General features: G+C 44.7%; 2 protein-coding genes across 5 annotated transcripts; both read right to left on the bottom strand.

The window, feature by feature from the left end:
• Nucleotides 1–21,642: 21,642 nt before the first annotated feature.
• ACTR3B (actin related protein 3B) lies at nucleotides 21,643–83,640 on the bottom strand. 4 transcript variants are annotated; one of them, XM_072964106.1, is made up of 12 exons: nucleotides 83,460–83,640; nucleotides 65,811–65,866; nucleotides 53,370–53,494; nucleotides 52,552–52,662; nucleotides 43,245–43,340; nucleotides 41,623–41,730; nucleotides 38,415–38,558; nucleotides 35,338–35,511; nucleotides 33,817–33,909; nucleotides 24,104–24,229; nucleotides 23,034–23,117; nucleotides 21,643–22,536 (listed from the first exon to the last, which is right to left on the bottom strand). In XM_072964106.1, exons 1-12 carry the CDS (start codon nucleotides 83,501–83,503, stop codon nucleotides 22,441–22,443), a joined length of 1,257 nt encoding a protein of 418 aa, XP_072820207.1. In that variant the 5' UTR covers nucleotides 83,504–83,640; the 3' UTR covers nucleotides 21,643–22,440. The 4 variants fall into 4 exon arrangements, with proteins under 4 accessions (XP_072820207.1, XP_072820210.1, XP_072820209.1 ...); XM_072964109.1 differs by lacking the exon at nucleotides 65,811–65,866; XM_072964108.1 differs by lacking the exons at nucleotides 41,623–41,730; nucleotides 43,245–43,340 and having other exon boundaries at nucleotides 83,460–83,632.
• A 32,449-nt stretch (nucleotides 83,641–116,089) lies between these two features.
• LOC107034267 (large ribosomal subunit protein eL32-like) lies at nucleotides 116,090–116,515 on the bottom strand. Its single transcript, XM_072965355.1, has one exon. It carries the CDS (start codon nucleotides 116,513–116,515, stop codon nucleotides 116,090–116,092), a length of 426 nt encoding a protein of 141 aa, XP_072821456.1.
• Between the last annotated feature and the right edge of the window lie 5,824 nt (nucleotides 116,516–122,339).

The following is a 122,339-nucleotide window of genomic DNA, read 5'->3' on the forward strand; positions in this document are numbered from 1 at the left end:
GGATTTTACAAAGCAGAGCACGAGACGGTGCTGATCAACAAGGCATTTATCGCAACACGGGAGGCGCGCAGTAAACCCACGGGAAGGAGGGTCAGGCAGAGGCAGCGCGTGGAGAGGGGTCAGCGTCGGCACCAGGGGTCCAGCAGCTGGAGCAGGATCTGTGCTGAGGAGGAAGCGATCGGAGGGCGTCAAAGCAAGAGGCCATGGTCTATGTTTACACATTTTCAATGGCTGCTGGATCACATTGAGATTAAGGGGGAAGGGGGAGGGTAGAGCTCAGTGGTAGAGCGCATGCCCAGCATTCATGAGGTCCTGGGTTCCATCCCCAGCACCTCCATTAAAGATAAATAAATAAATAAACCAAATTACCTACCTCCCCCAAAAACTGATAAAAATTTAATTTTTTTTTAAAAAGATTAAAAGGGAATGTTCATGAGTATGTGCTTTAGATCTAAAAAAACCAACAGGAGCTAACAGCCCACAGCCCAAAACGTTCCTGATTTGTGAGGTGCGATGCATCCAAGACCCACTGCTCACCTCCTCCAGCCTCAGGAGCCCGTCTGTGTGTCCAGGGTCCTGGGTCCTTTTGCCAACGGTCACGTTTGCCAACAGTCACCAGCCACCAGCCACCAGCCACGAGGTTGCGCATCCCAGAGCATCAGCTCAGTGCAGACCCAGCTCGTTACCACGCGCCCCTTGACGCCCCCATCAGAGCCACTGGGGATTTTACAAAGCAGAGCATTTATATAATATATAAGTCCTCAGATCCACTGAGGGCCTAGAGTTCTTCCTCCCCACGACTGGCTTTCTCTGCACGTTCCCTGAGCGATTTCAAAGGTGACTACTTGGGTTCACAAAGCGAGCAAGCCAGTTCCCTTGATGCCCGACGTTGCTCGAATCTGAGCCTGCGATCTGCATTTGCTTCAGACCCACCGTGAATTCCCGTCTCTGCCTTTGGCAATAAGCTCTCCGTGCAAGGTCTTCATTACTTCCTAATTGTCGGAATTTATTTGCTTCATTTTTCTTCTCAGAAAACATTTAAAAAATTAATCTCCAATCTTGGGCTGCTGTTAATTTAAAAGCTCCTCATTTATTTATGGCATCATTTGTTATTTCAATCACACCTCACGACCAGCAGAGCACCACACACGCCAGAGCACAGCACAATCACTGCTTTCTACGCCTGCGTTTGCTGGCCCTCCTTCCCGCTTAAAAACATCACCCAGTGACCGCCATCACATAATAGCTAGTTGACTTGAAGAGGACATTTGATGAACATTGGTGCAGTGGGGTGCACGTATCTTTTCAAATTATATGCACCCCAGTGTTCACAGAGGGACTATTTACAATAGCCAAGACATGGAAGCAACCTAAATGTCCCTCAACAGATGACTGGATAAAGAAGATGTAGTATATTTATACAATGGAATACTACTTAGCCATAAAAAAGAATGAAATAATGCCATTTGCAGCAACATGGACTGAACTGGAGATGGTCATTCTAAGTGAAATAAGCCAGAAAGAGAAAGAAAAATACCATATGATGTCACTCATATGTGGAATTAAAAAAAATGAGACAAATGGACTTATTTACAAAATAGAAACAGACTCTCAGACAAAGAAAACAAACTACAGTTACCAAAGGGGAAAGAGTGGGGAGGGATAAATGAAGAGTTTAGGATTAACAGATACACGCTAGTATATATAAAATAGATAAACTACAAGGACCTACTGTACAGCACAGGGAACTGTACTCAATAGCTTTTGTAATAACCTAGAATGGGAAAGAATCTGAAAAAGAATATATATATGTATATGTAAAGCTGAATCACTTTGCTGTACACTTGAAACCAGCACATCAAAAATCAACCATAAATATATAATATATAAATCAACTACCTCAATTAAAGTTTTTTAAAATAAAGCCCCCCCAAAGGAAAACAGTGGAGTGGGGTAGGATGGGGTAGGCATGTCCTCTTAAACCTTGAACCCACGCAGGCAGCCCTGGCTTCAAGATGGCAGGTGCCTGCGTGGTCCACTCCCACTGTGGCGTCAGCCCGGGCTGCCCTGCCTCCCTCCGGTCTCCGCATTTTATCAGGTGCAGTGGATGGTGGGGGTCATGGGAACTAGTGATGCTCTTTCTGCCTCGGCCACTTCCTCACTGAAGACACGCTCAGCCCAGATCTTTCCCAGCCTTGTCCATCTTTTATCCCCTTAATGTTAAACACAGTACTTTGGAATCAGAAGCCCACAAATATTTAGTTGAAAAATTAATTAGATGGGACTTAATCTGAGAACAAGTACTTGTTTTACTAGCTCACATCCACAAAGTTCCCCTAGAATTAGAACAGTGAACAGCTTCTCCCTCTAGTGCCGACGCAGAACGACAACAGTCGCAGCCTCCTCCAGGCGATTCTGCGGCCGCTCCCGGCCTCCGGAGGAGAGAGCATCGCCAGCAATTACCCAGAATGCCCTGAGCCTGGGAGAGCAGGCTGCTGGTCCAGGTGTGTCGGTCAGGGACCCCAGAGAAGCAGATCCAATCAGAGATGTGTATGTATGTGACGGATTTGTTTTAAGGAACTGGCTCACGTGATTGCAGGGACTTGGCACATCTGAAACTTGTCAGGTCAGCTGACCACCTAGAAGGTCAGGTAAGAGTTGGTGTTGCAGTCTTTTTCTTTTGGATTTTTTTTAATGATATGCCCACTTCATTTTCTTTTTTTTTTTATTTTATTTGGGGGTGGGCAATTAGGTTTGTTTGTTTGTTTGTTTGTTTAATGGAGGCACTGGGGATTGAACCCAGGACCTTGTGCATGCTAAGCAAACACTCTACCACTGAGCTATGTCCCGCCCCCCACACCCCAGTGTTGCAGTCTTGAGTCTGAAATCTGCAGAGCAGCCTGGCAAGCTGGAAACCCAGGTGGGCCTTCTGTGCTCCAGGGTTGAGGCAGAATTCCTTCTTCCCTAGAAACCCTGCTTTGGCTCTTAAAGCCTTCGACTGATTGGGTGAGGCCCACCCACATTATGGAAGGTGATCCCCTTTACTTAATGCCAGCTGACTGAAGATGTTAATCACATCTACCAAATACTGTCATGGTCACATCTAGACTAGTGTTCAACCAAACAACAGGGTACCATAGCCTAGTCAGATGGACACATAAAATTAGCCTTCACAGGTACTATGACTCTTCCTCTCCTGTTCCAGAAAACACTGCCTTATAATCTGCCAAAGCCTTCATGTACCCTCAGACAAGGCTTATGCCACTCAGTTCTCAATGGTACCACTTCTTAACAGGTCATGGAATTAATGAAGTTGATGCTTGAGCAGGGAATTTAGAAGACTTAGGGAATTTAATAATTCAACCAGAAAGGTCTCTGAAACACCTAGTGAGCATCTGGTTCACTCCTCTGCTTCCCAGCGGTCTCGAGTGCACCATTTTTAAAGTCAGGAAAGACTCTTCCCCAGTGTCTGAGAAAGGGCACGCAGGACAGGGATTAAAAAAAAAACGGAAGTCAACATCCAATAGGCACTAATAGCTTAGTAAGCTGAAATAAATCGATTTTTCACTAAAAGCCAAAAGGCAACAAACTAAACAGGCCTTCTCCTGCTTATGGCCAGGACGCATGGTAATGTATAGATGCAGTAAGATTGAATTGGTTTTGTGGAGATGGAACAAAAGAAAAAATTACAGAACCCAGTTGCTACCCCTAATTAGAATTTCAGAGAAACAGATTACCCGCTCCCTGCTCCATCGTGTTCTGATCCTCTTGATCAAATTGTGCACACAGCCTTCCTGGTTAGTCCTCTGATGCCCCTCCCATCACGTCTGTGTGATCAGGTCACCCTTCAAGACAGCCACAGGTGGCTGGCCGGCGGTTAAGGGCAGTTGGGGGCCTGTGACGTCTCGTTTGCTTAGCTTTGTCTCTCCAACTCACAGAAGTTGCCTTGGGCCTCATTTATAAAGGCTTCCCGAACCACTGGAGCCCCCGTGACCTCATGTTGTGTGCCCCTTGTGTGACCCCATGTTGGAGCCCCCACCCCACAGCATCCTCCAGCCCTCACACCTGGCGTCCCCGTTTGACCCCATGTTGGAGGCCCTGCCCCACGGCTCCTCCAGCCCTCACACCTGGCGTCCCCGTTTGACCCCATGTTGGAGGCCCCGCCCCACAGCATCCTCCAGCCCTTACACCTGGCATCCTCATTAGGATGTCAGGTGGATGTCCCGTCTCTGCATCAGAATCACAGAGGTTAAGAACAGCAACCGCATCTTAGAGCCCATTATTTTGTTCAACAAATGCTCCAAGAATGATGCTCTCTTACCCAGACATCTCCCAAATTTTAAACGCCACCACGCCAACGGTGATTGTGCAGACAGCCAACAGAGCAGCTCTGCGTATTGCCTTACTTGATTCTCCCCCCATCCCCGTAACAGGTGGCTTGAGTTCTCATGTTGTTAATGGCAAACTGAGTCTCATGCCTTCAGATACACAAAATGTGAATGTCCACAGGGTTCATATATTGGCTCAAACTCTCAGAATCCGAACTCTGTTCTTTCCCACAGAAGAGGAAAGAGGGAGGACTCGATTCTCCTGGAGCTCTGAGTGGGTGGGTGGGGAGGGGTCAGCATAAAAACCCCCATGTAGCAGCTTCTATTAGATTTCATAGAATTGGACGTAACCACATGTTGGCCAAGATGTGCCCTCCAGCCCTGCTCTCCTTATCCTTCTGGGAAAGGACATTTGTCATTGGTCACTTCAGTCCACTATTTCAAGATGCTAATGGCCTCAATGAGACATTGGCATTTTGTGAGTTATTTCTAGTTGTAAAATTTAGAACTTTGATCAATCAAATGTTTATCCAAAAGTAAGTAGTGTTGGTTGGTGGGAATGTAATTTGCTGCAGCCACTATGGAAAACAGTGTGGAGATTTCTTTAAAAATTTAAAATACAACTACCATATGACGCAGCAATTCCACTCCTGGGTATATATCTGAAAAGATGAAAACACTACTTTGAAAAGATACATGCACACCAATGTTCACAGCAGCACTATTTACAATAGCCAAGACATGGAGGCAACCTAAATGCCCATCAACAGATGACTGGATAAAGAAGATGTGGTATATATATATATATATATATATATATATATATATATAATGGAATACTACTCAGCCATAAAAAAGAATGAAATAATGCCATTTGCAGAAAGATAGATGGACCTGGAGATGGTCATTCTAAGTGAAGTAAATCAGACAGAGAAAGACAAATGTCATAAAATCATTTATATGTGGAACCTAAAAAAATGACACAAATGAACTTATTTACAAAAAAGAAACAGACTCATAGACACAGAGAACAAACTTCTGGCTGCAGAAGGGGAAAGAAGGGGAAAGGGATAAATTAGGAGTTTGGGATTTGCAGATACTGACTACAATATACAAAGTAGATAAACACCAGGGTCCTACTATAGCACAGGGAACTATATTCAATATCTTAAAATGACCTACAATGAAAAAGAACATATGCATATATATATATATATATATGTACAACTGAATCACTATGTTGTACCCTGGAAACTAACATGATATTGTAAATCAACCATACTTCAATTTTTTTTAATTAAGTAGTGTTTTATACCTCAAGCTTACACAATGTTGTGTGTCAATTATATCTCAATAAAGCTGGGGGGAAAAAAACAAAAATGCAACAGGTAGTAACTGTGGGGAGTGAGTGTGAGATGGGGGCAGAGGCAGCCCTCTTCTCCCTGACTCGCTGGCCCTCTCCTGGTGCACCCCATCCCACACACTCCTCATGCTGGGATGCAAGGTGCCACCCACGACCAGGACCTGTTTCTGCACCTCTCGGCACGACCACCCCAGGTCAGGCCAATGGAAGCAACTGCTCTGTCGCCAAAGCCTGTGAAAATGTGGGGTCCAATTTTGTAGGTCTGGGCTGGGCCTGAGCCTCAAGCATGGACTTGGGCTGTCCTGAGATGAACTGTGTCCCCAGAAAGATACGTTACAGTCCTAACCCCCAGTACCTGAGAATGTGCCCTTATTTGGAAATAGGGTCTTTGCAGATGAAATTAAGATATAAATTAAGATGAGGTCATCCCAGAGTAGGGTGGCCCTTAATCCAATGTAGTGGATGTTCTTGTAAGAAGAGAAGAGACACCGGTGGGGGAAGGTCACATGAAGACAGACAGACAGCAGAGGGCAGGCGGCCACGGGACGCTGAGGTGGAGGCGGGAGCGGCACAGCGGCAGCCCCAGGAAGGCCCAGGACGGACGGCCACCCCCAGGAGCCGGGAGAGGGGGCCAGGCCAGCCGACACTCGGACCTCAGACGGCCAGCATCCTGACCCGGGGGAGAGTAAATTTCTGGATTTTGTCATCCAGTTTGTGGCAGCTCGTGACGATGGCCCTGGGAGACTCGTGCAGGTGCTTTCTTTTCATTTAATTTGTTTGTTTGTTTTAAATAGTAAGCAGAGGGAAGGGGGATACGAAAGGAGACTGATACTGTAAGATTACAGTGAAGGATTCTTCCAGTTACTTCCACCGCCTCACTTCTGCTCTCCGCGGGCCAAGGCAGATGGAATCAGCCGTGTCCGTGGGGAATTAAAAGCCAACACTGACCATCATTCAGCAATGAGTCCTATTCCCTGGGGTTAAGGTCAGAGAAAAGAGGTGTGGAAACCCAACGGTGCACCTTGAAGCTTCAAGACTGACTTAGGAAACAGAGTTTAAAGCCAGCGCCTGTGAAACTGCACGGCCAGGGCAGCTCTGAAGAGCTCGGCCAGGAAAGGAGGCCCTACTGTCCTCGAAGTTATCAGCACCACCCGCCTTTTTAAAAAGAAATCTATAAAAATGGCTCCTTCAACTCAGCTGCGCCAGAGACTGCTCATCACTGCCCAGCACCCAGCACTGCTCTTGCTCTTTAATAATGAAAACTGGTTCTTAGCCAAGCCTCTGCCCCTCAGCCAAATGATATCAGTTGGTTGTTGCCAGGTGACCAAGTTCTAGAAAGTGTTGGATGGTGCTTCCATGAAGTATCCTGAAAAGAGGGGAGGCGCTCTCTCTCTTTTTTTTTTTAGTCACTTTCTTCATCCGGCTGGCTGGAAAGTAGATGTGTCAGCTGGAGCTCCAGCCACTACTTTGGGGTGTGAGGACAAGGGCCAGGATCTAGGGCCTGCAGGCCAGAATACTGGAAGGAGCATGTATGTCCCCGAGGCCTTCATGGAAACTGAGATGCCAGGCCTGGGCAGCCCGCCTACTGGGAAAAATAAAACCTTATGCACTGAAACTACTGTTGATAGGGGTTTTTGTCACAAGCAGTCAAAATAAATGGAGGCTTTTATTTACAAATAAAAACTCCACTCACCCAATAAACATACGGAGGGGGAAAGAAAGGCCTCTATATTAAGTATTTTTAACCAACCTCGTCTACCCCAACAGCTTGTTTGTAGATAATTAGATTCATGAAATGGGAGTATTTCCTAACTTGCCTGACAGGAACCATTACTCCTGCTGAAGGAGAGGTCACAGAGCTACCACAAGAGCACTCTGAAGTCCTTGCCTCTGTCTTCTCACCATTCCAGTCCTTGGATGCGTCTTACATTTTTAATCTAATGGGAAAACTGAGCCTCTGTCTTCCGCGGACCAGGGGGGTTTCTGCTCCCGGCTCTTTGTCACTGGATAGTATTTTTATTCCCAAAAAGCTTTTTAAAATTTGATCCCATTAAAAATACAACTTAACCACACTTGAAACCAGCGTTTCTTTCTCCACATGTCCTCTGACAAAGGGGGCGCTGGGTCCAGCGATTCCTTCCCGCACAATCATTTCTCCTGTTTCATCGGTCCCTTCAGTAAAGATTCCCACTGTCCCTGAGCTCAGCCTCTGCTCCCGGGAGGAGCTCAGTTTGCTTTTGTTTTAACTGCTTCAGAGACAGAGTTCACATGCACCAACAAAGGAAATAAATCAGCATAGTTAGAATCAGAGTGGTGACAAGTGAAGGCAAAGAAAGAGCTCGGGTCTGAGGAAGCCTGACATGAACTGGGCATTTCAGTTGCCCTCTCCAAGAAGCAGCAGCACAAGGCACCTACCTGGGGGAACCCGTCTACCCGGGGGGACCCGTCTACGCAGGGGGTACCCGTCTACGCAGGGGGACACGTCTACCAGGGGGGACCAGTCTACCCAGGGGGAGACCCGTCTACCCGGGGGGACATAGATGGCCTTTCCCAGAAGGCCTTGCAGCTGTCATGCCACGTGGACCAGGGTCTGCCCGGGCAGAAGTCAGCAGTGGGAAGGGGCAGCCCCACACCGGGAAGTCATCGCAGGCAGCACAGGGGTGCAGCCTTGTGTTTTTTCCAGCTGTAGAAGCAAGGGTGGGAGCTGCTTGGTGGGCGTGGGCCAGTGGTTCTGCATTTCTGCTTGGATTCCAGGCATTTCTCCCTGCAACTGTGCTCTGGCCCTCTGGGGGATTCTCAAACCACCAGCACTCTTGTTTCTTTCAAATCCACGTTGGTACAGCCATTATTCTACAGTAACTTTGTATGTGGTATAATCTATGAAAATATTGAATCCCTCTGTTGTACACCTGAAACTAATGTTGTAAATCATACTTTGATTTTAAAAATTAATTAAAATAATAAAATAAATAAAAAGCTAATAAAACCCTGATTCACGGGAAACTGGAGCACGAGACCGCTGTATTTGGTATGCAAACGCCTGCCCCATTCCTTCGGGAATTCAGTACTAAACCTATATATTATTCTTCGAGCTTTCTGCAGCTGGACCTTATTTACATTTGAAAGCCTCAAGAGCAGAAGCAAGCCGCGACACAGGTATTTCTTAAAAATCCCCTTCCAACCTAACTCTGCTGAAATAACTTACCGTGTTTTCAGTGTATCCCACCTGCAGCCAACCAACAAGCTTTGCAAGTGGAATGCGAGAGCAATCAGTTCTAAAGGAAGTCTCAATTCGGCCAAACTCATAACATTTATCAATAGAAGCCTCTTTGGGGGACGGGGCGGGGGGGGTACAATCTTGTGAAACTAAAAAGGTAGATAAATGTTGTTTGAATTGATCAATAGTCTATAAAAGCTCTTGCCTGAACCCTGGACACAGCTGTTCCTGAAACCCTGCCCTTGCTCCACTCCTTGGAGAGTCTCCCGCTGTAAACGACGCCCACGGTCTGTGACCACAGCCAAGTGTGCTGAGCATATACTCGTGACACATTCTCACAGAGTTTTTAATTCTTCACTTTCTTGTTTGACACAAACACAAGTTTAAGCTGGATAACGGGTTTGTACTTGACTAGAAGGAAGGTGAAATTAGGTGGAGAAGCCAAGTGCGCCCGTCCGTCCTCGCTCCTGATGCAGGATCTGACCCACGGCCACACGGTCTATGCACCACCCTGGTCTCCACCCCGGGTTAGAATTACCAGGCTAGAGGACACATTGTACATCTCTCCAGGGTCCAGAGTAATTTGGACATCGTGAACAAACACTGAATATTTTTTAATAAACAAATGAAAAAGAAAGAAGGGCCCTGCAAGTAATTATAATTTTCATTTGACCAAAAAGGGAGCCGGGACATGGACCTGCCTCACAGCCACTCACGATAAAAGGAGATGCGCTGCTTCGGGCCAACGTTCAGCCAAGGTGGACACACCAGGGGTTAAGCCCCACTGGGAGACGGAACGAAGCCCAGGTGTGCACTGAGCGCCCCAAGGCAACTTGTCACCCATTATACTTACACGTGGTGGCCGCTCATACAGCAGCTTTATTTATTTAAAAATCAAACTAAACTCCCTGTTTCCAGTCTGAGCACGACCGCTTCCTTTCACTTACCGGGGGGATGCTCCGTCCCAACCAGACCTTTGGAGAACAGAGGCTCCATCTTTCCAAGAGCCCGTGCCAACCAGTTACTGCACAGAGAATCCCAGCAGCCACACCTCTTACGCACCACAGCTGACCTGACGTCTTCCCCGGTGCTCGCCCAGTGCTTCCAGCAGGTGCTCCACACCCAGTGCCCTCCCACCTCAATCCCCCGCCTCCCGCAGCACCCACACTTCCCGCAGGGGCAGCCTGGCGGGAGTAAGCCCAGCCACGCCGCGCCCCTCACTGCCCACCCCGCGCTCTGCTGCTCACGCTCATCGGGAAAGGGCATTAGAGGAATTGCCCACGTTCCTGGAAACGTGCAGAATTAAACCCGCGGGGGCATCTCTGACCAGGGGGGCAGGAGCCACAGATTAACGCCTGGTCCTTTCCCTCCCAGGGGTGATTCTGAGATGTGACCACACAGCTCCCAGGTGGTCCTGCAGGATACAGTAACCGCTGACCCTGTGACGGCCACCTGATGACCCCTCCTAGTACTGCTCCTCGGCTCCTCCTGCCGTGCCCCTGTCCCCGTGGCCATATCCACAATCAAGTACTGCACTTACACCTTTGCCTCAGGCTCTGCTTTCTGTGGGTCCCAGGCTGCCCCACACGCAGCCACTGCGGCACGGACACTGGGTACCACGGCTGACGTAAGGGAAACAGGGGCCTGTGACTTGTGGGGCCCAGCTCCAGAAGGATCATGTGCGCCAAGCAGATTCCTGAGAACTTTTGGAACTTTGAGCTAACAGTTTAGTCAACAGTAAGTGCGTGCAATAACGTTTTAGATGACCCAGCATCTGGGCCCCTCCTCCGGATCGTACTCTGGTTTTCAGATACCCAACCCTCCCTCAACCAGCTCAGGAGTCTTGGAGGAAGCAGATCAACTCCCTCAGCTACGAAGGTGGGCCCGCTAGGGTTAGTGCCTGGCCATGGCAGTCAACTTGGAGGTGGGCCATAGGAGAGTGATTTCTGGGACTTCTGGGTGATGGAACTTGAGCTGGCTGCACTTGAACACTAAAGGAGAGATGCCCTCTCTTCCTGATGGCGTGGAGTGTGGATATGACACCCGGAGCTGCAGTAGCCATTTTGTGGCTGAGTCCAGCCTGAGGATGAGTCAATGATGGAAAAAGCAGAGCCCTGAGACCCTCAGTCAGCTGAGGTTTCGAGGCTGCTGGTCACTATTCCCCTCTGCCACCCATGGGTCAGAAGACACTCTGGAGCTGGCTCTCCTCCCAGCTGCTCATGGACAGGCCTGAACTCCCAGGGCTCACAGTCCTCCCACATGGTATGCAACCATGGGACCTTTGTGAGCCCCTGGGGTGCAGCAGTGCCAAGTCACCCCCAGGGCAGGGGACTCAGCCAAAGGGTGAGGGCATCGCCAAGTTCCCAACACAGAAGCCAACCCCCTGTCCTGTGCCATCTGAGGGGACTGACGCTTAGAAGACGGACAGCTGCTTTCCTCACACACGCCCGTCCCTGCTCAAGAGAAATCAGGGTGAGGCCAGGAAGGCGGGGCTGGGACGGTGGGTGTCCCCAGACCTCGGGTGAGATGTGCTGCTGTGAGTCACAGAGGGTGACAGCCTGGCCTTCCTGGAACCAGGCAGGGTGAGCTTTCCTTCTTCCTGTGGCAAAGACATCCGGATTCACTCACTCTTTTCGCAGACTTTTGCTTCCAAAGAGCTTCTCAGTCGGCCCTTTCTCCGAGGCTCATGTGGTTGGTACTGACAACAGGTGTTCAGGGGTCTCACTATGGGTTGAATTGCCTGCCCCCCAAAACCCACGTGTTGAAGTCGTCCCCTGCCGGTGCCTCAGGACACGACCTTCTTTGGAAACGGGGCCACTGCAGATGAAGTCAGCTGAGACGAGGCCACAGCAGAGGGGGGCAGGTCCCTGGTTGGATATGCCTGGTGTCCTTATAAAGAGGGGAGCGCTGGGCACAGACAGGCCAGAGGGAGAAGGCCCTGACCCCGGGCTCCTGGCCCCCAGACTGTGAGACAACGAATGTCGGCTGCTTTAAGCCGCACTCATTGTGGAAGCTGGTCTTGGCAGCCCCAGGAGCTGGCACAGGTCACCTCAGCTGTTTTCAAGGGTTCACTGCGTCGTCACAACCCTCCAGAGAGAGCGGAGGAGCCTCACCACGTCCATTCCCAGGCCGCCTGAGGCCCAGGGACGTGAAGCGACTCCCAGGGACCCCGGAGCACCCAGGAGCAGGGCAGGGGTCAGAGGGCGGGGGTCAGAGGGTGGGGGTCAGAGCTCAGGCACTACGTCTGAAGTCTGATGTTCTTTTCACACCCCATGAGGCTGTAACTGAGGACCCACCGTCTTCTAAGGAAAAATATGGTAGAAACAGTGCACAGGTTTTATGGACATAAAGTCGCAGCAGCACGGACTCAGGACTGGGGCAGCCAACGTTTGTGTTCGGGGAATGCAAAAATGCAGACCGGCCCATCCACACATTATTCAAATTTTCATTTTTCCAACTGAGAGGTTAAATACATGAATAGACAACAGCCAGACCTCAGGCGACCGCCCGCCTCACTGGCAGCTTGCAGCACCAGCCTGGAAGCCAAACCCACAGGGACAACTGGCCCCAAAGAGCCAGGACCTGGTCAGTAACAGGCAGCCCCCCTCATTTCTGCCCCCACTGCCAGCCTAGGACAGGTCCCCTAAGCAGCCGGCCCGCCCTTCAGTGCCCGCAGCTCCACCAGGGCACCCCGGCCCCCTTCCCTGCAACGGGGCCACCCTGGCCGCCTGCCCGCCTCCGCGTACCCCCGCGCACCAGCGATGCTCAGGGGCCGTGGCCTCGGCCTGCTCTCACCTGCTCCTTCACTTCTTTCCACACAACGAAGCTGTACCTTCTTCACTACAAATTAGTTTCCCCAAAACCAAAAGGAAAGCAGTTTTCATTTTCAATTAGCCTCTGCCTCCTCCAGGAGAGATGCTGCCATGAAGCCAAATGGGGAGGGCAGGCAGGGGAACAGTCGAGTCTGCCCTGGGGACTTGAGTCCCGAATCGAGATGACGTCCGGAAGGAAATGACCTCTAGAAACCCTCTGCCCTAAACAAAAATGCAAGGCCCACTAACACTACTAAAATGAACAAATATTATTTTCCTCTTTAAGAATGTGCACCACCCCCCACCCCAAAAGAAAAGAATGTTCCCAAAAGCACAGCTCAGGCCGGAGGTGAAGATGAAGGGAAAGCCGGGGCTCTGACTGGGAGTCCGCACGGCACCACGTCGTTACGTTCACCACACTCACGAACGGCATCTGTTTCCCCTGAAAACGGAAGCCGATGTCCCGGCGACCACCGCACTACCAGCCCCCACCCAGTCAGCGCTGGCATCTCTCAGTCCGTACCCGTCAGGCTTTTTGTTCATAACTGAAATCAAATTCCAACAGACAGAAATTATGTCCTTGCGGAAAACCTGCAGAAATGCAGCCTAAAGAGGGTGACGGACTGAATGTGCGCCTATCTTTGATGGCAAGGAAACGCGTAAGAAAGGGAGCGTTTCCGGAAAAGGCGCCGAACGGCCAGTTTTGTTCATTAAAATCTTTTCTGCAAAGTCTCAACATACTCTCAACATACTGGAATTTAAATTTTCCTTGGTTTTTTTATCACCAATGACCATCAGAAGCACAATGATCATTTCTCTTCAGTTCATAGTAAAATAAAAGTAATTACTTCAAAGTAAAAAAAAAAAAAATCCTTTTTAGAGACCTCAGCTTCTGTCACTTAAGCCAGTCTACCAAGAGCAAGACGAGGGACGGCCTCCATCAACAACCTCCGGCGAAGGCGGCCCTCCCAGGGGTCCCAGGAGGCCGGGTGCCCAGACTCGGTCCTCCGGACCACTGGAGCCGAGAGGTGCTACCGTTTCAGGCGCTGCGGGGTAGACACGAATCTGCTTTTCACTTCTCTGCTGTAACAGACACACTCAGAAGCTGCTGTTTGCATTAAGCCACTTACGAGCTTAATGCATTAAACTCACTTACGAGCAGGACTGAGCAGTTTCTGTTGGTCTCCAGGGGGTCACTGGTTCGAGTCCTGTGTAATCCAGCAAGCTTGACACTGTGTGGTGGACACAGAATGGACCTGAGGTCACCATCGGTCACTTCTCACCACGTGTCACCAAGAGGATCTGGGCATGGCAGGGCGGGGGGGTAGGAGAGGTGAAGTGGTTGGCCTAAAGGTCTGTAGCTTTGTCCGCCCCACAAATCCATCTCTAATATTGGGGAGAGAACACCACGTCCATTTCCTGTTCTGGTCAAACTGGCAACAGGCATCTCCTCTGGCTAAGGACTGAATGGGTATAATTCCAGTATTGACAGCCGAGGGCTTTCTAGAGTAGCCCACTGGAACGGTAGAGTCTAAGATTTAAGAAAAAATATATATGCTTAAAAGTGTATATACCTCTGTATGAACGTATCAGTGATTCTTCTAAGGAAAAAAACAAAAGCCCTGAAAGCCTAACCAGAGTGTGGTTATTAAGCCCTACTGACATCATGATTGCATCTCCAAGCAGCTACTGCCCTAATGTCTCATTGTGAAATCAGGCACCTCCTTTACTGCGCCACGAATCTAACAACTTCTCAGGGGGCTGGCAACAACAAACCTAGTACCCGTACTACGATGAGTGGTTTAGTGATTACCACTAAATTACAGAGGACGCTCCCTCCTGGAAACGACGCTGTCCACAGGCTCAGCACGAGTGCTGTCTGTCAGCTCTTCTAAAGTTACTCAACTGTAACTCAACCCGGATGTGAACGGCGTATCTCCCGAAAGTTGATGGTGCTATTAATCTTTGCCATTAGGGGACGTTTAAGTTACACACACTGTTGTAATAACATTCCCAAACTCTAATTCAGAGCACTGTAATTGTATCACACAATGATGTTTTGATTACCTATAAAGTTTAATTTATCACAGATACAAGAGCTAATGAATAAATGGTAAAACATGTTAATTCAGCTCAAGAAAATGACTGCATAATCAGAAATGCAGGTTCAGTTTACTCTCCTAATTAAGATGAGACGTGCCAGTGGAAAATATCGATTAGTCATTTGCACCTTTATAGCTCACAAGCCCCCTTCTCCTGGCAGCTTATTTCTAATTACTATTCAGAGCCCTTTCTCTACACTGTGTTGTATCCTAAGTTCTTCTTTAGTGAACACCACTGATTATGGACACCTTTCAGGAGCTCTTTCCCACAAAAGAACTAAAGCACAGTGCTAAGAAGAAAGAAGAACACTTACTACTTCTAAATTCAGCTGGGGAAACTGTCTTTCGGTTTTAAAACTGAAAACTAACTGCACTCACTGGCCATATATTCTACTATACTAACCCCCCAAAGCCCACTCCCCACCTGCACCTGAAGGCCGCAGTACCTGGCTGCTCTGATTTCTGGGGCCCTCCTCACACTGCTTGCGAGCCTTGCCCGCTGTTTTGCAGGATAAGGCACAACCTTTCTCCAGCTCTTCCCCGGGGGTCTGTGTGGTGGACCGTGTCCCCAAGACAAAGCTCCGGAGCAGCCCTCACGTCCCGCCGACTTCCCCCCTCCTCCCCACGTCTGCTCAGGCTCTAAAGAAAAGGTGCAGCTCTTGGCTGAAACTTCCAGGCACGGCTGCGCGAACTGATCAACCCAGTCCTCTGTGTAGGACCTCTTTCCGTGCCTGAGGACTTCGTGCCCCAGAGAAAGAGCACAATTCTGCACCCAGCCCCACCTTGGAGGCCCTTACCACACGCTCCCTTCCACTCCAGGCACGCGGGGCGTTTAACTGCCATTTCAACCCCCTTCTGGAAGGCCTCACCCTCCACCTGGCGGGGGTCCATGCACTCTTGTGGTCTCAGCTGATCGTCACCTGCTGGAGAAGCCACAACACCACCCCCCTGCTCACCCACAGCCTCACCAGGGCCCCACCGTATGTCTCAGTGCACCCCACGTCTCTACCACCTGCTAACATCCAGCTCTCCCCCTAGAAAGGAAACCCCCCGGACTGTCAGACCAGGGCTCACAGGAGCTTAGCAAATGTGTGTTTGTAGAATGGGGACTTCACACGGTACCCAGAACCCAGCAAGCATTCAACAAATGATGGCTTTTACTAGTTTAAAAAAAACAAAAACCTGAGGCAATCACACAAACCCAGAGGGTGTGGGTCTACAGACTCGTCTGGGAGGTGCCGCGAGAGCCGGACCACAGCCTGGTACCCGGAGTCCTTCACATCACAATGTCCCCATCACCTCCGATCTCATCTTCCAGACACTCATCTTCTGAGTCACCCAGTAACACAGGATCCTACTGGCGCGTATCCCCACCGCCTCAGTAGGTGAAGGGAAGGACATGGGAAGTGACTGACACTAACAAGGACCAGTAACAAGCCCACGCCGGACGCCGGAGTCCGAAGGCAGGACTTCAGGCGCCAGTTCTCTGCTCATCCCCGAGCTCAGCCACGCTGTCGTGAACAAGGGACACAGAGTGCACCCGTCAGAACCCCTTCCTATCTGGTCACCACAGTCAAATAAACTAGAAGCACGAGGAACATTACTCAAGGCCAAAGTATGTCTGATGGAAAACTATTAATAATTTACCTGCAGTAAGTGTTAGGATAGCCAGGAGTGAATTAAATGGAGGTCTGATCAATTTTACTGCCAATCTGACCGTTTCATATTGAAAACAGAGCCAATCCTGTATCATTTAAATTTCATTTGACATCATAAACTCTTAGGTTTGTAATTATTAATTTTTAATAATTTATAGCTATACTCCTTTCATTAATTAAAAATTTCTGAAAGTCTCGGTAGCAGATACTATTAGCTTACATATTTATATATATAATTGTACATACACACGTACGACCAAAAATGAAGCCACATTCCAAGTGAAACACAAAAGGGTAAAACCTAAGAAGTCAGCCTGCAGAGAACAAACAGCTGCTTAATCCTGAGACATAACACAGGGCAGAAAGAACAGATATTTTAACATTAGAAAAGTCCTTTGTGAGGGTGTAGCTCCGGTGGCAGAGTGCATGCTCAGCACGCAGAAGGTCCTGGGTTCAATCCCCAGTGCCTCCACTAAAAATAAATTACCTCCCCACCAAACCAAAGAAGAAGAAAGAATCCTCCCATGATACCGTCAAACTGTAGTTTTTTCTCCTTTTGAACAACATTTCTTTCCACCTGACCAAGTGAAACTGATGTAATCGCCAATTCGAACCCCACACAATTATTCTGCCAATCAATCCATATTTCTATTTAATAAGCCTGATAGTTACTTTTAAAAGAAACATTGTGGAATATTCTTCAATTAAGTAAAGAATTGTTTAATAGATAAATATTCTTAATGGGGCTCCCTCGTGGTTTTAAATAAGCTGTGCACTTAATTAACCTTGCAAACTTGCTTGGCACAATCATACTTTTTACGAATGAGATAGAATAAAAACGGAATTAACCACAAAATTACCAGTACGTCAGTCACACCAGAGCTCATCATTCATGTTAGTTAAGTTGGAGGATGAACTGCCGATACTACCATAAAATACACTTAGGTCTTCGAGATTTCTACAGCGTCATTTCCACCACTGGGCCCTCTTGTCAGCTGCACTGCTGACAGTAACACGGTGGGGGGGGGGGCTGGATGTGCTGCAGCACTGCCCACCCACCTTCCAGGTACACAGAACACCTACTAGGGCCACAACCTAAGAGCTAGATTTCTTTTTTTTTTTTTTCAGAAACCTACTGAGTTTTTAATAGCTTTATTGAGATGTAACTCACACACCATAAAATTCACCCATTTAGTGGATATAATTCAATGGCTTTTAGTGTGTTCAGAGTTGTGCAACCCTCACTACAATCAATTTCGGACACTTTACTCACCCCACAAAGAAACCCCATACCTACTGGTAGTTACTCCTTTCCTCCCAACCTTCCCCCACCTCCAGCCCTCCCCCAGGCCATCACTGATCTATTTGATATTGTTGCCGCAAAACCGGCCTCTGCACCCCAAAAGCCAGATTGAGACTCGGAGGCAGAGTTTCGGGAGAAAAAGAACAGCTTTGTTGCTTTGCCAGGCAGAGGGGGGGGCACCGCAGGCTAATGCCTCAGAGACTGTGAATCCATCTCGGGCTTGCAGTCTTGAGGTTTTATAGAAAAACTGGAAAAACTAGAACAGAAAAGGTGATTAACAATCAGGGTGCTGCCACCTTCCTCTCAACCTCAGTGAATCTTTCTGACGTCAGGCGGGAAGTCCAGAGGGTCTGTCCCTTCCTCTGAGATTACCGGCCCATCACCTCCTTCCTGGAGCACAGCATCCGGGCTAAAACTACTGAATGTCAGGAGGAAGTCTGGGGGCGTTTAGAGCAAAAGCAGTAAGGGAGAGGGAGCAAATCACAGGACTTCTTAGTCAGAGCAATCAGCAAGCTGGGTTAGCATCGGGGGCTGGTCTGCTTCCTGCTCCTTCACTGTAGGAGCTAGATTCTACATCACTAAAAATCTTAAGGTAATGATACTCACCATCTCAGACACCCCAAACCCAGCTGTCATCTAGGGTTACCCAGACACACAACGCTGCTCACACAGCCTGGAAAAAACCAGGGATGCAGTCCTCGTGTGAGCAGAAGTCTAGCTCAGTATTCAGCGGGCACCCATCACATGCCAGGCGTTGCGAAGGTCCTAGAGGCTCAGCAGTCATTCTCCTGTTTGCAAGAGCCTCAGTCCGGTGAGGGGTTGCTGTTGTCTCTCTATGTCCACAGGAGTGACTGCAAGTGCTCACTTCAGATCAAATGATGACTTCTCTGCCTCCTAGCTGTGTGATCTTGAGCATGTTATTAAGTCTCTTAGAGCCACAGGTTCCTATCTGGAAAATGGGGGGATGACAGTAATGCCAACTTCATAGGCTGTTGGGATTAAACAAGGTCACGCGCAGTCAGCACTCGGCAAAGGTTCCCACACGCTCCGCCAGCAGCCACTCCCCACACGGACACAGCAGTCTGGCAACTAGATCACAGTCACACACTCATCTCCAAGGCCCCATCCACACCCAGAAGCTGCCAGCACCACCAACCGAGCCAACACTCTCATCTCAAAATTCCCTAAATTCTTCGATTTCCAATGAATTCGACCGGTACACAACGTCCACTTCAGTGATCCTGTTGACTGAGAAGGGCGCCCCCTCTGAGCTCTTTCCTATGACCCCACCTCCCAACCTCCAGTCCTCCCTTCCCTTGACTCCCACCCTACCAGGACTTCTCAGACACTTCAAGGACAGAGAAGCCCAGGACACCTGCCCTGTCACCACACTTGCCTGGCAAAACCCCAACCCGAGGAGGTCAACTCACGGCTTCCTTCGCTCGTCCCCCGGGCTGCATGGATGCTCCAAGGGAGGGGGTCCCCCAGCCACGTGGATCTGTCCCGCTGCAGCTCCTGGTGCTGCCCGGGCTTCTCCTCCCTCCGCTCGCCTCTGGGCCACATCACGTCCCGCCTCCGCCAGGACCTCGACCTTCAGCCTCCCTCACGGGTGTTTCTTCCCGTACCCTTCACACGTGTGGGAAGAAACCCGAAGCCTCCGGGCTTTAACCCACCCGAGGCTCGAAGACCAGTGAACGCAGAGCGGAAGCCCGGAGGAGCAGTGGCAGAGCTCCCGGGGGAAACCCTGAGGGGTCCCCACAGGTGGACAGCAGCCCTGCACCAGCTCCACATCTCGTGAGAAGTCACCAGGTGCCCTCCCAGCAGAGCTTCCCTGCGCACTCTTGTCATCACAGAGCTGAGCTGGTGTCTCTGGCTGTCAAACAGCATGAAGCAACTCATACTACTTAAAAGTTCACCAGTCCTAAAGCTATTGACTTAGTATTTTAGAATGTGTTTTGTGAAGAGTGTACCTTTGCTGAAATGTTTTTTGTAGAAAACTGTTCCCTGAGAGTTGTGAGCGTTTTCATCACGGAGGGTCTGACCCACCAGTTCGGGCAGCACTTGAGGCATCGCTGCAGCGTGAGCCGCTGCTCAGTCACTCTGAAGGAAGTGTGCGTGTGGGTTTCCTTACAGTCACTCACATGTAAGCGCTTCTCCTCTTTACAGAATGACTAACGCACACTGCAGAATCACGTCTCATTTCTACACATAGTCTCTGGCAGGTTTGTTGAAAAAACAAAAAAAATATGACTCCCTTCTACTAACAGCACTAAAGCCATAGCAATTCTCGGGCAGATAAGGAAACAGAGAAAAAGAAATCGTTCGCTTAAGGAACAGTTAGAATTCAGAGACAGATCTTTCAGATTCAAAAGCCCTTCCTTCCACTCCCCGGGGATTCCAGGCCCAGCTGCAGACTGGCATCACCTACGGGGTGAGAAACAGACAGTGAAACACAAAGGCCGTCTCTAGTCCCGCCCACTCCCCTGCTTCTGACGCACTGATGGGGACGGGTCTCGGCTCACACCAGCCACGTTCCCTTGTGTCACTCTGTCCCATCAATTCTGTGTTAAAACAAGACCCTCGGATGAAGATCCTGCAAGATGAGAGGCAAAAATACAGTCTCGAACATAATCTCATCCAGACAAGGACCACGGAAGTTTTAGAAGTTCTGTGGTTGAAGAACGGGTTACATTAGTTGCAGTTTAGCAAATGCTGGGAACACTGGACCCCTGACACGGGGTCACTGGAGGAGCTGCCGCAAACAGCAGGTGAGCATGCTGCTCGGAAGCCCAGGGCTGGTACCGGCACACAGGAGCGCGTCATGGGCATATGCGGGAAATGCACCCGCTGACCGAGTCCCCCACAGTGTAGAAACAAGGCGTGAGCACAGAGCACAGTGAGGCTGGGGAGGCCCAGGGCCCCGTGGGGAGCCTGGGAGGAACCCCCACAGGTCCTGGGGTCCCTGAGCAGAAGAGGAAGACGGCGAGCGCGGTGCGGAGGGAACTACTCTTGCTAACGCGTGGAGGACAAACTGATGGCCCGAGCGTGTGTGACACCGCGGCTGGAAGGCCAGGAGGAAGCAGAACAGTCCCGGGACCCTGAGCAGTGCAAACCCCAGAGGGGAAGCAGAGACAAGTCTGCTTGGACAAAAGAAAAACCACGGGGTCTGAGACTCTCCACCGAGGTGCTAGTGGGTCTGGGGACACTGACCATCAGGAAAAGGTGACCCCAGGCACAGGAAACTCAGGTTTTACCACACTGAGAGGAGGGTTCACTTTTCCCAAACTTCTTCCTAACCTTAAATATGACCAAATGTTTCTTTACAAAGGCAAATTTTCAGGGGGATAGGGGTAAACTTCAGGGGTAGACCATGTGCTCAGCATGCACCAGGTCCTGGGTTCAACCTCCAGTACCTCCATCAAAAATAATTAGAAGAAAAAAAAACTAAAAACAAAGGCAGATTTTCAGAGAGTAAAATATACTTTATATCTTAGAAGAAATACCATAATAACAGTTTAAAAAGTATTACAAGAAGAATGGGATAAAACTGAATCTCGTAATTTAGCAAATGACCTTTAGACCCAGCAGTCTACTCAGTCAGAGTAGTTACTGGAAGCTTAAAGTCATGAATTCTGAATCCCTAGGGAGGGAGGCTGGACACCACTAGGCTCCCCCAGCCCCCCCAGCTCCCCCACAGCACCTCCAGCTCAGGCGGGCACTCCTCGCCACTCCAGGAGACTTCCTCTGACAGACCTGGTGTCAGCCATCAAGTCCACACCGATGTGAAACAAACGCCACTATTCTTTCATCGTTTGGGCGTGAAGGGGGAAACCAAAGACCACCACAGCACAACAGGAAATCTTCATAAAGAGTCTAACTGCTTTTATTACAACGGTGCAAGGTAGTAGTTCATCCAACTCACCAACGGCAAACCGGCAAACTGGCATCTTCCATAAAACAGTTTCAGAAAGTTCGAACAAGAAAAGGAAGAGACACATCGCCTGTAATAATTCTCATACAATGCTGCTTAGTGTTTAAACTTCGGATCACGCTGGTAAGTGTGATCACTTCCCAGCAAACATGTGGCAAAGGCATTTGCTCTGTTTTGTCTGCCTGCAAGCATCAGGACATGCCTCACAATTAGTAACGGTTTGTTACAACTTCCAGGACACCGAGATCTACTCGTGCTCAGATCGGCCAGTTGTACCAAACACCATAAATACAAAATGACTGGAAATATAAACATCAATTTGTATTTCAAGTTTGTAACATTTTATTTACAAAAATAGTCTGGGAGGAAAAGGGTTCGCAGCCCCATACTCTGCCCTGGGGGAGGGGGAGGGTACTATTTTGCGCCACATTCTAGGTTTTTTCCTAACAATTTTGAGAGTCGCGGTTGAATTCTTTCTGAATTGTGAATTGTATTTGTGAACTAGAAGCTCCAGGGGAGGGGGCCGCGGGGGGCGGGCGGGCGTGGAACAGGGCACGGAGATGGCTTTTACTGAACGGACCCCGGGCGCCTCATGCACTGGGCGGCGACACAAGCACGCTCTGACACCAACACCACACGCACTATGTACAGGACCGCGGCGTCTCCGGTCGGGAAGGACACTTGGCGCCGATGCGACACTCCCAGACGGTGGTGTCCACGCCGACGCTAGGACATGACCCCGAAGACGGGGCTGTGGCGGCAGACGCTGGGGCCATGCTCCTCGTAGTCCTTCTTGGTGTGGCACACCTGGAAGAACTCGGGCTGCGGGGGCGACAAGCAGAGGGAGAGTGACCGCGCCGGGAGTGGACGAGACTAAACCCCGAGTGAGCAAATGGCTCTCCTGACCCAAACCCCCTCTCCGCCCGGCCTGCCACAAACTCCGACCTCTCCAAGGGCCTCAACTACTTAACAGGAGTTGACTTCATTTTTTAAAAATCTACAGTTTCTCGTGCTTGCCCAAAATTAGCGGTTCGTTAGCTAGTCACAAATTGGAGGAGAAAAATTTCTAATTACTTGGAAAAAGCACTGGAGTTAACAACTAATGCAAGACGTTTGGGTTATTTCCGGTTCCCTCATCCGTATTACCTGTAACCCCTAACTGGCAGGGGGTGCAATGTAAAGGATGACTGAAGTATCTTTCCTATCTGGCAGAATTAAGTGTGCGGCTGTTTAGAGCCACACCCGGTCGGCACACACACAGCCTAACCTGCGTGCAGGGGCACACACATGACAACAGGGCAGCCGGGACAAGCACTCACGGTCGAGGCGAGCATGGAGCCCCCGAACCACACGGCGTAGCGCTGCATGTGGTGCGTTACCACCTGGACCTCCACGGGCTTTGGCTGGAAGGGGAAGCGGTGCGGGTTTACTCACCAGCGCGGACGGATGGACGGACAGACGTGTCCGACACCTTTCTGCGGACAGGAGGCGCCCCTCCCACCCTGAGGTCCAAGCATCCCTGCTCTGTGGCGGCATCAGCCCTGCTCTGCCTCCAGAGGAAGCTTCTCAGCTGATCCTGCTGCTGAACCCCCCTGCCCCGGGCCCAGCCACATACAGAACAAAGTACAGAAGTCAAGGGTTACCAGGGGGTGGGTGTAGCTCACGTGGTACCCAGCATACCTCCACCAGTACCTCCACCAAAAGAAATAAACAGATATACCTAATTATCTACCCCCTAAAAAAAAAAATTAAAACGACAGAAGTCAAGGGTTACCTTTACCTAAAGGCATTTTAAAAAGTAAAACATCCAAGTAACTAATCCAACTGATTATTTTTTCACTAAACAAATGAGATGTCTTAGCATTTAGAGATAATTCAAAAAAAAAAAAAACTAGATGTCCTTAAAATATTGTAAGAAATTACATTTTGCCAACAGTGTGATTCCACCAGGTGAGGACGTGCAGGTTTGCTGCCACTCACCTCTCACGAGGCCCAGCCTCACTTAGAGCTTGAGGAGAGTCAGCAGCTAGTTAAGAATGGTCATCTTGGAGGAACACGTACAGCTCTGCTGACATGAGCTATTTTAGTTTAATAAGGATGCTTCCAAAGGACAGTCACGATCCTCAGGGTAAACTGACTCTCTCTCCTGGGACACTGGTCATTACCCACAAGCTGACCTCCCAAAGGGCAGAGAGCCTGCCGGCACATCAGCCCTAACCGCACACCGGGGACGAGTGCAGGCAGCGAGCGCCTGGACGTAGCTTCACAGGCCCCTCGTGCTCTGTGCCACCCAGCCGAGCGAGGCCCCCGCAGCTCTGGGCCAGGAGGAAGCGGGGCAGCTGGGCGCAGGGGCCCACCTGAGAGCCTGCCCCCACCCCCGGGCCCCAACCTTTATTCTGCCGCCACTGAGCTCCTCGCTGAGTTTCAGTCTGGCGTCCACCACCCTCTTTAGATCTCTCTGCAGTCGGCGTCCGAAATCCCTGAACATTGTTGAGCCTCCAGAAAGAACGACGTTCTAAAAGACACAAGGCAGAGTTTCCTGTTCCGGGGTCCCACCCAAAACAAAAACCCCACACGCCCAACCACTGGGTCTGAACAGCACACTTCAACCTACATGGAGAGATAATAACCGAAGCAAGGTTAATGCTATCAAAGTATAAACTGTGTTTTTCCCCTTGAGTCACAAATTCTTTGTCTCAGTGCTTTTCCTCAACTGTAACCAAGTGAAAGCATAGAGCAAGTCTGCTCCCACGTGCTCCCTCTGGACAGTGCGAAGCTCTGCAAGGTCCAGGGGGTCAAAACAAACTGTAAATCGACAAATGAGTTGTTACAATAAAAATCTAAGGCCAAACTAACACTTGACCTTTACCTGTTTTGCCTTAGTGATCACCGGGGAGGAGCCTTCCAACCCACCCCCAGGCCTTACCAGCAGGGCTTGCTGGGGGCTGGGGGAGGGGGCACATCCGAGTGAGCGGGGACACCCCTGCCGCCCGCCCCTCCACCCCGCTGAGACGCGAGACGGGCCAAGCGGCCACGCAGGAGCCAGTGTGTGGACGGGGGGGGGGGGTGCTGCATAACCCTCTTACCAGCCTCTGGTGAGAGGTAAAGCCACATCTTCCAGGCTGCAGGATATTACTTAGGACGATGAAAGTGAAGTTAAGTGTATTCTGACTTCACCTTCTTACAGAAAATATGACTTGAGAAAACCAGAGAAGAAAATCAAGCAACTCTTCACAGAGCCAAGAAAGCTCCCCTTCGAGCCCCCCAGCAGCCCAGAGCCCCCTGACTGCCCGGGTCAGGACTCCTCCAGGAAGCTGTGTCTGTGTCTGAACGGTAAATCCCTCACCAAGACTGCGGGTCTGGGGAAACGCGCCTCCTGGCCCCGGTGACCGGGTGACAGGTGAGTAGACGAGAAGGGTCCTCCCCGGCCTCCTACTGCCCCTCCCAGCCAGCGCTGAGCAGGAAGGGACCGTCCTCCTTCCTTGTGAACCCCCCACTCAGACTCGGGATTAGCAGGTGACATCGGGGGAGCAGGAAGGGAGCAGGACCATGAGGACCCAGTGATGCTGTGTCCACTGGGGACCTACGCCCCACCCCCCAGTGTCTGCAGGGAGCAGTTTCACCTCCATGACCTGCTGACTGTGGGTCAAGTGGAACAAGCTCTCCAGCTGCGGAGCTGGAGACACGTGTCAGCGCCAGAGCCTCCACAAGGCCTTCAGCAGGACAAACGTGTCCCACCACCCCGGAGAGCCTCAAGTGCAGCCTGTTTTAAGGGAGGCTCTGGGCTTGGTCTTTGGGGCCGGGAATGAGGGGCGGGTCTGAGCTAAACCTTTCCTGGCTCTTCCCAGTGGGGGAGACTCCGCGGGTGCTCAGAGCCCCGACCGACAGCTTGCGGCTGCCCCCACCCAGGAAAGCAGTGCTACACACAAGAGCCCCCAGAACATCTAATGGCAGAAAAGCACCCAGGGAAGGCCGCCTGCCGCCAGGACCAGGCGCGCACCCGCGTGCCCGTTCCCTGTGTACCCACCTGTCTGCCGCCGCCCGTCCCGGCTCTCCAGGGAGGGTCTCCCACCAACACCCCTCCCCACGCTGACCACCGGACGTCTATCACTTCTTAACTGCAAACCTAGATCTTTCAGGTAGCATCCTGCCCCAGGACCAACGCCACAGATAATCACCGCCACACTGCCGCCGGCGGAGAAACATCTCAGACACAACAGGCGAGGGTTCGGTGCCTGTCAGAGTCCAGGGGCCGCGCACGGCTGCTGCAGTTACAAAAGCACCGCCCTCAGGGCACCCCCGCTCACTGACTGCATCCTCGCATCCTGACAGGGCCGGTGGGAAGGTGGGCAGCACCAAGCCCCTGGCAGGTCAGACAGCCACCTTAAATAAGGTTAAACAAGGCGCTCCCATCCCTGTCTTCTTGAAGACAGGTCTCTTCACCTGGTAACACTTGCACATAAACTGCATACCTGTTTGCTCCTAAAAATCACAATTTAAATGCATCCTCGTCATCGTACCTTAAAAGAAGCCTCAGAAAACAAGTCTCAACTTCATAAACTTGTATTAATACAAAACCTTTCTCTAATCCTTTACTGCCATTCCAATTCTGTCACCTGCTCTAGGAACACTCTTTACAGCATCTTTCTCTCCGGCCCAGGATACAGTCTTGGGTCAGTTATTGCAATTACTTGTCATATCTCTGTAATGGGTTTTTCAATTAGAAATTAATTCACCAGAGTATGAAAATGAATGTTCATCATGATACTTCAGAAGCACTGCAAGATCTTGAGTTGCCTTCAAATACATTACATATAAGGTTCACTTTTTTCATTCATTCACACAATAAAAACAGTGCTGTGTACATGGTAAAACAATTACAGACAAAACTGCCAAGGTACTTCAGCAGGGAAAGATGCTGAACAATTAGCATCCGTGGCGGGAGGAACATTTACTTACTGCCTTACTTCACACACACAACTTAACTCAATATGGATCGTAAGTTTAAACGTACAGGCTAAAACTTACAGAACTTCCAGAAGAAAATATTTTCTTAAAATCTTCATGACTCTGACATAGGCAAAGGTGTCTCTGATAGGATACAAAAAGTATGAACCATAAAAATAAAAATGGATACACTGGACTTCATAAAATGAAAACTGTTCTTCAAAAGATATCACTAAGAAAATGAAAAGATGAGCCACAGACTAGGAAAAAGCACTTACACATCTAACGAAGGACTTGTGTCCAGAATATAAAAAGAACCCTTACAACTCAATAAGATAAACAAGCCAACAAAATATGGGCGAAAGATTCAGAGAGACATGTCACAAAAGAAGACACAAAGTGACCACTACGTGCCTGACAAGACAGTCAACAGCATTTGCAATCAGGACCATACAAATTACAGCCATTACACACCAACTTCAGGTTAAAATATGAACAAATGAAATTCCTGTACATCGTTGGTGGGGGTGAAAATGGTATGACCACTGTGGGAAAAGTTCAGGAGTTTTTATTAAGTCAGACACACACTTGCCATAGGACAAAGCAACTGCGTGCCTAAGTACCCACCCAAGGGAATAAAACATACCCACACAGACTGTACCCAAATGTTCACAGCAGGTTTTCTGAAGCAGCCAAAAACTGGAAACAACCCAAATTCCCAACAGTGGGCACACTGGCAACTCCACACAGCAGACGCCTCTCGGCACTAGAGAGGAATGAACTACGTCACCGGCAACACGAAAACATGAACTAAGGAAAAGGAGTCAGAAACAGAGAACTCACCGCACGAGCCCACGTCTGCGAGACTCCGGGGGTTCGTGTCTCACCTGTGCTCCCGGGAGGCAGACCAGCTCCCCGGGGCTGGGGCTGAGGGCAGGGGGCCTCTCGCAGGTGACGGTTCTGTCCTGTGTCTGAGCTGTGGTGGTGGCTACATGGCTTTGTAAACGTGTCAAAACTCTTCAAACTGTACACTTAAAGCAGATGCGGCTTATTGTATGTAATTATATCTCAAAGCTGCATTTTTAAGACAGGGCGATATAACAGAAAGTGGTGGAGGGAGGGCTACTTTGAGTTGAGGCCTCACTGAAGAGGCTGCAGGAGCTGAGACTTGGCAGGAAGGAAGCTGGACGAGGGGCCTCCTGCACACTCACTTCCAGGCAACAGCGTGGAGTCCCCAAGGCTCTCCCGCCTGACGTGTGCCACCTGCAGGCAGAAGTGAGCTCAGAGCAAGACCATCCAAATTCATCCTCACATTTCACACATTAACTCCTACCAGCTGCTACAGACAAGGAAGCCGCAGCCAGTGTGGGTGCACCCAGCGGGCACCGTCCACGCGGACAAGGCAGTCAGCGGCCCGCGGCCGGCAGCACACACGGACATAACATCTCCTGCCCGGCCCTAACCAGGCGGGCTGCCGGCCAGGACGAGCCCCTGTACTCTGCTTGGCTGCTGCTTCCAAGCGAGAGCACCCAGACTGTTCTCATCCCCGAATCCCTGACTCAGCCTAGAATCCCAGCCCCCCCCGGATGCGGGCTCTGTTTGCAGAACTGCAGCCTCCAGGGCAGAAAGTGCGGACGGGGGTGGGCACAGCCTAAGGTGACCAGCCCTGGGGGAAGGCTGGTCAGAGCAGAGGGCCGCCCGGCTGGAACGTGATACATTTATCTTCCTATTTATATTTTAAAAAAACAAAGGAGAAAGATAGTCAAAGTAATAAGAGGTGACTGCTATTCTTCTTATTAAAGATTTTAGTACTTCTCAAATTTTCTAAATGCATTTTAAGCTGGAAATAATAATCTCTGCTCATCTGTAGAGTCTCAATTTTCTACCCTAACGCTGTTTTTTAGGTTGCAGTGGCCACGGACCCTTATTTGCACAGCACCCTTCCACTCAGCGCGGTGGTCCGCTGTGTTAACTGGATCTGTTGACAGACCTCAGCAGTTACGGCAGGACCTTACTCTGCCGCCTAAAGGTTTATTCCACGATGCCAAATAAAAGCCTCAACTGTACATTCTCTCTCCAAACGGAAAGGCCCTGTCCTTACACTAGTAAAAGGAGATCCTAGCACCTAGATCATCATAAACCTACACGCACCTGTTAGTCACCTGGCACTTAGGTTAGAAAGATCAAGTCTATATTAATAGTACGTTCATTTAATTAACACCTTAGATGGTACCAAAAATAACAAAAATCCCCGATCCTGTAATGCTAAGTAGAGTTTGTGCCAGAGGCTCTATTCTTACTCTCAACCCAGTTTGGCAGACACACAGCGCCCCCTGGCCGCCGCCCTGCGTACTTCCCCACTTCCCCAGTCAACTGGTGGCGAGTAAAATGCACACAGCGAGGCCTCCACCCCAACCACTCGCTGCAGGTTAAAATGGCAGCTCGGTCAGAAGCTCCGGGCAACCGCCCCTCAACTGCGTTCCTGAAAGGCTATCTCTCCTTAGGGACAAGAGTTCTTTTGACCCTCAAACTGAACTCAAAGACTGCAATCCCACCAAAGCCTGAACAAACCTGTTTCTAAACCTTGGACAGTGCAGCACCCACACTGTCCTAGCAGACACCCACGCGACGCTCGTGGCCTCGGGGCTGCGGGGCCTCATCTCAGCGTCACCTGACGCGGCTGATGGCAGCTGTCTTCCCTTGACTCCGGAGCGTTACTTCTCTTCTTTCTTCAGCCCTTCCCTCCTGCTCCCACGGTGGTCAATCTTCTGTGTCAGCTTGGCCTGGCCGGGGCACCCAGCGATCTGAGGTGCTGCGGGGAAGGCACTCTGCAGATGTGGTTAACATCAAGGAAAGAGGACCCTCCGTAACATGATGGAGCCTCACCCGAGGAGCGCAAGGCCTTAGGAGCAAAACTCAAGTGTTCCCAGAGCAGAGGAGTCGCCTCAAGCCTGCCGCGGCAGCTCCTGCCTGGGCCTGCTGCCTGCTGGCCGCCCTGTGAACCTGGGACTTGCCAGACAGACCACCTCCTTAAAACGAGTCTGAGACAGAGAGCAAGTAACAGCGACCGGCTGCTCCCTGGAGAACGCTGACACGGTCTCTCTGGTCTCCCCCCTGCCATCCCCTGAAATCCGGCTTCCTTGGTTCTGCCCACGGTCCTCCCGTCTTCTCAGCGGCACGTGCTCCTGCGGACCTTTCACTTCCTCCAGAACACTGACGGTCCCCAAAAGTCTGGCCCAATCTTCTCCAAGCCTCCAGAAGCCAGACCTCATCCTTGACGCCTCCTCGAAGGCCCTCCTTTCTCCCGCGCTTCCTTTCTCAGCAAACGACACCCCCTCCTCCTAGACATGCAGAGACCTGAGCCTCTTGAGCTCATCAAGGGTCTGCGAACCCCTCAGGGCCTCTCTCTCCATCCACACCACACTCCGTATCACTGCCACCTCCCAACACGGGCACTGTACGGCCTCGCCCACAGGACCCAGCGGCCTTCACCCGATCTCCCTGGCTCCAACCCACTCCCTCTGGTGCAGCTCAAGCACTGTCCTAAAACCTAGGTCAGATTACACAGCCTCCTGCATAAAACCCTCAACACACTTAGGATAAAGTCCAACTCCAAGCGAGGCCCCTCCAGAACGTGCCACTTCTCCCCAGAGCCCTTTTAAACCACAGCTCTCATCGCCCCCTCCCTATGGGCCCTGCAGAATCTGGCCCCTGCGCACAGCCAGGCTCATTTTCAAACGTTAGGTGCAAGGATGCTGGGGTCCTTCCAGATTCGCAGATGCTCTGGTCTCCTCCACCTGGTCCTGCAAGCAGTCCCTCCTCTGACCAGACCGCCCTCCCCGCTCCCATGCGCACTCCCGGCTCTGACCAGGAAGTCACGGCAGCCTCGGGGCTGGGAGGGGCCGGAGCCGTCCCACTGGCACATACACAGCCAGGGAAGTTCGCATCCCATGAAGGAACTCTCAGTGTGGCTCTTCAGTCACACAGTCATGCTGCAGGGCCTCTACAGCCACACATGTCCAGGGGCGACTGTGCTAAGTGACAACAGGCTTCGGAAAGCCCCCCAGCCTGGCGAGCCAGCGTTCAGGGTCCACATCACCCTGAACCCCACCCTCACCCCCAGTAACACAAAGACCCCTGTCTCCCCGCTCAAGACACGACGGTTCCCGGGAACCTCGGCAGGTAGCATCAAATAAGAGCTATGGGGTATGAACCGGAGTCAGGGCTGAACGGGCAGAGTTCTTAACCCTCTCTGTCCACCACCCTGCCCCGAACTACCTTCTGCTCCATTCACTTGTTAGACTTCACTCAGGATTTCACCTGAATAAAGGGCCTATTTTGAAAAGGTCTGAAAAAAACAATGACATCTTAAAATATATATTTTTCTCTCTCAAGTACTAAGGATATTTTAACTTATTCAATATTGAAAATAAAAATTTTATATATATATCTCATTTACTCTGCAACACGCTTCTCTGATTTTAAAGGTATTAACGTAATTATAACGTATCTACCCAATTCAAGCAATCTGTTACAGAAAAGTCATTCCTTGAACTATACCAAGATGTATTCACATCTGCTTTACAAACACAATGAATAAAAATGTTTTACCAACCTCCCAACCCACTGCTAGAGCAGGTTTAAACATTTATTGCCAGCCCCACCCTCCGGCCTGGATTTGTTTCCCACCACGTCCAGTGCCATGGGGCTCCATCCACAGCAGGTTTCTCAACGCCTGACCGCCCCCACCCCATCTACACAATGCTCATGCACTTGCCCCGCCTCCCCCCTTTTCTCTGCAGGCCAAGCCCCAGACTCAGCCCAATGCCACCCTCCTCAGGCTCTTCCTCATTCCCTCTCATTAGATGCCATGTGCCCCTTCTTTCAATCACCGTCACTTGCATAACTCACTTAAATGACATTTTGCTTGTGGTGGTTCCCCTCAGAATTATTTCGGTATTATTTTTAGCTTCTTAGTAAGACAAGAATCATCTCTCACACATACTTAAATCCTCTAATTGAACAACAATAGTGTCTTGTATTTAGTAGACACCCGGATATCTGATAAACAGAATTCAGGAACAGAAGACACCAGTCGCATTACAAAGCACCCAAAATTGGCTCTGCTCTCAAGGAAAGCATGAAAGTTACTCAACGCTGACTACCCCCAGAGTGAGCTAGTTGCTCACAGTGGTTTTCAACGTGGCTGCACACTGCATCAAGAGGGGAGCTTTTCAAATCCAGATGCCCGGCCCAATTATATCAGAATCTCTGGGAGGGTGCAATGCGGGGGGGGACTCAGCTCCTGGGGTGATGCCCACAGCCAGCCAGGGCTGAAAGCTGGTTTCAAGCAGCACCTGCTGCCTGCAAAGACTTGGCCTCCTGGGTAAATCACAGGCCTCCAGAACTCGGCTCTCACACACTAGCCTCCGCCAGACCCAACCTCCATCACACTTGGAAACTGAACAGAAAAAAGCAGCACATGAACACCCTTATCTACAGATCAGACTCAAATAAAAATTAGATTATGACAAAAAAACAATTTTTGTCTAAAAATTTGTTTTGCTTTTTTAAAAAGTCTGAATTTTCAAAGTCACGTTTTATTCTCCACCACCGTTTTCTCGTCAATGAGCCAGAGTAAAGTGTTCACTCAATGACCAGGAACATCTCAGGTGTTGTCAGTAGGACCTAAAGCAGGCCTCCTCCTACTCGCTCATCAAAAGAAAACCGACCTATGGTTCCCGCCACTGAGCCTGGAAAGCAAGCTGTTACCTGGCAAGTGAACTCGCAGAAAGGGGTGTTTTTAGGCCTCAATATTAAATTCATTCACTCACCAAGCCCCTGTTTTGGAAACAAGACTAAACAGTGCACATTTGTTCCTTGCTTTCACAGACAAGAAGACACAGCTAATGTTAAGTGAGATTTAAGAAGCAGGGACAGGACACGTGCAGCACTTAATTCTAATACTCCAGTCTGCCTTTGGTTTCCCTTCCTTGCACATTTTATTGGAGGAGAGAGATGTTGAATTAAGGTTATGTACCAAGAAAAACAGAATTATAATTTGTTTTCATTGATCAAAGTTGTCTATATAGGAAAATGTTTTCCAATAATTAAAATAACATTTGTTAACTATAAAATTTCAAATAATTTTAAAACACAGAAAGTAGAAAGTAAGAGTTATCCATCTCATGCCCAGAGATATTTTATTTTAAGGAGTTTATCACGTATCATTTAAACCTTTTTCTTATATACATATATATATATACACACATACATATATACAAACTATATTTTTAAGTAAGATGAAATAATACTACATGTAAATTTTACAACTTGCTTTTTCATTTAACAATATATACTGTAGACATCTTTTCATTTGAACGTACACTGATTTACCTCATTCTTTTTAAGGGCTGCATAGTATTCTACCGCCCAGATGAAACAAGCTGTATCAAGCCCTCTCTACTGAGCCCGGGCCTCTACTCCCTAAGGTTCGGGTCCCTGCGTCTGAGAAGGGGAGACGCGGTCCGGGGGGAAGAGCAGGACGCGCAGGCAGAGGTGAGCTGCCGGAGAAGCAGGGTCAGCTGACTGCCACTTTCTGCCCCAACCCCCAACTCCGGCTGTCAGCAACAGGTCCTTCATCCTACAATTCAATGAACTGGCTTCTTCTCCTTTCAAGTTTCAAAATTCTCTATGCTCAAAGAATTTTGGAAAAATATTACATGAGCATTTTCTGATAGTTCATTTCAGGCTCCGCCTTCTCTCTGGCAACAACACATGCAGCATGAATCTAAATACGCACGAAGCAAGGCCAGTGAATTCACGGAAAGCAGGAGGGGAAGGAGCCCCTTGACCTTTCAGTCAATATGGAGGGTTAAAATTGCCCAACTTAAAATACAGCTGGGCAAATAAGAATAAGAGATACCAGAATTTTTAAATTAAATACTTCTGGTTAACTGAGTCATATTGCCAAACATATAAGTCATACCCATTGCAAGAAAAATACTTCACCAGGACGCCGGCCTTTAACAAATACTGTAAGACAGAAGTCAAACAGGACTGCCTGCAGATTGATGTTAAGAATCTATTATTCTCAGAATGCTGGGCCTTTAATTCCAGAATGAAACCCAGGCACCTTACCCAAGCAGCTTATACCTTATACAGCGGACGACGGACATCGATGGGACAGTTCTGTATTACTTCGTCAACAACATCTGAGATGGACTCCATAAAATCCGGGTTGGCAAACTGAATTTTATACAAACATAAAAGAAACATTACACATTCCTCTCAACAACATTTTTAAAAAGTAACTTTAACAAATACAGAATTTACTATGCCTTTAAAACTGTCACATTGGAAAGAATATGTCATATGAATCCAAGTGATTCTGTGCAAGTAGTGATGGTGACATGTCCCCTCAAGAGATATGTGTGGATTTAGTGAGGGAAAAACACCAAACAGTAACAAAGACAGACCAGCCCTGCATCAGAATACGCAGTGACTCACATGATGTATGCGACGGGCAGTGAAAAATACTGAGTAGGTAATGAGCGCATCAAGTATAGACACCAATGTCATGAAAAAGTTAGCCAGGATGTAAGAAAAAACCTAGGCAGCGACTCACACTGTGAAATCTGAGCTAGAAGACTGGGAAGCGGGAAGGGGGTGGCTTCCAAGGTGAAACAATCAATATGGTAACAATCGTGTTATTGAGTAAAAAGTCTTAAATCCAATTCCAAAGTCTTAAATCCAATTCCATAAGTGAAATAAGCTACAGTATAAATAACTCGATTACAAAATTCTGAAATACACTTTAAAAATCACGGAAAGGGCTAATGTGCTCGAGGGAAGAAGGCACCACGCAGCTGTTCGCTGGACCGGGTTGGTTCGCGTCCAGCTGGACTCTCACAGGCACAGGGAATGGGCGCTGTGCTAGCAGACAGTCAGGCATATGCTGTGTGCCATTTGCCTGAACAAACGGTCATTCGCATCGAAGAACAGGCAGCGGTTTGTACTTACCTATTAAATGTAAACTGAATGAGGCAGAAAAATATACCAAAATATAAATAAAATCCATTTTATTTAAACCTTAAAATGTTGCCTCTTAACTACTGCTTTTGCAAAAGCAGTAATAATTCTTTGTGACCACTCGTTAAACCGATGATACCTGTAATTCCTCTTTCCGAGGCTGCCCTCGGACAGAAGCTTTAACTAACTTGCAGCAGGGAGCACAGCAGGACCTGCTGGCCTGGGTTACAGCTGGAATGGGGACAGGCTGTCGGAAGGTTACACGCTATCCACTCTTACCCAGAGGCAAGTTCCATTCGGTCGTGAGATTAACTAGTTCTCATGCTAGTGTAAGATGAATTTCAACTCCATTATCTTCTATTGCTCTTAAAGCTTCTTCCTAACCACTCTCGATTTAACCAACCATTAACTGTTTAACAGATAACCAGACCCAAAGAGGGGCACGCTGAAAACACCCAGTCAAGCAGGTGGACCACACAGGGGCCAGAACAGCCACAGAGGCTGCAGCCTGCATCCCGGGAGATCCTCCCTGAAAGGCGGCCACCCCACTCAGGAGTCCCACAGAGAACCGCTCTTGCACACACAAGGTGGCAGCATCGCTCCACACACGTCATTCTTTGCATACTCAGAAAGCAAACATCTTACCTCTGGGTGAAAGAAAATTTCAGGGCCCAGGAACCTTTCGTAGCCAACATCTATAACGAACTTCTTCTGGTTGATGGCATTGATCCCTGTGTACTGTTTGATCCACTTCCGCGGATCTATGTCATACTTGGCAAACTCCTTGACTATATCAGGGCAAATGTAACAGTACTTCTCCTGCAGACACACACACAGAGATGTCACCAGGCATTAGCCACCACCCAGTCTGCCCTCCGGCAAACACCCAGTAACTCCAGCACCACACACCCCCGACATCAGTCCTGCCCACGGCCACAACTTCAGAGGACACGCACCGAGCTCAGAGACATCTCACGACTACACTCTGGCTGCGTAAATCTGCTTTCTTTCCAGCTCTGCAGTTAGTCCCAGCCTCACTCTGTCACATGTTGCTGCTACTATCTGAGATGATGTTTAACGGTGTCTACTAAGTCCCTCATCTCCATCTCCTCTCTCCTTACTCCTCGTAGGCCCCCACGTGGCGCCTGCCCAGGCACTCGCTGCCATCCACCGGGACCCGCAGACCCGCGCCACAGCCCAAGCCGCTGAAGGCGGCAGATCTGGCCCTGTGCTCACCACGGCCGATCGGCAGGTGGTTAGCCTGCTGTGCGGTCTGACACAGTGTGCTCAGCAGCTCCACAACAGATAGCTACCGAGTACCTAGGCACGCGGGACGCACAAGTGAACAAAACACACACAGAGCCCTGACCAGCAGCCCTCACACTGGCTGAGTCAGAGTAAGCAACGACTGTGATGAATAAGTAAATGACACTGCACTCTGTAAGGTGCCAGGTACCATGGACCAAAGAAAAGGCCGACTTTGGCAGGATGAAGCTGCCACACGTCAGGGCACAAGAACCTGCTCGGCGCCAGCCCCAGCCTGAGCTATGCAAACCGTTTCCTCAGCTGGTGATGATTGACAGAGGGTCTTTGGGTCAATCATCTGTGCTTAGAGCTAACCTCCCAAGAGCAGCAGGTGGCCCCTGGGTACCGATTCTGAAAGTCAGCTTCCTGTGGGCCAGGTGGGCTTTGTTCATTGCCTGCACTGTGTCAGGCCCACGGCTGGAGTTCAGGAGGACCTCTGAAGGCATCTTCATGATACTAAGTTTAAAGTTTCTTAGAATCCCTGATATAGACCCTAACAACACCCATGGCACACTCTGCAGAACTGCAAGACTGACGAGCCAGACTTGCTGCACACCCGAGCTCACTGACGACTGAGTGAGGGAGTCAGTCCATACAGCTTCAAATCTACCAGGCTGGGGGCAGAAACAGTAAGTTGTCCCGAGAGGCCAGCTCAATGTCTCACGGCATCTCAAGGGCTTAACTAAAGGCAGGCAGTGCCTCCACAGAGTTGACAGCGTGCAGCAGGTCAGCTCCAAGTCATGGAACACCGCTGTCCCTGCTGCCAGGGCCCACGCAGCCGCAGGCCCGCTCCTGCCCACGGGCGTAACGAGACACAGGGGTAACTCTGACCCACTCCCAGGATCTCTTCTGCTACAGAGAGAAGTGGGGCGAGAACTAACCGACAGCAGGGTCGGGGCAGCTGGCCTGCGGGGACCACGATGAGTCCTTTCACTCCCGACCTTCGAGGCTGAGCGATAAACCATCACGGCCCGAACGGGCCAGCCCCAGCTCAAGGTCAGAGACGGACCCCAGGGAGCCAATGAGGAAGGCAAAGGCCACCGCAAGGACCAGGAGAGCAGCCTCCCTAACGGTCAGCACACTCAGGGCCCCACTTGCCCGCACACCCCCAACGGTTGGGAGCTAGAGACTCCAAGGCACACTGGTGACAGGGGTGGGGTGGCGAGGGAACTTGGGTCAAATATCCAAATTTGTTTCCTTGAAGAAAGGCAAGGAAAGGAAGAGGGGAAGTTCTGGAAAATATTTTAATCTAAAAAGAAAGTCTTACACTTCTGTAAACCTTCCCCCAGAGGGAAAGGACTGACTCCCATGGGCCGTCCAGGATCGCACACCAAGCTCTGAGGTGCCCCAGCCCTGGAAACTCTAGTCCTGGGAGCACCCGGGCAGCCGGCCACCCTACTCGCAGGAGCCCTGACCCACACCAGTGCACCTGTCCTAAAAACACCTCTGTGTCCACCAGGAGAGTCGTGCAAAACCCTGGATGCTATCTTTCCTTCAACCAGCCCGTTACTGGGTGCACAGGTGGAAGGAAAGGGGGAAGGCTAACCTCCCTTAAACTCCCCTGCAGCTCAGAAACTGTGTGTTCAAGGCCACACGTCACCTCTCATGTTTAAATTCTCCAAAAACAAAATCTTTGCTCTTCATCTGTATAATAATTATCCTTGTGTTACTAAGAATCTCTTGTATTTTGATTAAAAACAAAAACAAAACAGTAATTTCTCCTGATTCTGCAACCTGAAAAGAAAGTTCCTCTAAAAAGGGTCTGTCAACTGCCACCTACAGAGCAATACAAAGACCAAACTGATGGGTCAGGTCAAGTGGGCATTTTAAATAAGGACCAATGAGCCATTTTCCTCCTGATCTTACTGATTTAATTCTGGAGCTTCCTGTAACTTCTCCAGCATGGTAATGAGAGTCTAGAAAACACATGTGGACTCTGTTTAATGATTCACCCGAGAACAGCGTCACTCTGAGCAGTAACCCTCAGGGTACAGGGCCACACACTGCAGGTGATGGGAATGAGTCTGAATTCTGGCTGGCTGCACAGGGCTCCTCACAGCCACTGCTGCTGTCTGTTCCTGACAGAGAAATGAAGCCTGGAGGGAGAGGTGGAAGACACATCGGCTAATTGGAGGTTCTGTCTAATCAGGCTCCAATTAAATGACACTGTACTACGTACGATGCTCAACAGCGGGTATCAAGCTGCTCTCACTTACAGGCAGAACCTCCACAAGCATCCGTGTTCAGAGAAGAGGCTACGCTTTCAGCCCCTAGTTCAAGTGGTAAACAGACGAAGACCCACATTCTTGGCGGGGTGGGGCAGGGGCGGGGGAGCAGGGGTGGCAGCCGCGAGGGGAAGTGTGCAAACACCGTTTCTCTCTCACCCCCAAACCGGCCCGTTTCCCGTCTGTTTTTACCTTAATGGCCTTTGCGGTCTCCAGTGATTGCTCAGGAGGGATTCCCACCTCCCTCTCCCTTAGCAGCTGTTGAATGAAATACGTAATATCTCTACCTGCAATCGGGATGTGTTTGATGCAGCTTCCAATTACATAACCTTCCGCCTGGGGGGAGAGAGAGGCAGAAGCGTGTGAGTACCTCCGGGAGGGAAGCGCTCCCTGGACTCTGAGCCAGTCTCCTGCCCCCACCCGCCCCCGCAGTACCAGCGGCACTCAATCCCCACTCTGCGCAAAGCTCGGGACTGGGGGGCCTTTAAAGTGACCGCACGTGCAATTCCATTAGGAGAACCTGAGACGCTCTGTAAGCAACCAAAGTGACCTTCCCAGCAGGAATGTGAAGAGAAAACCACAGAAGGTAGTTAATGTCCAAAATGCTGCTGCCCGTCAGAACAATGGGTCATTTTTTGTTCCTCTAACAAAAAGGAAAAAGTTTTAACTATTAATGTTTAAACCAACTACAAATCAGCTTGCATTTAAAAGTCAGCATTCTGGTTAGCATGTGGGACTCAGAGTCTAACAACCTGGACTCAAATTCTGGTCCCCCATCCGTGGGCGGAGTGACCACGGCCACGCCCGGTAACATGAGCGTTTCGGCCTCGGCATCTTCACCCATCACGCGGGGCGAGCGGCTGCACAGAACAGACCCAGCGACAGGCAGCGGGTCAAGCACACGGCACAGTTCGGGCACGCAGTAAGGACTCGACAACCGTCCGCTCACTCTGCCAAGAGCCGCACTTGGGCGGAACCGTCCTGGCGAGCTCCCCTCAACCCTCTGCCACGTGAGACCCGTGCTGGCGGGAGTTCAGGTCAGCTCACCCGGCTGGCGGGTGACCATGCCGCCAGCCAGCGCCAGCGGGGCGGGGCCGGAGCTCACATGCGGCCCGGGGGGCGCACTCAGCACGCAGGCCACAGGCTGGGAAGGTCCGGCTCGCACTCGCGGAAGCGGACGGCCCGAGCGGACAGCGCCTGCAGCTGCACCGGGTGGAGGAGGCGCTCCGAGCTCCCTGACGGCACCGGCTGCTTGCCACAAGCTCCCGGAGACAGACGGCTGGAGCAAAGCCCCATCCGTCTGCCGGACGTGTCAGCTCCACCGAGTACGAGCACAGACACAGGCACCAGTGAGGCTGCAAGAACAAGTGACTGAACTCCTCTTACTCCTCCCGAGGCGCCCAACTTCTAGAAGTGAGAGAGCATGTGGCCTTTCTGAGGAGCCCGAGCCAATTGTAAAATACTTCAGATCGAGATAAAAGATATGCACACATTATTAAAATCAAAAACTTAAACTCATAAGAACAGCAGCTCTCTCAAACAAAAACTACTCGTAATTTCCATACAGTATACATTACATATAACATTTTCTAAAATTAATTCAACCCGTGTTAAGTATCAGCTTCATCACAGATTAAATGTATTGAACAACCCACACAGCCAACAACAGGAGAACAAGAAAGTGAAGTGTGCTGTCCCCACATGATGGGCTGTTAGGTAGCTACTAAATATTTTTTCACAGAGCATTTAACAACAAAAAACACATCAGGGATAAATCAATACGCAAAATGCAACTTCAGGGGCACACTGTACAATCAGAACACGAAATCAGATGGAGGGTATCCCAGCTGTGCTTAAAACGTGTATCGTGTGTCTAAGAAAAAGAGCTCAGAAGGCTGTGCCACCAAAAAGTGTGACATGGTCCTCTGGGGGGATTGTGGGTCACTTTATTTTCTTCTTTACATTTCTCTATCTAAATTTTGTACAATAAATGTACTTTTTATAATTAGGGGAAAAACTGCACTAAGAAACAGGTAAAAATTTGAACAATGTTCTCTATGGGCCTGCACGCAGCGTGAAACTTGTCTCAGACGCACGAGGGAGGCAGGGAAGCAGGCCCATGGGCGCCGGCCCTGACCTCGGCCTGCACTGACCTCCAAGGGTGTCCTCAGAGAGGAGCCAGGCCGGACCACACAGCAGGTGGCACCAACATGCTGCACACTCACGAGGGGGAAGTGCTCCGAGACTGGCTGAAGGGGCCCCTAGCACAGAGCACGCTCTGTAGGCCTTCTGCCCCTCCTCACCACAGGGTGAAGGGCACGCTGGCTGGGGCGCCAGGACAGAGGGGAAGGATTTGGCTTTTTCCCTCCTGTCTGTAGACACATCAGCCTCCCCCTGCAGTGATTTCTGACCTTGGAGGAATTAAAGCACCAGCGAATTAGCACATCACCCCTGCAACGTCCTGAAATAAAATGGTGACTGTTTTTTCAATTGAAGTAAATGAATTGTTTTTAAAAACCTTAGTTTGCATTTTTTTATTGAAGTCTTAGTTGATTTACAAAATTGTGTTAGTTTCCAGTGTATAGCACAGTGATTCAGTTATTGCATTTTTAAAAGGAGCTTAACACACACACACAAACCTGTATTTGCACAAAAGATACTTGTAACACATAAAACAACAAATGTCAGTATCAGGGCTTGCCTCTGGGAAGGCACCTGGAGGAGGAAGAGCAGGAGGACGGGCAGGTCGGACTTCCCACTGCAACCCCCCTTCAGACAGCTTCAATTAATTTTCAAAAAAAATAAACTTTAAATAGTTCATGTAACTACTCCATTAGACCAAAAGAAAAATACAGTGTCTCTTGAAGCCTGAATTAGGAAATCACTTCTGTAATATTTTGAAAATTAAAAAACAAAAAGTGATGTCACAGAGCATCCTGCAAGTCAAGATGAACAATCTCTCCTTCTTGGCTCTTAAATTTAAAAAAACAAGAAGCAACTCCTCTCCAGCCCGATCTTGTCACAAAACACAGAATCACCCCCTAAGTGGTCGTGCACCACACCCATTGATATCCAGGTAACAGTTCAGAATGGAGCCAGGAAGACCCTCCTAGCGAAGCAACACCGGGGCCCAGCAGAGCCCGGAGACATCAGACAAATGCCGACCCCCGAATGCACAAATCTGCTACTGTGAATTTCCAACTGCCAGCACCGCAGACACTGGACATCTTCCACTTTCTCACCTACCTGGGTTTAAACACTCTTGTTACCTTTGCTAAGTACGAGTATGTCTTCAAAAGTGGTGCTTTAATTAACAGAAGGGTTTTTTTCCTTTCATCGCTTCCTTCACCTCAGATTAGGTTAGGCCCACAGAGAGAGCAGCACTGGGTGCCCCGCTTACCACCGGGATAGCGTGGGTGACCCCATCGCCGCTGTCAATGACGATTCCTGTTAACGTGCGTTCGCCAACTTGTCGCGATGTCCAGGACGCAGCTAAGGCCAGCACTGCCTGCACAAAAGCCACGGAGACCGTCAGCACAGGAAAGGCTCTCAAGTGTTCCGCCTGCTTGTCCTCAGGTTCGAGCAATAAGCCCTTTCTTTCTGAGTCTGAGTGACCCTTTCCTACCCTCCATCTTCCCCCCAAATTCAAATTCCAAAATGGACAACATGCAAATTTGGTGCACTTAATCTGGAGGAGTCAACTTCTCAGTAAGACAAATCAAAGCTTTGCAAAGAAAACCCAGTGAGGAAGGAATTTTATTGTGGAATCAGGTGGTTTTAATTCCTAACCCACTGGTTCCCGGTGTGGGTCCACAGACGGGTTGCAATAAGACTACTTGTGGAGAGTTTAAAAAGACAGAATACTGGGCCTGACACCCAGAAATTCTCATCTGGAAGGACCAGGACAGTGGTTCTCAACCAGGGGCAATTTTGCCCCCAAGGAGCATCTGGCAACATCTGGTGCCATTTCTGGCCATCACACTTGGGGGAGGGGAGACTGGTGGTGGTGCTTCCCCTGGCAGGTCAAGACCAGAGATGCCACTAGACATCCCACAACATACAGCTCAGTACCTGCCCCTCCCCCAAGGGACTGCCCGATCCAAAGTGCTGAGGCTGGAAACCCATGATCTGAGATGAAGTCTGAGAATGTGTACTTTGAAAACACACTTTCAAGGAGACCTTGCTGCACAGACCACTTTGAGAACCACTGGGCCAGCATTTCCTAAAGTGTCTCCTAGTCCATGGAACAGAAACAGCCTAGGGGAGGGCAAAGATTTCTGGTTAAATTTGGAAGTGGTGGAATAAACAGAGTTCTAATGCAGGCATTCTCAGAGCCTTTAAGATACTGCTATGTACCATGAATCACCACACAGAGGCCACAGCATGTAGTATCTTCCAAGTTAATTGTCTATGCAACTCTTCCTTCTCTTTTTTCTTACAAGGAAGGGGAACAGCATATAAAGAAAACATTTTGGGAAACAATTTTTTCATTTATTCCCCCAAATTTCAGTCAATTCCCTTATGCAGAGTGGCAGATACATTACATCTAAAACCAACAAAAACCCCCACAAAGAACAGGCAGCTTCAGAGGAAGTTCTGAGAGCTCACAGAACCACAGGGGCCCAGATCTGTGAGGGGCAGCCCCCAGAAGACATTTGTTTTGTTTTTTAACAGATTCTATAGTATCTTTTCTTCTTTATGATCAGAAGTAAAAGCAGCCAAAGAACCACACCCACGTCTCAATCTCGTCTCCCCGAGGACACCTGAGATTTTAACGCATGTAAACAGACAGAAGCTGGACAAACTACACCAGCAGCAGAAACATAAATCACAGACCTTGCTCTGTACACTGTTTGAGCTCAGACCTGAATGGGACGTGTTCGGGTGCACTTGAGCCCTTGAGGGCGTGGGGAAGGAAAACCACACCACACGGTCTTGTAACAGAGGCCTCTAGAAGCACCATTTCTTCCACATTCGACAACTGAGGTCACTTGAGAATCATAAAAATCACTTTGTCCTTACCTGAACTGCAATGTAGAGTCCTGGTACATTAAATGATTCAAACATAATTTCTGCAAGATATTCTCTATTTTCTGGTGTATTCAGGGGAGGTTCTGTCTGTAAGAAAACATTCACTACATTCAGTGTTCACCCAAATTTCATGTAATTACACCAGAACCACAAAAAAAGTTAATCTAAAAGCATGTTCATTAAGATGCTGTACAACTCCCTAATAAGACAGAGCACACCCAGAGTGACTGATTAAAGGACATTTTGGCTGTGGGGTTTAAAAGCTTTGAGAGAGCAAAGCCTCTCTAAACACTTCTGCTCCTACTAATCCCCTCAAAGCAAGAACAAGTTACAGAGAAGGAGGCTCCACCTCGGCTAACAGGACACCCGACACCCTGGAACTGAGGAGACCTGCCGCGAGCTGCGCCCACCGAGACCAGATGACTGAGGACACGGAAAGGGAACACCAGTGGCTTCAGATCCCAGGCGATGCCCAGTTCTCCAAAGAAGAGCAAAAGCAGGGAGCCCTTGCTTGGCACCAGAGCAGCCTGAGCAGCGCAGCCGCGGGAGCCTCGCCCCCAGGCGGCAAGGGGAGCCGGCACGCCCCCGCCGTGAGCCACGCCGGCGGCCTGCACTCGCGCCCGCGGCCAGTCCAGGCGCAGCGCCCCTCACACAGAGACGAGGAAGGAACACAGAGACCAGCCAAACACCACATAAAAACACTCAAAGAAACAGAGAGGGGAGAGGGAAACCAGGAAGAACAAATGGCGGATAAAAAACACGCACCCAGAAGAATATGTAAATAAAGCAGATGAAAATCATGACATAGATATTTGAGTTTTTTGAAATATCTATTGAAAATAGTAACTATTATCAAATGGAAGGAAATTAACAGGATTACAGAAAGATAGAAATAAATAACCTGCTTTTTGTCATTCAGCAGTATGTTGTGAACGTTTTTCCATGTCAATAAATATGGATTTACATCACATATTTAAGCTGTAAAAAAAAAAAGAAGAGAAAAAAACAAAGAAAGAAAAAAGAATAAATAAAAATTCTCTGGGCCTTTTTACAAAAAAATTCCACATTACCCTTTGTTATATACTGAGTTGTGTCTCCCAAAATTCTTATGCTGAAGCCCCAACTCCCAGGTGACTGCGTTTGTAGACAAAGACCCTAGGAGGGTAATCCAGGTTCAGTGAGGTCACAGGACAGCACTAACATCTCTGCAGGAAAAGGCAGAGGCACCAGGGAGCTCCCTCACTCACATACAGAGCAAGGGCCACACGAGGACCCGGTGAGAAGGAGGCCGTCTGTCCGCAAGCCAGGAAGAGCAGTCTCACCAGAAGCCGACCCTGGCAGCACCTGGATCTCGGACCTAAAGCCCCCAGAACCATGAGAAAACAAATGTCTGTGTTGAAGCCACTCAGCCTTGGTGTTTCGTTATGCTCAGGGAGCAGGGTAACATACCCTTAAAGCAGGAAAAAGACAGCGTGTCTCGGCCATCAGCACAGCTACACGCAGAACACTGGGACAACGGGGCCACACGTAGAGTCTTCTGGCAGGAAAATACGACCCAAGAATTCTACATCTGGCCACACTGCCAATCAAGTGTGTTGCAAAACAAAGTATCTTTAAATATACAACAACTTGAGAGAATTTGTTCCTATGGACCCTTCATGAATTAACCATCAGACAATAAGCTTTAGCCAAACAATAAGAATGCACAAAGTACAGCCAAAGACTTACAGTGAGCAATTAGTCCATTTAAGACGTAGGAATAAAGATTTTTCATTTCTGGGAAAATCTATAGCTATAGAACAGAATGCAAACATTATAAATTAAAACAGAAGAAACAGTATCAAGTTGAGAGGCACAGAGGGAAAGCAGGAAAATATAAAGACACTGATACCCTTGTGTCATGGAATCAAAAGATACTGTTTCATTGGTAGAGCAGCAGAGACATTAGTACTATTAGATATTTAAGTTATAAACGTAAATATCAGAGTAAGTTCACTAACATAAACAATCCAAAGCAGGTGACAGAAGGAGGGAGGAGGAGGTAAGAAACATGGAAATGTACCACCTTGGTCACTAAGCACACTAGGAAGTAATCATCCCTAAACAAATACAGGCAAATATCTTATACAAAAGTATATTTACGTTAAAACATGTTTTTAAAAATACCAAGTATCAGAAAGAATATGCACTCAATAAAAACCAAAGAAAACTAAGCCTGAGTTTTAAAATATTCATACGTAAATAAATCACACTAAAACCAGAAAGCACAGCGCCCAGTAAAGCAGCTGGGGCCACACACACCCACCACACAGCCCAGGCCACGCTGGTACGGGCAACAGGAGAGCTCCAAGTCCGCTCTGCCCAGCCACACCCCGCCTTCGATTTTACCAAGTTGGAAAGTGATTTCCTCTCTCTGTGCGTAATTAGCACTGACCTCATAAGAGTCTAAACAAAGTGCTCAGGGCAGCACCCAGCACGGGGAACATACTCAGCGACAGCGCGCTGTCATTACTAAAATCACCAGAGCAAACCAGTGAGCAAACTCACCTACTGAAGAGAAAGCCTCTGAGCTAAGACCATGAGACAAATCACATCCCGTTGTCCAGGCAAGGGACATCTAAAACGGTGCCTCGGAGAGGCGTGCAGTCAGCACAGCTTCCAAGACCAGAAACAACACAACTGCCCATCACCAGGAACTGATGACACAGATTAGGCCACATCCACAAAATGCAACACTCTGCAGCAATTAAAAAGGATGGCAGTGTGTCTGCAGGCATGAAACAATCTCTGCCACAAACTTGTTACATGAAAAGAGGCCTTTCCACACCTACACATTCTTCAATATTCTTCTGTATCATTTTCTTAAAAAAAAAAAAAAAACAAGGTGTATGGGGGAGAGAAATGAAGAGCTGTTTATAGGCACAAAGTTTCAATTTTGCAAGATGGAAAAGTTCTAGAGGTCTGTTACACCACAACAAGAATGTAGGTAACATTACTGAATGATACATTTAAAAATGTGTTAAGAGGGTAAATTTCATACATTTTAAATTACAATTTCTAAAAATTTTAAAGTAAAAAACCAAAGTGCACAACAGTATGTCTATTTTGTTACCATTTTATGAAACAAGTTTATGTATAATCCATGTGCCTGCTCACAACTGTTGCTGGTTAAGTACCAGTAAAGGCGGTCTCCTCTGGGAAGGGGATCTGGAAGGCAACACAGAGGTGGGAAGGAGACACTCTTGCACTGGAAATCCTTCTGCACCTTTTGAATTCTGTGCTGTGTGTATGTTATCTCTTCAAGCAAATAATCAAATCTGGCTACTGACTAGCTGGGGGCTTTAGTTTATATTCCTGTCTAATGCAAAGCTCAAACGTAGTGCCCCAAGTAAGTTTTAATTACTGTAATTAGAATCAATACATTGCCTGAATGGGAGAGAGAAAGCAATCTTAAGACACAGGCAAGAAATAATAAAGTCATCAAAAGCACACTGTAAATAAGGGATCTAAAGGCCACTTAACAACACATTACCTATCTTAATGTGCCCACCTCAAGGGGCTGAAATCCAATTAGTTAATACCTGAAAGTGCCCAGTAGATGGCAAGCACTGTGTTAGCGATTACCATTTCAGCTTTTTTTAGATTCCTTTCATTTAAAGCACATGAAGAGTAGCTGCAGATTCCAAGAGTTAGGTGACAATGTATCTCCTTAACCTACCTCCCATCAATCTGCAAAATGGGCCTAATAACTACCTACCTCACGGCTGTCTGTGGGGTTAAATAGTGAGCGAATTCATGCAAATACTTGGCGGGGAGAGGGTTGGGCACATAGCAAGTGCTGATGTATCAACAATCAACTATGATACCAACAACGTATCTCAGACCAGAAGAAATTACATGTGTTAACTCCAGAGACCTACAGTCTTTTCTTACCTTGAAGAGGAATCCAAGCACCTTAATAAGTTAATTTTATAAACATAACATTTAAACTGATTAGAGGAGGGGGAAAGGATGAAGAGAGGAAGGCTAGAAAGGTATGCAAAGTGGCAGCATAGCCAGGGAATGTTTCCTGCCTGCCTGGTTTGAAGCAAAAAGTGAGCCCACAGAAGACATTCCCAACAAGAAGTGGATGAGCCCTGGCTCTGGACTCTTCCTGGGCTTAATTTCAGTGTCAAGTGATGCTCCAAATAAATCCCAGATGGGTGAAAACTATATATGAACATCAAAGAAAAACAGGTTTACTTACATAAAAATTTACAATTACAGATGTTCAAAAACATAACCTACCAAAAAATCAAGTAAGAAAAAAGTATCTGCTTCTGACAAAAACTTCTTCTCTGTTACATGAAAGAGTTCACACTATGAACAGATTGTAGTCATGCATACAACAGAATATTATTCAGCCCTTAAAAAGGAAGGAAATTCTGACACATGCTACAATGTGGCTGAACCTTGAAGACATTATACCAAGTGAAATAAGCCAGTCACAAAAGGACTAATACTGGATGATTCCACTTACATGAGGACCCAGGATAGTTACAGTCACAGAGACAGAGGGGGGATGGTGGGGGGGCTGGGGCTGGACGAGAGGGAAAGGGAGTTATTCTTTAGTGGGGACAGAGTTTCAGTTTGGAAGATGAAGAAGTTCCTGAGATGGATGGTGGTGATGGCTGCACAACAATGCCAATGTACACAACTCACCAAACTGTACATTCAGAAATGGTTAAAATGATAAATTTTGTAATATGTACATTTTATCACAAAAGAAAAATTAAAGTAAAAAAAGTTCAAAGAAATCATAGCAATAATAAAAGTAATAAAACACTGATATGTACAAAACCCAGGACATGAATAGGCAATTCACAAAAGAGGAAATACAACTAATAAATACATGAAAAAATGTTCAAGGTCAAAGTTATTAAAAATGCAAATTAAAAAATCAAATAATCAAAAATGATGTTAATCAATGCTGACAAGACTTCAAATAATGTATCCTCGTATACATTGAAGATTTTGGTGTGAAATGGTATGCCAGAGATTCAAAATTATTAATATACCTGGACCCCCAAATGATAAATATAATTATTATATTTTTAATATAAAATGCTCTAAATATAGAAAAAACTGCAAAGATTACTTTATGATATTTCTTACAAAATCAAGGAATTAGAAACAAAAGTAAATATCTAAAAATAGTGGGACTGCAAAACAGAGAGTAAACAGCCACTGGATACATGATTGTATGGCCATTAAAATGGGGATTATGAAAACCGTGCAAGAAAGTGAGGGGAGGGGCTGGAGGACACGATATTGGATGCAAAATCATGTAACAGCATGAGTGAAAAGGTTAAATGTTGCTATACTTAATGTTAATATTTACGTTAGTGGGATAGGAGTGTGGATAGGCCCACAGACATCTTCCAAATTTTCTAAATCACACTTAGAGTCCTTTAATAAGAAAAAGAGCTGTAGAACCCCTCGTTACAGCCTGTGTGCGAGGACCACAGAAACTCCCAGCACAACTTCCTGGTTTATTTCTCCACAGGCAGAGAAGCTAACAAGCAAGGTGGCAGCCTAGGGCAGGAACCGCGGCACATCCTGGTGTGGCTTTTCCCGGGCCTGTTGGCTCCATGACATGGACGACACTTTCCATATCCAACCACAGTTGTGAAGACAGCTGAATTCTTGTTCTGCCACTGGCTTCATACCGGTAGTCACATCATTATGGCAGGCACTGCAAGTTCCCTACCCAGTATCTATTCTGCCTTAATGACAGACCACTGATCAATCACAGGCCCAGAAAACAGCATTTCCCAGACTTCCTGATGGACAGGGATGGTTAAGTAAGTTCTGGCCCATAAGAAGCAAAAGTTGATGGATGTGTCTTTCCTAGAAAGGTTGAAGGTAGACTCATGTAGTAGACCTCCTTCTGCTCTTAACCCCTTCTTTCCTGGAATACAGAGGTGATGACTGGAGCTGCAGCAGCTAACCTGTGATCTAAGGCAATCTTAGAATGGAAGCCATATGCTAAAGATACCAGAGCATAGAGATCCCTAATGGCACCAGGAAGCTGACATACCAGCACTGCCCTCCCTACTACAAATGTCTTTAAGAAAAATAAAACCCTTAACTTGCTTAAACCACTGATTTTTACATTTTAGTACTTGCTGCCAAACAATTCACCATCTGTGAAAAATTTACATTAAAATCTATACACTTCCATTTAAGAGAATGTTTACAATAAAATTAGGTTCTCATGGTTCCTGAATCAAATTCAGCATTATTAATGGCATATTCTTACGGGTTCTCAGAACGATAATCATAAATCTATGTTTTCCTCAACCCTCCATTTCTTCTATGTTTACCACCAGTAATTGTTCCTTTAGAGGACTAATTTAAATAAAATCTTCCCAAACCATTATTTATATCTAACAAGCTCTAAATTGGAAATATCAAGTTTTTCTTATTTTTTTAAATATTGAAGCATACGATTAAAACTTTACATGAATGCAAGTTACATAAGCATTTTTATTCATAACAATTGTAAAACACCATCTAGTATTAATTCAAAAATGAATAAATTAATCAACACCATAAAGACCAATCCATATTTTTAGATAAAGACAGCAAACTGAACACACGCACTCAATACTGCTCCAGTCCCAAACCTCTCCATAACTGCAGTAAAGAAACATTTTAAAACATAAACCCTCGAGGAAGGGCCAGTAGGAGCGGAGTGACTATGCTGAAAACGGGAAGCACACGGGCCAGCAGTAACAGACCCAGCAGCGCCAAGGAAGCCCAGCTCCGCGCCCGCCAGCGCTAGCGCGCCGGGCGGAGCCGGTCTGAGCCGCCCACGCGAGCCAGGGAGTTGCTGCGGTAAGCCAGGACAGGCCACACGTCACGGCGAATTTGATGTGTCGGCTTGACGGGGCTAAGGGATGCCCAGCGAGCTGGTAACCCACTCTTCCTGGGGTGTCTGAGAGGGCGTCTCTGGAAGAGCTTAGCATGCAGTAGACCGAGTAAAGAGACCCGCCCGCACCAACGTGGGTGGGCAGCACGCAGGCCGCTGAGGGCCCGAATGCAACAGAGGACGCAGGAAAGGGGCTCCTCCGTCCCCGAGCTGGGATGTCCACCTCTCCTGCTCTGGGCGGACGGCGGAGCTCCTGGTCCCCGGCATCCTTGGGCAGCACTGCTGCTTGCTCTTCCTCCCCGGACTCACAGTCAGAAAGCTTGCAAGCCTCCTCTGCAGCCACAATTCAGCTTCCCCTCCGGAGCACTGCAGTTCTTCAAAACACGTGACTTTGCTCTGAACTCCGGGCAACTCGGTCTTAGAGAGAAGAGTGTGGTTCCCGTTTGCCATCTGCTCAGTCCACGTGGCCAACATGAGCTGAGTCTCTGAAACTCCTTGAAAACATGAGCCATTCTGAGCTCATCCCCACCAGGGATGTGCAGACGGGTCATGCCGTCAGACGGGACAATTTCATGGGCTACGGAGGGAACTTTAACTTAAAACTTTTAGACTGTTTTACACCAAGAAGCCATCAGCTGATGCAGTGGTTCAGTAGATGTCTGCAGTGAACTTCAGTGAACTTCTGGACGTGGCCGTAAATCCCTGTATCTGCTTCACTCCCCTTTAACTACCCCATTAACTGATGACTAAGGGCAAAGGCCTGAGAGGAACCCACCCGTCTCATAACTTCCTCTGTCACCTCACGCAGCAGACCCACCTGCTAACTTCAAAGCACAATCCGTGTAACACAATATTTTCTTACGTTTAATGAAATAAACTTGATTATTTTTGAACATTCATTCCACATACTCATTTTTGGCACAGGACTTGAACTTTCCCATGCTCACACCAAACACCTCCCAATCCCTCCCAGCAATTGGTTTCATCATACTGGGCTGCATATGTCAGCTAGAGCAGAAAACATTGCTGGCAGGAAAAACTTCCTGCGGGCTGTGTCCTGGTGGTTGCATTTGCCCCACAGGCCTACGACTCGGCGTCCCTCTGAGCGAAGTGGGCTGGGGCGGCAAAGGGAGGCAGCTGGGCCCCGCGCCCATGCCTGGAGTCCTACCCACAGGTAGTTACGTGAAGTGCGAGAGAAGGAAAACGCCAAGTGTGGCAGGCGGGAGCCTGTGACTTCTTTTGGCCATAAAGACAAAGCCACTCAGACACACTGTTCACTTCCTGGCTCCGTGTATTTTACATAAACCACTGTAGATACACAGGAGAAAAAACACACAGTGGCCCGTAAAACACAGTACTAGGACATGGCAATTCCGAGTTGTGAAGACACAGCCAGAAAAAAAGATCAGAGCACTTTCAAGGACTTGATTTAACAGACACTAAATATATAGATTCCACTAACTACCGTAACAGTCTTGTAGTTAACATATTTTAAGCCAGATAATTCTAAAGAACACTCCATATTTAACATTAGAAAGAATTATATAATTGGATCAGAGACCATTTGACAATGCACTAGCATGGAAAAAATCCAGAGCTCAATTATGTAGCTTTTAACGTGCAGCTGATGTTACATGCAATTGCTCTCCGTAAAGCAAGTGTTTTGCGCATGCAATTAATTTTAACTTAACTTAAAAAGAACATTTCGTGGGAGGACACGTGATGTTGGGCAGAACAATGAGAACAGACGCCACAACCAAGAGACACTTTTCATTTCTCTGTCATATTTTACTTCATCTGAACAAGATCCATCTAGTCCACAATATCAGGGCCCATAACTCAGCTCACTTACCCTCCTGGGGCCAGGTGATGAGACGCGGGCCCCTCACCAGCTCCCGGAGAGAATCCTGACCCATCTAAACGTACTGAGGTAATTCCGTTCCCCTGGCTAGGGCCCACGCTGGGCGCGGGCGGACAGGGCCAATCTGTCTGGAAGTTTCTGAGGAAGGGAGTCTTAATTTAAACTCCAAACACAAATACACCAAGAGGCGGTACCGGAACTTGGGCGGCCACCCTGGGGCCTAAGGGGAACCAGCACCAGAGCCCAAACGCGTGCATTAGGCTGGGTTCTCGCCGCCGTCTCCAAGATGCTGAAATAACCAGCCCTGAGCGGCCCAACGCTGGCATGCCTGTTTCGTGAGATAATAAGCCCTTTATGGTTTTGGACATTTTGGTTGAGCCTTCTGTTATTTGCCCGAAAAGCACTCCAACTCATACAAAGAGCTTTGGCGGGAATTAAAGACTCCCCAGGGAAGAGTATCTTGGGTTTAAAATTTAAGCAGCCTGGAATTTGCAGGGCTGTTCCCTCTCATCCCAGTTACTCACCATCAAAAAGTGGTGGTCCTCAGGTTCAGCTCGGAGATATTTAAAAATCACTTGTTCCATGAACCTCTCCATTAGATCCCAGTCTTCAATTATTCCATGTCTTATCGGCCACTAAAGCAAGAGAAACCAAGCTATGTCAAGCTTCAGTTCACATCAGTAAGAGCAGCAGTTCAAAAGCACTGGCCAGGAAGAGACCGAGTTATCAGAGAAAACAGGTCCTTTGCATGGAGTGAATGTTAATTTATTAAAGAAACAACAGGCACTTCACCAGAAAGATTAAGTTATATTATTGTTTATATTCTATTCCACGTCTCTAAGTACAAAGTGTCATCTTAACAATGGTAACAGGTGGAAAGCACAGCTAATCCACGGTACCATTCCATCTGGAGTTTGGGGGTTTTCAGAACAAACGTCTAGTGAAGTAACTTCAGTGCTCCTTTTTAATTAATCACTCTGCAGCTCTTCTACATCTGACAGGTTAGTGAGTCAGCCTGCAGTCTTCCACAGGAGCCGGTCTTGCTCTTGCTCGAAGCCCAGCGTTCCCGGAGTCAATCCTGCATTCCGGGGCTTTGTAAATTCACTTGATTTCCCACATAGAAAATACCTTGTTCAACTAACACAACACTGTAAACCAACTATATTTCAATTTTGAAAAATACCCCATTCAAAAACAACAACAAATCCTCTTTTCCAACATAAGAATAAAATACACAGCTCACAAGTGCAATTGCTACGAAATCTACCATTTTGCATTATTCATCCTACTGCTCTGTCCTTGGTGATACACTTACAGAAGCAAATCCCGGTGGGGAGCTTACCTTCGTGGCGTACGTGGGTTTATCTATGGCTTCATCCCCAATGAAAAAGTCCAGGTCGTCAACTCCCCTCAGCACCCTCCTTTGGGCTTGGTCGACCACCTTTGCCGACTCTCTGATGGCAATACCTTAGGGAGAACAGCACAAAGACTTCTGTCACAATCCACACTCATTTCAAGGATCAAGGAAGGATAATATAGCCCCTGTGTATGTACAAGTACATCTTCAGTATCAGGGTCTTATTTGGAGTTGAGTGTGTTCACAGAAAAGACACTATCATAGAGCACATAAAGTAATACAGAAACATTTCTTATGTTCCGGTATTATTTTCAGCATGGCACAAAGGGACTTAGCTGGTTCTGCTTTTAATACTGACAAAAGCTGCATTACTAAATTTCTCAGTTTCATTTGAAAAAAATCCCTCAGGATAGCGAAGTGAAGTGCCCGTGGAGCACATATCAATCAGTTCCAAATTTTAAAACACAATGTAGAAGGAGACAAAATTAAAAATATAACACAAAAGAAGAAAGTAAACTGAAAAATGCTCAGACCCTCTCAAGTCACTTTAATAAAACTCTGTGTCACATAGATTTAAAGTATATTTTTAGTCTTTTTACAAAACCCACTAAAAGAAAAAACTAAGAGGTTGCTGACTAATATCTGACAAAAAGAAAAATTCAATAACCAAACTGTACTATGTAAAAATATTAATGGCTTTATGATACATTACTTTACTAAGAGCTTAACTGTGATATTTAGGAATACACTTACAGTAAATAATCATATGAAACTTCACTCTAGAATTTAACATCTAATGAAATGTGGAAAGCTTTGCGAAGATTCGATTTTCCATTTAAATTCCTAACCCCTGGTCATACTCTGAGTTCCCATAAATTCATCTTCATCAAATTTATTCCAAAACAAATCAGTAAACACATACAATTATTTTTAAAAATAGATTATTTGTAGTCCCCAATTTATTAGAAATGAAGAATAGCAACAAAGCTATGGGAGCAAATTTTAATCCTTTTTCTCAGAAAGGTATCTTGAAGTAACAGCCTGAAAAGGTGGGAAAAAAAAAAAAGAGGTACAGGACAGAAATCACTTTGCTCACCTCCTTTTCTGACTCCAACTCAGCCACATTTAGCCCAGAAGCTTTCAACTTACAGAAGGTGGCACAAATCTAAAGGACAGAATTTCTGCAGAACTAACGCAGCAAGCGTGAAGCGGAAATGCTGGGGGCGGGGCCCAGAGAAAGCATCCGGGTCAGAAGCAGTGGGCATGTCAGGACCACGAGGCTGAGAGTGGGGCTGGGAAGGTCAGGAGGGCCAAAACATACTAAGGCAATCTGTAGAACACACACACCCATCTCTGAACACAGTCCACGCCACGGAGTGGCATGCCGACAGGCACTGCGCAGGATCATCTGATGCACAGTTAGCTCTTTAGAGGGCCCCTGGCGAGATGGCCTGCGGCAGACCTCAAAAATCCTCACACAGCCTATCAGTGCAAGTGCCAACTCCACCCTCTGCGCAAGATCAAACTTAATTATGCGTGAATTTAGAATTAAACTGCCAAGTCAACATGAAAGACTGCAAAGAGGCAAAGGCAAAATGGTTCTTTAATTCATGACATTACTCAAGTTTACCAAGAATTTGAGGGCAATATATCTACTCAAAAGAAAAATCACCATCTTAAAGAAAAAAGTGCTAACTTAGTGAGAATGAAACTAGCTCACTCAAAAATCTCAATGACAACAAAGTAAACCTTATCTTTCCTAAAAGGTAGATCCAAGTACTCTGACCCCAAATCATAGCAGACCTGTGTTTCAGTGGCCCTCAGAAATAACAACAACAAAGCATACAAAGAACGCTTCTGTTAACTGTTACGTGGAAGCAACTAAACCCATGAAAGAGAATAAAGGTATAGAGAGCTTATACTCAAAATCTTTTGTCGACACCTGGGAAAAGCAAGCTGTGGACCAAAGAGCCCTTGTGAACATGATGGAGAACCGAGTCTAGGAGAGCAGCTGTGACAAGTATCTCTGAATATTTATGGAGTATACATATGACTCATTATAGAATGAAGACTTAAGTCACCAGCAGCTGTTTCCAACACACCTCAGCTTACACAGGACCCTGACTCAGGTGTACACAGAGAACACAAGAAATGTGCAGAAGACACTAAGATGGAAGGGACAATAAATATACCAGGTAACAGGACCAACACCTAAACAGTGCAAATGGTCACACACGCGCGGCCTCTCCAGGCACTGGAACAGCATGAGGCCACGAAAAATGATGAAGTAGTTCTTCACGTATGAATCCAGAAGGTTCACTAAAATGGAGTGTTACGAGAAAAAAAGCAGGATGCGACACAGCGCATGCAGTACGCCACCACGGTAAAAACATGTCTGTGTGTGTCTGCTGGTGTACGCAGCGCTACCTCAGAAAGGAGCACGAGAAATCAGGAACGCTGTCGCCACCTAAGGGGGAAGCGGGTGGAGGAAAGCTAATTCTCACTGAAACTTCCTTCTATACCATTCAGTTTGCCTGTCACATGAATGGATCAACTATTCAAAATTTATTAAATCTGGACTTCTGCTTCTGGAAAGACGGATAAACAGACTCTCCCCTGCTCCTCCCGCTAAGCACAGCTAGAACCCCTAGACTTTATATTTGAAAGAAACATGAAAAACGCTGAGAGGGGAAGAGAAGGCAGCAGACTGGCCAGCGACCAGGACCCGAGGAACTACACGGTGGTGATTTCTCGAGTTTTCTTTCTGTCTCGTGTATCCCACACTAGGTGCCAGGGAAGCCATCAACCCAGAAACACCAATGGAAACAAACAAAAAAAGTCCCCAGAAAGCCTGCTGTCTACAGCCATAGGAGATGAGGGGACAGTGAAAGCACAGAAAACTTAAACAGTAACTGCCAGACTCCAGCCAAACATTACAGAAAAACAAGTCTCCACCTGCAGTGTAGACACCACATGGGGAGCCAGGACTTCCATCCCCCCCAACTGCCTCCACGTCGGGGCTCTGACAGGAGGCCCAGGTGGGAAGTCAGGGCTTCCACCACTGACAGCAGGGCCTGTCAGTGCCCTCCCAGCTGGATGGCACCTGCAGAGGCCGTGGGGGGAGGCCTGAACTCCGGACCACAATCAGCAGTAACGTGGAGCCCCTCCCAAGTAAGGTCAACAAGGCCCAAAGTAAAATCTGAGCTTCAGCTCCTAACGGGCATTATTACCCTCTCCCTGCTGGAGCAATCACAGAAATGACTTGGTAAAACATAAGACATAAATAAGACCTGGAATCTCGTAATATAATACCCAAAATGTCCAGCATTCAGTAACAAAAAATCTCTCACCATAGCAAGAACCAGGAACACCTCAACAGAAACGAGAAAAGGTGACTGACAGATACGAGCGCTGGCACGACAGAGGGCGCAGAACTGCCAAACGAGACTCACGAAGCCATCACAGAACGCTTCCGTGAGCAACCACAAACACACCTGAAACAACGGAAAAACGGAAGACGGTCAGCAAAGAAACACAAAGTCACAGCAAAGGTAAGAGACCACACGGGAGTTCCAGACCCAAAAAGCATAATTCCTGAAATAAAAACCTCAGTACATGGGCTCAATAGCAGAAAGGACAGAGGAATCACTGAACTTGAAGACAGAACAACCGAAATCACCCAAACTGAACAACACAGAGAAAACAGACTGAAACCAAATGAACAGGGCCTCAGGGACATATGGGCTGGATATTAACAGGTCTAACATTCATGCATTCTCAGTCCCAGAGAGGAGACAGAGGTAGGGCTGGGAAAGTATTCAAAGAAATAATGGCTAAAATTTTGCCAAATTTGGCACAAAAAAAAAAAAAAAGAAGGAAAGAAACCTATAGATTCAAGACTGAGCAAACTCCAAACAGGATCTTAACTCAAATCCACACTGACATATTATAGTCAAAACTAAAACTAAAAACTAAAAACCAAAGAAAAAATTCTGAATGCCTCCAGCAAATTTCTCACCAGAAATCAGGGAGCCCAGGAGGAAGCTGTGTATTTTTCAAGTGTGGAGAGAACTGCCCACTCGGAAGTCTGTATTTGGCAAAAATATCCTTCAAAAATGAAGAGCAAACCAACTAACTGTTATACATACAACAGATAAACAACAAGGTCCTCCTGTACAGCACAGGGAGTTCACTATCTTGCAATGGCCTATATATTTAAAGCTGAGTCACTCTGCAGTACACCAGAAACTAACCCAACATCATAGACGGGCTACACCTCAATAAAAGAAATTTTTTTTACCGTAAGGATATATTTTTACTGAAGGTATAGTCAGTGTATAATGTTGTCAATAAAAAATGTTTGGAAAGAGCAAATCGAGACATTCTCAGATGAACAAAAACCAACAGAATTTGTCAACCAACTATCTACTCTAAAAGAATGGATGAAACAGAGAGGAAATGATAAAAGAAGGAATCCTGGAACATCAGGAAGGAAGAACAAGAAAGAGCACAAACATGGACAATTACATTTCCTTCTCCTCCTGTGTTTGCTAAACTTTGGTAGTTGAAGCAAAAATTATGATGCTGATGTGCTTCTCAGTGTGTGCAGAGGAAATATCTGTATGACTATTACAGCAAACTGGTAAGTGTTGACACCAGCACACTAAGAAAAGTTACGTATATGTAATGTAATAGAGCAATCACTTAGAAAGATACACAACGAGGTATAGCACAGGGAACTATACTCAATGTCTTGTAGTAACCTATAATGAAAAAGAATACGAAGATGAATATACCTGTATGACTGAACTATTATGCTGTACACCAGAAATTGACACATTGTAAACTGACTCAACTTCAATTTAAAAAAAAAAAGATACACAAAGAGAAGCACTCAAAAACACCACAGATAAGTCAAAATGAAGTTCTAAAACATGCTCAAGTAATCCACAGGAAGTTAGGTAAAACAAAGAGCTGAAAAACAGAACAAACAGAAAAAGCACTAACCGATAATCACAATAAATCTAAGTGGTCTAAACACACCAGTTAAAAGACAGATGCTGGCAGAGTGAATTTAAAAACATGACCGAACTCTGTGTTGTCTGTAAGAAACTCTCTTCAAATTTAACAATATCTACACTACACTTCATTTCACTGACTTTTATTTTACAGATTGAAGGTTTGTGGCAACCCGGGATCAAGCAAATCTATCAGCGCCACTTTTCCAATAGCATTTGCTCACTTTGTGTCTCTGTGTCACATTCCGATCATTTTCACAGTATTTCAAACTTCTTCATTATTATTATATTTGTTATGGAGATCTGTGATCAGAGATTTTTGATGTTACTCCCATGACTCGCTGAAGGCTCAGGTGATAGCATTTTTTAGCAATAAAATATTTTTAAATTAAGGTACATACATTGTTTTTTTAGACATAACACTATTGCACACTTAACAGACAACAGCACAGTATAAACATAACTTTTAAATGGACTGGGAAACCAAAATTTCATGTGACTGGCTTTCTTGTGATACTTGCTTTATTGCAGTGGTCTGGAACCAAACCCACAACATCTCCAAGGTATGCCTGTATGTAGGTTAAAACTACAAAGATGGAAAAAGATATTCCACATAAACATTAATCAAAGAAAGTATGAGTGGCCACATTGCTATCAGAAAAAGCAAACTTTATAGCAAAGAAAGTTACCACTAACAGAGAAGGACATCAAATAATGATCAAGGGTCAATCCACCAAGAAGACATAGCAATTCTGAATGTGTACGTACCGAAGAAGAGTGCTGAAAAATACATGAAGCAAGAACTGAAAGGAGAAACAGACAAGGCCACAGTTACAGCTGCAGACTTCAACACCTTCTCTCAACAACTGATGGCACAAGCAGAAAGAAACTCAGCAAGAATACAGAATTCAACAACACTGTCAACCTGCAGGATCCAACCAACACGAAGAGAGCTCTCCACCCAACAAGCAGAACACACACTGCGTTCAAGTGCACATGGGACCAAAATAACCCTAACACTAGACCGTAATACAAGGCTCAACAAGCTTAGAGAACTGAAACCATACAGACTATGCTTTCGGACTACAATGGAATTAACCCAGAAATCAACAGATGGGTAACGAGAAGACTCCCCCGAACACTTGGAAACTAAACAACACAGTTCTGAATAATCTGTGGATCAAAGAGAAAGGCTCAGGGCAACTAAAACTACATGAACAGGATGAAATGAAAATACAAAATATTAAAATGTGTGGAACGTAACTAAAGCAGTGCAAGAGGAAAAAATTTAGAAAAGAGAAGTCTCAAATCAACAATCTAAGTTCCCACCTTAAGAACCAGAAAAAGAGAAAAATAAACCCAAAGCAAGCAAATCAAAGGAAATAAAGAGTAGAAACTAATGAAATGTAAAACAAAAAATAGAGAAAAATCAACAAATCAAGAAGCCAATTCATCAAAAGTTAAAACTTCTGCTCAGCAAACGACCCTGTGAAGAAGATGAAAAGACAAACTACGTGATGGGAGAAATTACCTGCAAACCACACATCTGACAAAGGACTCATATCTAATACACACCAAGAACTCTCAAAATAACAGAATTACAGAGATGGAAACAGGTGAGTGGGTGTCAGAGGTCAGGATCGGTGGAGGAGAGGCGGGTGTGTGTAATTATAAAGAAATAACACGGGAAGATCTTGGTGGCGATGAGATAGCTCTGTATCTTGACTGCAGTGGTGGTTACAGGAGTCCACACAGGAGGAAATGATGGAGAACTGCACTTACATTGTACTGATGTCAAACTCCTGGTTATGATGTTGTACTATAATTGTGTAAGATGTAACTTTTGGAGGAAACAGGAAGAAGGGCACATAGAACTCTCTTAACTCTCTGTACAACTTCCTGTGACTCGATAATTATTTCAAAATAAAATATTTTAAAGACAAAATAGTTTGTAAATGATTTAAACAAATTAAAAAATAAAACACCCCAGTTAGCTGTAATGATGAATCAAAACTAACGAGAGTAAACTCAATAAAGAACATTGTACAAGTTCTGAAGATATTTTAAAACAGAATGTGTGTAACCAGAAGAGAGAGGATATTCTGCAAGTGCTAAAAAGTCATCTGAGGGCAATCTAAGGAAGATTATCAGGGACTGTATATCTAAGAAAGATTATATCTAAAGATTTAGATATAAATTCTGGATCTTAAGAACACCTGTTACAGCAGTTGACAATAATAATTTTTAAAATAAATATATCCAGTATATTTCCCAAAAAAAGTCATATGTTTTACTAAACCATCACAGAATAAATAATTCCTAACTTACATAAACTGTTTCAAAGAACAGAAAAAGAAAGCTAACAAACTCATTTTACAAAGCCAGTAAAATTCTGATACACAAACTAGACAAAACTAGTACAAGAAAGGAAAATTATCTCACTTTTGAACATTGATACAAAAATCTCAAATAAATATTTGCAAATATAATTTAGCACGTACTTAATATTTCATAACCAAGTAGGGTTTACCTCAAGAATGAAATAAAAGACTGTTCAATATCTGAAAACATATCAATGTATGATATGAGCTTAATTATCAAAACCAGCTAATCATCTCAGCAGATATACAAAAAGCCTTAAATGTCAACATATATTCATAATAAAAAATTTTTTAAAAACCTTTTAGTAAACTAGGAATACAAGGGCACAGTATTAACCTGAAAAAGCATTTCCACAAAAACCTACAGTAATCACTAGTGAAACAGTAAAACCATTCTTTTTAAAGTCAGAAAGACAAAAGCACCTGCTACCCCCAAGTTCTAGCCAGTGCAGCCAGGCCAAAAAAAAAAAAAAGTACTGGCATGAAAAGAGACGAAATAACCATTATCTGCAGTTAACACAATAGTACAATAGTTTGCATAGAAAACCCTAAAAGAATCTGCAAGCTATTAAAACAAGTAAGACAGGGCACAAGACGTAGATTCAAAAACAACTTTAAAAATTCAGTAGCATTCCTACTAAGCTGGCAATAACTAATTAGAAAATTAAATTTAAAAAAAAAATTCACAACAGCAACAAAAACATAAAGGTACCTAAAAATAAATGTACCAAAATGTACGTATGAACTTTTTGAAGAATATTGCAAAATATTAACAAAGAACATAAGAAACATGAATAAATAATAAAACATATATACCATATTCATGGATTGGAAAATTCAATTCATGAAGATACCAAGCTTTTCCCCAATTAATCTACAAATTTAATGTGTCTCTAGCCTAAATCTTATTATAATTTTTCATGGACCTTAAACTGATTCTAAAATTTATAATAAAGATTAAGGGCCTAAGAATAGCCAAGGCTATTCTGAGAAATAAAAAGCAGGAGGAACCAGATCAACCAGATATAAAGACATACGCTAAAGTAACAGTATTTAAGATAGTGTAAATTTGGAATAGAGTTGTTTTTTTAATACATGAATGAAACAAAATAAAAACACCAGAAATATTCCCAACCATATACAGTAACTCAGTATGACTGCTGAGGCACTCTTCAATAAATGGTGCTGGGGCAACTCGCCTTCCATTTGGAAAACAAGTAAAATTATCTCTCTCACACCGTATTTAAAAAAATAAACTTAAACTTTTCTTAGAAGAAAATACAGAAAGTCTTTATGACTTTGGAATATAACCGCGTTGTTTAAACAGAAACAAAGTATAAAAAGGTAAGACTATAAAACTAGACTGCATGAAATTTTTTAACTTCTGGATTTAAAAAATCATTTTAAAAAGATGTCACAGAATAGAAGATATTTACAAGAAATGAGTATTCAGAGTATGCAAAGAGTTCCTGTAACTCCACAAAAAAGACAAAAAATGCAATAGAAAAATGGGCAAAGATATGAACACACAATGAAAGGTGCTCAACCCTCCTAGTAATCAGAGGAATGCAAACTTATAAAATGAGACATCGTTTTACACTTACTAGACTGGTGAAAATCTAAGTCAAACAAAATCAGTCATTGTCAATGATGTGCAGAACCAGAGACTCATCCACAGATGATGGGTGTTAAGTCCCTACAAGCACTGGGAAGGGCAACCTGGTAACAGCTGATAAGGCTCACAAGGTGCACCCTGAACGATGAAAACAATCGCATTTCTCACTGTTCTCTTGGGAAACGAGCACATGTGGATAAGATACTTACGGCACCATTTCGTATAGCAGAGAAAACCGGAAAATGCCCAAATATTATAGATTCACATATTATAATTCTGATCTGGAGCTGTATATATCAATACTGATGCATCTTAAAAACAGAATACTGAGGGTTTTAAAACACATGCAGAAAGTTACATACAGTATGATATCGTTCTGAAAATGTTTAAATTCACAAAACAGCACTACATATTGTCACTTGTATCTTGTATCTGTAATGAAAGGATGAGGGGTGGACTATACAGGAAACATCCAGCAGAGAAGGGAACACTGGGGAAGCAGGAAAGGCCTGGAGAAGAAAAGAGAGGGCTGGCACTCAGTCTGATGTGTGCTTGTATTCACATATTTACCAGAAGCAATGATGTTAACATGTGTTTATTCTGGGTGGTGGGTACATGGGTCTTTGTTATATTATATTTTTCTTTTTCTCTTTTGGCCAAAATAAAGATTTTAAATACGTCTATTTAATTAAAAAGCAGAAACATCTCTGGGCTCAATCTCTGTCTCCAGCCTATCCCTTTCCCCGGAGCAGCAAACCTTCTACCCAGTTGCCTGCTTCACCCCTGAAGTCTTTAAACATGGAACGTCTAAAATGTACTTACTTTCTCCTGACCCCTCCTGCCCCTCCCACACCCTTCTTCTGTGGATGTGATCACCACATATATGCACTCCTCTGCCTGAAACTCCTCAGTGACTTTCAATACACTCCAATAACTTAAAGGAAAAAAAAGGAGGGGGCAGGTAGAGAAAACCTTTCTTCAAATAATTAAGCAAATTGTGCACAGAAGCCCCAATAAATTAGACACAAGCAGGGCTGCCCTGGAATAGGAGGACAGGGCTCAGAGCTTCTCTAGTCTGGGACAAGGCCCCCGAGGGAGCCTCAGAAATAATCTGAAAACTTCTGGTATGCAAAATACAGTGAAAATTCTTCAAGATGACAGTTTAAAGTCCCTCAGCACCTGGCCCTTCCCCCCATTCCCAACCAGACCTCCTGCCACCCTCTGCTGGGAGGTGTGACTTCGGTCTGTGCACTCCGGGTGTTCCTCCCCTCCGCACCCACCAGAATCAGAAAGCCTTGTTCCAGACTCACCACACATCCACACACATACACAAAAGCTCCACCTTTTCTCTTTGGAAGCCACTTGGCATCTTGAACTTCACCTTGTGAACGAAGGCTCTGTAACCAGAAAAACGGTTCAGCTCCCAGGACTAAAACAAGCAGCAGGCCACCTGCCCAAGGGAACCAGGGCCGTCCACCTGTCCCAACACACCCACTTCTGCCCAAACACCTCACGCTCCCTCCTGGGGCTTCTCCAGCTCTTGAAACACATTCAGCCAACAATAGAGCTCTTCTTGCACTCCCACCTCCTTGACATTTTCCTTTCTAGCTTCTGCCACCGCTAAGGTTCTGACAGCACCCATCTGAGAGCTGCAGTGCCTCTGACAGTGAGTGAGATCCTGCTAATAACGGGCTTCAATCCCCATCTCTACTAAGGCTGACAGGTTAACGGGGGCAGCCACGTGAACGCTGCTGGCAGGTTTATTAAAGCAAAAGGGGCAAGGTCAGCCTTTCAGAGCTGCTACACTGAAAACAGGGTTAAATCTAATCCACTTTGAAAATCATAAAGTCCAATTTATCAATTCAGCACAGAACGATCAAGTTCTGTGGCATTCACAATAAATAATAAAATTCACGAAAGACTGATCTATCCTACAGAATGCCAATTGTTTTGGACTGAACTGTGTCCCCTCAAAATTCGTATGTTGAAGTCCTAACCCCCATGTGACTATATCTGGAGATGGGGCCTCTAAGGAAGTAATACAGGTTAAATGAGGTGATAAAGATGGGGCCTTAATTCGTGGGACTGGTGTCCTTCTAAGACGAGGGAGAGACACCAGAGGTCTCTCGCTCCCAGCCACGCACAGGAAGAAAGGCCACGTGAGGACACAGCAAGAAGGCACCATCTGTGAGCCCAGGAGAGAGGCCTCGCCAGAAACCAGTCCCGATGCCACTTTGATCTTGTGCTGAAGTTAACTTCCGTGTTGACGATGTCCAGTCTACCGTGCTTCGTCATGGCAGCCCTAGCGAACTGACACGCCAAATCATGGACTCAAAATGAGGAAGCAGAAGACCAGCCACGCCTACTAGCAAGGGCTCTGCATCACGGTAACAAAACAGTTAGATCTAGGAAAGCAAATCCACGACCAGCTATCCAGCAAGCAAGGCACTGGAACGAGGCCAATCAGATGTCCTCAAGGAAGCTGGAGTACAGCTTCCGGTGATCCAAATGCCCACACCCACCTTTGGTCTCCCCCTCGAATAAATACTAACTAATAGCTAAGCTCCCCCCACCCACCCCCAGCGCACACATTCCACACTGGTCACGAGAGCCTGTTATCCAACCGCCCCGACCCCGAGACAGCTTACAGTTTCTAAGCACAACTAATCTTACAAGTGCTACATTTTAGGAGGCAGAATTTCACTTCACTCTTGACTGATAGACCTTACTCTCTGGTAAACTGTCTCCAAATAATAACCCAGAATTTAAATAGTTTCAGAGAAGAATTCTACGCTGTGGACAACCGACCTGACCTTGGGGTCTCCTGTGAATAAAGAGTGGGCAGGACGCACTCTTCCCAAAATGTCAGGACATTTCTTCCTTTATCATGCTCTACTGACTAAAATTTAAACAAAAACAGAACATTTTTGAAGGCAATAAAACAGTCATCAGGTCTCTCATTTCAAAAAAAAAAAGTCTTTTGATAGAATGAATACAATACAATGAGTACAACAGACATTCAGTCCACCAAGGTGCTAAGCTAATAAAACTGTGCTCGCTTAAAATTACAAATTAACCTTCAGGAACCAGATTTACATCTTCCAAGCAGCTCAGACATTTACGACTGCATGAATGCCCCTGCCAACCACCCAAGCTGAAACTCCAGTGACTGTGACAAAGGACTGTATCAGAAGAGAACCAAAGGACTAGAAAGTGGGGGTTTTTCTGGGTGACAGCCACAGCCGACAGAAATACTCGGGGACCAGATGTCAAATAACTCCCCAGTAACCAGAACAATCCTCTAAAAGAAGATGGCAAGTAAATTAACATGCCTTGAAAAACAAAATTAGAATGCTTATAACAATTTTGAGAAACACAACCCTTTATAAAGCGAGGGTGGAGCTTTACTTACATGAAGGAATAATGAACTGTGGCTCAGTGTTGCCTGCGTAGCCAAGCTTGGTATACCTAAAAGCACAAAGTCATCAACACATGTTTAGACAATAATATTCTCCTCTATATTCCATTAATGTCTTTTATTATAAGCTCTCCAAGTCCTAAAATATCAAGTCTCAAAATATTCCCTTGAAATTAAAAAAAAAACAAGACCTTGTGATGACTGAGAATCAAACACTAGTTTCAGGTAAGCAAGCAGTTACAGAAACGTAAAATATTACGCTTGTTTCTACTGGAAAAGTTCTTGCACATATATTAACACATGAATTGCATTTGTGTATCCCTAATCATTTTAAGTGTTTTTATACTCTCAATTTTTACAGAAACCCTGTAAAGAAAGTAAGTATTATCTATGTTTTGCAAATGAGAAAACTGAGGCACTGAGAAGTTAACTAAGCTGCCCAAAGCCAAACAGCTAACGAACAGAGAAAGAACCAAAATCTAAATATGCAGGCTCTGATTTCAGAGCTGGCTCTCAGAGAAGTGTACTTACTTCCCAAACTTCATGAACTTTTTAGGGGGGTTAGGAAATTATTATATAATTTTCTTAAAATGTCATAGCATATGTCTAGAAAAGCTACTGCCACTCCCGAGAATATCTGACAGAAGCATCTCTTAACATCTCATTTCAAAACGAGCCCATTTTCTGTCAAGATACTCTGCACGATGGATTCCAAAAGTCTTAGCTAAAATGAATGCCAAAATACTACTATCTGTTCCAAAAGCATTTGCTAATCTCCTAAATGAAAAAAAAAAAAATGGGGGCGGGGGAGGGGGGGACCACCACTCAACCATCTGCCGGAAACGCAAATCTGGAAGGACTCTGAGCCCCGCTCCCCCTGCAGGCCCACTGGGGCGAGCCGCCGGGCTGGACGAACAGCCAGCATTCTGCACTGCTGCTCACAAGGAACAGCACAGCCTGGCAGTGCTAAGAGGGACGTTATTAATTCATTCCATTTTACACGTAATTTCAAGATGCTTGATACTAAATTTTTTCAATGTGATTAATATATTCCAAATTCTAATAAATTAACGTTATGATTTTTAAATGTATTTTACCATATGCTGATTTTACTATTTTTGAACACATAGTAAATAAGTAAGGTTTAGGGAGGCAAAAAAAAAGAAAAGCAAGTCAGCTCCACTTACATCGTGCATTACTGCTCAGTCTCCAAGGATTTAAGGACTCGGCGTCGCAAGAGCTCGGGCAAGGCCGGGCCCCGAGACCCTTCAGGCCCTACAAGGAGTTTCTGAAAGGCAAGACCCATCCGAGGGCCCTCCCAAGTTCTACCAGAGCACACAAACCAAGTGAATCCAAGTCCCCCACTCCAGAGCTTGGCAGACCCACAGGGAGGGCCCAAACCCAGAGCCCAGGGGTTTTCCAGAAGGAAGGCAACATACGCCAAACTTTAAAACTTACAGATCATCCCAACTGAACCATTTTTCTGGAAGTATATTCCAAACAACAAACATAAACTGAACTGCTGACCCAAGGCTAGAGAAGCCCAGAGAAGCCAACAAGTAGGCCAGAAGTCACTAAAAGCATCACACCCAAGTCCATGTTCTTAACAGGCCACGTCACCATGGGGCGCGATGATGGGGCCCTTCCACATACCCCCAAGATTATGCTCCTTGTACTTAAGTAAATCCACCTTCCCCCATGGTTAGGTTATGAGTTGCAGGATGATCTGAACTGGGTGCTTTTTCTTGACTGTGTCTCCAACCCCGGCATGGTCTGGCCTGGGGCAGACACCCCATGAACACCTGCTGAGTAAGTTCCTCCCCGTGTAGAAAAGGCAATCGCTGCCGAGCTGCTGGGGGAGGAGCCAGTGCTGGAAACGGGGATGCCGACAGTCAGAAAAACAACTTGACGGGACCAGAAAAGGCCAAAGACATAGTCTAATGCTATCTCTCATTTACATTTGTTTTTGTGTAACAGGATTACTCTAAAAAAAAGAAACAAAGAAACCCACAGTTGACCCCCTCAAACAACACAGGTTTGAACTGTGCTGGTCCACTTACGTGCAGATTTTTTTCAATAAACAGACAAATAGGTGTGTAGCAGATCGTGTGCAAGGCTTGTATTGAAATGGATAACCTATCCTCACACAAGCATAAGGTGAGTGATTTTTTAATATAAAATTAAGTCTCTTGGTCTTCTTATTGTTTTATAATTTGCCTTTCGAAGAGTTACATAACTGCACAGTGTGCCCCCCTCCTCCAGTAACTGGAGGAAGGGCAGATCAGTCTACCATCACAGGTGAGCGGCGGTGTTTAAAACATAGTAACGTCTCCAATACTGTTCTGTGAACATGACTGGACTACTATATGCCAATGAAACTGTATAATGATTCACTCATTAGTGTGCGGGCGAGACTACCAAGAAGCCATCGTACCGATCACACCAGACTTCCGTCATATCTCTGCTTCCTCATTATCAATGCACGAATTGGGCTGTGAATAAGCAGGAATTTCTTTCTCACGTAATCTTTTCACTTTTGATGTCTACTGTCAGTAATACATGTAACAGCTACCGTGTTTTGCATAAGAGAATATTGATGAGGTACTGACAGGTGGGTCATCCTGTAAACAGGTGATGTAAACCTACGGCATCCAGAAACAAACGACAGGACTGCGCAAGTGTGTTTTCTCTTCCTTGTCATGTTCTTAACAACATTTTCCTTTCTGAGCTTACTTTAAGAGTAGAGGACATAAAACACACACAAAGTATGCGTTAATCAACCGTTTATGTTACCAGTAAGGCTTCTAGTCAACAGTAGGCTATCAGTAGTTTAGTTCAGGGGGGAATCAAAAGTTATATGTGAATTTTTGACCGTGGGGAGGGGGTTGGTGTCCCTAACCCCAGTGTTGTCAAAGGGTCAACTGTCAAATAAAATGTTAACATTTATTAAAATCAGGTGCTAAGTACCCCTCATGTCTATCATATTACTTCCTGTATTTCTGGAAGGCCATAGTGTATTGTACTGGTTGAGACCATGCACTCTAGCTCCAGACTGCCTGAGTTCAAATCTAAGCTCTGTTATTTGCCAAATGTGTAACTCTGGGCAGGTGACATTACCTCGCTGTATCTGTTTGTCTGTAAAAAGATGGTCATAATACAACTTACTTTCTAGGCTGGGTGAGTTAATACAGTAAATACACGAACAGACAGAATGAGCACTACAATAGTGCTGTCTGTATGTTTTAGCGTTTTTTACTATTATTTTTCTGTATGTTTGAAATATTTCCTAATTTAAATTTTGGGGGGAAAAACAGTATGTTCTGTGCCCCCAGTCATACTGTTCAGTCTGCTGTGCCCACTCACACAGACACACTGATCTGTGAAGTGGTGGAGACAAAGTGTACCAGTGGTGAAACTAAAGACACCGGATGCCCTTCAACAGCTATCTCATCTTCAGCCCCAAGTTCTACGCCCTGAAGCCACAAACAATGGCCCACAGCAGCCAGAGACGGGAGCACTTTTTGGCCCAAAGCTCTAAAATTCAACTATATACTGACGGTGCCACCACCACATGCCACTCAGCAACGGCTGCGAGAGCGTTGTTCAGATGCTGAAGTCACCGCGTTCTCCCGAACCCGCAGGAGGCCTTCTGTCACAGAGCCACATGGGCACCCCCTGCAGCAATTCCATTAAGTAAACAATGGTTTTCACGACTGAGGCAAACTAACACTAAGATATATTGGTATTTGTATCTATTAACCACTTACTATGAGAACTTCACTCCCATTCTAGCAAAACCGAAACCATTAAAAACACTGGCAAGAGCACAAACTCCTCAGATCATGTTAGGGTAATTTAACGTCTTTAAGTTTTCCTGCACTATTTTTTACAAAACATCAAATACACTTGCAGTTTTTGTACTTTGAATGATCACAAGGTAATGAATATCTAACAAGACTTTTTCCAAGAGACATTCACATTTAAAATTTTAACAGAACCTTCATTAATACAGGCTCAAGTGGAACCTCAATGAGAACCTACTAAATAGGACACCGTGAATCTAACTGGCAGTGCTCCTCCTGAAAGTCTCTCCTAGGAGGTCCCCCCCAATGCTGGATTGGCCTTCCCCCAAGAGACGATCTTATAATAGCTCAGCTACACCAAGAACAGAACCCCAAAAATCAAGAAAACACAACTCTTAAAAATGAAAAGTGTCCAGAACACCATTTATGCAAACAAAAAACATTTCCAGCCAGTTCACTAGCTAGAAACTACGTAGCAGGCATGTACGAGGATGCTGAGAGGGAGAGGAGGGGAAACCACCCTGGTCCTCAAAATGTTCCTCAAAATGTCCACCTGTTAGAAACGTGACTTCAGATCGAGTTTCTCATAGTGGCACGGCCTGTGCTACCTGGCAGGCAAGTTTAAGATCATCTGGGTAGGCATCTAGGAAGAATGTACCAAGCTTGGCTGATCAGATCACCTGGGAAACTTCTAAAAATACAGCTTCCCAGGGCCTGCCCCAGAATCACAGAGTAGGAGCCTGAGCATCTGCATTTTAAACATCCCCTGTCCCCCCCCCCAGGGTTCTGATGACCAGCCAGCCTGGGATCACTGACTAAACTATGCTACATGCACATTACATTTTTACATAACGCAAGCTCCCCATTCTCAGGCCTACGTTCCAGCGAACCGTCTCCCACCCACCACATCATCAAACAAAACACACTCATGGTGCTGAAGCATCACAGCGGTCACAGGCCCAGGAGAAAGGACTCAAACCGACCTACTCTGTCTTACTATTCAGAGCACTGCGTGTTTAGGTATTCAATGAAAAGACTGTGGGAAATGCTTTTCAATTCAAACTGTTTATGTAATTAAGATGTGGTGAAAAAAAAATCTAGTAGCAGGGAAAAAACAGGCTCAAAACAGAAACATTTAATCCTTAGGAAGAGATAATAAGGGGAAAAAATCTCTCAAATCAAGACATAATGAAAAACTAGCAGCAGTCCTTCTGAAGTCAGAATTAAGCCAAGGACACCCGCCACCGTCATTCTCACTTAACATTGTTTTGGAAGAACCAGGTAATACAAACCACAAAGAACTAAATAAAAGGAACAGTACTGGGAAGGAGGAGACAAAATTCACTTGTAAATTTTAATTATAAACCTGGGATACCTAAGGACATTAAGTGAAAAACTAAAAGCAACAGGGTGTTCAGTAAGATGGCCAGTTACTCAACGAAGAGACAAAAAAATCAGCAACCTTCCCACCAAACAGTAACAAGGGAGAACACACCCTGGGTGAGAAGATCCCACTCACACGGGCAGCCACCGGGAACAACATCGCCCACGGGACACATCGGGAAGAGAGGGACTCTCGGTTTACAGGGAGACACACCTTGCTCACACAGGAAGGAGAGTCGATAGCTTTAAAAGGAACATCATGTATCACCAAATTCACCTATAAATGGAACGGAAAGCCATTCAAAACCTGGCCCAACACTGAGGAAGGTGGTAGTAAATTACACCCAGGTATTAGTAAAAGGCTGAAGCCTCATTACAAAAGGAGGTTTCATTATCTATTAACACCGTGAATGCAAACATCCCATTATCCTTTAAATGCATACACCCTACTGTCCAAATAGTGCATTTCTAGGAATTCATGCCACATAAGCCCTGTTAAATGTATAAACAGGTATGCACAAAAAAATGTTCTCTACAACATTACAACAGCAATACAACAAAAAAACTGGAAACACTGATGCCATCCACAGAAGATAGACTGAGTAAGTTATACTGCGATCGTTAAATAAAATGTTATACAACCATCCAAAATGGAGCAGACTCATGTTACTGGCCACACACAGATAAACAACGTGACTTGAAAACAGTTGCAAAACAGTATCTACTTATAATGTCAGGGAGCTAACGGGGCCAACGATGCTGGGTTCAAAACGCAGCACTAGCTACGCAACTTCCAGCAAGTAGATGAACCCTCCCTGCTTCAGTCTCATCACTGGTACAAGCTCAACAACAAGCATTCCCGCCTCAGCACTAAATATTACCTTTGCTGGACAGTATCTCCTAATTCAAAAAAGTAAAAGGATTTCGTTTGTCAGTAATTTTATTTTATGACTGAATGTTATTTGATATGTAATGGTGACATGCGTTTCTCCCAAGAACTGTCCTTAGGTAATTTTTCTTCTAGAGTTTTAGTATCTTATCAATTTGTATAAACTCTCACATACCAAGGATATTAATGCTTGCCCATCTATATTACTAGTTTTTCCCAGTTTGTCTACCTTCAGTTATACATTTCCTTAAATATAATTGTTTAAACAACTTAGGTGACCAAATCTACCAATTATTTTCCTGAACAATTTCCTACTCTGAAAGTCCCTCCCCTATACTAAAATTTCATGTTGTTTCTCTTCCAATTCTGTGTATATCTGATTTATCTGGTACATGGAGAGATACATCAATCAGATTTTCCCAAACCCATGTACATAAAGAATCAAAATCAATGAGTTTCACATTAAAAGGCTTTGGTTTCTTGCTTGTTTATTTGAACACTACCTTCCCAAAGGACAGCCAGCATGGTGGAGACAAGCATCATTCTCAAAAATACATACAAACTTTGCTTACAGATTGCCAGCCACGTTCTCAAACTCAGCGCCACCTTCCATGCATCCCACCCTGAGAACTTTCCTCATGGAAATCAGGACAGACAGAAATATGGAAACAGAATCAACAGCTGCATAAAGCAACACCAAGAGTTACAACTCTGCCTTTAGCCAAATGTGTTCTTACATTCAAACTGCACAGCACCATAAAAAGGTGTCTATGAGAAGTCTCAATCCCACTCCCACACCCATCTACCCCACTTCTGCCTTCCACCCATCTATTCTGTGCATCCCTTTAATGTCTCTTTTTTTAAGTACAATATATCCTTGTTTGCCTCATTTTAAAAGGTCCTTCTTTTCGCCTCTTGTTAAAGGCCACTCTCTCTCCACAGCAGTAACTGTCGGCGGGGAGGAGGATTAACCTGACTGTCAACGCCACATACTTATGCAGAGCTGAAATTCCTCCTACAGCCATGTGTCTAGAGCAGAAGGTGACAATAGAAGCTCAATTAATTTATATTCGAACGTGGAAATGTCACATCTTGAACAGTGTTTTTCAGACTATATCCTGCAGGGAAGTTCTTTTGCTTGAGACCCCTTATGAGGTCCAGTCTCAAACTGCAAATTTCAACCAGAATAATTATACTCCCCTCTAAGATTTTCCCAGTTAAAAAAAAAAAAAGTGACTACACTGTCCTAGAAAGCAATTTGGTAAAACTAATGATAGAGTTCTAAACAACACACACTCCCCACACCGTACACTGTAAATTACTATATGATCAAGTTCTTCAAACACTCCCTCGGGTGTCGTACAGAAAAGGGTAGTCTCTGTTTACAGGACACAGAGTTAAATATGTAAGTTCAAATTTATTCATTATTTTATCTAAATCTAATCCTTTTTTTCTTTTTGTCTATTTGTTCTGTAAATTTTACATGGCCCAATACACTTGTCCATTTCTTCTTCTACAGGCAGCATTTTTTGCTCTGTGTCTGGTACATACAGGATCATAGGTGTGGCCTCTGACTTCCAAGGCGAAATGGTGTACTAAACATATGATCTAATTTCACTCTGTCCCGAAGCCCCACTAAAACCAAAGCAAAATGATTTTAAGATGTATAAACTACAACAATAGGGAGAAAAAAAGAGGAGGCAACAGCAAATTTTTGGCCCTGAATAACAAAGAGTCAGTGGGAAGTGGCTGCAGAGATGTAAGGAAACCAGCAGGGGAAGCTGAGAACCAGCCCAGCACAGACCCCAGGTCCCAAAGGCCGCACAGGCCCCTGTGGACAGACGGGACTGAAAGGGCCTGGGTGAGACCGCCCACTCCTGCCCCACATGGCCAGGCAGCCGCTCTTCCCTGACCCCAGCGCTCTCCGCACACACGGACTCTGGAGAGTGTAACACAAAGGGTCTTTGGACTCTAAGTCCCCCGGCACGGGTGAGCCCTGGAACTGTTCTGAAAATAAAGGGGTTACTTGACTGAGTAAAGAGCTGATGGCAGAGACACACCCTCCCACAGCTTCTCTGCCCACCACTTGGCTCTCAGACACTAGCACCCAGACCCCAACCTCCAAGCAGAGGAGGAAACTGGGGAAACTGAGCAGCTCAAGAGGGAAGAAGATCTGAAGATCATTAGACCAAGAGATTTCCCAACAACTTGCCCACATCAACCCTGGTGAAGTTTAAAATCAATCAGCCAAATCTACACATGCACAGTCCAATATGCTTTTTAATTCTCTGAATTTTAATCATGCACAGACAGCCAGAAGTGACCATCATCAGAGGAAAGCCTCTACCATGAAACACAGGGATGAAAACAGGCAAATCAAAATGTCAACTTGGAGGAAACAAACACTGTAGGGAGAAACTCCACCAACACCACCTCCAAAAAGCAAACAAAAAATACCCACTATAATCAATATCCTATAAGAAGATATTACATCCAAGAAACAAAAACAAGATGCTATGAAAGAAAAAAGAAAAAAAAACACTTAGAAAACAAAAAAGAGCTCTTGGAAATTAAAAATCCAAAGAAAAAAAATTTTTAAAAACTAAAGAGAAGGATGAGAAATATCTTATAAGTTAAAAAAAAAAAAGATAAAATGATGTAAAATAAAAGGTTTAAAAAAATCAGAGAAACAGCCCAAGAACTCAGCTCATGAATAACAGGAGTTCCAGAAAAAGAAAACACAAACACACCAACACAAACAAAATAATTCAAAAGTATTATCCAAAATTCAAAGAATCCAGTTTTCAGACTGAAGGAGCTCACCAAATACCCAGTACAACGGAGGAAAACAGACCCAGTTCAAGGTACACTTTTGTAAAATTGCAGAAACCAGTGACAGAGGGAAAATTCTACAAGCTTCCAGAACATGGGGAGGAAGGGGAGTCAAAGTCATTTATAAAGACTTCAGATTTCTCAACAGCGAAACCAGGAGCAAGAAAACAAAGGATCAGTGTCTCCAAAACTCTGAAAGAAAATTACTTACAACTCCAAATATTATATCCAATGATCAACCAAGTGAGGGATTAAAGAAAAAATACTTTCCAACAAGCAAGGAATACAAAGAAATTTACCTCCCACACATCCCTTCTCAGAGAGCAACTGGAGGATGCTCTCTACCAAAACAAAGGAGAAAACCAAAAAAAAGAAGAGGGGCTATTAAAAAAAAAAATACAAGAGAGGCTAGTGAAGCCCCACAGTGACGATGGAAGGAGACCCCACCATGACAGACATGCACCAGTCAGAAAGGATGTGAGATTCAGGATTCAGGCATGTCAAAGGCACTCACCAAGACATCTTGTACCACTGAGTCACCCTTTCAACCTAATAAAGTTACGTTCTGAAGGACCACCAGCACAGGGAGTAAAGCAGGCAACAGGAAGAAATGTGATTCGGGAAACAAAGGCTCAATCCAAGAGAAAAGCAAAGGAAACACCCAGAAGACTGCAATGGGAGCCCCAGGTTGCACGGCAGACCTTTCTGGAAAGCAACAAGCCCAAATAGAACACAGGTTTGCAAAAGGGATGTCTCCAAAAGCAAAGTGGCTCTGACAGAGTCTCTAATGTGACTGACCTTGTGGAAAACTGTACTGAGAGACTGGCTACTTGAAAATACAGAAAATAATTAGCAATGATACAAAGAAAGCAAAAGAAATGAACAAATAAGGTAATCATTAACTTCAGTAAAAACAAATAATTATGACACTCTTCAATGAATAAGTATATTAGCATAGGCTAATCATGTAAACAATGATCACAGACACAACTGGAAAATATAATAATATATCTCTATTAGGAGATCTGGAAAGGAAAAACAGAGAAGGCAGTGTAACATTTAGATCTTCATCTAACAATAGTAAATCAACAGACACTGTGAAAAATTGAGAGTCAAAAGATACGCCAACTTGTATATTTAGAAATACTAAAGTCTATAAATGTCAGAAGGTCTAGAAAAAATGTTGAAAGTTGGGGGAGGGTATAGCTCAGTGGGAGAGTGTGTGCTTAGTATGCACAGTCCTGGGATCAGTCCCCAGTACCTCCATTAAAAATAAATAAGGGGGGAGGGTATAGCTCAAGTGGTAGAGTGCATGCTCAGCATGCACAAGGTCCTGGGTTCAATCCCTAGTACCTCCTCTAAAAATAAAGAAGCCTAATTACCTTCCCCCCTGCCCAAAAAAAAGAACAGATAAATTTTTAAATAGATAAATAAACAAACAAACATAATTCCCCCCTGAAAAAAAAATTTTTTTAAGTTGAAAGTCATTGTTTCTGGGAAAGGACAGAGAAAAGCAGGGAGAATGCACCCTCTGCGTTTTCATATAAGCCTCTCAGCACTACTTGACTTTTTAAATTAGTGCACATGTTACTTAGATAAAACCAAACTTTTTAAATGAACCAAAAGTAATAATTAGATGAACCACTTGCTCCATTTAAAGCCTTTTGCATTGCATTCAAATAATACTCCTGCTTTCTTTTAGTTTGCCTCTGTTGGCACATTTTTATTTTTTGACAAAGTAGAATTCAGACTAAAAAAAAACACTTCATAATGCTAAAGCAACAACTCAGGCGAAGATACAAGTTATTAATATCTAGGCACTCAAGGCAGCAATAACTTTCATAAAGCAAGAAGAAATAAACAAGAAACACACCAATGAGAGGAGCACTTAACACACCGTTCTCAAAGACAGTAAGTGGACAAAATAACTGGAAGACCTAAATAACATCATTAATAAGATAACTCATATAGATACATGCTGAACTCTGAACACACCCATACAGACTATACCTCTTTTCAACCACATACAGAATATTAACAAAATGACCATATCTTGGCCTCAGAGACGTCTAAAGAGGACACAAACAGCACCCTTAGCATAATGTAATAAAACTAGAAATTAAAAACAAAGTCAAAAACAAAAAGCCCCTTTCACCTAAAAATTTTAAAGCATAGTAGTATAGAAATACTGAGGTGAGGGAAATTCAGAAGAAAAATACAGAAATTCCTTGAAAATGATAATGAGAAATTATATCCATACCCCTGTGTGTAAGGAATACATATAGCTAAAGGCAGATCAGCCAAAATTTTGCAGGATTAAATTCCTTTTCAATATAAGGGAAAATTAAAGTGAATTTAATACCCAGTCCAAAAGTTTTAAAAAAGGAAAGAAAGAAAGCTAAAAGGAAAAAATTAATGAGTCAAAAAACAGAAAAACAATAGAACTGGTAAGTAACCCCAAAGCTTATCCTTTGAAAACAAGATCCATAAAACAGACAAGTCATTAGATGAGCCATGAAGGAAAATGGACGAAAACAAAGTAGATAATTTAAGTGACACAGGGGAAAATGACCATGAAAACAGATTTTTAAAAATTATGAGGCTACCATATACATATATTTAAAAAATCTAGATGAAATAGAATTTTTTTAGACAAATGCAGCATACTAAAACTGGCTCCACTCGCAATGGGAAGTCTAAACAGACTTAGAGAAATACAGAGCAGCAGGACTCTCCTCTCAAGAAAGGACTGAGCTCAGGCAGCCTCCCTGGGGAAGCCCCACCAAGACATTACAACTTGGGTAAGCTCAGTATTACCCAAACTATTCCAGAGCACAGCAAAAGAAAGAGTCTTCATTTGTTTTATGAAGACAGTGTAACACTGATCCCAAAATCTGACAAAGAATGCATCAAAAAACTAAACAATAACTCATACTAATACTGATGTGAAAATCTAAATAAAATATTAACAGAATCTACCTACACATCGAAAAGTAATGCATCATGATCAAGTTGGGATTTATTCCAGATGCAAGAGCGGTTCAATATTAGGAAATCCACCATATTCCACTGAATATTCCACTAAATATTTCTATTCCGCTATTCCACTAGAGTAAGGAACAAAATACCCACTAACTCCACTTCTATTTAACTTTATTTAGAGGCAATGCCACAGCAGTGTTTCCGAAAAAAAAAAAAAAAAAAAAGGCAATTAGAGCTCCCAGAAATGGGAAGGAAGAGGGAAAACGATCTCTGTTTGCCAGTGACAAAATTCTGTATCTGGAAAGCTGTAAAGATCAAGGGAAAAATTCATACAAACAATAAGAGCACTTTGTAAAGCAGCAGATCAGAAAATTAACACAGAAATTAATAGCTTTAATATATTCAAGAAAAACAAAATATAACAAAAGATACCATTCACAGTAGCAAAAAAAGAAAATCACATAACTAGGTGTAAATCTGACAAGAAATCAACCTGCAGTAAACACAGTATCCCAACAAGACACAAAAAAGACTTCAACTAATGGAAAGAATATACCATATGCTTCAGTGGGAAGACAATATCATATATCTAATTGTCCTCACTAACTTTTGAGTTTAATACACCCAAATAAAAATGCCATCAAGTAAGTTTCCCCCTAGAACTAAAGAAGCTGATTATAAAGTTTGTTTGGAGAAACAAAAAGCAAGAATAGACTGGGAAACCCTCAAAAATAAAATGAAGTTGGCAGGGAAGACCAGCCCCATCAGACATTCTAAAAGCCCCAGTAATTAAAACTCTGTGGTGCTGTCAAATGAACAGATTCATGCCGAACAAAATCCAGAAATAAACACAACTGCACAGACGAACTTAGTGCACAATAAAGTCGGTATCTTCAAGCACTGAGGTCTTTTCATAAGCAATGCTGAGATAAATGGGAGAGCCAAAAGGAGAAAAGGCAGAGTGGGCTCTTATCCCAGCATAAATTCCAAGTGGATGAGAGATTTAAATGAAAAAATAAAACCATTAAATAAATATATATATAAAAAATCTGGGGATGAGGGGAAAAAAACATGTCTTAACTATGATTCAAAATCCGAAAACAATAAGGAAAAGATAAATAAATCTGATTGCTTTAAAAAAAATCTTTGCATGGCAAAGACTAATGCTACACAGGGAAAGTGTATTTGCAACGTGTATCATAAAGGGTTAATACCTCTATGCACAGAAAAGAGGTAACAGGCTATGACTGCTTTCCTTTCAAAGGTCTGCTTATAAACCTGGCCTCTGGCTGGCATCTGGGATTTCAGGAGGGTCCCCACCATTCCCTAGTGCTAAGAGTGGTTCACTGTGCTTAAACCGTGCAAATACATTTCTGCTGAACACCTGCTTTCCTTCCGGGACTCTGGAATCTGGGTATGTGCCAGGCCAAAGGAGTCATGACCAGCCCCCAATAAAAACTCAGGCACCGAGTCTCTAAGGGAGCTTCCCCAGTAAACCATGCTTCACACGTGCCATCACTACTGGATGCTGAGTAAGCATGTGTGTGTGACTCTCCACTGAGAAAAGGACCCTGGAAGCTTGCTCCTGGTTTCCTGCAGGCTCCGCCTCATGTGCCTTTTCCCTTGGCTGTTTTGCCTTGTACCTTCTCACTACAGTCCCGTGAATTGTTCCCAGCGAATCACTGAACCTGGGGATGGTCTGTGGGACCCTTAACACATCCTAAAACAAAAAGCTTCTAAAAATAAAGAAGCAGAAGACCAAAAACCCACAGAAAAATGGGATAAAGATGAAGAGGCAGAAAACAGAAATGCAAATGCCTCTTAATCATATGAAAAGATGCTCATCTTCCCATATAATAATATAAAAATTCAAATTAAAACTACAATAAGGTATCATTTCCTACCTTGTAGACTGGTAAAAAATCAAAAATTTGGCAACAGACTCTGTTGGTGAGTCTGTAAAAAGAAACAGGCACTCTCAGACACTGCTGATGTAGACACACAACTGAGTGGGATTTGACACCGTCCAGCAAAATTCCATATGCACTCACCCTTTGACCCAGAAATCCTACTTCTAGAAACCTATCTCAGAGATACTCCCACAAAACATACAAACAGACGTCTGCACTGCACTGGCTGTGTTGCAGTCTTTCGATAATAAAAAGTGCTCAAAAAAATGATGGGGACATGTCAAAAGAACACCAGGAAAAGCCTGAATGGGCTTCTGGACAATCCGGACAAATTTAAGCATCAAAACAAATAATGGCAATAAGAAATAATAATCCATGGAATACAGTAAGAATGACATAATTCTTTGAACAAAATAACCCATACAGACAATAATGCATGAACGTTTAAGGAAGAACAGGGTATTGACATAATCTCCCATCTCGCCACAGATGACGTTAATTACAAAGGGGAAAACAGCACACAGTGGAGAAATCTAGTGGACATAACCGTCCAGTTGAACTTCATCAACTGTCTTAAGCCTTCTGACATGAATAAGTTCTGGGGTTCTAATGAACAGCACACTGACTATCGTTAACAGTACTGTATTACATACCTGAAAGTTGACAAGACAACTGGATCTTAAACATTCTCACCACAAAAAAGGAAAAGGGAATTATGTCGTGTGATGGAGGTGTTGGTAACGCTACTACAATAATCATTTTGTGATATGTAAACGTACCAAATCAACACATAATAACCTTGAACTTTTGCAATGTTATATGTCAATTATATCTCAGTAAAGCTGGGGGAGAGGCCTTCTTAGTGATGCACTAAGCAGCTCTGATGGTACTTCTGTGATTCTCGTGACAAAAATGCACACCCAGTATCTATCCTAAGGCAACCCCAGATGAGCCTGAATTGAGGAGCATTATCCATAACAAATGGCTGCCAAAAATGCCACTGTCTTGAAAGACAGAAAAAGGCTAAGGAACTGGTCCAGTGAGACCAAAAAGACATGATGACAAGCAACCAATGTATGGTGCTGGACGAGGGAGGAGAGCTGAGTGTCCGTGAGACATAATGGGACCATTCATGGGTTCCAGACGGCATCTTAGATAACACTGCTGTATAAATGTTACATTTCCTGGTTTTGATTGTTGGCCAATGATTACATGAAAGAAAGTCCTTGTTCTCACAAAGTATACACTGAAGTATCTTGGTATAAAATGGCATGCTGCCTGCAACTTACAAACAGTTCAGAAAAATAATAATGTATATGGATACACAGAGAACAACAAAGCAAATGTTAATAGTAAACTGGATGAAAACTATATAGCAGTTTTTTTAGTACTCTTCTTGCAGCGTTTCAGTAATTTGAAATTTTTTCAAAATAAGTTTTAAAAATTCAAAAAATCTTTAAAAATACAAAAAGCACAGTTAAGTGAAACTCGTATCTGTGAGATATTCTCTGAACACTATTCTGCATAAATGAAGCTTTTCCTCTGGATCAAGCAGAGCCTTGGTCCTTATTAGCCTGGCCCCCACTCTGCTCACTGAGGTGGTCCCAGGTTTATTAGAGGATGCCAGGATACTAGGAAGAAATTCATTTGCTATAAAAAAAAAAACTGTTCAGTACATTGTCTACTAAACCATTAATGTCTACCATGCATAATTCAATGTGAAATTTTCCTCTAGAATTTGGTACGAGAAAAAGCTTTTTTACCTACGAAACAGGTATTTCTCTCCCTTTCTGAAAATGAAAATCACATAACTGACCATGACTCTCCTGTAATTTTCTCAGACAGGAAGACTAAGGCCAAAGGTAAGGCGGGATGGCTGCACCACCGACCTGTAGTTAAGGGTGACTCCCCAGGCCCATTCTCTTCCATAGTCCTAGTTATTTTTATCTGCATTTTACCCCCTTTTTATCTTACTTTGAGGTAAAAGTCAATCCAAAAACCATGTTAGCTCTACGGGAAATATAAGAACTACTAAAATGCTCAAGTAAATGTAGGCTCTCCCAGACTGCTCTTCTGGCCATACACTGGACCCTGGGAATTCATGATTAACCACGGCCGTTTCCATGACAAAATATGTCCATGTGAAACCCACTGGGAAGATTCCTGGCCACTGTTTCCAACTCTCGACACCAAAGCCTGAAGCCTGAAGACAGTAATATAAATTTGGGCCTTAAAACAATGATAACCTGAAGTGGCATCTCCAAGTGAGATATCACCTACCTCAAAAGGTCAAAACTGAGTGCCACATTTTAGATATTTATAGCAAGAAGGATGAGTAAGGTCCTCAGCTTACTAATATTAAAGGTATGACAAACTCTGTGGGCACATTTTATTGCTTCTACTAAGAAATGCTTTGTGTTTCAATAGTTTTACAAGACCAAAACCACAAAAACAAAAACTGCACATGCAAATGTGGGAAGCAAAATTATTTTACCTGTTTCCTTCACTCTTGACACAACCTAGCCTCAGGTAGATGTGGGGTGAATACTAGATCATGCATGGGAGGAGGGGATGGATAAGGAAGCCAACAATTGAGGGGTGTTAATATCAATACTGGTTTCTGGCTTGGGCTTTGGGTAGCGAAACAACCTTCTAAAATAAAGAGCCACAAAACTTCTGGTACAAGGCGTATTTCAAAAAGGAAAATTACTACAAGCCAAGAGGCAGTTTTTTTCCAGCCTGTAACCACTACTGGTGGCTCCAGGAGCAAAAGGAAAGGATCAGTAGGAGATGGACTGTAGCAAATAAAAGAAGACACCCCCACAAGGTTGTCAAGGAAACCGAATCAAGTGCATTTCTCTAGAGAAAAGAATCAAGACTAAGGTGAGCATGCCATGGAATATCTTGTGGCAAAAATGATTAAAATCCCACCTTGAAAAATCTTTAAGAAACTAAATTTACTTCCAGGCTATCTGATGAAGTACTTCATCTACCACGCAAGCAGGCAAGCCTGAATTTCTAAACTACCAGCTAGATGGATGCACTGAGCACCTTCCAAAAACCAGCTAAGCTCGGGCCACTAAAAGTACAGGACACCTTCTAAGGTCACTTTTGCATATATTAACAGCACCAAAAGAAGCAATCACACCCAAAATGTAAAAGGGGTGGGGGAAGAACTATGCCACAAACCGGATTTCCCAAATTTAGACTTTCTTTTTCAAAATGGAGCCGTTTTAACATTTTTTTAAGTGAAAAGGCAACTCTACGCAAACTAAAACAGCAGCTTAGCCTGAGTGGGCCATTCAGTACTGGAAGAGAGCAGAGTGGGCTGGAAAAAGGTGCCAACATGGTAGATGAAAGTGAAAACCTCTACAAGTAAGCGATAAAGAATAACCAGCAAGGAGAACTGACATGCGCCTGGGGACCCAAAACGAGGGCCACTTCTAAGAATGTGAGAAGGCAGGGGCACGGTTATGTAGGGGGAGAGCAAGTAACGTCAGCGGGGTCCGCCGCCAACAGCCCGAAAGCGGGCATCCCAGGGAGGCTGCGAGCCCAGGGAGCCCCCGCGGGCCGCTCGAGAGGAGAGGTGGGAGGCGAGGCGAGCCGGGCCCGCCGGGCCCCTGGCTCTCTCCCCACCAAGGTGAGCGAGCCGTGCGTGGCCCCTGCGGGCGTGGACGGGAGGGACGGGGCGGGGAGCGGGGCCGGAAGCCGCCCCCTGCACAGGCGTGCCCGGGGCGGGCCGCCGCCAGGTGAGGTGAGGGCGAGGGCGGGCGGCGGGCAGGTGCTCGGCGCCGGGGCCGGAGCGGGGCCGTGCGGGAGCGGGGTGGGCGCCCGCGGCTCTTACCCGGTGCCGCAGTCCACCACGCAGGGAGGCAGGGAGCCCGCCATGCTCGGCACGCGCGCCGCTCGGCCCACGCGGGCGGCCCGGGAGGCCCCGCAGCGGTCCGCTCGCCGGCCGCTCGCCGCGCTCGCCCTGCGCCGCCCGCTCCCGGGAGTCTCCGCAGCGCCGCCGCGGAAGCCCGGATGCTCGCGACCGCCCACGTGACGCCGCGCCTGGCCGGCCAATCACGGTGCGGGCACGCCGAGTCCTCGCCCCGCCCCCCGACCGCCATCTTTAGTGCTGGCAGTGGGGTCTCGTTGCCCATACGTCCAACCTGGCCCCTGAGGAGATTGCGGGCTATTTTTAACTGACTTACCATGAACGTGACCCCATTTCCAAGGCCTGGCTCCTTCTCATCCTGTAAGTCTCCGCTCACATGTCACCTCTTAAGGAATTTGTCTCTGATCACCCACCAGGTGCCTTCCCTGCACCATACTCCCTATCTCAAGATCTATTACTTACATTCACATTTGGAGCAAATGTGTACCATATATATTTCATTGTAGTCGGTCCCCCACGCCAGACTATAGGCTCCACTAGGATGGGCTCCTTTCTGTCCAACCATTGATGACTGGATGCTTAGCACCATACTCGGCGCATTCGTGGGAAGCACCCAAATGCTTTTTGAATGAATAAAGAAAAAAAATTACCATCAGAATTATTATACCTACCAGAACACTGCATAATTTCTTGTATAGAAGAAAAACCTACAAAACAAATGCATGGCCTGCCTTAAGGAATGAATGGCCTACGATTGGGTTAATACCCCACCAAGATCATTACGGAAAATGTTTTCAAGTATCAAAGATGAAATGGTCGTCCAAAAGTCCTTACTGGAACCCAGGACCAAAGTAGGTAAGCACTTACCTACCAAGTTATGAAGATAGTGGAAGTCCCACTTGCTCCCTCTTCTCTGCCCTACCATAAATTCCTGCCTTCATTTTTTAGGAGGTTTCTGGAGATTTAGTTCCATGTAGTTTAACTGGTATTGAAAGCATTTTTAAACTGTTTTTTCCCCAGAAGAAGTAATAAATTAGTTGATCGTGCTAGGTAAACCATGATCATTCTTTTTTTTTTTTTTTAATCTATTTAGGTCAAATAAGGCCTAGACCTAGAAATTGATCAAGGGAACTGGGAAGAGAGGTGGAAGTTGGGAGGAAAAGGAAAATTCAGGAGTGTGCAGGAATCCCAGCATAGGACCCCCAGGCTGGGAGCAAAGGCCCACTTGCCTCCTTGTGTTTTGCCAGAGCCCAGCCAGGTCCCACTTTTTCATGGCCTTCATTAGAATGTTATAGATAAACTCTAGACTGAAGACTGTCAGCACTGCCACGTCTTTTATTTTCATTCGCTTAGTACGTGTTTGTCAAGTGTCTGCTGTAAGACAGGACTTAGATTAGCTTGGCCATGAAACAGTAAGTGGGACACTCACAGTCTCGGCCCCCAAGACTTTAAGCCTCGTGAGAAGGAGCAACAGGAAACATTCTTTTTATGGCTGAGTAGTATTCCATTATATAAATACACCATACCTTCTTTATCCAGTCATCTGTTGATGGACATTTAGGTTGCTTCCATGTCTTGGCTATTGTAAATAATGCTGCTATGAACATTGAGGTGCATGTACCTTTTCAAATTAGAGTTCCTTCCAGATACGTACCCAGGAGTGGGATTGCTGGTCATATGGTAACTCTATTTTTAGTTTTTTTGAGGAATCTCTATACTGTTTTCCATAATGGCTGCACCAAATTACATTCCCACCAACAGTGTAGGAGGGTTCCCTTTTTTCCACATCCTCTCCAGCATTTGTTGTTTGTGGGCTTTTTAATGATGGCCATTCTGACTAGTGTGAGGTGATACCTTATTGTAGTTCTGATTTGCATTTCTCTGATAATTAGCAATACTGAGCATCTTTTCATGTGCCTATTGGCCATCTGGATGTCTTCACTAGAGAAATGTCTATTTAGGTCTTCCACCCACCCAGGGGCATGGAATTTGATTACATTGATTACCCCACCTCCTACCCATCTCCTTGTGCTTCCTCCTTTATGTCTTTAGTCATGGGAGCTCTCTTCCAGTAGGTTCCACCTTTTTATCGATGGTTGTTCTGCAGTTAGTCATGATTCTGCTGTGTTTGTGAGAGCGGGTGAGCCCTGGCTCCTTCTACTCTGCCATCTTGGCTGCCAGCCACTGTCATAGTGGATTAGGGCCCATCCTAAGGACCTCATCTTGCCTTGATTCATCTGCAAAGGCCTTGCTTCCAAATAAGATTACATTCGCAGGCACCAGGGGTGAGGACTCCAACCTGTCTTTTGTGGGGGGGCACAATTCAACTCATAACACTAGCCTAAGCCTAAGCCAAAAGCAGTCATTGATAAGGGAACTGATGCCCTTTGATTGACTTAGGCTATTAAAGACCACACCTCTGGGCTGGAGACGGGTCTCGTGTCCTCAGAAGCACACGGCTCCCAACACCTGACGGGAGTAGGATTTGGTGAGCGGTAAAGGACATGACAACAAATAATAGTTTTTGCCTGACCTCACTCATAATTTTCCTAATTAAACCATATGTTCTCACTCATTCTCGGCCTTTTCACTCCTCTAGCCCCTGCTTGGAATTGTCACTTAGATAACTCATCCTTGCTGACCCAGCTGAGATCTGTCCCCCTCGGAAGCTTTCCCCCAACTTCAAGGAAGAGCAATCAGTCTCTGCTCTGGGCTCGCAGAGGGCCTCACACACCTGTCCACATCTCCACTGACCTGATGGCCTCAAAATCACCCTACTTCCACAGCCCTTGGTGGAGCAGGAGCTCCAGAGTAGAACCGTGTCTGATACAATTTTCTATCTCCAGTTCCTCAGACATTTCTGACATTTTGTAGCTACTCAATGAAAGGTAATGGAGTAAATGAAAATCATAAGGCAATTTTGTTATCATCAAAAGCAAATAAAAGCAAATGTTCTGTATAATTCCTGGGTTGGAATTTTTACTGGGTTTTTTTCTGTTTATTACAGCGTATTCCTCTGCATTGTTCTTCTTAGATCATAAACTCCTATAGGTCAGAGCCTGACGGCATCCGTTTTGACAAACAGCAAAGCGCCCACAGAGAAACAAACCTCCCGTTCTGTACAAAGCACTTCAAGTACAGTCTCTATTAATTATATTGTTAAGGTTTGCTCCCTCCAGAACACTAAGCAAAATTCTATGGACTCCTTGTAATGAGAGGAATATCTTAATCGGTTTTCTGTGGCAGGAAGAGGCGTCTCTTTATTGGGTTTCTACCCAACAATGACCCACCCCCATCCCTCCCTCCCCTTACCCCACCTTCCTGCCAACAGGCAGAGGCAAGGAAATGGGAATGCTTCCTGTTGAGAATTCAGCATCTCTTCTTGGCAGGTGATGTGACTGTTTCATAACTGCTCTCCTGACTGCTGCATTACCCAGCTCCACTCTCAAATGAACTTTTAATAAACATCTTTTGATGCTGGCTACAATGCATTTTTACACACATGAAGACAACTTAAAAACCAAATAATCAGGGCTTCTAGAGATTGTCGATCTAATGCCATTTAGCTAGTGAGTACTTGGACAATGTGGTCTTGATTTCCTGATTTGACTAGTTGTGCTGGGCCAAGAAGGAGAAAGAACACAAAAAGTAAAGGCTGTCTTGCAAACCTGCCCGCCCAGCAGCAGTGGGAGCCTTACGTTGCAGAACTGCAGGAAGGAGCGATCTGTGTGTTCTCTGTTGCCATGAGGATGCAAATAGAGAAAGGAGGACCCCAAAAGTAGGTCCCGTTCCTTTGAAAGTAGCTAGCATTCTCCCTGAAGAGGAAAAGCCTGTCACTGCACTCAATGGACCTCCCAGAGGTCTTGGCAATTGTGAGAGAAAATGGTCCAAGCTGGAGCTGATGGGCTGGAGAGTTTCAGACAGTTTGATAACAGACCTCAAACCACAGGGTTGGTAGGGAGATCACCTAGAGCTCTGAGCTTACTCAGATCAGCTGTGCTGTTTCCGCCTCTGCGCATGGCGATTACTCCAGGTGCAAAGCTGGTCCTCCGCCGCCCCCTCCAGCTCTTCTCGCCCTCCTCCCTCACAGTTCATTCAGTCGCTCCACTTCCCCTGTGTCTACAGCCCTGCTATTTATCCTCCTGTCACTCTTGCTGAACTACTCCAGAGCTTTCCGCTGGCCAGCCTGTCTCCATGCTCTGCCTGTCCAAGACATCTCGGGTGCATTACACTGCTAGGAGAGGCGATGTGGCAAAACACAGAAAGTTTGTACATCCTGTCAGTCTCCTGTCCCCACAACCTTCAGTGGCTCCCTATTGTCATGGAATTTGATCCAAACCCTCATTATGGCATTCAAGGTCCTCCATGGTCTGCTCCTGCGTCACCGTTCTAATCTCATGTCATGTGGCGCCCCTGACACACCTGGACACAGCAGACCACAGGCCAAACCCTTGGTATTGTCAGGTCTTCGTGCAGACCCTTCAGTCTATAACATTCTTCTCTGCCTCTCCCATCCTCTCCATCCTTCAAGATTCCACTCAAGCTCATTCTTCCTTCCAATTTCAATGTCATTTTAATAAGGTCTTCTGTTCTACCAAACAGTATCATGGTTTTATTTGTAACTCTTTCCGATCCAACTCTTATGGAGAACTGAATTACAATAATATCTTTGTTTACAAAGCATTTTCACCCCATCACACATTTAATCTTCATAACAGCCCCATGAGGTGGGTATTATAAAAACTATTCTTAATCAAATAAGTGCAGCTCCTACTTTTCAAATGAGGATACATTAAAAGTTTCCTTTCGTTTGGGACACCTTCTTCAGGCCCTCTTGAGAAAACAGGAAAATGCTCAAGTGTTGAAAGCCAGCATCTGGTACGCTGAGGCACACTGTACGCCCGGGCCCGGAGGAGTCTGGGCAGTCGATCCTTCAGACTAACTTGCTCCTTTGATTATTTCAGATACACTTTGAAATGTTTGAGCTCTCCACCTCAAATGTTTTCTACTTCTAGTAACAAACACTTATGAACTTCCATGAGGCAGGCACTGTATGTTCTAGAGACTGAGGAGTATCCAATAAAAATCTAATTTTTTTGCCGACGGGAATGAAATTGCTGAGTAGTGTAATTGGACGCCAAGCAATCTGGACAGAGCGTACTGCCAAGAGCTGAGTCCAAATGTTTCCTGCCATTGTGCAGTCTCACAAGCAACAGGTTTTGGAGGTGTTGCCTTCCCAAGGGCAACTTACTGATGTTGATTCTGGAGCACTTTTTCGAAGCATCACAGCGGGAACTCATGTAACTGTAACAGCATGTGCAGGGAAACTCAAAGAATTTCCACCTGAACAGCGACAGGTAGGGTGGGGAGTAAGGAGCCATGGCTGCCAAGTTTGAGTCTTTTCATCCAGCTGAAACTCTGTTTGCAACAGTGTGTATCTGAAAACTGGGTACACAATTACATTGTTTCTGTGTCTTCTTGTGTTTGCTTACTTACCAGGGTTCAAGACAAACTCTAAGCAAGAGTAGTTTGCAGAAAAACATTTGGTCACTGCGTTCCCAATAATTATAACTGATAACAAATAGCTATCAGTGAAGATAAAATTTATACTGTATTCTTAATCCAGATATTTTTAGTTGTATTAGTTTTTTTTTATTAGAGTCTAGTCGGTTTACAGTGTTGTGGTAATTTCCGGTGTACAGCATAGTGATTCGGTTGTACATATATATTCCTTTTCATATTATTTTTCATTATAGGTTATTACAAGGTACTGAATATAGTTCCCTGTGCCATAGAGTAGAAACTTGTTATTTATCTGTTTTATATGCAGTAGTTAGTATCTACAAATTCCAAATTCCCAGTTTATCCCTCCACCCCCACCAAACTTCCCCCACTCTCCCTGCTGGTAACCATAAGTTTTTTTTTTCCTATGTCTGTGAATGTGTTTCTGTTTTGTAAATAAGTTCATTTGTATTCTTTTTCAGGTTCCACATATAAGTGATATCACACAGAATTTTTCTTTTTCTTTCTGGCTTACCTCACATAGAATGATGATCTCCAGGTCCATCTATGTTGCTGCAAATGGCATTATTTTATTCCTTTTAATGGCTGAGTAGTATTCCACTGTATATAGGTACCACAACTTCTTTATCCAATCATCTATCAATGGACATTTAGGTTGTTTCCAGGTCTTGGCTATTGTAAATAGTGCTTCTATGAACATTGGGGTGCATGTATCTTTTTGAATTAGAGTTTTCTCTGGATATATGCCCAGGAGTGGGATTGCTGGATCCTATGGTAAGTCTGTTTTTAGTTTTTGAAGGAAGCTCCATAATGTTTTCTACAGTGGCTGCACCAAACTGCATTCCCACCAGCAGTGTAGGAGGGTTTCCTTTTCTCCACAGTCTCTCCAGCATTTATTTTCATTGTATTAGTGTATACCAACCAAAAAAAGTATGAAACTAATGTTACTTGTTTATTAGAGTATGGAAAGAGCCTAAATTTTGAAGTCTTTGACACTGTGTCCAAATTCTGTCTCAGAAACTTAAATATGCTTCTTCATGAGTTATTCAACATCCCTAGGGTGGGTGGCTGTAGCTCAGTGGTAGAGCATGGGCTAAGCATGCATGAGGTCCTGGGTTCAATCTCCAGTACTTACACACACACACACACACACACACACACACACACATTCAAAACAACCCTCTAAGCTTCAGTTTCTTTATCTGTAAGGAAGGATTTTTCTGAGTTTTAAAGTTAGCTTATAAAAATACCAAGCAGCGAAATGTGGAGTGTTCAGTACCATCACTGATTCTCAGTGGCTGCTTCCCCTGATTAGTAATTCTCTTAACCTTAGATTTGTGTGGCCACAATCATGCAGCTCTGTCTGGCTATCTGGATTATACCTAAGGGATTAAAAAAAAAAAAGGCAGGGGTTGGGAGGGGGGTAGCTGACACAGACCTGTCCTCACTATCACTTGAGATTTGAGACTCTTTTCCATTAAGGGAGATGAGCTATACTGAATCACTCATGCCCTCTTACCATCTCTTCTTGGTGACCAATGACACTTCATTGTCATGGTACTAAAGTTTTTTGATTTGGAGCTAAATAGCTTATATTGGTAAAAGGTGCAGGCTTTGAAGCCAAACTGCCTGGGTTCGGATTTTAGCTCTGACTTTATTCGTTTAGTAGTAAGTACTTTCTAGATGCTGGCGTGGGGCTGAGAGCCTGGGGTCTAAAGATGAACACCTGTGAGGCGGGTAGAGGAGGCGATATGTATATATATACATGACAGTCTCTCAACATGCAAGGACAGAGTGGGGACATTGTGGGGGCTGCTGAGGAGAGAATAACTAATTCTGATCAGGAGAACGAGGACAAGCTCCACAGAGGGAGGAACATTTGAAAATGAAAGAACGGAAAGCGGGAAAAGAAGAATCGCATTTGCAAAGGCACAGAGGCTTATTTCAGGAAATGACTAGACCAGTGTGAGCTGACGCAGGCTGTGTTGGTGGAGACGAAGTTAGAAAGAAGAATTTGAAATCCAGTTGGGGAAAACCTTCAGCACTAGTCTATGACATTTGGAGTTTATTCTGGGCAATAAATACCCAAAGATTTTTCAGGAGGAAATTGTGTGTGTGTGTGTGTGTGTGTCTGGCTGGTTGGCTGGCTGGCTGGCTGGAGGGACAAGGGAAAATGAAATTGAATGCAAGGAAATTAACTAGGGAACCAATGAGGTAGTTCAAATACAGGGTCATGATGGCAATAGGAATAGAAAAGACATTGCAGTGGTAGAAATATAGAAATAAAAGGTCCAAGGACCAGTGGATTTTTTTTTTAAGTGAGGAAGAGAAAGACAAAATAACTGCTGTATTTAGCTTGGATGGCTCCATGCATCGTAAAGCCATGAACTGAGATGAAAAAAGGACCAGCAGTTTCCCTTTGAGGCAGTTCTAGGACATACAGGGAAAGATGCTCAAGGAGCAGTTGGAAATGCTGGTCTGGAGCTAAGCAGGGAGGGCAGGCACCCTTCACTGCTCCAGGACCATAAAAAGGACGTAACTAATTCTCTGTTATGTTTGGAAGGGGCAGGGCAGGTCACTGGGTTATTCATCTTTGTCTGTGTCTATGACACAGGGATATAGAAATGTCAAAACTCTTCCCGCTGCACCGCAAGGCTCCTCTCTCCAGTTATCTGCCCAGCTCTTTCAGCTGTCATATCTTTGGCTTGCATCCCAGATTCAATTATTCGGTTCCATTGTCTCTATAAATTTATTTGTGCTTGTCAGATTGTGTGTCCTGATTTGGGCTTGGACAATGCGAGTACCTTAGTCATCAGTTGTCCATAACCCTGCACACTCTGCCCCTGGTCTGCAGACACTTCTTCTGTCCCGCAAACACATTGACAATCCCTGACTTTGGCACTGAACAAACACATACCCCATCAGAGGTCCCAGTTTCTACCAGAGTCTATCTATCTGACAACTATTTTTTTTAATCCAGGGGCTCTCAGAAAAACTGATTTAACAAATGGAAGAAGAAAAGAGGTAAGGAGGAAAACAAGATAGATTAAGAGAGAAGACCCCAGGTGGAACTTCCAGGTAAAGCTGGTCTGCCTCAAAGGCCCTTCAGTGGTAAAGGCGTTAGGTGAGAAAGCAGATAGGGGAGCAATTACCCAGGTCTGAAGAGCACTTCATTCTCAAAACAGCATTGTAAGAAGGGCGCTGTTAATACTCTACAGATTCCACGATTGCTCTCTGTGTCACTGCCTGAAACTCTAGATTCCATTTTTTTAAAAAATGTAAACAACTCTGGGAAGGTTAAGAAGTTTAGGACTTTCACATAGCATCATAAATTAGCAGCTGCTTTCCTGAGCCAGCTACTGAGGGAATGGGAGATTGGATGCAGGACACAGAGGACAAGGCTGGTGGGGAGAAGAGGATTGTTTGTTTTTTAAGGCTTGGACAACTGCCAGGGGCACTGAATATTTAATTACTACTGCAGGAAGAGGGTAACACTGAAGCAGAAAACCTCCCATAGAAAAGGGGCTTAAGGCAGCTTGAGGGCTCTTGGACTTAATCCCCCAAGGGGAGCATCACTGGGGTAGAGCAAACGGTGCTCTGCCCCCACCCCCATCCTGCAGCGCCTCCTGCAAATCTAAGTCCATACTCTGCCAGCGACACAGTAAGAGTCTTCACGGGTAATTAAATACAATGTCTAATATTCTTTATGTGGCAATATGTTCTAATTCAAACAACTGAATGTACAAGAAACTTTTGGAACTCCATCCATGTTTAAGTCAGAAGCTGACTAATAAGAAAAACAGGTAACTTTTTTAAACGCTTACTAATCACGGGTAATTGTGTTTACTCCCTGTCATCGCGCTGGGGGACTGCTGCTGTTGTCACCATGCTCATTCTGTACAGAGGGATGCAGCTTCAGAAGCCAGGATTCAAGGCAGCAAAACGAGCCACTCCTTAGGCAGGACACTCGAGTCCAGTGACCGTCATTGTTATCCTTCTGTAAAGGAGAAAGTGTTGTCAGTCAGCGCGACAGTTCTGGGCACTATCTTCACAGGAGGCGGGGGGAGCCGTGACTAAAGGTGGAGATCTTAAAACAACATAAATGTCCATCGACAGATGCCTGGATAAAGAAGTTGTGGTATATTTGTACTATGGAATACTACTCAGCTATAAAAAAAAGAATAAAATAAAGCCATTTGCAGCAACATGGATGGACTGGAGAATGTCACTGTAAGTGAAGTAAGCCAGAAAGAGAAAGAAAAATACCATATGATACCACTTGTGTGGAATTTTTATTTAAAAAAAAAAGACACAAATGAACTTATTTACAAAACAGAAACAGCCTCACAGACATAGAGAACAAACTTATGGTTACCAGGGTGGGGTGGGGGTGGGGATGGATAAATTGGGAGTTCAAGATTTGCAAATATTAACTACTACATATAAAATGGATAAACAAAAAGTTTCTTCTGTATATAGCATAGGGAACTATATTCAATATCTTAAGAAAAAAAAAAAGGTGGAGCCAAGTGGACAGGGGTTCAAATTCTGAGTCTGTCACTTAGAATCTGAGTTACCCTAGACCAGTTTCTCATTCTGCCTGAGATGTTCCTCTGTAAAACGGGGGAAACAAGGCTGAGGATGTAGCAATGGTGTGAAAGTTAGACCAGCTGACAGAAATTGTGCCTGAACTTAATAAGCGTTCAGTCCATGGCAGCAGCGCCTCTGTCTGCCATCCCTGCCTTGGTGGCAGATATGTAAGATCTGCGGTGGGCATCTGGAAATACGCAATACTGAACAGGAAACTGCAAGGATCTCACCAAAACGGTAGAGTCTGATACTGCCTTCTAGATCTTCTCTGGATTCTTACACAGAACTTCCCCCCAAGTAACAACAGGCAGGCAAATGATCAGAAGCATTTCCACTCAGCCTCTAGCAGTGGCTGGCCTCAAAGCGATGTGGTTATATTTATAACCCTCACGGGAATTACCTACAGTTGACAGAAGAGAAAAATTATGCAAATTCTCAAGCTAGATCGGTTGAGCCATTGAGATCAATCACTAGGCTGAAAAAAAAAACCCAAAAATAAACAAAAAAACCACACAGCCACCTCTTGTGTTTGGCTTTGCTGTTTTGTCTTTGGGATAGAAGGCACTGGAACATAACGGGAGAAACACAAAAGATTACAAAATATTCCAGAAACCCCTCCACGGATCTGTGCGGTTACCTACACTGGTCGTAAATGGCTCAGGCAGCAAGCCCGGCAGTCTTGAACCTCTAGCTTCAGGTTCCTCATCCGCGACTCAGGAACATTGAAATCCTGTCTTGGAGGAGCTAGAAAAGGCAAAGGATCAGCAGACGTTTCACAGCCCCTCACCTGTTCTTCCAGCGCACCTGTGCTCCGCTCCTGGGGCGCGAGGGCGAACAAAAACCGGCCACACTCTCTCGCACGGTTTATTGCCTCGCTAAGGAGGGAGGGTTGCACGTGTGTGAAAAAAGGGAGGGAAGGATCTTTCTCGGGTGTGGAATCCATGGGGAGGAGTTAGACTGTTAAGGGTGCAGTAGAAACTCAGGTTTTTTCATCAAGTCTACCTTGTTTGAAACTATCTGAACCTGTGAAGATGGCTCTGTCATCACTTTATAGACGAGGGAGCCACGTCCCAGAGAGGCTAAGAAGCTGGCCAAGAGCGCGAGGCTGGTAAGCAGCGGAGTCAGAATTCGAATGTGTCCCTCCGATCCCACACTTCACAATGCAAATGCCCTTAGGGAACACAAGCCTGTTGAACTATTCTCTCTCTCCAGAAATATCTTCGCATTTTTCCAGATTTTTTTTGACATTAATGACTAAAGTGTTCAATCCAGCTGTGGAGACTCAGGGTCATACGTCATCACTCCAAGGCAAGTTGGGGTCATACACACATACACACAAGTCTTGTTACGTTTATGTGCTACCACATTAATATTATTCTAAAACATACACAAAAATAAAAATGTAGAAGAATAAAATAAATAATATTTTAAATAATTCTCATTTTAGTTTGTCTATTAATGGAACAGAACACACTTTATTTTATGATGGATTGTGCCATATTATTTCGCAAGATTTTTTTTTTTTAAATGGAGGTACTGGGGATTGAATGAGCACACACTCTACCACTGAACTATACCCACCTTCAATTTCACAAAGCCTTGATTTAACACTGGGATACAGTTACTCAAAGCCTGATATCAAATTTGTTTCCTTCTGTACTTGTTTCATGACTGAAACTTACCCACACCGCTGAGAAAGCTACTCCACCAAGGCCAGGAACTGAGGAGCTCAACCTTAAACTCACAGATTCTTTGGACCGCTCTGTGATGAAATAACTAAGGGACCTATGTGTGGTATAAATATGTTCAGGGTCATTCCCCATCTCTTTACAAAACTTTTGTGAAGATCACACAATTTAAGATAATACAATAGGGTAGGGGGAGATACAGCTCAGTGGTAGAGTGCGTGCTTAACATGCATGAGGTCCTGGGTTCAATCCTCAGTACTTCCACTGAAAAATAAACCTAATTACCTCCCCCCACAAAAAAATGTTTTTTTAAAAAAAGATAATGCAATACATGCATAAGGCCACTTAACCCCATGCACATAAACTGCATGTAAACTACCAACTTCATGGTGTGCAGAGAGCGAGGGAGTGTGGAGGGACTGTGTCAGCCCCTTGGAGCATCCACTCTTTTTCATTTTCCATCAGTGACACATGACCAGCTAAGGCACTGACCTGTGTCCACCAGGCTCCTAGGTATCAGCAAAGTTTTGTTTCATGTCTGTTATATAAAAAGTAGATACAATCAGAATTCTTTGTTTCCCCTGCAACCTTGTGGGTTTTCTTACATATACCCAGTTCAGAGATCAGTGCTCCAGGGAGGTGACAAGCACTCTGCAGGTTGTGAAGGCCCCATGTGCCCAGCCTCAGGCTTGTAACCTAGCAGGTGCCCCAAGCAGATGCCGAAACCCAAGCCCTAACTGTAGTGACCCAGTTGGGTCCTGGGTCCCAGGTTCCAGGTTCCAGGCATGATGGCCACTAAACAAAGTCCTTACTCCACCCACTGAGGGTAAAGGGAAACCTAATCATTTTTTGTTTTGTTTTGTTTTCTCATTAGCTCAGTGGTTAGGCAGGACCAAACTGAAAGGCTACAGGTGCTCAATTCTGCAGTTGGACAGGGCCATTTATAGTCAGCAACTTACAATACCAAGTCACCAAGAAAACCGTTTGGAATACCCTTGGTTTCAGGAGACGGAACATTCAGCAAAACACATGGCCTCCCTATATCTGAACTACCTTGTCTGCGAAATGAAGAGGTTAAACCAGGTGATCCTTGCTCCCAAATCTTTTAATTCTACGAAATAAAAAGGAAACCAATACGAGTTACCTCTGGAAATTCATAAATTTCATTTGCTCCTTTGTAATCTTTTATTTAAAAAAAAAAGCTAAGAGAAAATGTTTAATACTTTTCTACATTAAGGATTGTAGAATCCGTACCCTTGAGTTCCAGCTGCATCTCAGACAGGATTTAGAATTTTTGGACTTGGAAACAGAGCACATATAGACCATCACACCACGTCAGCGGGAGACAGAGCAGCACGCCGTAATCAGTCACATTAGTGTTTCTGCAGTGAAACATAGGCCTTCTCACAATAAGCAGGATAAAGACGAAAAACAGTGTTACAGTGGTTCAAGTTTTACAGCCAAAAAGTTTGCCACGTACTTCACAAAAACCCTTCTGTTTTCAGACCTCTTTTGGACTTCAGAATTGCTTCAAGGGATTGCAGACCCGAGGTGTGTCCTCACTCGTGCTAACCCCTAGGTAGTCATTTTTCATGTGTGGTGTAAATCAACCTAATATTAGTAAGTTCCAAATACTTCACAACCTTCTAGTACTTGTATTATTCAGAATTTAAATGCCAAAATTCATACCCTTTCTAAGTTCTTCCAGTAATTAATCGCTATTGTAGAAGAAAATTAGGATTGGTCTAATTTGATCCTTTTCAAAACCAAGACTTGAGATTTTTGCAATCGGCTTTCTGAACATTTTCAGGATTAAAATTAAGAGGACTGGACCGTAATCTCCAGTTACACTCTTTCTCCTCGCTTCCTAAATAAAGGCGGTCCGTTTACCAGAACCAACTCCTCCCTCTTCGGATTCCTTATAACTAGTGTCCTTCAGTGTCTCCCACTCTGCAAGTCACCGGCATGAAGCCACCTGCAGAAATTCAGCATGTCAGCATCATCCCGCTCGGACGGAGCGAAAACTACCTGGAGAAAATGTGGACAAAGATGTTCAAGAACTGTCTCGTCCTCTTTTTCTGGGAGAAACCTTCCCATAATTCCTGGCTTCATGGCTGCCTGTAAATCGTGAGCAAGGTAGAGGAGGTCTTGGCTCCAACATCCCCTTTGACCAGGAATGTGCTCGGACATCTACAGTCCACAGCTCACTTTCCATTATCCACACGGAATGGGGGCGAACACGCATTTTAACTGACCGATTATGATAACCATCTTTTCTCAAGGTGAGCTAGGTTAATTTTCCACTCCTTTTACTGTATTTTCTCAGCTCACCTTCAAGTGGAAATTCTAATGATTTTAAACTCTCACCCCTTTGGCTGGCTCTTAAGAGGAAAAGAAGTGAGAAGCCCGAATCAGCTTTCAAGTCAAAATGTGGAACCATCAAGGGACCATTTCCCCCTTTACTTTATGACACCATGACATCTAGAACAAAGATACGTACTCAGAGGCATTACGTATATTTAATATATGTTTATACATTTTTTTATATTTTTAGCCACTCCTGTGTTATTCAAAATATAAAACTTAAATGCTCCATGAAGATCAAAATACTACATGTCTTTTGCTTCACTGTATCTTGCCATAAAAACAGTCGCGCCATTGGAGAAGAAAATTAAAAGGGACTGACAAGGCTTGTTCTCATAATTGTGCTTTATAATTGATTGATTGATTGCTGTCAGCCATCAATATCACTCTACTGTCGGTCAATGTCTTAGAAGGATAAATGGAAAATCGGAAGATTTGATTAGTTACTATGACTACTCACAAAGATATAAGTAAAATTCAGCTAAAATAGTAGAATGTTGCCTTAATTGAAGGTGCACCATCAACTGCTGCTTTAAATTAAGTGTTTAGAAAATTTAGTGAGTGAAAAAAAATGATACCTTATAATTGAAGATGAAAGGTAAGCGCATGTTCCTGCAAAGTGCCGAACGTTTATTATAGCGCCTTCTCCCCAGCTGTAATCACCAGTGGAGAGTGAGCCCAACTACATCCTCCTGGAGAAACCCTCGATGAGCTTTCACCCCTTTGTGGCTTTGAGAGGACATGTCACCCACCTTTTGATCCTATCTCCAAGTTTTGGGTAACTTTTTAAATAGTCCCCCCTGCTGTGAATACAAGTAATAGCTGAAGATTATTTTTGACGATAAGCAAAGGCTGGCCTCCTTCTCTTTGTTCTGATTGTTAATACAACCAAGAGTGTTGTATTAATTTGTCAAGTGCAACTCTCAAAATAGCCACGGATTAGAGTAATTATTCTGCTATTTAATTTGATTTTAAAATTACTTGAAAGACCCTTCATCTCAGTGTAAGATGTTTGAGGAGCACTCCATTTTTCTGATGGAAAAGAAAATCAGCAGTTAGCAGTAGCTTTGTCCTGCCTCTGTGAGTGTGTGTGTGTCTGTGTGTGTGTGTACAGTGGACTCACAAAGGGCACCCTAACACCTTCACTTATCATGCTCAGTTACTTATTTAGAGCCCCCATGTTTCCAAAATGGTTGCAGACTCACTCCCTAAGTTCTTTTTTCTCTCCAGGAAAGAAGTTCTGTAGATACTTGCCTCTGGATGTCCCAAGGGTACCTCAAGTTCAAGCACATACAAAGAGATAAGCTGTTATCCTTGCCAACAAACTAAGCTTTCTCTCTGTGGGCCATCATCATTCTCCACTTGTCACCAAAGCCAGATACCCAAAGTCGTGCGTGGTCTCTGGTAGAGTATAATTTTCAAAATGAGAAAATTCATGATTATTGTGTAAATATAAAAGGAACACTTGTCAAATATGCTATTCAACTCACTCATTAATGGGAGAAATAGTAAGATGTTAAGACTAGTGTGATGACCAAATGAGAAGCGAGATAATGAAGAAATATTAGGATGATTGATGGACTGAATTAAAAACTAGCTAATACCTAGAGGGCAATCGAACATAATCTTTGGGGTCTTCTTCCCGCTGGACAGAAAATATTGGCATCTCTACCAGACAAAAATCTATAAGTTAACAGGTAACTTCTCTACATCTAGGAACTCCAGCCACTAGTAAACAACTAGTTGAACAGAATACATCCTGTGATGACCCTTGGGCAGGTTTTTGCCCTTGTGTGTCATGGATGAGCTGTGCAGCCTTCTTCTATACCTTGTTCCCAAGTTTGGGAATTTTTCTCAGCATCTCCTGACTCTTCCCTGGCCCCTAGGCTCTCAATTTCTGTCAGTTTTCCCCCTATGGCATCCCTGCGAACATCCCCTCCATTCATAATGCTATAGCCCTCGTTTGTATCTTCATCCTCTCACCTTGGCTTTCTTCCAAAACCATCTCCCAAATTCTATGCCGTTGTCAGGGGAAATTGAAATCTGATCAATGTCATCATGTTTTAGCCACTTTGTTTGTCTTTCTCTATCTGGCCTGCTTGACTTAGTCTGATCATCTCCAGGTCCATCCATGTTGCTGCAAGTCTGAGCCAAGCATTTCTCATTTAGCAAAACGAACCTTCAAGTGTATACGGCACAAACTATGATCAGGAATATGTTCTCATAGGCCTTTCCCAAGGAATTACTGGAGAACGGTTGTCAAACACCAAAGTGACTAGAGACAGACAAACATAGGGGTAAACAGCGAGCATAAAATATATAGTTAGTTGAAGAACTAAGAGTAAATGTGAGTTAAAGAGGAGAAATATGGAGGGGTTATTGGGATCATGTGTGTTAAATTTTTCTCTTCGCTGTTTTATGAATCACAGTTGGTGGCACTGCAAACATTGTTTCTTGGAGAGTGTTGTGTGTTGTTATGAGGTATGTTAGTTCCGTGAGTCCGTATGAGACAGCCCAATTCCATCATTTCCTTGAGAACCCAAATTCTGCTGCGGCAGAAATACAGTACAGCTGCAGTATAGAAAAGGTGAAGGAAAAACCCTACAGTCCTGCATTTGATTTGGAAATATCAATATGCACTCATGAAGTGTTTTATCTTTAAATATGTAATTGCTAGCTCTCTCCAAAGTAAAAGTCCAGAAACCATGAAGAACCTCAAAAAGCACACCTCATTCTCAGATCATAGTCTTAAAAAACAGTTTCCTGTTCAAATAAATCAGAGCATCTTGGAGAAATGCCTGCTTCAGGTCTGGGGCAGGAAATATACAAGATAAGCCTCAAATATCTTCTCATACTAGAAAGTGAAAAAGCTGTCAAAGACTTTAGGGTGAGGGCAAAAGGACTTAAGAGCCAACCTAGGGGCCCCCAAGGCCAAAGAGGGGACAATCTGAGTTTCAATGAAGATAAGAATTACAATGAATTAAAGCCCATCAAATATGCTTCAATCCAGGAGTTCACATAATATTAAGAAACCAAATTACCTTCTGAGAATGACAGGAAACCAAAACATTATTTGTAAAGTAAGTAAATAAAAATAGACACTTATCCTCACTTTCGTGCATGAACTTTACCAATGGGTTCCTTAAGAGCAGAGGAGGGGAGATTTTCTTATAAAATCATTTCAGCTTACAAATTAAAATGAAAGATAAAATCAGAATATCATCATCTGGCAACCTCTAATAAATGAACGGATCTTGGGATTTGTGTATCAATGGCTGCTAGCATGAAAGAAAAAATAGAAGTAAAATTGGATTATGATCAAACTTCTGGCAGTGACACTTCATCCCAGAAGAAAATGGGGGAAATTCTTGTGAGCCAAGGATTTCCTGTTCAGTGAAACTGACCCTGAGGTATAAACAGCACAGATAACCTATCATCAGGAAAACCAGAAATTGTGTGTCTTCTGATGAAAGAACACAACATCACCCCAGGCTGGCCGAAGGGACCACAGCTGAGTCAGAGCAAGCCTCAGGGCGCAGTACCCAGCGTCAGTGAGGCCATGCCACACCCAGAAATCTCACGCGTTGCTGGAGTTGGTACGGCCACTTTGCACAACCGTTTAACGTAACAGTACTGATTAAAGTCAACTATTTGTGACCCAGCAACTCTGTTCCCAAGTATGTTTATATCCAAGCTGAGTACTATGTAAAGTACTACCTCACACAACATGGATAAATTTCATAGGCGTTGGGTTGAGCAAAAGGAGCTGATAACAATACGTATGAACGGTCTGGTTCCATTTACATGAAGATGAAGAAGGGGCAGAGCTAATGTTATGGAATTATGAGCAGCTCCTCGCTCTGGGTGGGGCAGGGTCGGGTAGAGCCTGGGAGGGAACCTAGGGGAACATTCTTAGGTGTTGGAAATAATCTATATTCTGTTTTGGGTGGGAATTTTTCCACTGTACACGTTGTAAAAATTCATTAAACTCTATGTACTGAACATATATTACATCCAAATTAGAAAGTATAAATAAAAAACAATGAGCTTAGTGGGGTAGGTAGAGCTCGGTGGTAGAGAGCATGCCTAGCATACACGAGGTCCTGGGTTCAAGCCCCCGCACCTCCATTAAATAAATGGATGAATATACCTAATTACCTCCCCGCAAAAAAACCCAAAACAAACCAAAAGAGCCAATGAACTCAAATATATACTCCCACAATTTCCAATCCTGAGTAACCATGCTGATACGTTCTTACTCATTTCTCTAGTATGCCTTATTTACCCTGCACATTTGTCTACAAATTGGGCTAAAGTTCTGTTACAATGTATCTAATCTTCACTTTGAAACAAGTCTACAGTTTCCTCCTATGCCCCTTATGTATAAAGATTCTATGACTACCAAAACAAAAACAAAAACAAGACAGCGAAGTATCCAGGCAGTGGACGTCAACAGAAGTGGTCGTACCTGGCGTACCTCGGTCATTATCTGCCAAATGGAGGCTTTCGCCGAGTCTCTCCTTCCGTGGGTGCCTCTTTCTTCACATGCTGAAAGGAGGGAATAATACTCACACTGTTCGTGTGTCTCAGAGGTTAGGAGGTTACGTGGGAAGATGATTATGAACATGCTTTAGAAATCAGTGATGCGCTTGTCGAATGCAGCCGTTTATAACTGGTGCCTATCACAGTGTTAAAAAAACCCAGAATAAATGCTCAGTAAACAATGAAGAATTAATTGATTATTACTAGCCAGCCAGCCAGGCTGCTTGAGGAAACCCTAAAAAGTCACATCTTCAGTGTAAATTATTTGTAAACATTTCCCTGTCAACACCAGTACCAAATTGTCGAGTTTGTTAAATTTCCAAATCAACCTTACAAAGAATTTTTACATGAGTCAAATACATGATCGGTCTATTCAACTGGGTAATGGGCCAAACTGGATTAAGTCAGAAATAAGCCTGCAGCTGAAGTGTGGGTGGAAGGCTGTTCTCTGCACCTGACAGCAGGTTAATCCGAGCAGAGGAGAGGTGGTTGCAGCTGGGCTAAGCACATGCTCTACCACTGAGCTATACCCTCCCAAAATCCAGAAGTTTTTTTGTAAAGAGAAGAGGCTATAAATTTGAAACTGCTGGAGATCTGATGTCCATTCATAGAAATTTTTCTCCCTCTTCCTTTCTCTCCTTCCCTTTTCACCTCCTTCCTCCCCTTCCTCTCCCCGTTTCCTCTATGTCCCATGATCACCAGTCCACTCGAAAAAAGTGTTTGAAGATATTGCTTACCGATCATCAGAAAGAGCTCCTAGCATCAGTCTCCTCCTTAAGCAGACCCAGACTCCAGTCCTCTTTCTGCTACTGCCTTGACCTTCTGCTACTTAATTGACCCTGATCAACTCACTCATCCTTGCTGTCAACAGGGAGGCTGACAATGCCTCCCCGTCCCCCTGCAGGGATTGCTGGAAGGTCACATGAGGTAATGCACGTGACAGTGCCTTGACGAACGGAGAAGACTGATCCAAATGTCAGGTGTTATTATTAATAATTCATGAGCCGGAACACTGACTGGTATTCTCTAACCAGAGTAAATTGGTTCTTGGGTTTAGATTTTCTATTCCGTTTAGTCTTATGAGAAAATGGCTTTCACTAAAAACTGGAAATGTCAGGGTGGCTCATTCTCAACAAGTGGTGGCTCATTCTCAACAAGTGGTTTGCAATGCAAGATGCTGAAAATTAAAGACCTAACTGTGTCAACAGAGACAATGAACTCAAGGCTAAAGCTTATTGTCCAATGTCCAAAAAAAAAAAGTTAGAACAAAAGGCTTTTAATAATCTCCTCTGTTGAAGCTTTTGGGAAGGCGCTGAATGCCATGGGGAATCAACAGCCGTCTAGCGGGATTTGGTGACATCAGTGTGAGTCATGCTCGTGTGTAAAACTAGTCTGAGGTCATTTTCAGCTAATCAAATGGGTGGCTGGAGAGAGGTGTCATTCACTATTTATTACCTCAACCAGCAACAAAAGGACTGGATTTAGTTCATGGAAACCAAGCGCTTAATGAATCAGGCTAAATGAGAGGGTGGTAATTGTGTCATTACGGCCCTAGTACTGGGGATCTGTCTCCTTCTTACACCGGCCCTAAGGCAACTTTTCCAAAGGTGATTCTATGGTCAGTTAACAAGCTTTCTGCTTTCAGCTGTAGGGCTTTTCTCACTGCCGTCACTGAGAAGTGGTTTCTGGGTTACCAGGAGTTTGTTCTGGGTCATTGGAGGTGTTCGTTATTGGTCTGCAAAAATGGTGATGCCCGTTAAACGCTCCTCCAATGGCAGGTGTCTAATCAGCCAGTTGATGTGCCTCCCAAGAAAAACGAAAGCTGATTGTACTGAATGGCTTCTGGAAGCCAGCCTCATTTTCTTACCATGCCACCACATCAGACAAGCGCACAAATTATTACAATTTAAGGAAGGTGCCAGAAAAGACACCAAAAGTGCTGTGGGGGTGGGGAAGACAGAAGGACTGAACCTTCCTGTGTCTGCAGGCGTTCTTAAGACAGATTGAAATAGAGACAGAGGGGAAGAGTTAAAGGCTGGAAGTAATAAGAATCTGGGAAAACCATGGTGGCAGGGCTAGAAGAGGAGGGATGAATGAAAGAGTTGTTTTTTTTTTTAAGACAATATAGATTGAGTAGCAAAAGCAACAAAAGTTAAAGAGAACATCGGCTTTCAGTCTGAGCCTGTGGGAAAGAAGTGAAGTAATTAAGCAAAGTGAAGAAGTGAGGGGGAGGGGAAAGATGATTTGGGTTTGGGATACGCTGCTTGACAAGGCATGGATACCTGGGTAGAGAGAAGACGAATAGGCAGGGAGCCAGACCCAGGATGCCATCTGCCCTCCGCAGTGAATGTCTTCTGATGGAGCATCGTTGAAGATTCAGGGCAAGATGCCGCTTAGGAATCATCTAGGTCCAAAATCTTAGTTGTCAGTTCCAGGAGGTAGAGAAGATGGACAGGAATGGGAAACAACATGGGGCAGAACAGTGGTTCTCATACTTGAGCCTCCACCAGTATCCCCCTGTGGGTTTATTCAAACACAGATTGCTGGGCCTACCCTTAGTTTCAGATTCCACAGGTCTCAGGGAGGGGCTGGGGTGTGGGACCTAGAATTTGCCTTTCTTACCAGTTCCCAGGTGCTGGTCTGGGGACCACACTTTGAAAACTGCTGGTGTCGAGGAAGAAGTACGGGCTTTGGGTTCATAAGAACCTGAGGTCAGTTTCCAACTCTATCCAGTTACCTAACCTCTCTGGAAGCTTCAGTTTTCTCAAATAGAAAAATGAAGAAATGAGGGGAAGGTATGGCTCAGGGGTAGAGCTATAGCATGCACGAGGTCCTGGGTTCCATCCTTAGTACCTCCATTAAATAAATACATAAATAACCTAATTACCTCCCTGCTAAAAAAATTTTTTTAATGAAGAAATAAACTACTGACCTTGAAGAGGAAAGGGTACTTGTGTGTAACTTATTAATAGTGTCTGGTGCACAGGTGGTGCTCAGTGTGTGATCTTACAGGTGGACAGGTAGGAGGAAGATAAGATGATTGGAAGGGAGGGAGGTAAGCAGACAGTCATACAGGAGAGCAGGAACCTGCCAGATGCAGGCAGGGAGAGAGGCTATGACAAGTTGTACGAGGAAATTTGTGATCAAAAGGAGATACGTCAGCATGGTTGCCGGAGCCAACAAGCCTTCAGCCCAGGTGCTTTTTCACCTGGTGCCTGGGTTTGCCAGCAGGGTTACTGACTATTTGAGGAAACAGCTGGGGAGCAAGAATAAACACGGTAGCTAGACAGACATAAGACATAAGAGATGATAAAGCGAACCGTGATGGTGCTTGGGCTTCACGGTCCAGGTTGGGGGGTGACCATGGCATGTGCATTTCAAAAGAAGACACACACTCCTCGTCTCAGATGCTGGGCGTGGGAAGCACAAGATGGGTGCAGACCACCATCACCCGGACTCTTCTCTTTTTCCGGGCAAGGCTGAGGGCTTAGCAGGGTGCCACGAGCGTTGAGTATGAGCAGGAAATGGGGAGAGAAGGAAGGTAGCAAGTTCCACTAAATGCAGGACGAGCTGCATCATCTGCAGGGCCCCCAGCAAAGTAGAAATGTGGGGCTGTGAGTCAAGAAGTATTAAGAATTTCAAGATAGTGTCAGCATGCTGAACCAAGCTCGGGACCATCTCAAGTGTGGAGCCCTGTTTGCACAAGTCGCACGCCCAGAAGCTGGCTCTGGTCATAAGAGCACGGTATCGCCCGCCGCACCGTGTGTCTGCAGGACGTGAGGACTGGGAAAACAAGGAACCTGTGTTTGCAAACTCTGTAGCTCAGCTCACTGGCTCTGGGAACCTCTTAGAATAAAAAAGAGACTGTAAGAGAAAGAAAATCTCTTCTCCCCCGTGTAGAATCCTTTAAGTACAAGCTGATGTGGCCCTCTGAAGTGTTTGGGGGCACTCCCAGGACACTTTAAATATTGAGAAAAGTGAATGCCTTTGTAAAGGGGCATGCCTTTGCCACCTGTGACCTCATGTCTACCTGCCAGGCTCAGGAAGGGATGTGAATTTGTTAGCCCTGTTTGAATCTTGGTTGTGAACAGTCAAAAGTTCCTTGACTGGGATCCATTGTCCATCTTACGATTAAACTTTTCCATTCATATGGTTTCTGCTGGCTAGTAAGTATGCATTTAAACCTACTCTTAAAACTTCCCTCTCCAACCCACCACGGCTTCCTGTCCACGAGTGTGGTGCAATACCTATATTAGACACTAGGAGGCAGTGTTGTCTAGTTGTCTGTGTGAGGCCACATGTCAAGGAATTTTTTTTCCTGTCTCAGTTTCACTTACATAAGGACTTCGAACCCTTATTGTAAAGAGATGAAGGGACACTGAATTGGCTACTTCACAGCAGTGTAATTGATTAGCTTTATGAAGGGCACTGCAAAAAACATAAATGCAAAGGTACTTTTGACAGCCAGGTGCCGTTGTTAACTTTGTGTGACATAAACCATTCGACCTAAAACCACAGGGTCCGATTCTGATTTCAAGACAGACTGAAACAGATTCTAGTGAAGGACTGTCCTGGAACTGAAGAAGAGCTCAGTTTTGTTCCCCCAGCTCCTCCCCGCAGGTGAACTTGGAATGCCGTGCAGATCAAGGACCAGGGACCAGCCTTGGGGTTCTCGTGGCCTAAGGCTTAGCAGTTTTCCTCTGGTGGCAAAACAAAGTAGAGGTGACACTGAGAGAAGCTAGTGATAGTCTAGCTTCCAAGGAGACTCACCAGAGCTTAAAGCAGCCTTGAGAGCAATTCCACCCTGACCAGGACCACAAATCCCTCCTGATCCCACTTCCTGAAAAAGCCGGCAGTCCCATTCCTGTGGGTGGAGAAGGAGGCACACACTGTCGTCTGCCATCTTCTAGGGTGTTAAAGGAGACGCTTCAGGGACACAACTAACTGTATGTGATACTGTATTTAAGGAAACAATATGAATTACACAGTCCCTGCCCAGGTGGGGTAGGGAGGGATCCCTCCAGACAAAAATAATCTAGCTCCGCAGAAGGGTGGCCCTTGAGAAAGGCCTTTCAGTCAGAGGAAATAGAACAGCAGAAAAAGCATAACTCGGTTCAAAGGGCAGGGGGTAGGTAGCTATCCATGAGAACACCTAGAGAGATGAGTTGGGGCTTATTGTAAAAGGCATTGAAATGCCAGATTAGAAAATGTGGAATTTAGCATGTGCAAGTTAAGAGCCACTTAAGATGTTTAGAAAATAACAAATAACTTTTTTTCATTGAAGTACCATCACTTACAATGTGTCGATTTCTGGTGTACAGCACAATGTCCCAGTCATGCATATACATACATACATTAGTATGTATATTCTATACATTCTATTCATATTCTATAAAAGAACTATTTTTGAGAAGTGTCTTGGAGGGACATCTGTAAAATTGAATGAAGGAAATACGAGCAAGGAAGCACTTAAAAAAATTGTCCCCCAAATACACCTGAGTTGGGGGAGGGGAGGCTCAGGTTGTTTGCACGGAAATTCCCACTCCCTCACTTTGGGCTGTGTGACCTGGGGCAAGCTAGTTAACCTCTCTGAGCTTATCACTTACCTGTAACGCAGGTTAACAAGAATATGAGATTCATGAGGTTGATGTGTAGATTCCATGGCTCTTAGCACGGTGATTGGCATATAGTAAATGCTCAATAAATACTAGTTATTGATGAGATGAAGAAGAGAATGGTGTTGTGAGGAAACTGCCGCTCAGACAGATCAAAAACTAGCAAGAGGTAAATCTGGGACACAAATGAAGTCTTCTGACTCAGATCCAGTATTTTTCTTTCTTGCCCATACATTATAAGAATTTGGGAAAGTCCTAAAATATCTCCTGCCATCTCGTGTGTTGATCTTCATGTCAGAGCACAAATTCGTTCATAAATATAGAGGCTGTCACAGCTCCATTTTCATAACTCTGAACAAGAGAGCTGCATTCATTCCTACCATTAAGCGATTTCCAGTGACTAGAGATTTTATACAGCTGGGGATTTCAGTTGTCTTTCAGCTGAACCCATTTATTTTCATTTCAAGAAGTAAATTTGATTGTTTCTGGAGAAATGCCCTATAATAAAACGGACTTAAAGTTTTTTTCCACTTTAGGAGATACATTCCACTTTTTTTTTTAAAGTTTTCTTCATTTTTGAAGTTTACTTTTGCAGCTGCAAAAAAAAATCACATGAGTATCTGACTATCTTGTTTATGCAAGTGAAACAAATAATCGAGATACATGAAGTCTTGGGAAGGTAACCATCTGTAACCTCAGGCTGTGACAGTATCATCTATGCCATGTAACACCGTAATAAACTTCTAACAGCAAAAACAAACAAACCTTTCACAAAAGTGACTAAGTCATTTTACTTAACTTAAAGCAAGCTTACTAACTCTGTTTTTCTTTGGTGAAAAATATGCATAATTTTTTATGTATAATTTTTAAAATTCTACAATGCCACATGAGGAATAAAGAAACTCATAGTATTTGGGCTGGAAATGACTCATGTGATACAGGGATGGGTGATGGGAAAGACAGAAGGTTGGAGAAGACAGGTTAGAGAAGATCGCCGTGTTGAAATTCTTGCAGTACCCTCCTGGCATGGAAGAGCTCGACCCATTCTGTAAAGTTCGAGAAGCCAAAACAAAGACTTAACCATTTGAAATCCACAGAAATTCCAGTTCAATTTTAAGTGCAACTTTTGGTCAATTAGAATGCTCAGAATGGAACTCAAGGGGGAGAATATAGCTCAGTGGTAGAGTGTGTGCTTAGCATGCACGAGGTCCTGGGTTCAATCCCCAGTCCCTCCTCTAAAAGTAAATAAACCTAGTACCTACCCCACCCCTCGCCAAAATAAAATAGTTAAATAATACAATTTTAAAACACACCAAAAAAAAAATAAATCTTCACTAAAAAAAAAAAAAGAGAGAGAGAGTAAAAGGAAAATTAAAGGAATCCCCTAGCATTTTCTGACATTGATGGTCAGCCTTGTCAACCAGTTGGTAAGGATGCTGTATGTTATTTTTTGAGGTGGGTTTTATTTAATCAGTTTTTTCTTTCTTTATTTATTTAACACCTTTATTGTGATATGATTTCTGTACAGTAAACTATACATATTTCAGATACACATTTTGATGAATTTTGGTAGGTGTAGACACCCATGAAACCACCATCACAATCAAGATAGCTAGCATTTCCATCATGATTATTCATTTTAATGGAGGTACTGGAGATTGAACCCAGGACCATGTGCCTTCTGGGCGTGCACTCTACCACTGAGGCCACTGAGGAGAATGCTTTGAAAGGAGTCTCTGCTCTAGGTAAGGCCCACTTCAGGACAGGACAAGCAGACGGCCTCGGGCAGAGGCAGATGAGACAGAGGTGCCAGGGAGAGTGGGGAGGTCTCTCTCCACCCCACTTCCTCCCAGGTTCCGGGAGAGAAGGGGCGTTAGCTTCTCAGATGCACAGCAGCCCAGACTCAGCCGTGGTTATCAGGGGCAGATAGAAGCCTGCAAGCCCGTCTTGATTTTTCCCTTATGCTTTTCTGCCTGAATATTTAATCCCTCTTTCAGTTTCAGATCAGCACAGTGGCAGATATGATCAGCGATCATTATCCCTGTCCTGGCTGGTTGTCAACCCAGGAGAGAAACAGGATCAGCTCTGGGGAAGCACCTCCCGGGCGTGGCCTCGGGAGGCTGCAATTGCCTCTGTCAGGAGAGGTATAAACTTCCACTTCCCTCTCTGCCCGCAGAAACCGGTGTGAAATGCTCTTCCTTTGCATTCCTCTGGGCTGGTCCCAGGGAGAGCGAGGCTGGCTCTGGACAACGAGGAAATTAAAGCAGACTGCCCCAGTTACAGTGTCTCACCGGATCCTCGTGGCTTCCATGGCCCCTCCCAGGTCAGCTGGCCTCCCCCAGGCACCTTGGCCTGCCCACGCCAAGGCCATCTCGGGTCCTCAGCTCCTGTCCACTCTGAAGGACTTGCCCTGGCCAGGTTTGACGGATGCCTTTAGCGCTGATCCCTGACTTGGCCATAATCTTTCTGATGAGGTTACCCGTCTCGCTTGCCCATTCCACCTGGTGTTGCCTACACCCCCGGTGCGCCATGCGCCATGCGGTGTGCACAACCCTGGGCCAGGGAGGGAGTGAGAGACAGGTGCTGTCCTGCTTGGTGAAACACCTGGTTACTTTACATTTTGCATAAAGAGAACTTTGCTTCAGGGAAGGCATAATGTATAAATGCTGAAAATGCGATTGCCCTTGAAAAAGGAGAATGTCTGTTCCGTCCCATTTGGGGAATGTTTGTCTTTAATCCCTATTGTTCAGGCTAACTACACGGTGAATTAGCCGGATCTTCTCCTTGCTCTCATCTGGCCACCTGCCTCGCTTCCTAGTTATTTCAAAAGCGCTTTTAACAGCATCTTCACCAATGAAAATGGTGTTTTTTTAAAAGGTTTTTTTGTTTTTTACTATTAGGTTATCTGAAAAGAATACATTTTTATATTTTATGTATTATTGTATTATTTTATTTTGGCAGTGGCGGGGGGTAACTAAGTTGATTTAGTTTTAGAGAAGATACTGGGGATTGAACCCAGGACCTCACGCATGCTAAGCATGTGCTCTACCACTTAAGCTATACCCTCCCCCTGAAAGAATAAGGTTTTACTAAGGATTGAATTGGGTATCTTTGAGAACGGTAGACTGAGAACATTTAGAAAAGCTGCCCAACGTGTAGGAATACTCTGCATAAAGGCATCAGGGGAACTGGCTGCCCAGACCAGACTTGCGGGGCTGAGCTCTAGACCAGAGGTGAGCTCGGGGAGGAGTGTCCAGCTGCCAGCCCACTCTCCGCCCCAGGTGTCTCCTGACTCCTGACAAAGCTGCAGAAAGATTGAGAAGCTGAGCAGACACTGTGACGGCCTTGTGAGGGGGACTCCCCTCTTGCCAGGCCCCCTGTGCCTTCAGTGAAATCCTGCGTGTGGCGGGCGAAGTGCCTGCTGAGACACCAGTGAGCACAGGTCAGTGATGGGAGCTCCTACAGTCTCCCTTCCTGGAGCAAAATTAGGAGGTAAGACTTTGCTCTAGGAGTGCGTCAGGGGTCCTGGCTAAGCTCAAACTGGAACTCAGAGTACAGGGGACGGCCATTAGAATTCCTCCGGGCGCTCTACTGGCATGAATTTGTATGAACAGAGGCCCTGGTGTTGGGGCAGGGGGAGACAAAGGGTAGGGTGCATGGATGCCTGGGGAGGATGGGTCAGGTGAGGGTGAAGAGTGAGGGTGGCTGAGCACATGCCCTGGTCACCACTGACTGCAGCGTCAGGCCCCACAGGGGAAGATACAGGGTCCCAAAAGGCTCTGGCTGGTAAAACTCTGCCTGAGAGCTGTGTGGCTCTGAAGGCCAGTTGACAGACCGAATCACAAAGTGGGTGGGAGGCCTGCCTTCTATGTTCTACCCATCTGGCCCTCTCAGGACTCAATGTGGCCACCTGCAGGACAGCAGGACCCGGTGGAGTGGCTTGCTCAAAATGGGCACTGTCGCAAAGGCCAGGGTGAGATCCCTCAGAAGAAAGACAGGCAGAAAGATATAACCCAACCCTGACGAAGTCCAGAAAGCGCTTGGAGAGTGAGGGTGGGTAGGGAGAATAAATGGTACTGAGTTACTTCATGAGCACTTGTGAATGGAGGCTCAACATACCTGTGATGTTGACCCTGGGGCCTTTAGCAACAGATAAGTACTTTTATGAATGAAAAGTTTTCAGAGATTACTCTTTCATAAATGTACAGAAACTTAAGTGTTGAAAATTACCCTTTTCTAATTAGGTTATTAGTTTGGGGGTGGTTGGTTGTTTTTGCTGTTGAGTTGTAGGAACTCTTTACATATTTTGGAAATTTACCCCTCATCTGATACATGGTTTGCAAGTATTTTCCCCCATCCTATAGGCTGACTTGTCATTGTGTTGATTGTTTCCTTTGCTGTGAAGGGTTTTAGTTTGATGCGATCCCACTTGTCTGGGTTTGCTCTGTTGCCTGTGCTTTTGGTGTCATAGCCAAGAAATCATTGCCAAGACCACTGTCACAAAGCCTTTAAAACATGAGCTGAAGACTTGAGTAGACATCTTTCCAAAGAAGACGTACAAATGGCAAAAAATGTATTAAAAGATGCTCAGCATCACTATTCATCAGGAAAATGCAAATCAAAACCAAGATGAGATATTACCTTACACCCGTTAGGATGGCCATTATCAAAAGAAAGGGAAGTGTTGGTGAGGATGTGGAGAAAGGGAACGCTCATACACTGTTGGTGGGAATACAAAATAGTTCATTCACTGTGGAAAACTGTGTGGAGATGCCACACAAAAAAATTAAAAATAGAACTGCCATCTGACCCAGCAATTTTGCTTCTGGGTATTTATCCAAAAGAATTGAAATCAGGATCTTTTCATGTGCCTGTTGGCCATCTGGATGTCTTCACTGGAGAAATGTCTGTTTAGGTCTTCTGCCTAAACCTTTGTGATTGTGTTGTTTGTGTTTTTGTCATGAGTTGTATGAGCTGTTTATCCTGAAAGTTAAGCCCTTGTCAGTCACATTGTGTACAAATATTTTCTCCCAGTCTGTATCTTGTCTTCTCATTTTGTTTTCAGTTTCCCTTGCTGTGTAAAGGCTTGTAAGTTTAATTAGGTCTCATTTGTTTATTTTTTCTTTTATTTCTATTGCCTTGATAGACTGACTAGGAAAACATTGCCGTGATTTATGTCAGAGAATGTTTAGCCTGTATTCTCTTTTAGGAGATTTATGGTGTCCTGTCTTATTTAAGTCTTTAAGCCATTTTGAATTTATTTTTGTGAAATCAGGATCTTGAAAAGATATCAGCACTCCAGTAATTGATCAGCCCAGGAATTCAGAATTCGCATTGCAGCGTTAGTCACAAAAGCCAAGATGAGGAAACAACCTAAATGTTCATTGATGAATGTATAAAGAAAATTGTGTATATAAATATAATGGAATATATTCAGCCAGAGGCTGTGGGAAGGGATAAGTGGGGAGTTCTATTTTAAAATTTTTTAAAAATTGTTGTATATTTTTTGTGTGGGGAGGTCATTAGGTCTATTTATTTATTATTAGTTTTGTTTTTTTTTAATAGAGGTACTTGGGATTGAACCTCGGACCTCGTGCATGCATGCTAAGTATGTGCTCTACCATTTGAGCTATACTGTCCTCCCTGGGGAGTTCTTAATTAATGGGCATAAGTGTCAGTTTGCAAGATGGATAAATTCTAGAGCTTTGCTGTACGACGTTGTCCCTAAAGTTAATAATCTTGCATTGTATGCTTAAAATTTTGTTAAGACATTAGATCTCATTGTTATAATAAAATTAAAATTAAAAAGATCATACCTTTTCTTCAATTCGTTTTGAAGTTTCTGCTCTCAATCAGATTTTGCTGATATTACAAGAGAAGATTCTGCCCTCAAAGAGTCTTACCAGAGAGATACTTAAGGAATTTTTGTTTTAAATAGCAAGGTATGCTGACTGTTTAACTAGCAGTGAAACTGACAACTGGTATTCCTCTTGTTGCATTTCACATTTCATAATTCTAATCCATAATGTCACTTCTCTTCCCAATTCCAATTGACATCTTTTTGATGTACATTTTGGGTTGATGCCTGAGGACATTTAAAAACAGTTTAGTGCTGAGCATAAGCTGAATATATTCCCAGAATTCCTCTGCTAATCAATTATTTATCCCTTACAAATGCTAAGATCAAAAATGAAAAAAAAAAGTTATATATTTCAGCTTGACAGGAGGTTTAAGGAGACCAGCAGGAGCAAAATAACTTTGAGCCTTAAGTCGGTAAAAAACGAGCTTCCCAACTCAGGTATACTTTATCTAAGTGAGGCAAAGATCCTCCTTTGCCACCAGTAGTTAAAAATAACTGTATAAATTATGAGGAAGCTATAATTCATATGGCATATTTTAGTCTTTGGGGATTTTCTAATAGAACTAGTAAGCATATTGTGATTTTTTGTTTTAATTCGAAAGGTGATAAAAATGCTAAATCACCACTTGAAGTAGCATCTTTTTATGTTTAGAGCGGGGAGGCAGTTAGGTTTGTTTGTTTATTTATTTATTTTTTATGGAGGGGCTGGGGATTGAACCCAGGACCTTGTGCATGCTAAGCACACACTCTACCACTGAGCTAAACCCTCCCCCTTCAAACAGCATCCTCTCATCCATGAACTTACCTTTGTCTACATACATGTTTAAGTAGGCTTTATTTTTTAAAGTAATTTTACATTTACAGAGAAACTGAGAGGATAGTACAAAGACTTCCCACACACCTTGACACTCATTTTCACCAATTATTAACATCTAACATTGGTACGGTGTATTTGTTATATTTAATAAATCAATATTAATATATTATTATTAGCTAAAATCTACACTTTATTTGGATTCCCATTAGGTTTTCCCAAATGCCCTTTTTCTGTTCCAGGATCCACCCAGGAAACAAGGCTGAATTCAGTTGTCATCCTTCCTGTGGCGTCTCTCAGCTTAACAGTTTACCGACTTCCCTATTTTGGGTGACCTTGAAGGTTCTGAGGAGTGCTGGTCACATATTTTGTAGAAATCCCCTGTATGGAAACTTGCCTGATTATTTTCTCACGGTTAGACTGAGGTCGTGGGTTTCAGGAGGAAGAGGACACGGGTTAGTGTCTTTGTCATTACATCGTACAAGGAACGCACTGTCAACATGACTTACCACGGAGGACAGGTGTTGACCTCGGTCATCTGGCTGAGGGGGAGTTTGTCAGGTTTCTCCGCTGCAAAGTTAGTTCCTTTTCCCCTTCTCTGCCCACCTTTCCGGAGGAAGTCGCTGTGCACAGCCCACTCTTAAGGACTAGGGATTCTCGCTCCACCTTGAGAACCAAGTAGCTGTGTGCGTTATTTGGAACCCTTCTGCAAAGGAGATTTGTTTCTTCTTCCCCAATAATTAATTAATGCAATCATCTTATATCACTATGGGATCATGGATATTTATTTTATACTTGGGGTTATAATCCAGTACTCCTTATTTATGTTATTATTCAAATTGTTCGTTTTGGCCATTGGGAGTGCTTTTAGTTGGCTCTGGTGTACCTTTGGCACACCTCCATCGATGTGAGGACTTTCTTTCTTTCTTTCTTTCTTTCTTTCTTTCTTTCTTTCTTTCTTTCTTTCTTTCTTCCTTCCTTCCTTCCTTCCTTCCTTCCTTCCTTTCTTTCTTTCTTTCTTTCTTTCTTTCTTTCTTTCTTTCTTTCTTTCTTTCTTTCTTTCTTTCTTCCTTCCTTCCTTCCTTCCTTTCTTTCTTTCTTTTCTTTCTTTCTTTCTTTTTCTCTTTCTTTCTTTCTTTTTCTTTTTCTCTTTCTTTTTCTTTCTTTCCTTTCTCCCTCCATCCCTCCTTCTCTCTCTCTTTCTCTCCTCCTTCCTTCCTTCCTTCCTTCCTTCCTTCCTTCCTTCCTTCCTTTCTTTCTTTCTTTCTTTCTTTCTTTCTTTCTTTCTTTCTTCTTCTTTTCTTTTCTTTCTTTCTTTCTTTTTCTCTTTCTTTCTTTCTTTTTCTTTTTCTCTTTCTTTTTCTTTCTTTCCTTTCTCCCTCCGTCCCTCCTTCTCTCTCTCTTTCTCTCTCCTTCCTTCCTTCCTTCCTTCTTCCTTCTTTCTTTCTTTCTTTCTTTCTTTCTTTCTTTCTTTCTTTCTTTCTTTCTTTCTTCTTTCTTCTTTCTTTCTTTCTTTCTTTCTTTCTAGAACTACCTTACTTTTAGCAGAACAATATGCTCCAGGCTCTCTCTCTCTCTTTTTTTTTTTTTTTTGAGTTTTATGGTTTTATTAACACGAATACAAGATGCACGGGCTGTCTATTCGTTTTCTTTTCTGCACAGCCTGCGTTGGGACTGGTGACTCCAATGGCCAGCTGGGCTGCTCTCTCCACAGTGGCTTTGCGGTTCTTGGAGGAGACGTTGTGAGCAATCTCAGCGCAGTAAGATTTGTTGCACATCAGCAGCACTTCGAGCTCCTTGACATTGTGGACCAGGAAATTGCAGAAGACGCTGGGCAGCATGTGCTTTGTTTTCTTGTTGCTCCCGTAGCCGATGCTGGGCATCAGGATCTGGCCCTTGAACCTCCAGCGTGCCCTGTTGTCAATGCCTCTGGGTTTCCACCAGTTCCACTTAATTTTGACATATTGGTCTGACTGGTGCCGGATGAACTTCATGGTCCTCTTTTTGACGATCTTGGGTTTCATGAGGGGGTCTGAGGGCAGCCGTGATGCTGACTAGGAGATGGCTGCCACCTCCGTAGGTAGCGCCAAGGAAGAGAGCACTCCAGGCTCATTTTGTATGTTTCCTGCTCTAGTCCCAGAATCAACCATTTCTCCATGGAACCCTGGCTCCTTTTACAGGAGAATGGGATTCACAAACCAAGATATGTGTGATCATTGCTACTATAGTGTCATTTCTTTTAGATCCTCATATGTGAGTATACTAATGCCACTGTCTCTCTGCCCCTCTCTCTTTTTTTTTTTTAATTTTTTTGTTATTGTTGAGGGGAGGTAATTAGCCTTTTTTAACATTTTTTATTGAGTTATAGTCATTTTACAATGTTGTGTCAAATTCCAGTGTAGAGCACAATTTTTAAGTTATACATGAACATACATACATTCATTGTCACATTTTTTTTTCGCTGTGAGCTACCACAAGATCTTGTATATATTTCCCTGTGCTATACAGTATGATCTTGTTTATCTATTCTGCATATGTCTGTCAGTGTCTACAAATTTTGAAATCCCAGTCTGTCCCTTCCCACCCTCCACCCCCGGGCAACCACAAGTTTGTATTCTATGTCTATGAGTCTGTTTCTGTTTTGTATTTATGTTCTTTTTTTCCTTCTCTTTCTGGCTTACTTCACTTAGAATGACATTCTCCAGGGACATCCATGTTGCTGCAAATGGCATTATGTTGTTGTTTTTTATGGCTGAGCAGTATTCCATTGTATAAATATACCACTTCTTCTTTATCCAGTCATCTGTTGATGGACATTTAGGCTATTTCCATGCCTTGGCTATTGTAAATAGTGCTGCTATGAACATTGGGGTGCAGGTGTCATCCTGAAGTAGGGTTCCTTCTGGATACAAGCCCAGGAGTGGGATCCCTGGGTCATATGGTAAGTCTGTTCCTAGTTTTTTGAGGACTCTCCATACTGTTTTCCACAGTGGCTGCACCAAACTGCATTCCCACCAGCAGTGTAGGAGGGTTCCCTTTTCTCGACAGCCTCTCCAGCATTTGTCATTTGTGGACTTTTGAATGACGGCCATTCTGGTTGGTTTGAGGTGATACCTCATCATAGTTTTGACTTGCATTTCTCTGATAATTAGTGATATTGAGCATTTTTTCATGTGCCTATTGATCATTTGTATTTCTTCCTTGGAGAATTGCTTGTTTAGGTCTTCTGTCCATTTTTGGATTGGGTTGTTTGTTTTTTTCTTATTATGTCATATGAGCTGCTTATATATTCTGGAGATCAAGCCTTTGTTGGTTTCATCATTTGCAAAAATTCTCTCCCCTTCTGTAGGTTGTCGTTTTGTTTTACTTATAGTTTCCTTTGCTGTGCAGAAGCGTGTAAGTTTCATTAGGTCCCATTTGTTTATTCTTGCTTTTATTTCTATTGCTTGGGTAGGCTGCCCTAGGAGAACATTTTTGAGATGTATATGAGATAATGTTTTGCCTGTATTTTCTTCTAGGAGCTTTATTGTATCTTGTCTTATGTTTAAGTCTTTGATTTATTTTGAGTTGATTTTTGTATATGGTGTAAGGGAGTGTTCTAGCTTCACTGATTTACATGCTGCTGTCCAGTTTTCCCAACACCATTTGCTGAAGAGACTGTCTTTATTCCATTGTATACTCTTGCCTCCTTTGTCAAAGATTAGTTGACCAAAAGTTTGTGGGTTCATTTCTGGGCTCTCTATTCTGTTCCACTGGTCCATATGTCTGTTTTTGTACCAATACCACGCTGTCTTGATGACTGTAGCTCTATAGTATTGTCTGAAGTCTGGGAGAGTTATTCCTCCAGCCTCTTTCTTTCTCTTCAGTAATGCTTTGGCAATTCTAAGTCTTTTGTGGTTCCATATAAATTTTTTTATTATTTGTTCTAGTTCATTGAAATATGTCCTGGGTAATTTGATAGGGATAGCATTAAATCTGTAGATTGCCTTGGGCAGTGTGACCATTTTAACAATAGTCCCAGAATCAGCCATTCCTCCAAGGAACCCTGGCTCCTTTTACAGGAGAATGATATTCACAAACCAAGATATGGGTGATCATTGCTACTATAGAGTCATTTCTTTCAGATCCTCATATGTGAGTATACTAATCCCACTGTCTCTCTGCTTCTCTCTCTCTCTCTCTTTTTTTTTTTTTTTTTGGAGTTTTTGTTGTTGGGAGGAGGTAATTAGGCTTATTTATTTATTTATTTATTCATTCATTCATTCATTTATTTTTGGAGGAGGTACTGGGGATTGAACCCAGGACCTCATGTATATTATCATGCATGCTAAGCATGAACTTTACCATTTGACATACACCCTGCCCCCTCTCTATGGATTTCTGGATGTTACCATCTGTATCTACATTAAGCTAAACATGAGTTCTTACTGATGTCTCCAGTTCCCATGCGTTACCACATCCGTCACTCCCACAGTAAGAAACCTGGCTGCCACCCACCACCTGCCATCCATTTGCTTAACTGTTCAATTCCAGTATACGTACCACACCCCATGCCCCAGTGGGAAACGACTTAATCAACAAGCCTGTAGTACTTAAGTGCAATTCCCTTTGCCTTTAGTCTTAATAGACATTTCCAAAGTTATTATGGTCAGCCCGTTTCCTCCATTCCCTTCAGTGAGGATGTTTTATACCTTTGTAATTCGGTTAGGGTCTTTTGTCATAGTCTACATTCCTTCCTGGGGTCTTCCAACCTTGAGGGGTTTTTTCCTTGCCTTTTAGTATGCCTTGTGCTTTTTTAGTGAAAGCTACACATGACATAGTGGGTAATAGGAACTATGGTTAATAGGCCTGTAGCCTGAGGTTTTATGTTGATCTGGCTAAGGATTGGCTGTGTTTAGTTGCTTGCCATAATCATACATGACTGAGTCCTCAGTTTCCTCTAGTGCCTTTAATTTTGTCTCCCCTGGTGGCTTCGGGTTTCCTTGGAGACTCCTTCTTAAGGTGTGTTACTCGCAGCTCTTTCAGCTGTTTCTACTGTGTTGTACTGAAGCCTATGGACATACATGGTGGTAGGATGCCAGGAAAGGGGGAGATTTCTATAGACTTAGGATTAAATACTAGACTTTTAGTAAACCTATGTTGGTAAATCTTTTTTGGCTTCCCACTACTTTGTGAGACAGGAAGCCTGGCAGAGCTTGGAGCCTGGAAATGGGAAAGGCCCCTTCCCAAGGTTGGATACGGCTCTGGTAAAGCCTGTTACCCTGGAGGGTCAGCCTTTGTAGTGGAGAATGCTATTTCACAGTGGTTGCTTTTCCCCTCCCCCTGCTGGTGACGCAAAGGGATCTTTCTTTGTTTTCAGTATGAGAACCTAGTGGGATTCCTGTAGGCGAAACCCCAAAAAAGTGTAGGGGTCCCCTAAGACTACAGCCCCCTGGAGTTTCTTTTTTTTTTCAACTTTTTTCCCCCACTTTTTTGGGGGAGGGTGCTAATTAGGTTTACTAACTTTGTCTTACTTATTTATTTTAATGGTGGTACTGGGGATTGAACCCAGGACCTCATGCATGCTAAGCACACAGTCTACCACTGAGCTATACCCTCTCTCTGGTGGTTTCTTGTTCTCAAACTAGTCCACCCCCGGCCTCCAGCACTTCATCAAAATCGCCGTGTCAGTGTTCCTGCCGGTTCCTGGTTCTGGCAGCTTCTGCTCCAGGTAAGCAGATCTCAGCTGGGGCTCTGACTGCACCCGTTTCTCCAGATTTCAGAGTGACTAACTCTGATGGGTTAGTTCTTTCATGAGTCCAGGAGAAGTTATTGACTTGCAACTTATTCAGCATTTTTTCTAGTTGTACAGATAGGAGTGGAGATTTCCAAGAACTTTAGAAGTCAGAGCTGATCCAAAAAGTTACACATACATTTTCAAACCTGGGTTCTCACACATTTTCATGGATGCTCTCTAAGCAATAACTGAAAAGTAGTACAGAGTGAACTAATAGAACAGTAGGATTCAGATTCCCAGAGGTGGGCCTGGTAGTGAGTTTCAAAGAAATCACTGCTCCTGCCCTTAAGGTAGAGACCTACCATTATACAGCTGAACGTGCAAGCGAAAGGCTTGGAGTGCCTTGGGGCACCTGAAATGCCTTTCTCTTCTTCTAACCAGGTCAGGCTAAAATATATCAGCCAAATAAAAAGGGCGTGGATAAACAAGTTTCTACTGTATCGCACAGGGGATTTTATTCAATACTTTGTAGTAAGTTATAATGAAAAAGAATATGAAAAGGAGTATATGTATCTTCGTGTATGACTGAACTATTATGCTGTACATCAGAAATTGATGCAACATTGTAAACTGACTATACTTTGTAAACTGTATACAGTTGTATACATTGTATACATTTAGTCAGTATACATTGTAAACTGACTAAAAAAAGAAAAAAGAGAAAAAAATTATGAGACAAAAAGGGCATGGACAATGTGGTGTGTGTGTTAAGTTTTTTTGTTTGTTTTATTTATTTATTTATTTTTCTTACAAATAAAAGCAAAGCAGACTTAACTTGGCTTGGTTTATGTAACAGAAATTTGACATCTGGATTCAGGTGAGCTAATTCCAGTGGTTCATGATGTCACTCAGGACCCACGTTCTTCCCATCTCTCTGCCTTCAGTAGCTCTGGGTTCCTCCGCAGGCACCGCGGCTCCCTCCCCTCCTTTCGCCCCTCCCAGGCTCTCCCTCTGTGGCTAAGAGCCGCCTCAGCTTCGCAGCTCACACGGTGCTCCGCCTCGCATTTCTCTGGAGGTGGGCCGGTGGGGAGTGGAAGCTGCCATCCTCTCATAGGCTGGTACAGCGTCACTTCCGCTACACTCTTTTTTTTGGTGGGGGGGGGAGGGGAGGTAATTCAGTTTATGTATTTATTTTTATTGATTGATTTTAATGGAGGTACTGGGGATTGAACCCAGGACTTTGTGAACCCAAAGCACACACTCTACCACTCAGCTATGCCCTCCTCTCCACCCACCTTTTGCTTTTCAACTGAACAGTATTGTCTTCATTTCTCTCACATCCACTTACGGAACTACCTTCCACTAAAGACGGACTCTTCACAATTTATTAAACTAACCACCTCTTTACAGACACTTGTATTATTTTACTTTGCCTCTGTTACAGACAAAGAAAGCTCTCATACCTAGCCTTGCACAGATCCACGTACCTGGGCTGGGATTTCTGAGGACGGACTCTAATGCGGGAATTGTTAGGTCTCTGGGTATTGATGGAGCTCTTTTCAGCCTTCCAGGGATAAAGATTTGACAGGAGTGTGTCTGTTTTATCAGTCAGCTGTTATTTCTCTATTTTATTCACCAACTACTAAATGCTTGGTTTAATAAAAATAGAGTATGTCTAGGACAATTGCATGATAGAAGGAGCTTATTTTTAGAGATGTCTTCCTTTGGCCTTGTTCTCTTTTAAATTGTCCACCCACAGGGTTATATCTTTTTATTCCTCCTCGGAAATTCTACTATTCTTAGGTTTAGGACATATCGGACTGGACCCCATGTTTCCTCTAAGATAACAAGGTCATTTCCCACTGCCGCCTTCCCACGTGGTCAGAACTAAGCTCACAACAGCAGCTCTTGTCTCATAACATTTGAATTTGAACAGTTTAATTTCCAACCAAAAAAGTTAAGGGCATATCTGATGCTCTGCTTTCAACAGTATGAGATTTTCATCAAGGAACAGACAGTTCAGTCCTCCTTATGTTTCTTGTGTTGGTTTTACATCTCATTTTGGGAAAGCATAACTCATTTTCTCCACATTGTCTGGTGGACTGAGGTCTGCTCTCCCTATAACAAACCTC

The sequence above is a fragment of the Vicugna pacos genome, chromosome 7 (assembly GCF_048564905.1).
Source record: "Vicugna pacos chromosome 7, VicPac4, whole genome shotgun sequence".
Lineage (NCBI taxonomy): Eukaryota > Metazoa > Chordata > Mammalia > Artiodactyla > Camelidae > Vicugna > Vicugna pacos.

What these genes read in the sequence shown, in the direction of transcription:
- ACTR3B (XM_072964106.1), bottom strand. Translation starts at nt 83,503, where the DNA reads ATGGCGGGCTCCCTGCCTCCCTGCGTGGTGGACTGCGGCACCGG. An exon ending in ACAGTTCATTATTCCTTCAT is followed by an intron (nt 53,495 to 65,810) that starts GTAAGTAAAGCT and finishes GTTCTCCCTAAG; the next exon opens with GTATTGCCATCAGAGAGTCG. An exon ending in AGGACCACCACTTTTTGATG is followed by an intron (nt 43,341 to 52,551) that starts GTGAGTAACTGG and finishes GTTTTCTTACAG; the next exon opens with ACAGAACCTCCCCTGAATAC.
- LOC107034267 (XM_072965355.1), bottom strand. Translation starts at nt 116,515, where the DNA reads ATGAAACCCAAGATCGTCAAAAAGAGGACCATGAAGTTCATCCGGCAC.